The following is a 144,179-nucleotide window of genomic DNA, read 5'->3' as shown; positions in this document are numbered from 1 at the left end:
CTCCAAGGCCTCTGAGGGGAAAAAAAAAAGGAAATGAGTTTGTTTAGTCCTCTGGGGAAAATAATAGTCAGTGTAAAAAGACAACTAAAACCACTGATACCAGATTTTAGTGGACAAAACAAAAAAACCCAAACAAACAGAATAAATATATAATTTTATCTTTAAAGGATAATGAAGTTTACCTGATAACTTTTGGAGGCTACGGAATCTCTTGTCTCTCTATCTGGAGACCTAAGAAAAGATGAGTAAAATATCTAATCAAGAATAAGTGATTCATCATTCCTGTACACGGAGGAATGAATTAGTTTCATGTCTGGAAAAGCCTTCTGACCTTGTATTTCCCCACCAGTGATACACAGATTCCTCAGCAGTAAGCTTTTCTTGCTTATTAGAACAGTCATAGGCTTCCTTAAAGCAAGGAACTCAAGTGATTCAGCTCTACATTTTTCACCACGGTACTGATTTGTTTCCAAGCAAATTAAACAGAAAGAAAAAAATTGTACATAAAGGAAATCGTGAGCAGAAGTCAAACTGGAGCATACGGCCTCACCATAGCTAAGGCCCTAAGTAAGGGGTATGACAGCTGACAGCAGAGGTGTGAAAAACAAGTCACCCTGCTGCTCTGGCATGTGCTCCAGCACACATGGTAAGAATCCGACAAACAGGGTCTAGGTAAGAAATCTAGGGCCAAAACAGAATAATTAAAACCAGAAATTGAAAAATGTAAACCAAATCCAAGCTAAACTGGCAATAACAGGTTGACTTTGGGCTGCCAAGTCACTCACACTGAGGCAATCTTGTTGATAACACTACATAAGGCTTACATTGCCTGTATAACAATATGAAACATGAAATCTGGGTGTGAATGTAGCAAAACTGGGACCAATGTCAAAAAAGTTATTATGAGTGGACTGTTTACTTGGGCATTTTGGCAGAGACAGGGAGGTACAAAGTTAATGAAAAGCTAGGCCCAAGCTCAGGGGAAAAAAAAGTAGAATGAAATAACAAATAGAAAATAAAATGCCAAATAAGAAAAAAAGGCAGCTTTCTTCCAATGCTAGGTGTGTAGACCCCTACAGATGGTAGTAAATGCTGACATGCAGTTTCAAGTCCAAGAGGAGGCTGCAGGAAATCCCCTGCTGGAATCTCCATCAGGTTTATGTTCTTAAGATTTGGAAACAGGAGTGGAGGCAGGAAATAGATTTACATCTCAGTACTCAGAAAAGTAATTTAGTAATCACATACAAGATTCCTTAGAATCCGCACTGTCTATCACTGTAAAATTGTAAATTGGTATATTTGAGTGCATACAGATTATTTTGCATATACTATTTTGCTGCACTAACCATTTCCTCTTGAGTATTAATTAATCAATAAACATTTTAACACTTCATATTAGCCAAGTCTCAAGTCTAAAGGGAAGAGTGTCAAACCTTGGCAGGAACAGAAATGTATCTACACAGCAATTATTTCTGACATTCTTACAGGGTGTATGAGTGGGATTATAAAATCTCACCTACAAAGTAGCACTGAGAGACAATGGCAGGGATGAATCTCAAGTAATATGCTGCCCCAGCTACCCACAGGACCATCCCAGGAGCCATCAAGCCAACTCATGACCCATCTCCACAAGTTCAGAGAAGCAGGGACACACAGTTACAGACAGAAACTCAACCCACAGACTGCTGAGGAAGGAACAGCCTGCCTGGGCCTCTCCCAGAGCTGACCCAGGAGACCCTCAGCCCCCATGTCCAGGTGTGAAACCCATCAAGGTGAGTCACCGGGAGCAGCACTCTGGATCACCTTTCCGACTAATTGGAGCTGCTGTCCAGGGGTGTGGGACACATCATGGCATGCAGGGGAAGAGCATTTGAGGACTGCACAGAACTCATTACAGGAAGTTTAGGGGAGGAACCAAAGAAAGGAAAAGGGTTGGGTTTAGGTGATTTGGTGAAAAATGAGTGTGGGAAGGTAGAGAAGGGGATAAAAATAATACCGGCCTAGTTGGTGCACTTGTCTTGTATGGCCTTTATCTGACCAGCATGCTCTGTCCTATTTTCTTGCTAAATGCATTTTTTTTGTGTGAGGGAGTATCAACGTGGCTGTGGTGGTGCTGGGTGGGTGGGTCTGTATATGCTGGTCAGACCACCACCTGGAAGGCCTGCATGTCCACGGCAGCACACACAAGTATGTGTGTGATCGTGAGCCAAGATGAAGCTGGACTAGCTGGTGGTTAGACCCAGCACCCAGGCACAGTGGGGCCTCTAACATCCAGCCCTGGGTGGAAGAGATCCTGTGCATCTCCAAGGGTGAGCGCACAGTGGGTCTGTGGTGTGTGTGTGTGTGTGTGTGTGTGTGTGTGTCTGTGTGTGTGTGTGTGTGTGTGTGTCCCACACACAAGAGAGATGGCCAGGACCAGTACCTGGAGCAAGGCTGTGGCCTCATCTTCTCATACTGAGCTGCTTGTTCACCAGGACTCCCAGATCTCTTTCCACAGAGCTGCTCCCCAGCCAGGGGCACCCCAGACTCTGTGACTGTGCTGTACTCCTGGATTATGTTTTTCTAAGGTCTTGTGAGTTTGCATGGCAAGGTTGGGGGAGGGAAGTGGGGAGTAACTTTAGGGATGGCTTCTGCAAGAACGTTTCCCTGGGTCTGACAAATATGGATTATTTCTACCAACCACCACTAGGAAAGTGTTACAGAAAAAACATTTTAAGGAGTCCAATTTTCTCCATTAAGACCAAGAAAGAAATAGGTAGCTGCAATGTTAAAACAATTTCAATCATAATGCTTGTGCCACTGCTTCCAGATTGTAATATTTTGGTTATTTTTCAACTGAGACAGAAAGGGATGCTCTGGAACATAGCTGGTAGTCAGAAATTCTTGATTGATGCCTTCCTGACACTGGGCGAGACGCACAAACCCTCTCCTTTAGTTTCCCTATCTAGAACAAGAAGATAGCATGACATAAAAATCTATCAACTACTTAGACTGCAGGGAAAATTCATCAGTGCTTACTTGTTGTGAATTCAGGAAGTTAAAAGGACAATTTGCATCAGTGAGGAATCCTAAAATGACACAGCATTGGCAAGATGAAATACAGTCAGGAAGAGGAAGAGAAACTAATTTTTTCAAATACAATTTCTATAAGCATAGGGAACAGCTACATCCTATTTCCTTCATCTGTTTTATTTTTGTAGCAGGGACAAAAATAAAGCTTAAAACGAGGCCAGTCTACTTAAACACTCAGTTTATAAATACAGAAACAATGTCATCTTGAAACAAATCTCCTGAAGATAATCATCTGGGACAATTTATGAGAAATGTGTGCTTGGTACAGAAGCACATGCAACAGCGGTAATTAAATCAAACATATATCAAGCACATTAATTATATGTGATGTGAATTTTTCACTGAAAGTTAAATCAGGCGTACTGCAGCTGACAGAGATTTAAATATCTATAAATAGGGGCTGTGAATTAAACTGTAAAATGTACCACCAAATTCTCGGTGCATCCTGAGTGAAATGCAGGAGGTAAGGACTGGAATTTTTTAGTTTTCTTTAAATCATACTGGACAGCACTTGAAATCAGGTGTGCTTACAAGATAGTGAAGAGGTGTCACAAACGGAGTAAAGCTGAGTTACATTTCGTGATGCAAGATCATAATGTCCTCCAAGTATTAAATAGCTGGTGGCAAGCTGCAGCAGTACAGCTTTTGTTTTAAATTGATGCTAAACTCTCCAGAAAAAGGACAGAATTTCTCAGTTTATATGGTGCAGGGCTGCTTGGGTTGTCCTATTTGCTATAGCTTCGCTGAAGCGATTGTGCAGGGAGAGGTCAGACTCCTTGTAAATGTCTCTGCATATTACAGGAAGCACTTCCAAGGGCAGAAAGCAATTCAGCAGTTTTCACAGCACAGCAGCTCCACTCCCACCGCAGGGCAGACCCAGATTCTCTTCAGAGGGCTCACAGGCCAAGACACAGAATGATCCCCTTAATCCACGTATGCTGCCTATCTAATCTTGAAAGTGCTTTGCAAGGAAAGCTGCCGGTGGCTTCAATGAGAGCTCCAGGAGTGGTCACAGGCTATGTCACCTGCTACAAAATGCTTAAAATCCTAGTTATTTTTTTCCTTTAGAAAATGACATGAAAATGAAAAATCCTTCTGGCAGAATCCAGTAACAGCATTTTATTAAACCAACTCAACTCACCTGAGTGGGGGGACAAAGAGTAAAGGCTGTAAAACCTTCCAACCCTAAGTTCTGCACTAACAATGTCACCTCACAACCTATTAAAAAAAAAGACTACGTAGTTTTCAAGACATAATGTTTTAAAATCCTATAATATCACAGATAATGGCCTCAAAATTATCGCTTGATCCAACTTGGTTGACTTTTATCAGGGATTAACATCACCTTCTTTGAGCAATTTATTTCCAATCCCAAGGACAGTGGGGAAGGCAACCTTAAGAGAGTTTGTTCCTGGAAAAAACGATCAGATGTTTCCTTCGAAGCAGTAATCACAGGTATCAGTCCAGCTTCTCAGCTAACTACATAACACCAAGGGACTGGATTTTGGTTGGCTTCCTGAAACACGGACTGCTATTTCACAAGGTGAACCGGTGCACTCCCCCCAGCCATGGCATACAGAGGTTGCCCCCAACACGTTAGGAGACAGACCCAGAGCTGAATGCACACGCAATACTGCTCATGCTTTTAATTATTTAGGATCAAATTACATCAATCACACAAGTGGACATCACAGCCCATGCTACAAGAAAGCAAATACCCACGTACACTCGGAGGGATCTTGGATTCAAGACTTCCAACAACGTACAAACCTTACACTGCACAGTATTTTCTCTACACAAGGAAAATACATATCGACAAAAACAAATTCTATTTTTTTCAGCTAATTTTAAGTATGCCTTCAGAACATATTTTTCAGAGGTGTCCTGGGAAGACTGAAAAGGTACTTTAACACCAGGGGTCCAGTCTGAAATGCTTTCAATGTGAAACAGCTTAAATACAGCATTGTGAAAAGAGCTGTCAAAGTTTCTGACTTTGTCCTCCTTGTCTCTAACTTCAGAAATACATTGAGGATTGTTTTTCTGAATACGTGTTGTTTTGCCATTCTGTTCTATATTTTACGTACAAGCTCAGCACTGAACAAAACCACCCAAAGATCAAAGTTTAAATTTCAGGTAAAGGTTACTAGGCACAAAGAGAAGTACAAGATTTAAAAACAAAAAATAATTAAAAATTAGTGAAATGTGATAAGGACCCATAAGACCAGGGTAATCTAGGTGAAGATACAATTTAGAAGAATGAAATATCTAAGAGCATTTATTTAATCATTTTGGTATTTTAAAATATTTCTAATGCCCTCTAGTGCATTTTAAAAATTATTTACTGCTTGAAAACCAGGCATCAGTTTTAAATGCTGTAGAAACATCTTCATGGACCAAGAGGGCAGTAAGTACACTCCCCTCACACATTAGCCAAAAGGAAATAGTTACATATACTCAATATGTTGATGCCTCGGAAAGCCGGAATCAAAACTCAAAGGCCTTGGTGACTGTTAAGCAGGTGTCCTTTATTGCAGCACTGGGCACACAGGGGATCGCTCCTCCGAATGTGTGCCCCCATTAAAGCCAAATTCCTCATATTTATACAGATTAACTCTGCGTATTCATTATAATTTCTAGGAAAAGGCAGAGTTAGGCAAATTATTTCATAGAAGTCATTTATATTAATTCCTCACAGATAGAGCATGCTCAGTGACACTTAGGGGGTCTTCCAGTGGTCTTCCTCACTCTCAGCACATGCTCTTTACGTTTCTTCTCCATACTTATCTGGGCTCCCAACACCTGCATCAGCTAGTTCGATTTTCACTGAAAACAAGATATACTCTGTCTCTCAACTGGACGTTAGTCTCATTATTTATGACTCCCCTATCTTCTACTTCCTCTAGTTTCAAGCTGTTGCACTATTATGGTTAAGTTTTGTAGCCACTTTCATGAAACAGCTTATGTGATTACAGCCAAATTCTGCTAAAATCCAAAACTAATCTGTTCCTAAAACCACACAAATTCTTACTGCTTTATTATTTGTCTCTTAAGATACACCTATATCAATCTATTCAGTGTGACTACATTTCATTGAATCATTCCCCCTTTTCACTCTCCTTACAAAATCTTTTGTAATTTCAAATTATACTACTCTATTGCAATGCTTTGAAAAGTATTCACCTGTTTCTACTTGATGTCTTATTTTATTTCTTCTCCAATCCCCATATGTTATACTGGTCTGTTTCTAACACCATGAAGAAAACTGAATCCCCACACAAGAAATCAAAAGTAAAATACTTATCAAAATAACAAATGTGAAAAGTTGTTTGAGCCAGGCAAAGTTTGGGAGCCAAGAAGTAAACTTATTCCAAACTTCTTTAAATCCCCATGATGTATCATCTTGACCTACTTGGTGAAGAATCTTTGTTTGCTTCCACATATTATTTAAATCTGTTTCAATTTCTTTTTCCTGATTTATTTGTGCACAACAGCTTTGATTTATTAAAATGCACACACCTCCTTCTTTGGCAAGTAGCAGATCTAATGCCATCTGATTTTGTCTAACTGCATTACTTAAGGAGGAAACTTCTAATTGCAATCTATGAATAGCATCACTTGTGTCCCTTTGGAATAACTCCATGCTAGCAGACATATTAACCATAGCTTTTTCCAATTCACTTACTCCAAGCCATGGGAGGAATGCCCTTGCAAAGCCATGAAAAGCAGTTGGCTATACTATTAGGGGATTTATTCCCCTTTTATGTATTTTCCTCCAAGGGATTCGTAGAATTCCTGGTGGAGGATGTGAGTGGTTAAATATCCGGTCTCCAGGAATTAGGTATCCTAAAGTACATGTTCCGCTCCATTTATGTGGTAATACTTTTCGGGCCCTTCCATCTCCACATAGCCACCATAGTCCTTTAGGAATACAGTCAAATGAAAAAAATCTCTCCTTAATCCCTGCATTACAGGAGTGGACACCCATTTGGTATGGGAGTGTTTTGACAAGAAGCTTTCCCTTTGCATGGGTCAAAACATAAACTCCAATTTAGGGCTGTATACTTCACATTAAAGTTTCCTAATTTTAAGGCCCCTGTATCACTTTTCATTATGATTATGGCTTTTCCCAGACTTTGCAGCACAAATTTGGGATCGACATTCCTTAATTTGTTATTCTTACAACTGTATGATGTCGGGATATTTGGCATCATTGTGGCTGTTCCCCAGCATAACATTTTTCCACTAGGGAGTTGCATCAATTTTTGACCAGGCAAACATTCAGTCTCTTGAGAGTGTATAGGCTGTCTTGTGTCTGCAAAGCCCAGGATTGCTTCAGTCTGGAGTTCCCAGGAATAAAAAACAGAATTCAAGCAGCAAAATAAAACCCTGAGAATTTGGAAATAAAACCCCCTGAACTCTGTATACTGAAGGATGCTGTTATTAAAAGGACACAAGCATAAATAAAATTTAGACAGGAAAAAGCAATTTGGTTCTGCAGTCAGGCTTTCAATTCTGCAGAGGCTTTCAAATGTGAATTCTAGTGGAAGAAACAAACTGTAATCCTAGCTATTCTTAAATACCAAAATTTTAGGTAAAGGACTCTCCTCAGCAGGCTCATGTCCTTCCTGTACTGGGGACCCCAGAGCTGCGTGCAGTACTCCAGGTGGGGTCTCACCAGAGCAGGGGGACAGAATCACCTGCCTTGACCTGCTGGCCATGCTGCTTTAGATGCGGCCCAGGATCAGGAGTGACCCTGTGCTGGAGCAGGGGAACGGGACTAACCACAACATCTCTTCCTCCCAATCTCACACCTCCCACCCCCCTTTTCTCCATCCCTCTGCATTCCATAGGGTGAGGAGAAGTTAGAGGAGTCAGAAGTCATGAGCGAATGGGTGACGTTGAGCCCAGGAAGAAGGGGCTAAGGAAGAAGTGGTTTAGTTCTGCCTTTGTTTCCCATCATCCTACTCCATTTTAAACTGGAAAAAATTAAATTAATTTCCCCCAAGTCAAGTCTGTTTTGCCCATGACAGGAACTGGTAAGCGATTTTCCTATTCTTTATCTCAACACAGGAGCCTGTCCTGTTGAATACGGCAAATGGGAGAGCAGCTGGGTGGGCAGCAGGCAGCCAGCCAAGGTCAAACCCACCACACTGGCACAGGGGAGTTCATGGTTTCTGTGGTGCTGTTCTCTGCCTCATTTTGTACAATCCTGTATCACTGCCAGGGACTCTGCTACCTCTGGATCAGGGCTCACCCTTTGTCCCTTTAAAATTTCATCAGGTCTCTGTTGTTCAGTTCTGCTGACCAGCAGCTCTGTCCTCCAACACATCAACTGGACCCACCGGCATAGTGTCATTTGCTAAAATTTATGAGAGTGCCCGTTGCCCTATTCTCTGGGTCAGGGAGAGATGTTGAACACAACCAGTCCCAGGATACACCTCTCTGATAACCCTCTTGATACTGGCTCGTAGACAGCACATGACCCATTAACCATGACCTCTGACCCCAACCATCCAAACAGTTTTACCTCTCTGGTTGTACTTCCTCCCAGACTGTACAGTTGGATGCAAGAACATTGTAGGAGACAGAGTTAAAGCCTTGCTAGAATCAAGGCAAGTAACTTCCACTGCTCTCCAATTGTTCTGCAAAGCTGCTCATTTTATTGCAGAAAACAACCAGGTGGGTCAGGCACAATCTACCCTTGGTCAACCTATGCTGGCTGACCCTGATTACTGCCTCTTCCCTTGTGTACCCAGAAATCCTACAGGACTCACTCAACACTTTTCCAGACACAGAACAGAGGTCTAATTGGACTGTAGTTTCCATGACTAACATTTTCTTTTGAAGATGGGTGCAGTGTTTTCCTTTCTCAAGTTGAGGGAGACCTTTCTGATCCACATGACCTTTCCCAGATGACAGAACAGCCACGCAAATCCTTCCAGATTAAAACGTGATTTCAGAAACACAGGCAGTAGAAGTGACTTCTGTGCAGTTACTAACCACCCAAAGCTAAAAATGATGGAAAACAGTTGCACGTGAACCAGAATAATTCCAGATTGCTCATTTTCAGCACTTGTTTACTTTGGCTTGATTTGATGCATTATTGCTTTGCTTTTATACTGTAAAGGAAACCTAATTCCAATTTGAAATGTTTTCATAAATTTAACTATACCGTTCACTCTGGAAGCTCTAGAAACCAGATGTGCCCAAGTACAGTTTGGACTGAAATTCAACATAAAGTAGTGCCGAGATAAGCTAATTAACCCATTCATTTATACTGAAGCCCTCTGTAATACTTCAGAGGCAGCTGTAGCACAAGAATCTGAGCAGAATGGATTTGTGGATTATATTTGCAAAACAGTACCAAACACATTGCAGTTCACTCTCCCTCCTTGCATAAGCAATTTCCATTTGTGTTCTCTCGGGCATACTGTTCTATTTGTGACATGAACCGAATTATATTGCTGCTCTCAATTACTTAGAGATATGACAGTATTTCGTACCAAATCAATTTCCTTCAAACTTCTTCATTTCCTCTGGGAATTACCTTGGACACTTTCCCCTAATGTAGAATCACTCGCTAAGCAAAAAGAAAGACCGGAGCTGGTGTGAGAGACAACACCCAAGAAGACTGATCAACAGCAACATCAGACTGCAGAACTGACTGCTCCAGGCTTCAGCTGTGGCTTTGACATCATCAATCTGCACACATCTACTCTCCTTTTAAATTGCATCACAGAACTTGCATTTAAAGGAAACAATGAAACGGGCAGGAAGCAAATCATAATCACAGCTCACACAGTGAATGTGCCCAAACCCAGTCCATGCTCCACCACAAATCAAAAGTTCTTGTCAGACTACCAACCACACAGGATCCATGTCAGGTGAAAATACTTTGCATGTATAGACAAGCATAGGGGCTTCAGACTCTGACAGAGAGAAGCTTAGCTGATCTGAGCTTTCTGGGATTTCATATCTACTTGAAAAGCAAGAAAGCCGAACTCTTCCACCTACTCCACTCCACCTACAGATCACCTGTGTAAAAAGGATGCTCAGATGTGTTAGAATTTCTAACCAACATGGGAGACGGCTAGCATTCAATACAGAATACAAATTAAAATACTAGTAAACAAGCAAACATTAAATGGGGTTTACAGCACTCACTTAAAACAACAAACTAGAAACAGACACCCTTTTCAGATGCCTCCTGTATATTTTGTAAGATTTCAGCTCAGCATTTAAATTTTATATTGGAAATCATCGGTTACAATATTGACAATGCCACTGTTATTCTCTCAAACACATATGTGATTCTTATCTTGCCTGCTACAGATGATGTATGAAATCTGATCACTACAAAGGAGAAAATAACAGTCAGGAGCTATAAAGATACTCATAAAATTTTATATATGTGTACTGTGAAGGAGGTACTCTCTCTGTAAACACTTGGGATTACTGCTTCATAAATTAAAACAATTCCGTTGCTCAGACAACTCAAAAGAAGCTCAATCCCTATGGATTTCTATTCTTTGTTTTCTAAACCACCTTCTCTTATTACTGTAAGAAAGTTAATTCTAACGCTGAAGAAAACCCAATCTGACAAGAAACAGAACAATCTACACGGAGTCCAGTCTTCATGGTCTTTATTGTCTGTCTATGGAATCCCAGTACTCTCCTTCAAACTCTCTCCATGACAGCATGCCACATAGGACACATCACCTGAGCTCCCACTGAGCACCTTCTGTGCCTCTGCCGTAACGCTTTAGTCCTGTTCCTGCAGTACACCAACTGCAACACTGTCACACTGATGACCAGCCCACATTACACTGTCATTAGCTGCAACCTCCAGAGGTTTCTGTAGTACTCCTACTTAGCCAGCTGCTCCCTCATCGTGGTACCCATTCACCTTGCTCTGGTCCCTGCTGAGAATCACCCCCCTCTGAAGGCTCACTGTGACTCTTCTGTTCTCCAACCCTCCTGTTTCTTTTGTGGGTCCTCCCAGACTGCCACGTCTCTACTCTAGTTTTCACACCCCTAAAGAAACCACTGAGTACTGCTGACAAAATCCTGCAAAATCCACATGGATACAGGTTTACATTTCAGCAATGAGTTACTAGATTCCTCTCAGTGGTTTGCATAACGTGTCTTACGCTGAATCCCAAAGGAAGCATCAAGTACAATTCGCCCAAGCCTTTTCCCATTGCCACTGAAACACGCAAATAAACTCAGCCAGAAGCATATCAGTAAACCTTCTGCAAAGAAAATGACTAAATTCAAAATAAAATTTTAAAATTACACAAAAAGTTGACTCAATGTGCACAACAAGAACACCTCTGTAGCTCACACACAAAAAAAATTTAAAACCTTGCCAAAATAACAAATCATTAAAACAGTCACACTCTTCGAACAAGTCTCCCTCAGGAAGAGGAATTAAACATGTAGTAGGCAACAGCTTAATAAAATCATCTATTGCTAAAATAGAAACCAATTATTTAAATTCTCTAAAAAGGAAAAAAGAGTAAGCTGACACAGAAAAAAAGAGTAAGTTACTAGAATTACATTTTCTTACATCTTTAACCTGCTTTTCAAAGTAAATCTCTTGCTTCAGCACTGACAAAGAACACACACGTCTTCTTAAGCTATTTAACCTTGTTCCACGGTTCACAACCTCTGACAGCACTGTCATACCAACACAAGGCCCATGTAGTTCTGTACAATGCTAAACGTGACACGTCATGCATCCTGTTTTAAAACTACTCCAGACCGAATCACTCCTTCACCTTAACACCACAGACAGCTCCTATTGCTTTACTATGCAGCCATCTGACAGAAGAACAAAGCTAATTTACAATAACTAGCAGCAAGCTGAAAACCTCTTCTTCTGCTACTAACCAACATTTTCACCCACAAAAGAAGTCAGAAAACAGGGATCAAATACCTCAGCTGAGGTCCAGACAGTAAACCCCAACACTGGATACATACATATTTCTGTGCTCCAGCAGTAAAAAATGTGGTCCTTGGAGAGTGCTACTGTGTGATACCTCTAAAGGGCTTTCCTGACTCCTGAGATGTAATAAAGTACCACCTCCTCCATGAACAATGCTGAACAGCATCCTCTGAGAGAGGCATTGGAGAAATCTACAAGTGACTCTTCAAATCAAACAGGAATTGCAACACTAACACCTACAGAAGCCAGTATACTGTTGAAGGCAGATGGCTATCTGCTCCTACAAAGATGAAGTGGGGCTATTGTTTGGCAGTCGTGTCTCCTGCTTAAGTGGAATTAATAATGATTAACTTCTGAATGAAAATTCATCACCTGGGAGACAATAATGGAAAACTGAGTAGAAGGTCAAAGCACAGGCTAGAAAATCAGAGAAATTAAAATCTTCTGAGATCCAAATAAGCTTAGTATTCAACCTAAAGTTTAGCATCAATCTCCTAACAAACCACCCACAATGACCAATCAAACTAAAAACCCCCACACCCAAAACCAGTAAACAGCCTCCATAGCAACTGCATTCATTCTGATCTGGCAGAGTTCTTTCATAGCCTACCTGAGCAATCAGCCACACACTGCAAAAAAACCCCACGGCATTGTAGGAAAAAGGTAACTATGGAGAAATTGTGCTGGCTTCTTGTTGTAAGGTGGATAAAAACACTGGTGAGACACACCCAGTTATCATCATACTGCTGAGAAAAAAAAAAGAGATTTCCTCTGTATTTTCATCTGTCAATTCAGATAGTAATATCCAAGATAGAAAACAAAACACAAAAATAAGTCTAAATGATATCTCTTTCCACTGAGCTATGCTAATACATTGATTTTGATAGCTTAAATTCTGTTTCATGGCTGTTATACACAATATCAGCCTTCTGTCTAGCAAATCTATTTCTAAATTATGAGTTTTCCTCTTCCTAACCCACTATTTTTCACTGTAATGGCAAAACCACTACTGCTGGCAGGGACTCAAAAATATTTCAAATTCTTATTGAAAAAAGTCAAAAGAAAATACTTTAAGAATGCAAAACCTGATTATCATAAGGTTTTATATTTCTTCTAAAGTAACTGAAAACATTCTCCCGAAGAGCTTATATATCTGTAAAAAAATTTCTGTGCAAATAAAAATATTGCTATTAACTGCATTATCTTTTTATGAAAGATCGCTGCAACCACAAAATGACAAATGCTGAAAGTATGAAAAACCATATAAGGTTTCTAATAAAGTCCTTCAGTAAATGTTCAATTAATCATAACTCAAGTGTCCGTGAGAAAGAAAAAGGGAAATAAAAAAGAAAAAATAAGTAAGCCTGGTCAGATACACAGTGTATTCAGAATTACAAAACAAATTTTCTTTTTTACAAGCAAAACATTTCAAACCTCTTTTTAGATACGTGAATACAAATTCTGTACTTCATACAGAATCAACTCTTTAACAACCCATGGAGAACCCAAACAAACACCAAAGCCGCAACCAAGAATGTCTTATAAAATCAAAATCCCGTGAGTGTTAGTTCATCTACATGTGAGCAGTCTTATGTAAAGACTATCACATCCATGAAGTATACATACTGGCTTTATGTAAGTTGATATTACTCAAACAAAAATTCATGGACATAATATTTAAAATCCCTAATGAAGCTTTAATTACCTTGCTGATTTTTGATAACCACTTACCAAAAAGAAAATAACCACACAAGCTCATAAGATTTACAACCTATGTATAATATCATGCTGAAAAAAACCCCACCCTATCATTAAGCAGCTTGGAAGGCAGGCTCTTTTATTAGGTTAATAATGCATAAACGATACATTAAAGTGATTACACAATTTTTTATTTCTCGTCCTTTATTTTTTTAGCCACTGGCCAATTTTGAATCTGTAAGACTCTTTAAGATAATGGACATCCTTCAAGCTTCACCCCCTCTTCTGCTTCTTGACCTATTTCTTGGCTTTCTTGGGAACTATGCAGTAAGAATACAGGGAGTGGGACAAGAAAGCAAAGGAGCAGTAAAAGAAATGCAGACTTATGAAAGCCTGAAGAATACTATGAAAATAAGGTTCCAAGCGCACTTGTGTAATTCTTTAAGCGTTTTCTTCTGCAAAGCACCAAAGGAATTGCAGTCCTGTGTTTGTCTTTAGGGCATCAAACAGATCCCCAGTGCCAATCCCCACTTAACCAGTCCTGGCTTCGGACCAGAGCTAGCTCCCAAATCCTCTCAAGGAAGCTTCTTCCAATGGCAGCACTTTCACGTCCATGATTAAAACCTTGCACCCACCTCTCATTTACAGGGCAGTCCTGATGCTGGCTAGAAGACCTGCCCATCCCTTCCACAGCTTCTCCATGATGCTGCAGAACAAACCTGCTACAGGCTAGAAAATACACCCCATGCTCTCACAGAAAAGCCACAAGAAAGCCGTATGCAAAAGCCACGCAAGGGCTCTGCATGAGGCATGCAGAGAACACAGAAAGAAAGGCCATTTGGTCCCTGGCAGGGAAGGGGATTGTGCCCATTCCTGGAGAAAAGCTGTGCTGGCCACTCTTGTGCCAGGTGTTCCAAATTCACTTTCAATTACCTCTAAATAGAAACGAACTGTATGGTGAAAGCCAGCAGTCCAGACAGCCTGCTGTGCTGAACTATACAGGAAACTGAAAAGGCTTTACATTTTAAGCACCTGGAGCTGACGCAGTTTTACACGAGGGTCGCAGTGATGCCAACGCGTCCCACCTTCTTCTTCTGATAGTAAATGAGGTATGCAATGTAGTTACAAGTCACTCACGGGAAGGTAATCCTCTTGTAACCTTATCAACTCCAGGTTTCATGTAAGAGATTCTGCAAAAACACCCCAACATTACATAATGCAAAAGCTGATCTCCTTCCCAGTGTGCAGAATCCACCTACTTAGCAATCATTCCTTTGATATAAGATGCTCCCACTTGGTTTTACTCCAGGACTGATTTCTTCTAAATTTTGCAATTTGCTTATTGAACTTCGCTGAGTTCTGACAAGACCATCAAATAAAGACAAACTGTGACAGAAAACAAAAGATTAAGCCTAAGAACAACTGCACAAGAGCTCTTCTCAGATACAGAAATGCAGCTCTAGCAACGGCAATTCCTTGAAAGGGAACTCTCCCATGCACCTAATTGTACAAAGGAGAAGTTAAAAACAGCCAGAAAACAAGGCTAAATGGTGCCTTTCCCTCCCAAAAGCATATGCTTGATTTCATTACCGGTTGTTTGTATACTAAAAGACGAGTAACTCACAATGCTCATTAATGCCAGAAACACAGACTAAGTTGTGTGGAAACTTGGAAATAAGAAAGTTAAAAGCTTTTGGAAGATTCTGTACATCGCCTTTAACAATGTGGATGCTTACATTAAAGGCGTGCAATTTGAAACACCTCAGTCTTTAATATGGAAACAACAATATAACTACTGATTTAGAATTCACCATAGTCTCATAAATATGAATATTCCCTCAAGCCTCCTAAAGCCACACATTAAAGGAAGACAATTTTCAGTTGCTCATAAAAAAAACCCCAAAGAAACAGCTATTAACACCAAAGTTGGCTTAAAAGAACTGTCCAGAGTCCAAAATAACTAGTTTCTGGGTTCAGGGTGTGTGTGTGGGTGGGGGCAGTTTGTTGTTGTTTGGTTTTGTATGTTTTTACTAGAGGTCCAGTAGGTTTTCTAACATAAAAAAAAAAAAAAAACCCAATAAAAACCAACCAAAACCAAAGAAACAAATTATTCAAGCAAGAGCGGAATGAAAACGATCAACATGAGGAAGAGAGACAGAAGAGTAATAAAGTCATTTTGCCTGAAGAAAGATTTTAATAAAAGCACTACTCTATATGAAACAGTCTACTTTATTGTGGTTTTTTCTCTTATAGATTTTTTTTGTGCATATTTTTTCCCCAGCTACAAGCGACTGTACAAAATTTTAAAAAGTGATCTTTGCTTTTGAGTTCATCAGGAAGATGAAAAACCCATTAATCAACCAAGCCATTCTGAATCTAAAAGACTAGAAGGCTGGCAAGAGTATGATATACAGCTTACAATGGGCCAGGGACTAGGAAGGTGAGGTTGGGGGGTGTGGAGGAAGAAAAGATTTACTTAAACAGATCCTGTTTGAGAACAGTAAAAATAAAACCCTTCAACAAAAAACCATAGGAACTTATGTAGCATAACTGCTTCAAAATAGCACATGGGCATACCCTCCAGAGATGTCCACAACACCTCAGTGCCACCTCAGCTTAGTTTTCAAGTAAGCCTTTGACAGTAACAAACAAATGGATTAAATACTAAGGATAGACCTGCAGTTGATTTTAAATAAATGTAACTCCACAAAATTGAATACAGCTTTGTGTCACTGACGGGATTATAGCAGAGCGACAGACATTTAAATCGGATGCTTCCAGGCTGCTTTTTCCTCATTAAAAATATTGGGTTTTCTACACTTGGAGCAAGTGAATAATCATTGTTTGGGACTTGGCTAATTATACTACAAGCAGATCAGTGAGACCTGCTAAGCCAAAGGATCTTTGAGCCTCTCTGGTATTTTCTATTTCCTACTCATGTACTACTTCCAATTCCTAAGGATTTGCAAGCCTGGAATCCTCAGAAAGAAAATCCAACTTAGGGAAGATACGGATAAATTCAGAAGGAACACTGTTGACAATACCTTTCACTTTGACTAATTTCCACTTCGGAGATTTTGGATGTCACATCTCAAAAGCACAGCCTCAGCTGCTCTCCAGGGCTTCCACGGCGCCACACTCTGCCAGCCTATTCATCGCTGGGAAAGCGCCAGTGTGTTCACCTCTGTGGGGCATTTCTAGGGGCATTCCTTGCTACAGCAAGCAGTTAGAGAAAACATCAGCAGAAGCACACAAGGTAATAACTACTGCCAAAACAAACTAAGTGCTGCTTTAAACAAAAGAAGTGTACCTTTATCGATTCATTACTTCTACCCCTGCTCCCCCCCAACACTGGAGCAGCAATGTCACATTATTTTATTTTATTTTATTTTTAGGTCTACTTAGAAAGAAACAAATACAAGAGCACTGGGAAGAATTTTTCATTTCCAGGTACTTGTAATACTTTTGCATCACACACATACAAGTTAAGCCTTTGCACAAGCATCAGTAAATTTAGCCCAAAATCGTGGAAGACTGACTTAATAACTGGCCTGAGGCATCAGGCAGTAGTTGTTTAATTACATCTTTTCTTTCTATTGAAAAGATAAAGTTAATGTTATTCTGAGCCTCAGCAGGTTCCCAGAAGTCACAAACTCTGCACTTGATCTGTCCTACCATGCCACTAATCTCACAATGTCTTCTGATCTGGGTTACATACGCAGCAACAACATAACTCCAGTTCTGGAGGCTTCCACATAAGAAGGGCATGGAACTGTTGGAACAGGTCCAGAGCAGGGCCACAAAGATGATCAGAGGGCTGGAGCACCTCTCCTATGAAGACAGGATGAGTGAGTTGGGCTTGTTCAGTCTGGAGAAGAGAAGACTCTGGCAAGACCTTATCACAGTCTTCTAGTACCTGAAGGGGCCTATAGAAAGCTGGGTAGGGACTTTTTAGAAGGGCACGTAGGGGGACAAGGGGGAATGGTTTTAAATTGGAAGGTATAGATTTAGATTGGATATTAGGAAGACATTCTTCACTAGGAGGGTGGTGAGGCACTGGGACAGGTTGCTCAGGGAGGCGGTAGATGTCCCCCTTCCTGGAAGTGTTCAAAGACAGGTTGGATGGGGCCTTGAGCAGCCTGGTCTAGTGAGAGGTGTCCCTGCCCATGGCAGGGGCGTTGGAACTTAATGAACTTTAAAGTCCCTTCCAACCCTAACCATGCTATGATTCTATAATCAACAATTTATCATCAAACTTAGAAAAAAACCCAAAAACAAATGTTGATAATCCCCTGACAGTTTCTTTCTGTCTGGTGTGCCTTCAAACTCCTCAAAGCTATGGTGTGTCTTTAAACTCCTCAACCTGCTAATACAACACAGAAAAAGTACAGCAGTCATGAAGCACAACTGACATGCAGACCAGCAGTTAACTTCTCTCCTTCACTGAACAGGCCTCCGCATCAGAAATCATCACTGCAGCAGCCTTCTGAGTCACCTACATGCAGCATGTGGCTATGGGGACCACACTACCTTACCCACCCTACTTCACCATTGTTCCAAGAATAAAGATCTGGAAACATCTGACAAACTAATGGGTTTCCCACAGCTCTCAAAAGTAGAAGAAAGTTCTTGAAGAGATAAAACACATCAGTATCTGCTGTATACCTCTTACAGAAGCTTCTTTCTGGGAGATTGTTGCGATTGCTCAACAGGCAGCACTGCCTGCTTGGCATGCTGAAGGTATTACAGCGAGAGTAAATGTGTGTATGTGATATACAGGATGATTAGAGACAGAAATAGTTTACAGAAGCAATTGTTAATCGGTCATCAATTAGTAACAAGCATCTGCAACAATACAAGATTTTAAGAGCACGGGAAACAAGATTTGAAGAGAAGCTAAAATGAACATCCCCAGGACTACCGTAGCACCTTTGGGAAGCAAGATGTTACGAAATAGCTGAAAGCACCTTTGCACTCTAGGATCCCTCAAGGAAAAACAAACAAAAAAAAAAAAACAAAAAAAAAAAAGAAGTAAAAAAGTACAAACACACATCACCCTCTCTTGATAGCCAGCTATGGCAACCAAAGACACCTCAGCAAGAAATCATATGCTCCCCAGAAGGAAAATATTCTAAAAATCAGGACTGAAAAGACCTCTTTGGTAACCTATATTAACTCCCAAATCCTATAAATGGTTTCCAAACATATTCTCTAGCAGTGTTTCAGCTAATAAAGCATTACTAACACTCTTTCTCCTAACATTTAGAATATTTTTTCCCAACACCTCTGACTATCAAAGAACCTTCTTTGTTTCACCACTTTATAAAAAATATTTAACCCCCTTCACACACTGGACATTATTTCATTGAGGGCACTTGTACAGCATTACTATTTTTCTCTTTCTCTCTTTTGACCCAGCACGTGTATTGTGCTCCCTCTGCCACTCACTGTGCATCTACCTCATCCATAAATGTAAGTTGATTTTTCTATAGGTTTTAATTTCCCTGTATTTTTTAAGAAGAGAAGGCAAGCCACAGAAGTGGAGGTCATGTTTGGAATTACACCAAAGACAGACCCCTCAGTACAGGGTGCACTGGTTAGAAGCATTCCACTCACTTACAAAGAAATAACAAAATAAAACACTACATGGGATGAACATAAGCAAGTACACTATGACCACCTGTCATACTGACTCACCAGTAACTTCTGATCTTCATTTGCAAGGATCAAACATACCAACATTCATTACTAACCTTAACTATATTTTAATCAAATTCTAATTATCAGCCACTGACCATTGGAAGTGTAATGGAATAGTGCTTCAAGAGCAAAACTAAAATGAAAAATAATTTACCACATCACCAAATGGTTGTTCTCATGGAAAAAAGCAGTATCAGAAAACTACATCTGGTGACAAACAAACAAAAGAAAAGGAAATCTGCTTATATCCGTTTCAAGAATGAGAAGCAAAGCCATGTCAAAATCCCTCAGAAAGAATTATTCAAGTTGAAGATTGCTACCTATGGTATAGTTGAAGCCATTGCACCACTGAGTATTTACTTCTCAAAAAATGTATCTTCCCTCACTCCCTGTCTATTTCACAGGCCAGTAGGCTTCAGTGTTGAGAAGTCTTTTCCACTGCCTAGTTCTCCGTTTTGCATCCTACCCCATCATTCACAGCTGGGTGCCCCTTTCCATACATCACACTATTTCCTCAACGCTTCAGCCAGGGATTTTCAGTTAGGAAGTTATAATCGTTCCCCTTTATCAAGAAAAGGGAGAGATAATGTTGTGGTTCTCTCCAATTATTAGGAATCATTCCTACCCCTTGAACATCCTCCTGTCATTTACTTCAAAACAAACAAGCAACATTGCAAGAGACACACAGATAAGGCAGAGGTCAGAACTTTACAGCTTCTTTTAAAGCAAAGTGCTTCAAGAGCAAGTTAAACTCCAACACTGAAAACCTGCTATTAAGTTTCTAACATCACCCTTAACTCTGTCACTGTACCCCTTGCTGTCTCTCTTCAATAGGTCAAAATGCAGCAGAGCAAGAGACTTCTAAAACCGCTAACCTTGGACTTCTGTCATGTCTCAATTCAGAGATTTAGGAGGGAAAAAAAAAAAGTCTTATTAAAAAAAAAAGTATTTTTCACAAGGTAGACTATTAACCCAATTTCTGCTCAAAATTACTGTAATTCTTTTCTTGAAAGTGTAAGGTTTACTAAGAGAAAGTTTGCTTCTGCAATCCAGGAATGCATCTGCCTCCAATGAATCAGTAAAGCCACACGAGCCCTCCTATGAGGCAACGTACATGCAGAGCAGCAACAACGGGCTAACTTGCTTTGCTAGCCCAACACTAGAGAAACATGTATACCTGATGTGGAGTTAACAAGAGAAACTGTGTCCAGGCCTATCACAATGATGACTTCTATTTTGTAATTCACTGAGCATCTTTATTAGTGCAGTACAAAAAAACCAGACACCAACTTATTCATGGATCTACAGATACCAACCCACCAGAATATTTAGCATTATTAAACAAACAAATGTAGAACTGCAGAAAAAAAAGCCCATTCTTCAACCATAAATCCATTAGGACACAGAAAATGCAAAGACTTTCCCTGAGTCCAGAATATCAGAGCTATGCAGAACAGTAACCACCTGTTGCCAAGTCTTCAGCACGAAGAGATAAAGGTTTATTTAGATGCTGTAGGCCACTGGCTCCACATTGTGGACCATGAAGTTGTTTCTATCACAATGGTAGAAGCATCTGCCAATTGTTAAACTCTTCCCATTAGTCCAGTCCACAATTCTCCTATAATTTCCATGAGATAAAGGTTGGGCCATTTTTCCTGAAATGCGTGTTTCTAGATTAAATGCACACATGAACTATCTCCCCTGCCTCCCCATCTGTCCTCCACAGGTTCATCAGATCTGCTCCAAAGGTGTTTTTAGGACCTCCAGTCCCTTGCAAACAAAAATCCACTATTACATCATTGTCTTTCCTTGGGGAATACGTCACATGTACTGGGAGCTCATGAATGGGGCTACATTCAGAAAAAGAATTAGCCTCCTCAGGACAAAGAACAACAAATGGAAAACACAATGACATAACTTACAAACTAGATACAGATGGGAGGGCACAAAAACAACAGAAGAAAGTGTATTAAAGCCTCACTGGCATTTAAAATGCACAGTACTCACAGCAAAAACAGAACAGATAGACACCAGATGCAAAATAAAATGTGTACATGAGATTACCTTCCAGGCCTTGTCAGAAGCACAGCACACATGCAGATGGAGCTGAGGGATGACAATGCTATGCCTTACAAGAAGGAATTGAATTTTCACATGCTATGCTTAGGGATAGGAAAAATAAAATTATAACTAGCACACAGGAAGGTTTCCTCTGCAGTACCTGGTGCTAAGAGTGAAGAATCAGGGATCTTAAAGATAATCCTGAAAATACAAATAAAAGCACAGCTACCCTCCTGAGTCCCCAGACAAAAACTGGCCACAATACCACTGCCATCTCACACAATGTAAATGGAAATCAGTATATTTTGACTCCATGTTTGCTTCTGATGCTCATATGCCTCCTCACAAGTGAAAATGCCACAAATCTCATGAGTTCTATTTGTCAGTGCCTGGTAAGCTACAAACATCAGCAATAATAGATCTGGGAGCCAGTAAGAGAGAATTCAGAATCCTCACTGCAGGTGGGGAAAGCGCATCACAAGTGATGAGCAACAGAACAAAAAAACCCAAACTTCTAAGGCTTTAGTCTTTCCTCAGCAGAAAATGGCTTCCAGCTTTGCACCTTCTAAGCTTAACATGTTGATTCACACATTTTCTCTTTACATAGGACTGCAGCCAGAAGATTTGCTCTTTGGATAATGAAAGTATGGAGGATATCTTTAAGGGGATTCCTTCCTCTTGGTAAAAAACAGTTCATATTTCATGAGTACTGCTCTTAAACTGCTGTGGCCATGGGATCTTACGCTTCAAAAGGTTCAGTTAGTAAACACCACCATACTAGAATTTATAATAGCCTGAATACATAATTTTCAGGTACAACAGCAGGTCCTTTTAATGCTGCGTGTTAAGTCCTTGTTATGTGTTTGGCATTGGCTTGGTTACAGCAAGTATAAGATAATTCACTAACATGCTGTGTCATCAAAATGCACCAGATGGATGTTCTGATTACACAGCCTCTTCCCTTCCCTACTCCCTTCCTCCAAACAGGATGTCATCTTTAAAAAGCCGTGAGGAGTGCCAACATGGACTATCCTATGTTGGTAATACCAAAGTGTAACCACTGCTACAATTTAGCCAAAACTAATGGTAAAATTTGGACTTGATCTTGAAACCATTTACAAAGCTGTACTGCTGCACGGATTGCGAGGCTTCGGGAAGGGCTAATTTGACCAGGGTGAAATATGCACAACTGAAAGCGTCAGGCAAGTTTGATTACAGGTGGCTCCACAGCACATGAGATCATATCACAATATTTGACTACTCCTGTATTTACAACCACGACTCCTCTCCCTGACATGATCCCCCACAACTGCCAGGTGAAGGCCAACAAAATCCACCCAAAAGGACTTCACTGGATTCTTCTCAGAGCCAGTAAAGCAGTGAGTTTTATCTGGATTATGACCTTACCCAGTATTCAGTGCCTCACTACATCAGAAAAGACAACACAGCAAAAGACACCACCGAGCTTCGTATGCTGCTCTGCTGGAATAGCTGGGTGAGATACTGGGAAAGGCCAGGCAGCCACAGAATTCCTGCCATACACTGCAAAGGAAAGGCCTGCTGGTGGCAGCAGATGTGCTCCTGGCTGGAAGAGGTTAGTCTTTAAGGGGGCAGGATGTGTCTGAGTTTTTGACCCACTAAACATTAATAATAGAGACAGGATATTATAAAAATGGGAAAATAATAGCGCTTTTTTTTTGGTGTATTTTCTTTAAAGCCTTGTTGTTCGTATGATTGTGAAACCCCCAGAATTTAAAGTATCTTAACTGACGGAAAAAAAATCTCTTCCTTTCACAAGAAGCCATGCATTAGTTAACCCACCCTGTGAAGTCCTTCTGGGTAATTACCACTTGCTTTCAGGTGTAAGACACAAAAGTACAGTACGTCTCCCAGGTCCAGTGGCCCTGAAGTCACTGCCATACACAATCTGACATTTGAAAACACAAGGCTCTTGAATAGAAGGCTGAAAGTTTTCCTTTTCCAAATAAATGAGGGGTTGTTTCTTAACAAAAAAGGAATTCTTACCCTACCTTTGTCTAATTCTATTACCCAGAGCGTACCTAGTGTATGTAGTATACATATAAAAACCAGACCCACTGCCCCATGTGATACCACTGCTTATGAGACCACACTTGAGACCTATCACAGAGCTCAAAACCAGGCTGTGAACCACTCAGGTTTCAAGACAGTTATATACTAGAAAGAAACAAAGAAGAATAATAATCATATTAAAGAATAATCTTTGGACCTCTACCTAGTAAGTCATTCATCTTCATGGATACAGATGCTGAAGAAAAGGTATCTTCAGTAAAAAATTAATTTGCTTACCAAAAATGTGACACACAAAAATTGCCTTCGTTCCTTGCATGAAAAGGCTGTTCATTGCAGTTTCAATTCTTAGAGAATCAACACCAAAAAAAAAAGAGGATATAATTTCTGGAGCAGAGAATTTATTGGGGTTTTTTGTTTGGTTGGTTGGTTGGTTTTTTAAATTGGCTATACAAATATCAACTGTCTAGAAGCTAGGGCTTTAATAGTTACTTCCCATGCAACTATATGTCCACCCTGCTATTCAGTTCAAAACACTTCTGTTGGCTATCAGGGGGTAATTTATCCTGATGGAAGTCTGACAGAGAACCAGATTTCCTCTAGGAAATGTTTTGTTATTCCTGCCTGATGACAGCTGGCACTTTCATAACCAGTGCAGCAGAAGACATCAAGTGACAATCCACGACACCGGCAACAGTCAACATAACCCAAAGAGTTACCTGGCACATTACTGACACTAATTTTTATCTAAAACACAGCAGTGATAGACTTCACTATTAGCTGCATAAGTGCAGCTTATAGACATCCTAATCAATTTATTCTTCTCCTCCTATTCCAGCTTGCTTATTTGGCTTTCCTTGAGACAAAGATTTTGTTCAAGAGGCTGAGATATCTTGGCTGCAAACCAGAAATAGTCAGGCCAGCAGCTAACTGGAAATACTAGTTCTTTTTAATAAAGTCTATAATATGTTTCAATATCCTGTAAGTCAAAGCATTAAATGTGTGTAACTTCTAAAACATAGATATGTTTTAATTACCTTTAAATTTCTATTGAAAAGCAGCTTGACTTAAGCTGAAATAAAGACATTCAGTCTTTACAGTTTTCTCAGGTAAAGAAATTAAAAACAAGTGTAAGAATGTATCCAGTCCCTTACACCACTTTAAATGCAACTAAAACTGCTGATTCCAAAAATCAGTGTGGTCCAAAGGGTACCCCACTCAAAAACATAACCCAGTAAAACCAGCTGACTTGAACAAGACTTCAGGGCGACAGCAACCAGACTCACTGTCATAATGCTGTAGTTAAAAGTCTACAGCCTGGATGTTGAAGCTTACAGAAAGGCAATGTTATGAAGTGCAGTGCCATCCCCTCAGGGCCAATGCCCAACTCCTCTCTCACACGGCATCAAGCTGAAACATCTCTCCCATGCTCCTCACACCCCCAGCACGGACCTGCACAAAAAAAAACTTTCAAGGACCTTGGGATTTTCTCATTGTTATGGAATAAAATTAAGCACTCCAAAATCTGCATGATGTCATGGCAATCTCATAAGTGGATTACATTAATCATATATCAGCAAAGGAACTCCATTCTTGACCGAGAGCAGAACCCTGAGTTCACCACTACTTATCACTCTGAGACAAAAGGTACAAGAGCTGTGGACATAAAAAACACATGTACAGTTGGTGGAAAGGGAATGTAAAACATCCACTGAAAATGTAATGGAACTACCAAGGTACAGTCTGGTTTTACATTGATTCTTTCATCTAGTGTAAGTTTCTGTCAGCTCACCACAGTTATTAGGGGAGATTTGCTTCACTAGGTAAAAGGTAAACTGCACAGCTCGTAGTTAGAAATGCTGCTTTGTAAGTCCTTCATTTCTGAAAACCAGTGCTCTAATTTTTATACTGTTACAACAGAACACAAACAAGTTGTCTTAACTGCTGGATGTTGCATTTTTATCATTTTAAAAATACATTTTAAAAAAATCCAACCAACCAACCAAACAACGACCTCTCAGGTCACTGGATAAGCAACATGGCAAACACACCCCTACCTCAGCCCTCTCCCGAGTGGAATGGCTGTGGTTAGACAGGGAAGGTAATCACCATTTCCCTTACACGGATGACACTCTTCCCCACTACACACCCCAGCGACAAGAGTAAACACCTCTCAGCATGGCAGCTTGGGAGGCAGAGGAGGAGGGCAGTCAGGAGGAAGGCTTGCCTCCCAGAGCCCTGCCCAATCCCACCAGCACAGGGAGGAAAACCTTCTGCACACTCCTGTGTTTGAAACCCACCGGAGGCATGGGGCTTCGGATTCAGAGCTTTACGCTTTAGCCAAGCCCAGGGCTACGAGTCTGGCATGTGCAGCCCTCGCCTTAGTCACCCCATTTGAGCAGAGCTCCGATCAGATGGTGTTTAGGGATCCTCTCCAGCTCCAGTAACTCTGTGATCATAAAAAAAGCTGGTGTGAGAAAGCTGTTAGGAAAAGAGAAGGAAAAAAAAAAAACCCTCAGCTCCCCACTCACATAAAATGTGCCCATTTCCTCTTCCAACAGCAAAGGCGGTACCCACCCTCCCAAAATTCACCTGAAGCAGCCAACACATAGAAAACCACTGGTTTTGCCTGTTCTTTTCTTTGGACTTGAAGAGTGTCGGTCAAAGCATTCTGCATGTCTTAGCCTGGGGAAGACGCATAAGAAGAGCTGTTACCCTCTGCTACTCCCCCCTGCTCTGGTGGGAGCCTTTTTGGGTAAAGCTCACAGGGAGTTTTTTTAATGTTTTTCTAAATTAAATTTATTTAATCTAAAGAAGAATTACACTTAAGGCTTTCAAAGCACCAAGATTTCAAACATGTCCCTGAAGAATACAGCTATACAGGGTAACAGTAACACTGTTGGGAAGAACTGTAACTCATATATCAAAATAAATTAAAAGAAAATAATAATCCAGAAATAAAACATAAGCATATGTGAGGGGGAAAAAAGTCATGTTCACGTATGTTTTAAATCTTACATGATGTTCTAGGGGGGGGGGGTGGGGGGGTCCTCCTGTTTAAAAATACCTTCTTTTACCCAGCACCTAAGCTCTTGCCCCCCTGAATACCCACTAGCTTTTAAGCAAAATATGTTTCTCGTAAAAAACTCCAAATACTAAAATTCTGAATGACCACTGCCCTGGTTTCAGCTAGGATAGAGTTCATTTCTTGCTAGCAGTGGATAGGATGCTGTGTTTGGGATTCAGGATGAGAGCAGTGATAACAACACACGGATGTTTTAGTTGTTGCGAAGCAATCAAGGACTTTTCAGTTGTTCTTATTTCTCCGCTAAGGAGAAGGGAGAGGACACAGCCAGGACAGGTGACCAGAACTTGCCAAAGCAGGTATTCCCTGACAATTACATAACACTCAGCATAAAAGGGGGGTTGATTGGGGGGAGGAGCAGGCAGCTCCAGGACACACCTGGTTTTGGGATGGCTCTGAGCTGTACAGCCTGAGCTGTGCGGTTTGGTGAGAAACTGCATTGTCTGTCACCAGTTTCATATATTTTGCTATAAAGTCCTGTTATTATTATATCTACCTTTCTGCTATCCTAGTAAACTACCTTTATCCCAGCCTGTGAGGTTTTGCTTCCTTGGGTTTTCTTCTCCTTCCCTTCCCCCCTCCCTCAGCTCCCTCCCTCTCCCCAACTCCCTCTTAAAGAACAGGCAGCTGCGTGGTGCTCGGCTCTCAGCTGGGGCAAAACCACGACAGCCACCAGAAGAACAATCACAAGCCTTTTATCCCATGTACAAAAATGAGAATAACTGCAGAGAAACAAAATTATCCATCCAGATCAATACAGGGCACTAAACCTTTATCTCCTAGATATCGAACCAGCACCTCAATCACGCATATACAGAAAAGCAGTTCTTCCCTTGATACACATCCCCAGCATGGAAAAAATAAAGCAACAGTGAGTTAATTTACAGTAGCTGCTCAGTTGATCTTGGCAGCAGATGGCCAAGGTTTGTAGACTCCACGGCTCTACTGTCCTGGTGTTTTCCTGATCTGTGCTCATCTTTTAGAGTTGAAAGGCTGAATATCAAATTCAGCAGGGATGCTCTTGATGCGCAACAAGGGTGGCACAGAGGTTCAGAGGAGTTTAATTAGTTGAAGAAAGAAATTGCCGCTAAAAGGGTTCAGCCCAAATTCCAAGGACGTGCTGCTCATCTGTCACATTCACGCCCCTGCTTTTAACGAAGTCTCTCGCTCCTTCTTCTCACATTTTCTGCAAATGGATGACAAGGTGGTCATCTCCTTACAGAGAGGATTTTTTATTGAATTTCTTGTTAAAAAACAAAAGAAGCAAGTCATGCTTATTAGCTGGCTTATGAGCAAGATTTCACTGACCAAATAGATAATCCAAAAACATTCTGGATAGTATGGAGAAAGGTACATGTCTACAGAAAAAAAAGTAATTTAAAAAATTAAATGCTCTAAATATTTTCAACATCCTGCAATCATTGACTAAACTTCACAGACCATCTTCTCCGCCTCCTTTTGCTAAGCAGTGGGAAAAAGAGAGGCTCCCACTGTGGTCTACCTCACTTAAGACTATTGATTGTTTAACTACTTCTTTTAAATACTCCATTTCTTTCATTAGTTTCTTTGATGATGTAAAAAACCTCACTGCTCATCCACAAACAGTTGCTTACATAGGCTTACTGGATAATGGAAAGTTCTCCCACCAAGTTAGCCAGAACACAGCATGGGAAACACCCTGTAGGATAAGATCTCTAAGGACAAAAGGATGGACAAGGAGAGATGCCACTTCCCTGCAGCATCTCCCTGTTGGCTCCCTGGAAACCGATTTGCATTCCCATTCCTACTCCTCCTCCCACATCAAGATAGACCCTCTGCGTCAAGACAGACCCTCTGCATCAAGATAGACCCCTGCATTAGAAAGGGTTTAGTGGAAAAATACCACCCTATGGTCGAAGAGCATCCCCAGCTAAGTCCTCTGCCACCCGCAGCTGTCGTACATCCTTTGTGCTGTTCCTGTATTTATTTATTTATTTGGAATGAGGACAGGTATTATCATCATTACTTGCCCACAGATGTGAAAGCAGCAAAGGCCCTTTCAGTAAAGCAACATGCGGCCTCTTTAGAAGAATGCACCCTCATGCAATGGAAACAGGCGAATGTTATCACACTGCTCTGAGCTGCCGGCTTACCAGATCCATCCACACCACAAAGCAAAACCAATCAATCTGTTTTTCAGAAAGCTTTAACCTCTATACAACATATGCAATCTATCAGAAATAAATGAGAATAGGGTTGCTTGCTAGATCTCTCATTAAGCAGGAATCTTCATCTTCCCTGCAACCAGAAAAACACATTTGAAAATGCATTACTGGAACATCAAGGCCTGACTTAAATCTACAACAGGATCTTGTTCAAAGTTGAGCTTCAATTCATCAAGCAGCTCTGCTTATGGACAGCATGTGTTAAACCATCTGAAGCACCCCTGGTTTTCTACCATTATCATTAATAATACGTGGGGGTTTTTTGAGTGTACGAATAGGTCTGATTCCCTTAATTCAGAATGTCCTATAAACCCAGAGCAGCTACAATCAATGGCAGACAATTCACGTGTTGACAGAAAAAAACCCACTGAATCTGGTCTGAAGTATCTAGGCTACGAAATGCAAGTAAAAAGTTCTGGCTCTGTTTGATTTTTCCTTTGTTTTATCTATTTGATGAGACTGAAATTTTGTGGCTTTGGGGTTTGTTGGATGGGATTCTAACCCTGAACTCACACGCATGCAATAACACAGCGGAAACACCGCAGCATGTATCTCCCCAGTTATCTTTTGTGGATTTACCGTTCAATTCTCCTGATTTTGTTTGCCATGAACACTACTGCACAGTGACACAACCTAAAGCCAAACAGCAAAACCTCTGCAAATCACTACCCACAGCGGCGTGTTAGAAACACCGAACAGGGAGCTGAACAGGAGATGCCATCGCTTTGGACCCGGGTGTCTTTCACGCCGGCTCTTGGGCGGGTAGGCAGTGCTTACGGAAAGAAAAGGTTACCTGCACGTCAAGGATGTGCCTAATACTCATACCACAGGCTCCTTAAGTTTAGAAGTGCAAGTACCACACACGGCTGTGGCTTGAAGTGGTATCAGAAAAGTCAGAAACCAATTCCTGCTCCAGACAACAGCCGTTCAAACCTAACCTCTTGGGATAGTGTGGGTCCCCTGCTGAACAAGGCAGGTGTCCTGGTAACAGGGGATGCTGAGAAGGTGGAGATACTGAATGCCTTCTGTGCTTCGGTCTTCACTTCAAAGGCCCCTCAGGACCCACAGACACTGGAAGAAAGTAGGAGAGTTTAGGAAATTAAGAGCTTCCCTCTGGTTGAGTTGGGGGTAGTCCAGGAGCGTCTCAAAGGGATTAACACACATAAATCCATGGGCCCAGATGGGATGCATCCACGTATCCTGAGGGAGCTGGCGGAGATGATTGCTGAGCTGCTCTCTGTCATCTTCAACAGGTCTTGGAGAACAGGAGAAGTGCCTGAAGACTGGAGGATAGCCAATGTCACTCCAGTCTTTAAAAAGGGCAAGAAGGAGGATCCCAGCAACTATAGGCCAGTCAGCCTCACTTCTGTCCCTGGAAAGGTGATGGAACAGCTTGTTCTGGATGCCATCTCCAAGCAATTGGAAGAGAAGAAGGTCATGAGGAGTAGTCAGCATGGATTCACCAAGGGGAGATCGTGCTCGACCAATCTCACAGCCTTCTATGATCTCATCACTAGCTGGGTAGATGGAGGGAGAGCAGTGGATGTCATCTACCTTGACTTCAGCAAGGCCTTTGATACTGTCTCCCATGGCATCCTGATAGCAAAGCTGAGAGAGCATGGGACAGATGAGTGGACAGTGAGGTGGGTTGAGAACTGGCTGTCGGACCGAGCTCAGAGGGTGGTGATCAGTGGAGCAGAGTCTGACTGGAGACCTGTGACTAGCAGTGTTCCCAGGGCTCAGTGTTGGGTCCAGTCCTGTTAAGTATCTTCATTGACGACCTTGATGAGGGAATAGCATCCACCCTCAGCAAGCACCTGATGATACAAAGCTGGGAGGAGTGGCTGACACGCAGGAACACTGCGCTGCCATCCAGAGAGACCTGGACAGGCTGGAGAGCTGGGCAGGGAGAAACCAGATGAGGTTCAACAAAAGCAAGTGTAGAGTCTTGCACCTGGGAAGGAATACCTGCTTGTATCAGTACAGGCTGGGGGATGACCTGCTGGAGAAGAGCTCTGTGGAGAAGGACCTGGGGGTCCTGGTTGGTGACAGGTTGGCCATGAGCCAGCAGTGTGCACTGGGGGCTAAGAGAGCCAATGGGATCCTGGGATGCATCAGGAGGAGTGTGGCCAGCAGGTCAAAGGAGATGATCCTCCCCCTCTACTCTGCCCTGGTCAGACCCCATCTGGAGTACCGTGTCCAGTTCTGGGCTCCCTGGTATAAAAAAGACAGGGATCTCCTGGAGAGAGTCCAGAGAAGGGCTACAAAGATGATTCAGGGCCTGGAGCATCTCCCCTATGAGGAAAGGCTGAGTGAGCTGGGACTGTTCAGCCTTGAGAAGAGAAGACTAAGGGGGGACCTTATTAATGTTTATAAATATCTGAAGCAGGGGATGCAGGGGGAATCAGCCAGCCCCTTTTCAGTGGTCTGTAGAGACAGGACAAGGGGCAATGGCTGCAAGTTGGAGCACAGGAAGTTCCACACCAACATGTGGAAGAACTTTTTCACAGTGAGGGTGACAGAGCCCTGGGACAGGCTGCCCAGGGAGGTGGTGGAGTCGCCTGCTCTGGAGATATTCAAGACCCATCTGGACGCCTATCTGAGTGATATGTCCTAGGGAGCTGCTTTGGCAGGGGGGGTTGGACCCGATGATCTCTCGAGGTCCCTTCCAACCCCTGTGATTCTATGATGTGCTGAGAATTCAGTTTTCTGGTTAGTGTTCCTTATTAGAGAGATGACACAGACTTTAGCCTCAAAAAATTAGCAATCCCTGATTTCAAAGTGTTATGGAGTCTTTACATTCACATAGAGAAAACCAGATGTAAAGGGCTTATCTCCAAAAATCAAAATCCACTTTCCCTGCATCACAAGAATAAGGGCACAATGGATTACACCCAGATTTCCCCCTCTGGCACCCACCAAGCCGCCAGATCCAGCATTGCAAAATCTCTTCCAAAGAATTACCTCCTAATGTTTAAATACATGAAGACAGTTCTAACAAATACAACAATTGGAAATGCATTTACACTCTTCCTAAAATGTAAGGAATTGCAAATTTACTAACTCAGGAAATAAAGGAAATTATTCTCTATTAAATACACAAAAAGAACTGTACTAAAAAGCTGTAGTTCCTCTCCCTCCTCTCCAACGCACCAAAATTATCTTTTCTAACTGCCTAAATTATCTTTTCTTCCCAGCATTCTTACATTTTATAACCAAACGGCTAATCTGTTAATATCTTTAATAGCCTTCCTAAAGGCTGGCCTTGCATCTGTTAGAAGACAGCATAGCAGCCAGAAAATTTGCTATTTTAAGTGAGGACAATGCATTAATTTAACATAAATGCATCACTCCAAGCTACATCTGGAAATGTCAAAAAAACCCAAAAAAACCCTTATACCAATTAATTGTACAGATCATATTATACAGCCGACCTTGAACTGCCATAGGTTGCAGAAATCACTTTGGCCTAAAAGCTAGTGGATGTCTCAATCCCAGATCACATTCCCCAACGAAGGCAAGCTGCCTTTCACTCAGGTTTACATTTCAGTCATTGGACATCCACAGTATTCATCCCAAGGTGCATCAGAATGCTAAATTTTCTGCTTTTGCAGAATTTCCTGTGGCCTTTCATTATTATTTACTGGACGGCTAACTTTTCAGTATAAATACACACAAATGCACCAGATTCAAAGCTAACTGTTCTCTTTCACTCCCAAACAGTGTTTCTGGGCAGCTCACCCTTCCCCTCCCATCCTCAGAGCAAAGGTAAACATGCACCTCACTTTTAGTTGCTGGTATGCTACTAAAAGGCAGCAGCTAGAGAACAAACACATTGTGTGTCACCATGGGTGTTTGGGAAGAATCCGGCATCGCGTGCTTGCTCCAGCCACGGGCTGCACAGGCAGGTGCAGCCGGTCCAGATTTTGACAGCAATGCAGCAGACCCGGAGTACTGTGACTGGAATATTTCCCAGGGCACGCCGGTGGGGACCCAGGGGCCACAGCGGGGCAAGAGGCACAGGACTGCAGCCACCTGGGTGTACCCCTTACCATCCTAGCCTAGCAATGTGCACGCCAAAGAGGAGAACAATGCTACGTGCCGGATCTGCCCTACACCCACATTAGCTCACTGTTAATATATGCGGAGTCAGGCAAACATCTCTGCCTTCTCGTTCCTCGGCAGCTATGAAAACAGCCGGCTCTGCAGAGCGCTCTCTACAGCAAACTGTTAATTCCACAGCCCCCCACCCCCCACCAACCCCCCCCCCCCCCCAAAAAAAATTAAAAAAGCTACGACAGGGAAAGCAAAAAAGATCTTGTGGCTTTACAGCCTAGGCCGTCCCTCTCAAAAGGCAGGTTTATAGCCCGTGGCAATAAAACCAGCCTTGGTAAATCGCTCCTATTAACGCTGATCCTTCCAGAAAGCAGACGCAGCGCAGGCGGCCGCACTGACCACCGCTGCGATTCAGGGAATCTCTCCCATCACGCTGCTTCTTCGGGAAGGGAAAAAAGGAAAAAAAAAAAAGGATCAGGGCGCCTTTCCCTTCCCTGAAACCTGAAAACGTGACGGTAGCAGATGTCACCTCCCCACCCACCCCTCCCCCCACCACCCCACACCCCCCCCCCCCCGCAGCCCAGGGATGCAGAGCACAGCCAGCAACTCGCTGCACCCCACGGAGAGAGGATGGGAAGATCCAAGGCCCCGCGGGTTCCCCGGCAAACCGGGACGCGGCCGAAGAGCCCGGCAGCACCTCCCGCAGGAGAGGGCTTTGCTCCCCGTCCTGCTGCGACCGTCACCTCTCGATCGGCGGCTGCAAAATCTCCACGTCCTTCCCATTTCTCCTTTCCCTTCTCACCGCGGAACCGAAGCGGGGATGGAGAAGGGGGGGGGGGGGGGGGATATAAAAATAACAGCAAAACAGTGCATTAGGGTACGCGCATGTCCCGCCAACACCAAATAAAACAATTAAATAGATAAAATGAGCGAAAACACGTAATCGTCCGCCGGAGGCTGGAACCGAGGCGCTCACGCCGGCGCTGATGCCGCTGCCCGGGGCTGGGGGCAGGCGCCGAGCCGCCCCGTTCGCTCGGAGATGCGCGCACGCCCATGCAGCGCACCCGGAGCGCCGCAGCCCGCTGCAGCCCGCCGGCCGCAGCCCCCCGCTGCCCGCAAGCGCGGCGAGGACGGGACCGGGCTGGCTCAACCCTCCCCCCAGGCCGGGCACCCACCCCGTCCGCGGGCCCACCGGCCTCCCCGTCACCCAGCCTGGGCTGGTGAGGGTCGCCGGAGCCCAAGTCCCGCTCCCGGCCGCGGCCCCTCCACACCTGGTGCGGGTCCGCGCCGCCTCCTCAGCAGGCAAGGCGGCTCCGGCGGGGGTGGCAGCGCAGCGCAGGGCGGAAAGCCCGGCAGCCAGCCGCTCCTCCCGCCGCCACCATCTTCCTCCTGCCGCCGCCGCCAGCACCGCCCGGCCCGGCCCCTCCTGCCGCTCCTCCCCGCCCCGCCCCGGCCTGCCCCGCCCCGGCCTTCCCCGCGTCAACGCGCCCGCTCCTCCGGCCGTGCCGCTGAGCGTCGCCTTCTCTCTCCGCTGCCCGGCGCCCTTCGGCGGGGCGTGATGGCGGCCTGGGGGGGTTGGTAAATCCCTGGGCAGTCCCGGTAGGCTGCGGCGCGGTCCCTCGAGGAGCCAAAGTGCTGCGGCCGGGATGGGGAGCGGCTTGCCTCCTCCCGGAGGGTGCGCATCACCTTCTGGATGACCGGTGGGACAGAGTGAGGGAGCCCCGGCAGGCCATGAACCTTTCCTTCTCCTCTTCCCCTGGGCCCGCGGCCTCGGCTTGCGCCGGGAGAGAGAGGAGCGAGGCCCCCACGGCGGAGCCGCAAAGTATGAGGGGGGATGTCCCGTGGCAGAGCATCCCCCTGACAGCTGCCAGCCGGCCTTGGGCATCCACCGCTGCTCCGAAGAAGCTGCAAAGGCTGTGGTGCTGCACGCCTGGCCAGAGTGTGCGGGCAGGCAGGATGGAGGCCTGTTCTGCAATAAAGGTCTTACCAGTGCCTCTCTCCTGAGAGAGGGCTCCTTACTCCTGGAGACCATCTCTGTTCCCTTCCTTATTCATGTTGCCTGGGTACAGGGCCCTGGCACAGCTCCAGGTTAGCCGGATTTCGGGTGTACAGAATGCACATAAATATATAGTGTTAGTCTTTATGTTGCATCTACAGCCTAAGCTTTAATAGCTATTGTAATAGCTTCTCCATGCTGCTGCTTCCTCTGCTTCGCTGCGTCTAGTGATTCCACGCCTACTAAGAAAATTCTAAATTCCTCCAGACAGTCCCTTGCATTTCATGGAATTTAAATCAATATGGCAGCAGGATGGTCGTAACCAAAGCAAACCATAAAAAGAAAAAACACATTTTGGGGGGGTGGGTGTTTCCCTCCACAGACATCGACATCTAATCTGGTTTCCATTTATAAAGGATAGGAGACTAAAAGATGCTTAACAGCTAACATAAAATCGTAGTGTTTGTGACCTAAATTGGTATAGGTCTTGACATTATTGTGAATTTGTCTCTTCAGAGAATGTGATAAATGCCTGTGAAGTATTCGGGCATATTGCTGTAAGGTACCCTAAGTCATCTGTACATACAGAGACTCGTAAGTAATTACTATTACAACATGGTGTTAGTTTGGAATATAACTGTGGTTCTCCACTACCAAAGAGACTTTCTGGCTGTTGGTAATAAGGCAAGTGCCTATTTGCCTTACTAAGACCTGGTTCAGCCGCTCTGTGAGCACAGCTGTACTTGCATATCCTACCCAAAATGCTGCCGTATGCCACAAATGAAGACCTTGAGAATAAGAGTATGGAAAAAATATTATTGAACAGTAGGAAGAAGTTAAGAAAATACAGTGACTTTTGTTGCTTAGACAACAGATACTAAAATCTTTTCCACTATTTTTAATACTTTGTAAGACTCAAATTTTTTCCCCTCCTTTGATAATATTTTTTTGTTCATGTTTTTCTCTCCTATCCTGGAGGCATCTTCCAACCTGATAAATTTTGTAGTGAAAATAACAAAACCTGGAGATGATCTCTGTTCCCATCCTCATTCATGTTGCCTGGATACATGGCCCTGGTACAGCTCCAGGTTAGCACGATTTAGGGTGCATAGAATGCACGTGAAAGACTTCCAAAGCTATCGATTCCTGGATAGTTACATTAGGCGAAACGCTTTACTAGTGGTTTAATTCCTTCTTTCTGTCCATCCTCTCAAAATAACAAAGCCTGGAGTTAGGCCTGGATGGGATGTGAATTTGCCCTCCTTTAAGAAGGAGATTGGACCAGGTGACCTCTAGATGGCCCTCACGACCTGTTAGTCTTTTGTTCTTGCGCTTTCAAAGCTTTCTTTGCGACTGCTAAATTACATCCGAGTTCCATGTCCTAGATGTGTTCATCTTCTGGAGTTCCATTTTCACAGCTCATCGTGACAGGTCTTCCAGCACACAAGCCGTGAGCCCGAGGAGATGCTACTGCTAACCCAACAGTGCTAGTACGCTGCGGTAGCACTGCCCTTCAGTCTCTTACATGTTTTCTACTTGATCATCATTGTTTAGTAGATTTCCTTTTTCTCTTACAACTTCTTGCAATTAAAATGCTGGAAACTGACGTCTGTTCGCTTTTGAGGCAAACCTTTAATTTGTGCAGAGCAGTTTTGTTCTAGCTGAAAATGTGGAAGCAACTTTGGGTTTGTCATAACCGCATGCGGGTGAAATCAAACGTGAGCTGCCCTCTTAAAACAGGCCCGTTCATTCACCTTCAAATAGAGGAGATGAAACTCGACCGAAAAACTAGAGTCACGAGCGTGGAGACTGGTCTGTGATTTGCAAAACGAAGCAGCGCTGTGGGTGAATCCGCACACTCTGCAGGACACGACCGGGTAACCTTGTGGGGGTAACAGTTCTGTAAGTCACTGGGGTACAGATCAGCTGGCTTCTGGCACATTCCGGCACTCTTGCTGTGTAGATGGTCCTGTTTGCACTCAACTGTCTTTCCACTGTACATCATGCTGCCCTCCTCTTCTCCCCCTCCCACCCCCACCATTTCAATTAAAAGACAAGCAATTGCATCATCCTGTGTTACAGTTGCTTTTAAGGCTTGGTCCCTCCTCAGTGACCAAGACATGCTTATCTTAGGGGGAAAATGGGTGTAGACAGGCTTTTCTTCACAGAAGCCCTGCAGCAAGGCCAGCGGTGCTGCCTCTCCTGTGCATGGCCTGTGATTCCATTTGCCACTCTGTGCTGCCCTCAAGGTAGAAAGGCAGGTGGAAATCATCAGTTTTGAGGGAGCTCTCTTTCCCTATCTACACTCAGAGTACAGGGTTTCTAAATCTGCTCAATGCCACGCTTTGCCTTTATTCCTGCAGTATTTTAGGGTCAATTGGCGCAGGCTGCTTGTGGGTATTGGCAAAGCATCTCTCTCACGGGGAAGAGCCTGGCCCGGATTTCATACACACATCTTGTTAGCTGGAGCTGAATATTTCAAAGGGGAAGAGGTTATGCAGAAGGTTTCTCTTTTCAGGAAAAAAAAAAACAACCCTATGCTCCAGGAAGTACATTAATTGGACTGAGCATGTCTACATTCCACCTCTATTTATATATCCATTAGCCTAGATAAAAGCCTTGGCCACGGCAGCTCAGACACTCTTTACTGCATTAGTCAGCTTGTATGTGTTTTCAGGAATTGGACGTTGCAGTGATCTTGGGTCTGCAACGTGCTGCTTTCAGCCTTGGGCCAAAGGCAAAACTGTGCTCGCAGGCTGAAGAGACCAGCGCAGGCTTGACATAGTTTTAAGGTCAGATAGCTCAAGATCCACGAGGGACAGAAATGAATGCTTTTTACTGTCTGAAAGCTTGGGATTACAGCTTTTGTATGTCAAAAAGCATTAATCTCTGACTCTAGTGGAGTGTGAAGTATCTGCTACTGGAAGAGTATGGGCTGTTTCTTGCTGGTGCTCACTGGCAATAAAGCAGATGGCTTTCAGAAATGGAAATGTTTTCAAATTCTGATACCGGGCCAATGAACTGAAGGAAGGTGGTTCTATGATTAATCTCCTGGATCCAACCAGCTTATCTTCTTGATTAGCCTGGTCTGAAATAGCTAAGTCAGGAGTACAGAGTCGGATCTCTGGTTTTCAAGCCTAGAAGTCACTAGTATTGTCAACTATTCTAACTTCCCATATGACATACCTGTAAAATTTCACTCTGTCATTCATGAGCTGCACAACCATGCTTCATGGGTGCTTTTACTTCATGAAGTGTTTTCCTATCAGGAAATGGTAACTTAACATATCCTCATCACTCCTGCACATTAGACAAGTGCACAGAGGATTCCTCTGTCACTTGAATAGGTGTCATCTTTAAGGTGGTACTGGAAGATCTCAAAGGCTTTTCCTGTAAATGCTGCTTCTTCCTTTTTCTTTGATTGCATCCTGTGACATGCCAGCAATAGGTAGATAGCCTCTAATCAATTGGGATTCAGCACCCCTTGAAGCTTCCTGGTGCTGTTTCGAACATTGGTCATTGCTCCCAAAAAGCCCAATGTGGATTTGTACAAAGCTTGTTTTCTGATGATTCTCATCATCTTATTGGCCACCCTTTGAAGGAGGCCTCCCATATATTAGAAAACTTCCCTTCCATTGTTTTGCAGATACCGTAACCTGCTGACCCATAGCCAGTAAAAACAGGCTGCCCCTTTTCTACTGATACAATGATCTGAGGGGACTTAATATCAGCAGTTATGCTTTGAAACATTTACTTTGCCTGAGGGGCCATATAATAAATAGTTAATTAATTTAAGTTATAAAGAATGCAATCTCATCTATGACGAGGCCTTAAATAGATAGCCAGCAAGGAGAAAGCTCTTCAGGGTGTAATAAAGTAAAGCTGCCATGCCCTCCGGAATACTAGGCAATAGACTTAATCACAACATAAATAAGATCCCAAAGATATAAAAAGCAAAATAAAATCTGAAAGCTTGAAGTATAATAAAGGAGAAAAATAATCAGACAGGGATCAGCCATATGGATAATATGGTAAGTGGTAGTATTTCAGGAATTCAGCAACAACACGTTGAAGTAGGCAATTTATAAAGGTTGGAAGTATTCCGAAGGGGTGTAATCTACTTGAAGGTCACTCTTAATTTGCTATCCCCTTTTTTACACATTGTAGAGAATTGTGTTTCGCTCTTTCCCTTCACTAGTGTATCACTCACTTTTTCAAACTGCTTAAACAGTTTTTTGAGACATATACATAAGCAACAAAGCTGATAGCAACTCTTTATATAGATCTGCCAAATAAACCCAAACTGTGTATTTTTCTGAAAAGCTGTAGTGGTTTAAAGACAATTTGACAAAACCTCCTCCGTATTACAGATTATAACATGCACTCAGACTGTGATGTGAAGGCCCTGGGACTTTTAATGACCACAGTGATGGAAAATAAAATCTATTTTTCAGGTATAGCAGTCAGAAAAACTGTTTGTGTAGCGGGTACAAAGTACCTCACTTCATAATCAGATTGAATAATTTATCTATGTAAAATATCTGGCTTCACACTGCTTTTTCTGAACAGCCTCGGACAGGATGAATTGGGAGAGTGCGTCTTGTGCTTCCTGCACCCGACTGGGATTTTTCGTATTTTTCATCCTGGAGCACAAGGCCATCTCTAGCAAAACCTGCACCTCTCAGGAGGAATAAAAGGGTTAAACTAAGTATGCCAGCTGTCCGTGTGTCTTTACCCTGATAGGTCTGTGGTGGGTGATAGGTACCAGCACATGCAAACAGCGGGAATGGAAGCGTGGGGAGCCTGGAAAAGACCGGCTTGATTTGCCTTACCTTACACTCCTCCTCAGCTACCCTCGGATGTGGCATTTAGAGGGGCTGAGCTGTTGGCAGCATCATGATTATTTGGAGCTGTTAGAACCAGGAGTGGAAATCTGGGACCTCAGGCATTGCCATCACAGGTGTTGCCATTGTCTCCTTGGACTGTGTGGTATGAAGGCTTTTTTCTGGCAGGAGGTGAGGTGTTTAGCCTGTTAGCAAGGACATTTCAATGTCGTTTGTTTTCCTTTGACTTCCCAGGCCTTTCTTCTCAGACCTGAATTACTTCCCTCAGCAATCTCTGCCAGCACAATTCCAAAATGTACCAACCAGCTTCACTGCTGGCTTTATACATTAATTTACCTGCTTATGAGATCTACAGAGTGGGTAAGTCAATCCTACACTACCTTGCTCTTTCACATCTAAGACCCAGCAGCAGATGGGGGTAGGACATTGCCAGTCCACTCAAATGCCGTCCTACAACAGCGACTCTGCAGAGTCTGAACCTGAGGCTCCGGTCCTTCTATACAAGGGGAAAAAAATTAGGAGAGATGTTCTGGACCATGTGTCTGTAGCAGCGTGATTTCGGCAATAGCTTCACCGCCATTTCACCTTTCCATTACGGCGCAGTTCATAGAATCATAGAATCATAGAATGGTCTGGGTTGGAAGGGACCCCAAGGATCACAGAGCTCCAACCCCCCTGAGGTTGTCTCAAGAAGAAGTTCCTGAGGTGTCTCAAGAAGAGGGACCTGAGTGAGTTTAAAGCCTAATTCAGAGAAGGCAGCAGTCACTCTTGGCTTGCAAGGTTGAAAGAAGTGTAAGACTTGGCAGGGTCGTGCCTGTTCCATCTGTTGGTGAGGCAGGCAAAGCCCCTTGGCAAAGAGCACGGACAGTGGGAGGGCTTGCTCTACAGAATATGGAAAAACACAAACAACTCTACTATTAATAAGGCAACTTGATTTTTTTTCCCCAAGGGGAATTTTTTGTCATTCCATTTTTTGTCATTTGTCATGCCAAATGCTACCCTCACTAGTGGGCCAGTTCAAGTCAGATAATTCTAGCACTGCACGTGATGCCACAGAAACCTCCCATGGCAGCAACCCAGCTGCTGGGCAAAACTGGGCTAGAATTAGGCTCAGCTCCATTTTTTTAATCCATAGTCTCCTACATGCCATTTCAGGATTTGAATTAACAACTTGGCACCAGTATCCTTCATGATAGCTTTGGGTTTGCATTTCAGCAAGTGGGAAGAACCACAGACGTGGCACTTCCACTGGTACCTCCAAGGAGTCCAAGAGACAGCGAGAGGAATAGAACTACAGAATGTGTCAGGTTGGAAGGGACCTTTAAAGGTCATCTACTCCAAGCCTCCTCTAGTAAGCAGGGACACCTTTAACTAGATCAGGTTACTCAAAGCATCATCAAGCCTGACCTTGAATTCCTCCAGGGATGGGGCCTCCAACACCTCTCTGGGCAACTCGTTCCCATGTCCTACCATACTCATAGTGAAGAACGTCTTCCTAATGTCTTATCTAAACCTACCCTTCTCTAGTTTAAATCTACTGCCCCCCATCCTGTCACTACATGCCCTTACAAACAGTCCTTCCCCAGCTTTTCTGTAGGTCCCCTTCAGGTACTGGAAGGCTGCTATAAGGTCTCCTTGGAGCCTTCTCTTCTCCAGGCTAAATAAGTCCAACTCCCTCAGACTGTCTTTGTAGGAGACATGCTCCAGCCCTCTGATCATCCTCATGGCCCTCCTCTGGACCTGCTTCAAGAGGTACTCCAAGTGATACATCCCCAGAAGCAGCAGATGACTTTTATGCAGGGACTTAAAAACACACTGCAAGCCTTACTTGTTCAGGATGAAGCTCATGGTGGAACCAGGTGTGGTCTTCTACCATTTCTCTTTGAAGCACATAAATGTGGCAGCAGGAGCTATCCCATGCAAAAAAAATGTACCACATTGTGTTACAGCTGCTATTGGAGCACTTTGTGATGGATTACAGCTTCGGTCTCACCACGCTGCCTGGCAGGACTGGAAGTGTTCCTTCAAATGCTGTTTGAAAGAGAAGTGTCAGTGAAACAGATGTATTTTACTTTTTAAAGTGGCCAATAATTATATGCAGTCCCTTTTCAAATGCCAGTCTCATGATAACTTGAGGTACCTACACCTTGCTAACCGGACACATCGCACAAGTGTGAGGCAGTCAGCGTCTTGTCCGAATGTCAGGTTTTTCCTGGGTTTTTTTTTTTTTTCCTCATAAAAGCAAATCCGAAAACCCAACCCAGCCTAACTTACTCCAAATGAGGAAGTCATCCAGGTTGCATGCATGCGCAGGGGCCTGCATTCGTACCGCTGGAACAAATGTAAGAGTAAACTGTTTTTTTCTGAAATATGAAGTGACTGAAATATACCAGAGTTGGCAGATCCAACACAAGAGAAGTCATCATAGATGAATCAGGGATGTTTGTGAGATTTAATGATGAGTAGAGTTGGATAATAAAGCCTCCTGGAACGCTGACATGGTCTTCATGTCTGAGAACACGGAAGGAACAGACTAAACGAAAAACAAGTCTGTCTAGACTTGTGTTTAGACTAATATTTGCATTCGTTCACATTATAAGAGCTATTAAAGTATCTGAAGTCTGTTATAACACAGCTTCTAAGATGGTGGTGACACATAGAGATAAATCAACTTCTGAACATGAAGTGTGTTACTCTACGCTGAAAATGGAGCATCCTCGTTGTCGAAGTTTATTAGCCCTGGAGGGGGCCTGCTTGTTTAGATCAACCTCAGATCTGCCCCTTAGGAAGAGTCTAGAAAGATCCTTTTATACCCCACATTTGGGAAAGCTTCGCCTTACAGGGTCAGTGCATAAGGGCCAAGGAGTGGATGGCAGCATCAAAGGAGTTGTAACTTCCAGTAGATTTGGAGGATGATGTATTCCTCACACAGTTCCTCTCCGCTGACATTTTTTCCCCTTTTGTAAAGGCAGGCTTAGGGCTGACTGTCATTTGGGGGGCTGCAAAGAGTGGTGAGGGACGAGTGGGTGGCTACTTGAGAAATGTTCTGGCATTAGCACCTGAATCAGGTTAAAAGGTGAAAGGCAGCCTAAGGGCTTTTGCTGAAGAAATGGGGTCTTTGGTTACTTTGGAGAGGAAATTTCACCCTGGCTTTAAATATGTACGCACGTACATAAATCGATGTCCACATACAGCCACTTTTTCACAGGGAAGTGAGACCTGAGAAAGCAAAGATCCCACATTCTCCCTCTTAGGAGAGTTACAGGAGACAGACTTGCCTCCAAACCAGGCAAAATTAAAGTACTGACAGCATGGTTCCTTAAAAACAGCATTAGTCTTGGTGCAAAGACTTAGCCAACAACAGGGGTTAGGTATATTCTCGCTTCCTTTTACTGTAGCTGAATTTTAGCTGCAGGAAGTCTGATATTTCTGACCTCCCTCGCAGTTTTCTGTCATGGTTTTACAGTATGTCACCATAAGAATAAATTTAAGTATGTTAAAAGAATGAGGAAAAAAGCAAGCGTTTTGGTTTTTTTAAAAATATTAACTTCTACTAAAATAAATCCTGGTTTTACCGATCATTGCTTTACATTGATGTACATTGAAAATAACATTCCTGGTAGAGAATTAATGCATAGCAAAAGTTGGCTATTTGTACACTGCTTGCACTTTAACTGTTACGCTGTAACTAATTACATGAAAAGGGAAATGGTGTTTGAAATCAGAACCTCTGCTGTCAGAGGCCTTTCTGAGTACAGGCTACTGTGAAAATGGCATGTGCAGGAACTAATTTCACCAGCAGTTTTTGAAGCCGACTGTGGTAGGTAGGAGTTCAAAGAGTTGACCTATTAAAAGGGGTTTTTTCTACATGCAAAACGTTCACACAAGAAGTACCAACAGTAAGGCTGAATGCTGTGGTTCTTACATAGTACTTCATGAAGAGGCCATGGATTCTTCGCTGCAGTTACAACAGTGCAGTCTCAGTAAAAACTATGCCTGCTACTCACAGGTCTAAGCATCTTCCATCCAATATTTCTGTGGAATTTAGAAACTAAACATCACAAAATGCACGTGTCTGTATGCATATACATATATATATATATATAATTGGATTATTGAAAAACCTAGGAACATAGAGATCACTGTATCCGGAATAAAGATCTTCCATGCAGACTGAATTCCCCTCCTTTACGTCCGTGGCCGATGGAGGCTCCGAGCCAGACCCAAGGGCTGTGTCCCGGATCCCTCCTCTGCAGGATGCCTGGGCGATGGTGCGTTAACATATTTGCATTTTGTTAAGTGCACACACACTGAGTATTCCTTGGTTTTTTGGGTCCCTAGCAGGAGGGGTGGCGTGCTGAGGAAGGCTGAGCACTGCCACTGAAAAAGGAATGCTGTGCTCAACCGTAGAAGGTTGATGTGAAATGTGATGTGTGCCACCAGGTGAAATGTGATGTGTGCCATCAAGTGGTCTGTGTGTAAAACCCCTCCAGTTTTTCAAAGCAGGCTCAAAATGGCGTGGTTATGTGTTTCAGCTTCAGACTTCAGCTTACTGTGTTAATAACCTAGGTGACTACAAAATATGGGATTAAAACACTTACAGGTAGGTTCATTGTCCTTAAACGAAACGTCGAATCCTATATATCAAATATGAACACCACAATCCCAGTCCTTCCAATACAAAGTAAACAGATTGCAGGCTTCCTGAGGGTATGCTGACTGTCAGACATGGGTAAGTGTGCAGACTCCCACCACAACGCTGACTTCTTACTAAGTGCTGGCTCCCTGAAGATCAATACCTACATGACTGAAGAGCTTTGTTTCCTTTCTCTCTTTCTATTACTTTTGGTCACTAATAACCTGCTTTAGTATAAGTAATGAGCTCTTTCACAACACATGACATGACTCCGACTCTTCAGAACGAAAAGTCACAGCAGCCAGGTGCCAAATGCCAGAGCACAGATGAAATCCTGTGCTACTCCTCCTCCAGGTTCATCAAAACACAAACAACAAACCACTCCTGTTTTGTGCTACAGAAGATTTAATTTGCACACATATTAAAACAGAGTTACCTTCTTGGCCTGAGTCAGGACATTCTCCTTACTCCTACTATTGAATCTCTGGCACTGCAGAAAAAAAAATAATTAAAAACATTAAAAAAAAACAAAGCCAAAAAAACCCCCAACAAACCCCAAAACATATTCACAGGTGCAGAAAAAAACAAAGGGAGAGAAAAAGAAGCATGACAGTGTCTTGCAAACTAGTTATCACATAGGGAGTTGTAAGGAAGGCTCAACTTCACTGGCATAGCCAGATTCCCAGAAGCACTCCACATAAAGTAGTAGCTTTCCCACCCCACCCTCACAACCCCAAAAGGACAGATCAGGCTTGAGATCTGACAGGTGGGTCTGTTGGCCCACTCCTGAAAGAGCAGGTTTCATACTGTACGATTACCCTCCTTTAGAGTAATGAATCCATCTTACATTCAGTGTGACACAAAGACCTCAGTAATTCAGTAGGCTTCCCTTCATCCCCTCCTCTGCCCTCCAGGTTGAAGGGAAAATATGCTTTATACTTTTGCTTCCCTTATGGAAGCCTGTAATTAGAGAGGGATGGAGATATCTTCCTTCCTTTCACCTCAGAGTCCAGCGTCATCGACAGCTTGTTCCACCACCACTTTCTACAAGCTCCCACAGGCCATCCGACAGTCTCACCCTTGTGCTGGTGAGTCTGCAGCAGCAAACCCACGTGCTGCTGAGAAGCAGGGATGACAAAGAACTGATGTTTCCCTAATTCATATATCAGTTCCCAAATACATCTCAGTGCAGCCGGCTTTGCCCTGCTGTGTACCAGTGAGTGTTAAAAGTCTGCACCCCTGTTCTTAGCCAGGTGGCATCCACTTCATTAATGCAAGTATGTCTTTCTCACACAAGATTTGGGATGTTATGATTGAAGAGCTACTGCTGACTGAGACCTGGAGTCTTGCAAGACAGAAAGGGAATTATCTATTTATAGTTCTTTCTTTTTTTTTTCTTCCCCATCTCCATTCTAGCACCTAAGAAACCAGTTCTCACCTCAGCCACCCACTCTCCAATTCCTCCATTAGAGGAGTAGTCGCAGTTTTCCCTATAAGATGGCGCAATCACAGATGGAGCAGCTGGAAGCCTATTTTAATTTCTGTATTAATTCAAGTCGAGCACTGCTAAACTGAATAGGCTGTGTTTGCTGGGGCTGTAGGAACCAATAAATCTATTCATTTTTAAGGCTTTTCAGCTTTTATGTTTCCAGTGAAAACTGTAAAGGCTTCAGAAAGTAAAGAATAAATCTGTCATGGGATACAATAATCTACACAGAAGCAAGGTTTTCAACTTCTCTGAAAGCAGGCACACTTGTTTGTGTGAGGGTACCTCGAGGGAGAGAGCCTCTGCTCTCTCAAGGCTAGCAAGGATGTACTTGATGCCGAAGTACACCCCGGTAACAAGGGAAGGGAGAAGTCATAAACAGGAATATAGAGAGACACTAACCCCACAGATGACCTAACAGACAAAAGCAATAAACAGACCTCATCAGTCACACTAATTGATGGGTTATTAAGAAACTACAGGTCAATTTGGAAATTGGAGGATGCAAACCCAAGGGTCCAGGATGCCCAAGGGAGTTAGTGGAGCCGTTGTTGGTGGACAAAGGAATGTGCAGGAGTGGAGGTGGGGAGGACCAAGCAGTGGTACACACCAAGGGGTACGAAAGTGCTTGGTCACCTACAAAATGGCATGGGCCAGTACACTGTAAAGGCAGCAGCTATACACAGAGAGGAAGGTTCCTGTTTCCCTCTTCCTCAGAAAAAGCCGTATTGTCCTTCGGTAGTGAGGCCACCCTGACAAATACAGAAATTAAGGTCAATGGACTATTGGTGGCTACTGAATTTTCATAGCTCAGCTGATTTCTTCACAGCTCTGATAAATGTCCCTGGCTAAAACCCAGGTGATGCCCCATGCAGCTAAGCGTGCACACACACACACACAGACCCACAGTGGCACTGCAGAACTGGGGTGCCATACAGTTTTACTTACCTTCACGCCTCTATGTGTTTAAATTAAAGAAGCGTGCTTTTAGCTGTTGGGTGGGTACTGACAATAAACAGCTGGACTGACCTTTCATAGAACGGCTTGGGTTGGAAGGGGCTTTAAAGATCATTAAGTTCCAACCCTCTATCTTCATCTTTCTGCCTTGTATTTGTCTCCACTTGGTAACTGCCAATTGCCATGAAAAAAAACATTCCCTAAGCACACCTTCAATGGGATCACTTTTCCAGTCAGATTTATACTTCTCTTTAAACAAGAGAAAGAAAGCAAGACCTCTGAAACCCGAAAAGTTATGCAGCTGAAAATCTGTTACCGACCTTGGATTTTGAGCCATCAGGAAGGGTTACTTCAGCAAAATAAATACTGGGATGACAAGGCACATCAGAGGTGAGAATATAAGTGGTTTTGCACAGTAAAATAGAAATCTTGCCTCCTCTTCAAACATCAAAACACACTTGCTCTCAGAAAGGCTGTCCTCTTTCCCCAGACACTGCTTTCCTAGCTCGTCAACATGTCTGCATGTCAGGTACATCTCGTGTAGGTAAAGGTAAGACTTCGCCAAGCCACAAAACTGTTTCTGTCATGTTTTATTTCACGCTGTGCCCTGCCAGTGTAACCCCCTCTTACTGACCTATTGCTTGACGTATTTCCACTTCCTTCCTTTGACTTCTTTACCAGCTGCTGGAAAAACAAACCAAAACAATAATTTTTAAAGGTGCTTTTCAAGTGTTTGGTTAGAATAGAATCAGTTAATTCATTCCTTGCTTTTCTAAGGAGTAGAAACCCCAAACAGCTGCAGGATAACAGCCTGATGCTTTGTAGCTCTGAAAAAAAAACCCAACAAAAAACTACAACATCCTAACCCCAAACCAAAACCAACCCATAAAAAAAAAAAAAGCCACCACTGTCCTCTGGCATTCAGCAAAGGGGTTCTAGTGGTCTTCATCATCTTCTTCAACTTCTTCCCTGGCCAAAAACAGTGTGGCCAGTAGGTCTAGGGAGGTGATTGTGCCCCTGTACTCGGCCTTGGTGAGCTCGCACCTTGAGTACTGTGTGCAGTTCTGGGCTCCCCACCGTAAGAAGGACATTGAGGTCCTCGAGCAAGTGCAGAGAAGGGCAACCAGGCTGGTGAAGGGGCTGGAGGGCAAATCCTATGAGGACTGGCTGAGGGAGCTGGGGCTGTTTAGCTTGGAGAAGAGGAGGCTGAGGGGAGACCTTATCACCACCTACAACTACCTGAAGGGAGGTTGTAGAGAGGTGGGCGATGGTCTCTTCAAACGGGTGACAGGAGATAGGACAAGGGGAAATGGCATGAAGCTGTGCCAGGGCAGGTTTAGATTGGACATTAGAAAAAAAATATTTACTGAAAGAGTTGTTGGGGCCTGGAACAGGCTGCCCAGGGAGGGGGTTGAGTCACCTTCCCTGGATGTGTTTAAAAGATGGGTAGATGAGGTACTTAGGGATATGGTCTAGCATAGGAGGGGAATGGTTGGACTTGATGATCTTAAAGGTCTTTTCCAACATTGTGATTCTGTGATTCACATTCTTATTAGTAGCCAGGAAACTTCAACATCTATTGGAACCGCAAAACACTGGAAGATTTGAAGCCCTGTGCCAGACGAGATAAATACTGCAAAGTGCAAGTAGAAGCTACTGACAACGAAAACACTTTTTTTCATTAGCCTTCATAGGATATGTTATCTCCTTACTTTGCAGGTGTAGCTGATGAACAAGATACGAGGATGTTGAGATAGTCCAAGAAACTCCCAAGTAAACCTGAGAATTATTTGACTTATGATTCCAGTCATGCAGTGTAAAATACCTAATATGCATGACTGGCTTTAGTAGAAGAATTTTTACATATGCTGTCACACTGAAATATCCTAATGTCTCCATCGCTTAGATGATAAAACCACACATTCTGTTAATAATTCAGCATGATTTATATTAATATTTAATAATTTGGCAAAATATTAAATATTTAAATTCTATTCAGCCCAGGATTACTTGGATAACAGTCTGGAACATGAACTGTTTATAGAGAGCTGCTGGTTGCCCTGATGTACAAGGACTGGAAGCAAATGTACTGTAGCATTAACTCAAATCTATGAAGGATTATCTTAACATGTACCTAAGTTTTGATGAACAAAGTTTTTTCTTTAGTAAAAGCACAAAACTATACACGGAGTGCTATTTGAAGAGCTTACCTGCAGATCTAAAAACCTCAACACTGTGGACCCAGGCATTACCGCATCCGTATTTGCATCATTAGAGAATACATCATGCATCTTTCCACCCTGTTTGGATTAGGGGTCACTTCAGGTAGTCTCATAAAATTTATACAGCACGATTTGTGCCATAACAGCAGTCAAACTGGGATCGGAGTGCCACGCTTCTCTACTACCCAAGTATGCTTACTGCACGGGACCTGAAAAGAAGGGCGTAAGCTGTTGTAGTTGATTCCGGGTTTTAGAACAGGCAGAGCCTGTCACTGAGTATCGTGCTGAAACTCAGAGAAGCTACAGAAATAGGAGCGTCGTTCAGCTGCCTGAATTCTGCAGCTCTGAACAGCAGAGATGGCTGTTGCCAAAAGGAAATGTCTCATACAGAAGTGCTGCTGCTGTTCATGTCTCCATCTTTTCTCAAACTAAGCTTGGGCAAAAGATGTAGGAATGCATTTGGGAAAAGCCTTAACTGACAGTGTTCAAACAGACCGCAAATTAAGTCTGCTGCTATCACCTAAATTCACAGGAGAATCACAGAATCGTAGGGGTTGGAAGGGACCTCGAGAGATCATCGGGTCCAACCCCCCTGCCAAAGCAGCTCCCCAGCTCATATTGCACAGATAGGCATCCAGACGGGTCTTGAAAATCTCCAGAGAAGGAGACTCCACCACCTCCCTGGGCAGCCTGTCCCAGGGCTCTGTCACCCTCACTGTGTAAAAGTTCTTCCACATGTTGGTGTGGAACTTCCTGTGCTCCAGTTTACGGCCATTGCCCCTTGTCCTGTCCCCACAGACCACTGAAAAGGGGACAGAGGTGAGGCTGACTGGCCTATAGTTGCTGGGATCCTCCTTCTTGCCTTTTTTAATGACTGGAGTGACACAGGGTATCCTCCAGTCTTCAGGCACTTCTCCTGTAGTCCAGGACCTATCGAAGATGATAGAGAGCGGCTCCGCAATCACCTCCGCCAGCTCCTGTTAAAAGGAAGGAATGATACCTGCTGGCAAACAATGAAACCAGGGCCCAGGGTAAGGAAGACAAGGAGTCTTTTAGGAGATGAAAAGTTTATTTAAAAACTGCCAACATTTAACAAAAACAATTTTACACTGTTTTCCATTTTCTACAGAAATACAATAACTTACAGCTGTGCTTAGTCCATTCTGTCACTAACACATAAAAACAAGTCTGATGATAAATAAGTGGGGAAAAAAAAATCTACTTACTAACCATCACCACTAAAGTTGTACCTGTTAAGTCTGGAAGACATCTGCATAGAATAGTTAGGACTGTAGGGGTGCTCTTCTTTTAAAATATATTTTGTACTACTAGAATATGTAAAAATTTAATTAACATGCAATACAAAATATTTGAGATAAACAAGGTAAAACTCAGTGTGCACAATTGGAAAGCAGTGCTAGGATGTCCTCCTATGTTTCTAACTAGGCATCTGAAAACATTTTGTATGGTGGAATTTCAACTTCCCTTCACAGCAAAACTAGATTTATAACCATGAAAATCTATGCCTGGCTAGGACCAAAGGTGTGGAGAAAAATTATCTAGCACTAGATAACAACAAATAATTGCAGAACATCTCAAATCAACATTAAGTAGGTGCATTTAAAAAATGAAAGTTTGCAGGTTACCTAGTTACGAGCATTCATGAGATGACAGGGTCACAGACCTGTAGTTTATTGTCGTACCATAAGTTTATATAGCTTGGAGAACAGTAAAACTCAAGCCACTTTTTAAGACTTTCTCTGCCAATATTGCATCAATTATCATGTAGCATGTAAAAGCTGACCCTAAATATCTTGCATAAAACTCCCTAAAACTGACCTATGTGCTGTTGCTAACAGTAACGTGTTAGCCTGGTTTGCACACAGGTATACTGCATGAAACTTTCTTCCACTACCAGGGAGGGACACGACAAAAGGAAATATGAAAGAAAGCAACCAAAAAGGGGAGCGGGGGGAAGGATAGAAGGAAGGGGAGAAAGAAGCTTTTTTAGTTATTGATACCCCGTAGTACCCATATTTTTCTCTAGATGCCCTTTTAAGCCCATAATATTCCACAACCCTAACAGTTTCTCCTCAACCATGGTGCTAAAATATACACTACCCCAACTGCTTTCTTCCTCTAGACCACAAATACGACTGTTTGTGGAAGAAGTCCTTACAGCCCATGACACCAAGAGCACCAAAGCTACCGAGGGGCAGCCAGTTTCCTCTCTGCAGCATGGGCTGACTGACCCTGTCAGCAGACAGTAGGAACTCTGTCCCTCACTTCGGATGTAAAAATCAAGGACTCAGATTATTTCTGAATTATTTCTGTACAAGGGCCCTGGAGTGTTCTTGCTTGCTCATACTAACTTTAATAAACCCCCAAAATAAGTAAACTGATATTGTACATATCAGTTCAGGGCTTCCCTACAAATTCTGCTTTCTGTCCTAGCAGCTAGTAAGGTAAAACAAACAAAAAAAAAGCCCAAACCCCAACCCACCCAAAACCAAACCCTATGTAAGCAGAACATGTTCTTCCTTTTTAAATTTTGCATTAAGGATGAAGAGCAATATTGTCAGTAATGCCCTGTGAATTTATGTGCTCATTTTAGAACACTTGGAATGAATCACATTGTCTGGGAGAGAGGAAAGGTGCTAGCGCTTTCCAATAAAATCGAGCCAAACCCAGTAATTCAAAATCCAAAGGCATTAAAAACGCACAACTTTGAATATACTTTGAATGTGATTGATTTTCAAAAACACATTGAAAATAAAGTACCAAAGACTACGTGTTGTTTGCATTCCAATACCAATTCCAGTTGCTAGTTTGCATCCGACATACATTTCCCAGTCTCCTGTGACGCTACAGCACTTCATCCAAGATACGTCTCTCTCTCTCTTCCTACCCGGAGGATTCCTGGAAGGGTATCCCCCCACCCCCAGGTAGGACACTGCCTGAGCACTTCCCAGTTCTCCCAGCCTGAAAGACCTCACAAACCCTCCCACAGGCTTGAGCTCTCAGAACAAACACGGCCACTAACAATTTGTTTTCTGCGTGCACCCATTTGCCTGAGGATCTTGAAATTCATAGAATCACAGTATGGTCGGGGTTGGAAGGGACCCCAAGGATCACAGAGCTCCAACCCCCCTGTCACAGGCAGGGCCATCAACCTCCAGGCCTGGATCTACACAAGGCTGCCCAGGGCCCCATCCAACCTGGCCTTGAACACCTCCAGGGACGGGGCATCCACCACCTCTCTGAATTAAGGCAGGCTAAGCCAGAGAGGCGAAGCACGAAATGGCACCGCTTTCGGCAACAGGACTGACCCTGGCAATGACCCCACTTGAATCAGGCAGCACAGGACTTCCACCCAACAGTCCTGCTCACAGGTCTCCAGTGTGACACAGGAACAGCCATGGGTGGGAGGTTTTTGCCTTTTTCACAGGACACTACACAGATACAGCTCTGCCACCCACCCACGCATACAGGCACACTTACTGTGGGAGAATAAATACAGATAATTTATTCACAGCGACAAACAAAATAAAAACCTCAAAAAACAACACACAGAGAAACCAAACAAGAAAAATCCCCTTCAGAAAGGAACGAATCCTTTGACAAAGTAAGACCAGTGAAAGACAAACTTAATGCTTTACATTCACGATCCTATGTACACCGGCCATTTATTAATTACTTTCCAGTGTCTTACTGTCCTGTCATTTATTCTTTCTGCTACAAAATTTACCATTTACCCAATTTTCATGCATGGGAAATCTACATAAAATTCACAATGGCCGCAACTGTGTATCTGAGAAATCTTCAAAAAAAAAAAAAATTGCTAAACTGTATTTCCTCCTACCATGAAAGCCAGGAGAATTAAGTATTTTTTCCACATATATTGATAAACATTTTGCCCTATATAGAGTATTACTTTGATGAACACGATGGTGTTACAAAATCAATGTTTAATGGCTCACTTAAACGCTGAGTGCTATCACTACCTTGAATCTTAATGCTACTTAAAACCATTTAAGACATTTGCTACTTCTGTTATGTGACAATAAAGATGCATTCCCCATCTACGAGATGGCTACCCAGTTTTAAATGCAGCCACTTCAGAACACTAAAACTGGACAGAAGGGAATGAACAAAGTAGGTAGAAGGATATATTGTCTTGGAAAAACAAGTTCTGGTACCCTGTATCACTTGATGTGATTTTTTTTTCAGTAGCAGGTAATAATACTCTGTTACCAAAAAAGAATTTCCTATGCATTCTACGCAGCCAATCAGGAAATCTTACTGTATTAATCATGTATCGATTTTATAACTTATTCACAATGAACATACAGAAATACTTTGTCCAAGAAAAGCTCTTTGTTCCACCATAATTATATTCTGCTCAGCAAGTGGCCCATGAAGAAAACACACCAGCGGGATTCTCCCCACCTTCATCTATACAGTAGGGTTAACAGCAAGTTCCAGATGATGCAGACCTGCCAGCCATCAACAACTAAAAGCTTCTGCAATTCTAGTGTTCAGATTCCTAACAGAAGTCTGTTTTTTTCTTAAGAAAAATAAATCTAAGATATAGTGCATCAACACAGATACTGTAAAAAACTTGCCTCATTACAACATAGGTCTGGCTTTGTGAGATACTTATTATCCTAATGAATAGCGCTAGGGAATTCAGAGAAGAAACCCAGTAACTGTCAGGAGCTTCCTTCAAGACTGCAACAGCAATTTAAGACACAGAATAACAACATTATGATGCAGATGAGATGGTAAGGTCTATGTGAATCATTAGGTACAGGATTACCTTGTGGGTAGATATAAAACACTGTGCTATAAAAAAAAATAAACACCAGTTATTACATGTTTAGCTTTTTTTTTTTTTAAATCAGTAATTATAAACTGTAAAAATGTACCCTAATTCACTACAATAGACTATGCCCTGAGAATTAACACTACACGCTAAGTAAAAGCCACTAGAAAGTGTCGAGTCCATAATTCAAAAGCATAAACTGCCTACACGGAATTTCTTGGAAGCACGAATCTCCTCTGTTTTTCAGCAAAACATTGCTTACTCAGAGGTGAAGTCTAATGAAAGTTTATGCTAATTCTAGTTTTCCCCACTTTAACAAGGTACTTTGTTTATTTTTTCTTTTCTCCTTTGAACTCTCCTGGGGAAACTAGATGGCTTCATAGATAAAGCTTTTCATCTCTGAAAGAGGATGCAGGCCTAGTATGAGGGTCTGAAAAAATGATCCTGATGGACTCTGGTTAAGGATATCTATCAGAGCACTTTTAGGGAGGTAGTCAGCGTTATCTAAACACGAAATGAGGCCACCTCAATCAACACTTCGCTACATTCTTCTTTGCTGGCTGGAAGAACTGAGAAGAGGTTGGGAAGGAAACACACCTCTGAGCACAAGGCAGAGGAGGGGAGGTGGGTAGAGAAAAAAAGAATGATCTTAGACAGGGACAGTGAACTTCCTTTGAAACTCACTTGAATTTTAAGTGCATTTCAGAATATGTGAGTTACGCTCTCTTCTTTCTATCTGACATTAATAAAACAGTAAGATCTTAAATGTAAAGACCTCTTACCTCCAAATGAACTCACTTGAATTTTAAGTGCATTTCAGAATATGTGAGTTACGCTCTCTTCTTTCTATCTGACATTAATAAAACAGTAAGATCTTAAATGTAAAGACCTCTTACCTCCAAATGAATACAGGACAAACATACATTTAAAAGTCACGTCTACATTTCACTTCATTGCTTCTTTTTCTTTTTCTTGCTCTAGAAGACACAACTCAGGACCTGTAGTGGGTTCCCTGCACACACACTGTAAGTGCAACAGTTCACTTATTATTAGATTAGAAAAACTCTTCCCTCACAGAAGGTGAAACAAAACTAAGTGAAGAACCCTGGCCAAAAATTCAATTATCAACGTTCTGAAGACTCATCACTTAAACTATTCTCTGGTAGTCACATTTTGTTCACTGTATTACATGCTATTCTGAAAAAGTATGCTTGTTGAGACTGGCCACGCAGACAAGCCTTTCCAAACCCCTTCATTTCTCCTGATCAATATTATACAGTACTGTTTTAAAAATCTGTTAATTACCTACTTAGGAAAATATATCACTCCTGTCTGTAAAGACTAGCTACTCATTCTAATTAAGCAGCACTAACAAACACAGAACTGGAAATGCTGGAAGTTTTGATTATAAGACAGAATCTAAGATTTCTCACTATATTACCGCTTTGCTTATTTGTCTTGAAGTTCTACATAAGATAATTAATCAAACAGTATAATCCAACAATTTATTCCCCCCCCCTATTTAAATCACACAGGATTTGACTGTATAAAAAGTACATAAGAAGTCAAAAATCACCAATATGCACGTGTGAGTAGATTAATAAATATTAATCAGAGCAGCTATAGCAATGCATTCCAGTAATAACTTTATACAAGTTTGTTATTGTAGCTGTCTTTAATGCTCCACGTGTTGCTCCAGTGACAGCAACACACAAGATCAACCGAATGCCAATTATGTTAATGTAGTTAGCAGCAAAGAATTCAACCCCTTAATATGATTCCTTCTATTCTAATTTCTGTAGGTTAAAATTGCATGTGCTCCTCAAAATCCTTTTTCTAGCACACCGAAATTTCTACAATGACTAATCCAGTGAGCAAAAAGAATTTGCATCAATTCAAAGGACACATACTACAGCAGAAGATTAAATCAGTAAAGACCCTGAACTTCATTATATGAAGACTTTACAGAGGTACAAAGTTTAACTTTATATTTGAAGGAACTTCAGAGAGCCTTGTACTCTGCAGTTTCTGATCGATGTTTTCTCCACAATAAAATTCATTGGCTACATTATAATTGTCTGACATTTAAAACACAAAACAACTAAAATACATTACTTAAGGTAGCTATGCTCAGCAATCTTTATACCTTGGTTAACTACCAAGGGCCTGAAGTCACCTCTTATTTTTGTGTGCTGTTCCCCCTAACCCCCGCCCCACCTTGCCCAAAGAGGACTCTGCAGGAACACTGAATGGTTATAGATAGGTAAGTTCCAAAGAACATAGTTACCAAACATCACACATTTGTGAGCTTAATGCAATTTGTTGGAAGTACTTCTTCAGTCATTTAATGTAGGAGGCTTCAGGACACTGACAGCTTTAAGTGACTTAGTTATGGATTTCCTTCTCTTATAGTTACACTGTTATCGTGAAAAAAGCAAAGCTTGATTTTAACAGCTTACTGTTTGCATTTCTTTCACAGAGATATGACTTGTTTCCTTCTGTTTAGTTTCCTGTGTGGCAGAGTCTGGTCTGCAAACATTTCTAAAGGTAACTATTCTCACTGGATTAAAGTGTGTGTGTGGCAGCGGTGGGGAAGTGTTTCCAGAAGTGTGGTTTACAGCCCCTGGCATTCTGTAAAAATCATGTATCAGCACAACCTCCAATCTGAGCTCTCAGAGGTTTCCCAAATATGAAAATACAATGCAACTCTACTTAGTTACATAGGACCAAAATCTTGTCTTCCTACAAGCACACCTAACTGGTGCTGACATGAATAGGAACTGCACACATCTGACCTTAAATGCTTATGATTAAAGACTGTAAAATTCAATAGCTCAATACTTCCACAGTACAGCTATAAGAAAGCCAACTAAGACTCTAGATTACAGCCTGGAAGAAATACGTAGTAGGCTTCAAATCAGATTCTAACATAAATCTCTTCTAAAAATGTCACATTCCAGTGCAAGAAGAGAGCAGCCCTTCTCTTCCACAGTTTAAGTAGTTTTTCTTACCCTGCTCCCATGTCCCAGTCTGCTCCTGCTGCGAATACTTCTCTTGTGAACAAGGTAAACAGTACACGCAACTATGTTACAAACTGTGTAACTCATCTAGGACCAAGAATGTGATCTGTAATAGACTGCCAGCTGACTTCACACTTTCCAGGTTCAGAGTAGTCATTAGTGGGATACTGTTAATCAAGCTGACTCAGGTCACTACGCTGTGCTTTATGCATCTTTCATACTTCAAAAACAAAAAAGTCAGGTTTTCTGGGATGGGTCGAAGTTCTTGCTCAAGTTAAGTCTTTAAGCTCAGACTCCAGTTTGTACCTGAACTTACCCACCTCTCAATGGTCACAGAGATAACACCATGAAAGTATGCTCTCAAGCCATTCCCACACCTCCTTCACACATCAATTGCATTGCTCTGCATCTAAAACCATCAATGAAGACAGCATCCCAGAGCACCCCAAAACAAAAAAACAAGTAATGCATCCCTTGCCATGCAGAGGCAGGTGTGTTCAAGCCTATGTCAGTCTTATCTGGGTACTGTAAACAGAAGAGTACATTTAGAAAAGTCTGTTAGCTACTCTGTGCTTGAAATGAGTTATGATCATATTAAGACTAGAGGTGATCTATTTTAATTTTGAAATGCATGAGTAATCCCCATCCATCAAATCATTTAGAACTGTTGGAATTCCATGTTTCAAGTGCTTTTATTCTTTCTAAGCGATAACTTTTGAACAGGCTACCTGTTGTTTTTTTCTTCTCCCTCATTGTTGCTCTCTCTGCCCAACAGGAATAGCAGCTTGAAACTTAGGACAGTCAGGAGGCACTTTGGGCAGGAGAAATATACAGCAATTTGGCGAAGACTCTAGCTTGAAAATCTAATCCCCTTAGTGAATAGTCTGTTTAGAACAGAGGCGGTGTTGCCATTGTACAAACTTCTACGATTGTACAATATTTCTCCCGTTGGTCTTTGGACCAGCACAATTCCATTAGTGTAAAAAAAAATAATCCCTTATATAGACAAGTTCAAAGGAAATGACAAAATAAACCATTCATGTTTAATTTCACTGGAATAGAAATGTGTTTCCCTTAAAATTTACAGTTATGTAAACAGAGATGTATGGCTGGAGAAGTGCTCTTAAGGAAGAGTCTGAAACAAAACAAGGACTGAAGCTCTGCAACAGAACAACAGCAAAGAGAGAGCTCCCTCCTGCTTTTTGTTTTAAATTTTGTAGTCTGAAAGAATGGTCAGAATAAATAGTTTTTACTCCATCTATTGGACATCCATGGTCTTGGTTAAGTACAAGCTACCAATGTGTGACTTAGCAGGCTGAGATTCTGTAGTGTAGGCAATGTGTGTCAAGCGTCACCAACTCCAGGCTGTTGAGATAAAATAAATAAATAAATACCAGCTACGAGGTGGATGTAAAGTGGCCTGTTCTAGGAACAGTCCTACCAAATACAGCTCTGACCGTAAGGGCGACTGTGAATGTATGTCTTTGAACTATTTTCTGTCACATCTTTCTGTATCTGCTTTTCAGTATTTCAGCCTTGTAGACTTCAAAGTCATCTGCAGCAAAGCCCCAGTTGCCATAGTACAAGGTGTGGTCTCACTGCTGTTACTGGAGCTTTGAGAGAAACACTGCAGCCTGTTCTACCAAAGGCTGCTAATACAGAAGTATATAATATATAATCCCACACCAATAAGGTATTAGGAAGATGCCACTATAGTAAAGTGGAACGACCTGGAAACAGGCGTAGCTGATACTGATGGATCGTCCTATTCTTTTCCCAGACACTTTGTTGTTTCAAAACCATTTGACACTTTCCTTTTTTTTTCTTATTTTTTCTTTAAGCCAAATGATTCCAAGTCCACTTTAAAAAGACAGGAAATTGGCAGGAAGCTGACACACAGTGATTTCTTAAGAAGATTAATGAACAGACTGTATTTTCTTAATAAAAAGTTACACCAGTTCTTTAATAAATAAAGTGACAGACTTCTACTCTGAATATGAACTTCAGGACTGACCATTAGAGTGAGAAACATGGTTAGCTAACACGTGCAACCAAGACATGCATTTGTGTCTGAAAAGAGAATATTGCACTACAAGAAGAACCCTGAAGGTTTTGAATTTTTGCTTCAGTGACCTAAAAAAGTAACTAACCATTTCCTATAAGCAGTAGCAAACCTGGCTTGGTCTGTATCCCTACAGGTTGATAACACTTTATCAATGAACCTGTATTCCATTTCTGGACCAAGAGAGTCCTGCATAGGAGCACGTTTCAGACGTTTTGTTTCTTGGGTGTAACCTTGTTTGCTGCTGGACTCATTCAAACCATCAACATCCATAGCTTGTGCCAAGTGACTTGTTGCAGGACTGTGGTGGGAATTACTCAGTGTTTCATCACTGCTGTCCGCAGATGATTGCACTGCATTCAGAAGAGGAAGTTTGTTGCTTAGGTGGTGCTGAAGGTAGAAGACACGCCTTCTTCAGGGGAAAAAGAAGGAAGAAAAAAAAGAACAAAAAAGTCACGTACTGGCAATAATCCGCTGTTGCCGCTGAACTGCTGCAGTTCATTTGCCATCCCACCAGGTTCCCCCTCCAGACAGGCACAAAATCTGTTGTTACTGCCCACACTCTACAAGGATGGGCTGTACCACTTTGACAAATCTGCTGTTACCTAGCCAGGCACATACACCCAGCTGGCAAAGCAGAGGTTTTCTGTAGCTGAAATGGCTTCTGCCTATCTTTTGTTCATCTTTTGGCCTTTAAACATTTTAGAGTGTGCAAGGGTGGTTAACAGTATCTTTTCTTGCAAAAACTATCAGGACAAGTGGCACTTATGTCAACAAGATACTTAATTCCAGTGAATTTTTCCACTCAATAGCTCTGATTATGCTCTTCAATGTTTTCCAAAGGCTTAAGATATGGGCTTAGAAATCTTTTATTGAGTGGTACTTAAAAAAAAAAAATATCAGAACAACAATTTGTCTGAAGTATTAGGCAAAAACCAATCCACAAGTCAGGAGGACACTCTTTTGACCAAGTCCTCTTACCTATGACACCACAAGGTTTCATGCCCTGGATATGCATCAATCAGTTCAGCGCAGAGCTCCAACTCTTCCTCAAAATAGCTGGGGACATCCACGCTCTGCTCCTCTGCACAGGCAGCTTCTGCCCCAGCATTCTCCTCCTCCTTTTGCAGGCTGTGGTTTTGCTCATTTATGGTTTGATTTAGTACCAGTACACTACTGTCAGCCACAGTTCTGCCTATCAAGGACTTGAGTAAGAACTGGCGGTAGTGAAACCCGCTGTGGTCGGAGACATGCATGGACACCCAGTATTTAGTGGATGAAAGTTCATCAAGGAGAATCTGGGGGTGGGGAAAAAAAAAGGTAGCAACAGTTATTGACCAGTATAAAGAAGGGATTTACCACTGCTTCTATGTTAAGGCAATCTTTCCTCCAGGAATTGCAGCCACTGCTGGTAACAGTTTAAGAACACACAGAGAAAACTTACGTGAGCCTGAGAACACACACAGTAAAAATAACTGAGCCTTTCCCACTGTGTGCTGACTAGTATCTGGTCACCCTTGCACAAAATAAATTGTATTTCTTCCAAATTCTGAAAATCTAGGTGTCTCAGAAACCTTCCCAACAAACAAAGAAAGTACTTATGATGAGAAATACACAGTGGTTTAAAAAAAAAAATAATCTCAAAGTGTCCATGAATAAAGACTATTTTTAGGAGGCAGAGGGTACACCAAACCACATACATACTGGTTACAAGTTTTTCAATTTTGGCTTACTGCATTATGGGTGTCAGAGTGGGGGCAGGTTACTTAAAAAAAATAAAAGTAAGATTAAGGTAATTTACACTTCCCATAAAAGAATGTCAACCACTAACATTATTTTCCAAGACCCACAGCCTGTGGAATACAGAACTGTTTGTCCATAATGAAGTTGCTTGACTTGGTAATTGGTAAACTCCCAGAAAGGCTTTCACAGCAACTGTGGTAAATATTTATATTGTTGATTGCAGCTGTATTTGTAGCACTGCTGGCACCTACAAATTTTCCCCTAAATTCTGAACATTTTTAAACCCTCAAAATATATTTCGAGGAAGATGGGTGAGTTGGGCTACTGGGCAAAGCTGCTTATACTTTACTTTCTCTACTGCAACTAATGGTCATATTTCTTTAAAGGCTTTAACTCCTCACATTGCTTCTTCTCCGCAGCTTAAACATCAAAATTGTATTTTTCATTTACTGGTACTGATTTTTGATACAAACTTACTGGTATACTCTTGCTTTTATTCTGCTTTTCTAAGCTACTTATGTCACTTAAAAGAACCAGCTGATGCAATGCAACTTGCTTAGGCACAGGTCTGGCTTTTTTCTCCTGCAGCAGGAGAGGAACAGCCTCCCATACAGAAAGACATGGAAACACACAAGGATAGTTACACACTTTTTTTTTGTTTGTTTTGCACCTGTACTAAAAGAAATTAAAGCAAATAGAAACAATGTAAATAGATTCTTTACCCAAGATACTGGACATGCTTTTTTACATCTTGTCATTACCCACCAGCATTGTCTTCTTTTACAGGTCACCTAAGTGAAGGGCACTATTAAATAACAGCTTCTACATGAGATTCTTAAGGTGGACTAAAAATACCCATCTCCTGCCTGCACTTTAAACCACATGATCAGATTCTCCCTCACCAGAAAAGAGCTTACTGTTTTACATTTCTGAATATTACAAATTAAAAGCCTATTAAAAAAAACATAAAGCATAAGGGTAACATCAGAGAAATCAGATGAGTCTTTATTCAGCTGGAAGTGGTAGTATGAAAACAATATCCAACTTAGATCTTGGAATAATCTGACTCACCTGACATGTTTGTAAGCTACAAAGTTACAGGGGAACATTGCAATTGTTCCCCTGCACAAAGCAATCAGAATGATTCCTTACCTGAACTAGAAGACTGCTCTGAGAAAATCAAGACAATAAAGTGGCATTAAATCTCTTGAGATCTACAAAAAACAAAGCCTGTCCTCTGGGTTATGAATGCCCGTCCCCGCCAAGAAGGAAAACAACTTGTGAGCAACTGGCCCCCAATCCCTGTCTCCCCCTATTGACACCTGAAGTACAGTCTGCTAAGAAAGGAGGGGTTTGGGGAGGTGCTTTAAGATCTGGCTGCACTTCTCATTACCCCACTCTGGTGTCACTGGCTGTGCAGGGCAGTGTCAGCAATTAGAGAGTTTTCTTCGCTTTATTGAGTCTGTTTTGCCCATGACTCTAATTGCAGAGTGATGTCTCTCTGCTCTCATCTCGACTCCTGAGCCTCTCAAGATATATTTTCTCCCCCGTCCAGCTGAAAAGGGGAGTGATAGAGTGGCTTTGGTGGGCATCTGGCCTCCAGCCAGGGTCAAACCACCACAACATACTTCAGTCTTCCATGCATCAGAGAAGAGAGGTCTCATAACACTCACCCCACCAGCTATTTCTCTTCTTGGGGGTGGGGGGGTGGTGTGTGTTGTTTTATGGGTTTTTTTTTTTACTGTAGGGCCTGACCAGTCACTCTCGATCCTGTAATTACGAAGTTGAGTATTCCTATCTAAAGAAAACAAAACCTGCACAGTTTTTCTGAAGCATCATGATGTGTAACAATTTTAACAGACCACATCCATATTACCTTCTTACTCTGGTTCTCCACCAAATCACGCACCTACCTATGAGTAGGTGTCTAAGGCTCAGGTTTTCCCCCATTAGTTAACTGTACTGTCACATGAGAAAGCTAAAGTCAAGCTTTCTCTTTTCTGAGGCAAGGACTCCAATACCAGAAAGATTAGATTGGTTTAGAACAATTTATTCCCAACAAAACCCTTAATTGACACTAATGAACACTATTCAAGCACTATATAAACTTGCTAATGCAGTTTGAATTCTTCAGGAAAAACAAACTGGGACTTTGTCCTGGTTCTGGTCAGGATGGAGTTAACTTCATTTGTAGCAGCGGATGGAATGCTGTGTTTGAGAGTAAAAATGGGAGTAGTGCTGATAACACCCTGATGTTTCTAGTTGCTGTCAGACAGTCAAGGACTTTCTCAGGTCTTCATGAGAAAGGAGGGGCGAAGCCAGGACAGGTGACCTAACTGACCAAAGAGAGTATTCCACGCCAGTTACGTCCTGCCCAGGATATCAGGGGGCTGATGGGAGGAAGGTCGAGGGCGGCTCCAGGACGCGCGGTTCTTGGGGGACGGTCGGGTTCTGGGACGGCTCTGGGTGGCACGGCCTGAGTTGTGTGGTTTGGTGAGAAACTGCATTGTGTATCAACAGCTTCATACATTTTTGCTTTGAGGTCCTGTTAGCATTGTTACATTGTATCTTTCTGTTATCTTAGTAAACTATCCTTATCCCAACCCACGGGCCTCTTAGTTTCTTGGTTTTGGGGTTATTTGCCCCTTCCTCTTCCTTTTCCCTTCCCTCACCTCTCCCCCCGCCCCCCCGTTCCCTTCCCCTGCTCTTTTCCTTTAAGGAGCAGGCAGCTGCATGGATCTTGGCTCTCAGCCGGGGTGAAACCACGACAGTCTTTTTGGCGCCCAACGTGGGGCTCGAAAGGTTGGGATAACGGTAGATCTGACCCTGACCCGATTGTAATTAAGACAAAGTTGTGATAAGCACTTTGATTTAAGCAGTCTTTGGTCACGATGCTCTGGTATTTACTGATATCGTTGATCGTGAACTTGTGCTGGTATGTGTACAGGATTTTGCTGCCCTGTCTATTCTTTAGACAGGGAGGGATTAATAATGGCAGCTGGTATGGGGGGAGTACAGAGAGAAATATCTATGCTGCTTTCTCTTCCTTTGGGCTAAATACAACAGCTCTGGTAACGGTTTTTGAAAATTTCCAATATCCCTGGGATATTCAAAGTAGCATTTTGCTGTTGTTATGTTTGGTGCACATGGTTCATCTTTTGTTAAATATGAAGCAAAGGTTTATGAACACCACTCAAGAGTGTTCTGCGAGGCCAGATAATCATGAGTGGCAGGGTACGTGGCAGAGTACGGGCAACTACCTGGGCACTTTCTCACGTCTGATGTTTTGGAGTTTCACCCCTGAACAGTTACAGGACCCTGATAAAGTGACTGCCTATCTGAAAAGAAATTGCTGTAAATTTCCCAGAGATGCACAGCTTACTGCACTGTGCTGGGCCCTGGCCACTATTGACCAAACACTGCTTGATAGCAGGCCCCACTGTCAGAGGGAAAAGGAAGAGGAACACCAGCAGAAACTGCAGCTACTGTAACCACTGGGACTAACACTGAGGCCACTGTAACTTCTGTGACTAGCACTGTGGCTACTGTAACCTGCCCAGCTGATGCTGCAGCTACTGCTGCCCCTACAGCAGATACTGCCAGTAAAACAAAAAATCAACCCACATCAGTATCTGTTGCTCCCGTACGAAAGAGGAAATACACAAAGAGAGTTGTTCCTGTAGTGAAGGAGGAGGATGAGGATGGAAGTGAATCGGGGCCATCTGATGAATATCAGGATAAAGCGGGGCCATCTGATGAATGTCAGGATGAAGCAGGGCCATCCAAACCATCTCAGGGTAAGGCAAAGCCATCTCAACCATCTCAGGATGAGGTTGTTGTCACACGATCCCTGTCCCTGAGGGAGCTGCGTGAGATTGGAAAAGATTTCAGCCGCCGCCCCGGTGAGCACATCATCACTTGGTTGCTCCGATGCTGGGATCACGGGGCCAGTAGTCTGGAATTAGATGGCAGGGAGGCCAAGCAGTTGGCATCCCTAGCTAGAGAAGGAGGCATTGATAAGGCAATTGGGGAAAAGCCCGAAATCCTCAGCCTCTGGAGACGACTACTGTCAAGCGTGAGGGAAAGGTATCCCATAAAGGCATACATCACATGTCAATCACCCAAGTGTAACAACATTGAGGCAGTTATCCAGCACCTTAGAGAATTAGCTGTACGAGAGGTAATTTATTATGATCTGGAAAACTCACAGCTTCCCTCTGAGCCTGATGAGGTCCTATGCACCCCAGATATGTGGCGTAAGGTTGTACGTAGTGCACCAGCAGGGCACACCAATTCATTGGCAACAATGGACTGGAGTGATGCATATACCGTATATGAGGTGTCCTGCCGACTCCGGAGTTATCAGGACAATGTTTCTCTCTCTGTGATCGCAGCGGTAGAGAAACTGGTCAAACGATTTGACAAAAATGTGTCCAACTCCCAACCCATATGGAGCGATGTTGCAGCTACTGGGAGGAAGCGTCCATCATCCCAGAAGGGAGGATACAGTAGGTACACACTGCGAGAGACGCTGTGGTTTTACCTGCGTGACCATGGTGAGGACATGATGAAGTGGGGTATGCAGCCCACCTCAGCCCTCCAAGCACGAGTAAATGAGCTGCGAGGTAAAAGAATCGCACAACGCGGTTCTGGCAGGAAGAACGCTGCACCAGTGAACAGCCAACACAATCAGCAACAATAGAGGTGCCCTGCCTCCAGCCAGGTGGAGGAGAGGGATGACCGTGTTTATTGGACTGTGTGGATCCGATGGCCTGACATGTCAGACCCACAAGAGTACAAGGCTCTGGTGGATACTGGTGCCCAGTGTACGATAATGCCATCGAATCATGTTGGGACTGAACCTGTTAGCATTTCTGGAGTGACAGGGGGATCCCAACAATTGACTGTGTTAGAGGCTGAAGTGAGCTTAACTGGGAAGGACTGGGAGAAACACCCAATTGTGACTGGCCCAGAAGCTCCGTGCATTTTAGGTATAGATTATCTCCGTAGAGGGTATTTTAAAGACCCAAGAGGGTACCGATGGGCTTTTGGAATAGCTGCTTTGGAGACAGAAGAAATTGAACAATTGCGTGCATTGCCTGGACTCTCGGAGGATCCTTCTGTTGTGGGGTTGTTGAGGGTCGAAGAACAGCAAGTGCCAATTGCTACAACGACAGTGCACAGAAGACAATACCGTACTAACCAGGATTCCCTGATCCCCATCCATAAGCTGATTAATCAACTGGAGAATCAGGGAGTGATCAGCCGAACCCACTCACCCCTTTAACAGTCCCATATGGCCAGTGCGGAAGTCTGATGGAGAGTGGAGGCTGACAGTGGATTATCGTGGCCTAAATGAAGTGACTCCAGGTACGAGTGCTGCTGTACTGGACATGCTGGAACTGCAGTATGAACTGGAGTCAAAGGCAGCCAAGTGGTATGCCACAATTGACATTGCAAATGCTTTCTTCTCAATACCAGTGGCACCAGAGTGCAGGCCACAGTTTGCTTTCACCTGGAGGGGCATCCAATACACATGGAATCGTCTGCCCCAGGGGTGGAAACACAGCCCCACCATCTGCCATTGACTAATTCAGACTACACTGGAAAAGGGTGAAGCCCCAGAGCACCTGCAGTATATTGATGACTTCACTGGATGGGGCAATACAGCAGAGGAAGTATTTGAGAAAGGAAAAAGGATAATTCAAATCCTTCTAGAAGCCGGTTTTGCTATAAAGCAAAGTAAAGTCAAGGGGCCTATGCAAGAAATCCAGTTTTTAGGAATAAAATGGCAGGAAGGGCGTCATCAGATCCCAATGGACATTATCAATAAAATAGCAGCTATGTCTCCACCAAGTAACAAAAAGGAAACACAAGCTTTCTTAGGTGTTATAAGTTTTTGGCGAATTCATGTCCCAAACTACAGTCTCATTGTGAGCCCACTTTACCACGTAACTCGGAAGAAGAATGATTTCCAATGGGGCCCTGAGCAGCAACAAGCCTTTGAGCAGATCAAACGTGAGATAGTCCATGCAGTGGCCCTTGGGCCTGTCCGGACAGGGACAGACGTTAAAAATGTGCTTTACACTGCGGCCGGGGAGAATGGCCCTACCTGGAGTCTCTGGCAGAAAGCACAAGGGGAGACTCGAGATCGACCGCTGGGGTTTTGGAGTCAGGCCTACAAAGGATCTGAGGCCAATTATACTCCAACAGAAAAGGAAATACTGGCTGCCTATGAAGGGGTTTGAGCCGCTTCAGAAGTGATTGGAACTGAACCCCAGCTCCTCCTGGCACCCCGACTGCCAGTGCTGGACTGGATGTTCAAAGGGAAAGTCCCTTCTACACACCATGCCACTGATGCTACGTGGAGCAAGAGGGTTGCACTAATTACTCAGCGGGCTCGAATAGGAAACCCTAATCGCCCAGGAACTGTGGAAGTGATCACAGACTGGCCTGAAGGCAAAGATTTTGGGATGTCACCAGAGGACGAGGAGGTAACACGGTCTGAAGAAGCCCCACCTTACAACAAACTGCCAGAGAATGAGAAGCAATATGCCCTTTTCACTGATGGCTCCTGTCACCTTGTGGGAAAGCATCAAAGATGGAAAGCTGCTGTATGGAGTCCTACAAGACGAGTAGCAGAAGCTACTGAAGGAAAAGGTGAATCAAGCCAGTTCGCTGAAGTGAAAGCCATCCAGTTAGCCCTGGACATTGCTGAGAGAGAAAAGTGGCCGATGCTCTACCTTTACACTGATTCATGGATGGTAGCCAATGCCCTGTGGGGTTGGTTGCAGCAGTGGAAAAAGAACAACTGGCAGCGTAGAGGCAAACCCATATGGGCGGCTGACTTATGGCAAGATATTGCTGCCTCGTTAGAGAAACTTGTTGTAAAGGTACTTCATGTTGATGCCCATGTGCCTAAGAGTCGGGCCATGGAGGAACATCAAAACAACCATCAGGTCGATAAGGCTGCTAGGATTGAAGTGGCTTAGGTAGATCTAGACTGGCAACGTAAAGGTGAATTATTCCTAGCTCGATGGGCTCATGATTCCTCAGGTCATCAAGGGAGAGATGCAACATATAGATGGGCTGGCAGACTGATTACGTCACCCTCCCACGAACCTGCCATGGCAAGCGTTACGTGCTTACAATGGTGGAGGCAACCACCGGCTGGCTAGAAACATATCCTGTACCCCATGCCACTGCCCGGAATACAATCCTGGGTCTTGAAAGGCAAGTCCTATGGCGACACGGCACCCCAGAAAGAATCGAGTCAGACAACGGGACACATTTCTGAAACGCTCTCATAGACACCTGGGCAAAAGAGCATGGCATTGAGTGGGTGTACCACATTCCTTATCATGCACCAGCCTCTGGGAAAATTGAAGTCAATTGAAGTCAATGAAGGAAGAGTGCCACGATGACAGGACCAAGACCTAGTGTTCCAAGAACTTTTTCCTCCTTCCCTTTGAAAATAAACATCTTTGATTCACAGAATATGAACGTGGACCATGTCAGCTGTATCAGTCGAGAGCCCGAGATGCAGCATGCAACGGTCCAATGGCGCATACTGACACCATGAGAGACTGTTACGATGAAAGAAGCCTCAAAATCATCATGGACTAAATGTTCATTCACTCAACAAACTCAGAGGAATGGTCCATAGACTACGGGAATAATACCTGTATGCACATGTGTGCGTATACATGTGTACATACATATATGTGTCTCTGAAACAAGAAATGGTTGGATCTGGTCATGACGTAAATGGTATGGAATAAGGGGTGGATAATGTCCTGGTTCTGGTCAGGATGGAGTTAACTTCATTTGTAGCAGCGGATGGAATGCTGTGTTTGAGAGTAAAAATGGGAGTAGTGCTGATAACACCCTGATGTTTCTAGTTGCTGTCAGACAGTCAAGGACTTTCTCAGGTCTTCATGAGAAAGGAGGGGCGAAGCCAGGACAGGTGACCTAACTGACCAAAGAGAGTATTCCACGCCAGTTACGTCCTGCCCAGGATGTCGGGGGCTGACGGGAGGAAGGTCTGGGGCGGCTCCGGGACGCGCGGTTCTTGGGGGACGGTCGGGTTCTGGGATGGCTCTGGGTGGCACGGCCCGAGTTGTGTGGTTTGGTGAGAAACTGCATTGTGTATCAACAGCTTCATACATTTTTGCTCTAAAGTCCTGTTAGCATTGTGATATTGTATCTTTCTGTTATCTTAGTAAACTATCCTTATCCCAACCCACGGGCCTCTTAGTTTCTTGGTTTTGGGGTTATTTGCCCCTTCCTCTTCCTTTTCCCTTCCCTCTCACCCCTCCCCCCCCCCCCCCCCGCTTCCCTTCCCCTGCTCTTTTCCTTTAAGGAGCAGGCAGCTGCATGGATCTTGGCTCTCAGCCGGGGTGAAACTACGACAGACTTCTACATTAAAACAAGACAGTGTTCATAATAGTCTAGTGTTAGAAAGAAATATCCATATAGCGTGGAAAAAAAAATCCAGGCTATTTGAAGAGACTCACTGGTTCTGTCATACACAAAAAAACCCAAACCAACTAGTCAACATGGAGATTTCCAAATGGGTTAAACACACTGTTTGAAGAACAGCAGCTCCAGTGAAGTTGTGCCAGAGGTAACAGAAGCCAGTCGGACAAGGACAAACTACCACTTCTTTAGTAATCGGCCTAAGAAGAAGACCAGTGGTGAAACTGGGATGGTGGGCACGGCAAACGCACTTGGGAGTGACTGCACAAATTTAAAACACTTCCTTCACAGGTACATGCTTTGTGACATAAAGCATTGATAACTGCTAGTGAATAAACCCACAAGGGTAACTCCAGCTCTGAGGAGTTATTTCTATCACAAAGCAATTATTTCTGTTTATTTAAATTAGTATGGGATAATAAGTACAAAAAATATTCAGTGGGTTATCCACCTTCAAACTACTGTTAACTAAAGCATAAAATTACTTGAGGTTTAAATAACAGTGCTAACGTTCTCCCCTGCCCTGCACCCTCCTCCTTTTAATAAAGCTATTAAAGACCTGGGTGAAAGTCCCTGTTTCCTATGAATATAGGCTAACTAACTTCTAACCTTCCATCTACCCTAATCCTGGAATTCTTCTGACTTCTGCACAACTGCATTTTCACAGAAACTTTGTAGACAGATGAGTCCAAATTTTGGACTGTCTCCCTCATGAGGTCTGGAACACAGCTGTTATTTACTACCCATCTGATGCAGCTATTTTTAAAGTTTCTTGGGTGACAATTAACAGGAAATGTCATCAAAACAACTTCAATTGCTAGCAGTAGGTGGCCCATAAGACATAAAAATAACAGCTATACAGACTCAACAAGCTCCACTAAATTCCTCCCTCACTCCCCTGTGTGTTTACAGGACAGCAAAAGGCAGCTGCTGCCACTAAAAGCCTGTCACTGGATCAGCCTAATATTCACAAGGTATTCACCAACAGCTTAGAAACCACAGTATTACAGAGCTGCCTACATAGTTTTAGACCACGTCACATTAACTAACTTTTTGCTGTGGGTCTGTCTGTTTCAGCCACCACTCCATGATCTGAAAGGTTCACCACCACACACAATGTCCCCGCTGCAGCTGCAATAGCTTGATCAGCCTTCAGCTTAAATGCTGTCAAAGGTAACTGTGGGAGCTGAAGGAACTAGTTATAAACACTGCTATGCTTTCTCTGGAATTCCTGCTCTTTTTACTAACCCTTCAATATTCTGTAACCACAGGTAAACTGAGTAAGGGTGTGAAAAAACACTACATTACATTATATTAAAAAATCCCTGTCATGTATTAATTTGCTCTCCATTAGGAATTTCAAGATTAGTGCTAGAAGAATTATTTTCAGTTGCCTCTTCTTTATTACAGGTCACACAGTCCCACAAGTTCATTAACTCACATTAACAGACAAACAGAACTCTCTACATGGGCAAGAAAAAGAATCTGTTCTTTCTGGAGAACAGAACCTGCCTACACAGGCAAGAAGAATCCACAAAAGTACTTTTCAAACCACCCTAAGCTACCTGTGCTAACTTAACATGACACTACATCCACATCATAGGATCTGGTTGGCAAGTCAGTATGTTTTCCAGACAAGGAAATGTAAGTCTTTTTTCACAATTGTATTATACCTTGACAGTCAGGTTTCCCAGATGCTGTAAAACCCAGATGCGATGGGACCAGGCATTGTAGTTGCTTGGGTATCTCCCAGCAGCTTCAGAGCAGACACTCATTTCCTCCTGCACCAGTCGGTGAATCCTCTCCAGGGGTGCAGCTCCCAAGTTCCCTTTAGTCACAAGACCAGGCAAGGAGTCTTCCTGAACGAGCTGCTGCAGCACCCACCGCCTGGTTAAACCACGTGCAGCGTTAGCGGCGACAGAGAAATGTCAGGAGAAAAAACATACTCTGTTTTTTTTTTTTAATTTTTAGAAATCAGCCAAGCCTTTCTGATACTTCAACTATCCAAACACTGTAACTAGATGATGAATAAGAAAATGCAGTAAACGTAACCGTCTGAGCTCTTCCCATACTGAAAGCTGAACGTGTTTGTTCACTAACTGTAAGTGGCCGTGGTTACTTGTATCAGACTAGAAGTAAACAGCAGACTTATGAAAAAGCAACTGTCTGCACCAAACTTTCAATGAGAGGATGACTTGTATAGCCCTGTAGTATCCAAAATAAGATGGAAAGAAATAAATTCAATTTAAAAAAAAATGTAACTGTGCTTTGTATTTTTTATGTTTGTCAGCACTGACATACAGTGGCTTCCTACGGAACGTGTGTTTTAACTAAATATGTACAGCCAAACCAACCACGCTCTTTGCTGTGCAACTTTACCTTATGAAATGTAGTAACTTTGAAGACTTAATTTTTGGCTTTTAAACAAGTCTGATCCAAACATGGCCATCTAGTATTTTTTCATTTGAATCAGCAGATTTGCAAATGGGAAATTCTAACAATGTCTAGGCACAAAAGCACAATTGGTAGCACACAATGCCTTTAACAAGAGATAAATATTTCATTAACGTTGACTTCTGAGTAGAACCATAAAAAGACAAATTATTCCTCTCAAAATTAGTTCAGTTTCTTAAAATAAGGATTTTTCAATACAGTAAGGATTGCAGAAAAAGTGTATGTACAGGAACACGTGAAAACAAAAGGACTTCAAAGTCTCTTGGCTACAACAAAAGAAAAAACATGAAATTAAATCTAAGCTCCTTTCTAGACTTTTTGCATGGGAGTAATGGAAGACCTCAGAAGATTCAAAATGTATTTTTGGTACCTGTTCAATATTATTTTGGAAGTTTTTATGAGAACATTTTCTCCAGTAAGTTTGGAGCAAAGAAATCCCGTTTATTCTGCCACATTAAGGATGTTCCTAATAATATAGCAATTCCTGGAATTATGACAAAGGAACACATGATTTCTCAGTGACAATTTTGTAATCAATAACTATACTGACAGTACATGTACAACATCTATCTGAAACTCCCCAGAAGGTATAGTGAAAGGCCATATGGCAAAATGTACCACAGGCATTCTGATATCTTTAGAGACTGTATCTGCCATATGTAAGAAAAAAAAATTGGATAGGTCTTACAGAATTTCATAATCACCCTGATTTTTTTTTGCACATCTGTCTGAAATTTGGTATCATGGTAGAACAGAAAACACAGTATTAGTCACTATGATGATGCAGAAGGAAAATTTTTGCACATCTTATTTCCTAACATGCATCAACTGTGGTCAGCACATCCAAATCCAAGTCAATTGTACAATCGCCCTCAAATATTCTTTTATGGTTTAGGCAATTTGAGAAAGAATAACACATTCCAACACTATTAAAATACTCCTAAGATTGCATGGCATTTATAGTCAGATTTTTTTTTTCTCTTAAGAGACAAGTATTAAGAACCTAGCATTCTGACCAATTTCATAAAAATGTGTTATCATCTCAATGGTATGGATGGCACCAGGTTCAGCACTAGTTACGTGCAAAAAAAAATAACCATGGTTTTCTGGTGTTAGCTACCATGTGGGAAAGGCTAAACCATGGCAAACTGCAAGGGTTTTTTCCCATTATTTCTACCTACTCCTTTTGCTTCAAACAAAGCAATCAAGCAGGATGAGTCAGCAGCACAGACAGGATGAAAAGTAGTTGCGAAAACCAAAATTAAAAACCAATGTTGCAGAAATTCATCAATGTTGTTGCTCTATCAATGCTACTAACAAAGAAATTAACTTATAGGGATCTACCGAATTTCTGTTATGAAACATTTAGGAATGTCCCATCTATTGCATTCTAGGTTAACTTTGAGAATTTTCAGCTCATGCATGCAAAGAGTTTATTAACAACACCCCACCCCCCATCTAAAAATCCCCACATTATCAGTACAACTGAAGCATATTTAAGTTTTTTTGATACAGTATGAATTCCCTTTACAGTTGTCCTAATGCTGGACACGTGAAATGCAAGCACTGTAAACTGCTTTGTAATGTGCTACGTTCAAATCTGTTTAAGGCTGCCTATAAACGGATGAGTTATCCTCTGAAAATATGTAATGAAAAACAAAGTCACACACAAAGTTTTGGGGGTTTTTTTGGGTTTTTTTAAACAAATTTGAGCAATGGATGTATCCTTCACTTAGCTATGCTGCTACAGGCATTTATGTACACTTGGTCATGACTGATACAGTTAGCTTCGTGTGTCTGAGTAACTCTGTAGTTATCTTTTCCAAATTATGCTGTTATTTCAATATTTAGTAGTGGTGACTTAGTCAGACTGCATAGATTATAAATTATAAATACATACACACCCAAAACAAAAGGTCCAGCATTGGAATGGGAAAGAACTCAACTTTCATTATTAAGATTAGCTTTTACAGATACTTGTCTTTCTGATATGCCTGTAGACAAGCAAAACAGCAGTAAGTTGGAGGAGGGAAAGAGGGAGAAACCACCCCAAATACTAACTAGGGATGGAATCAGAATTCTCACATCAAGAATTTTAGGTAAACCTTGAGGAAAATTCATCCCACCTCCAAGTTTATTAAAAAAATAGGCAGCAAAAAAGGTACGTCTAATTCTAATTCCCAGTGTAAAAGCCAGACAGGTATCTTCAAAAGCCAAAGCGCAGTATCTTGCAATGAATGGCTCAAAGAATCTGCTAAATTTCTACATGTCCTCCTTCACCTATGGCTCTTCTTAACCCAAGCACAGGAAAAAAACCCAAACAAAACATTTAGGTTTGGGGAGGCAACAAAAGGCGAGTGAAACAAACCTATGAATCCATGTTTCTGGACTCTTTGGAAACTTGGTTAATGCCAGTTTTCCAAGATGCAAATCTTTAAGTGGATTTAAAGTGCCAGACAGTATTAATTCTTTCCTACAAAAGATAAAATAAATTTGTATGAATAAAAGTAACCCAAAAACAGAACACATATTTCAGTAACAAAGAGCATGGCATTTCTTTTGTATCATAATAGAACTTTACTGTCAAACTACAAGAATTCAAAAAGCCTTTGGTGGATGATCCTATTCCACTCTGCTATATATGTGTGCACCCTATTCAACCAGGCCCAATACAATAAATCCAGATTAAAGAGCTTTATCTTCATCTGAACACATACAACCCATTTGTTCCCAAACCTACCCAGAAATCACTGAATCAATTTGAGTGTGGCTCTCCATCACATTTTCTGTTATTAGTCAAAAAGCCAATGAGCTTGGGCTATATGGAATGCTTGTTGAGAATAATGTTGCTTTTTATCTGCACACTCTAAAAGCATTTTAGTAACACAAGCTGCCTTTTACTTTTCTTTGATCCAAGGGCTGCCAACTGGCTTATGTATGTGACTAAACATTCCTTCTTGAATTTAAACCCTTAGATAATTCTGTACACCTGAAAATAGAGTTACTCTTCCACAGAGTCTCCCCCACATGCTCCACGCCATTATTTTTTAAATAGGGCTCAAGAGTATCAAGGATTTCTAAATTTAGATAGAAATTTGTAAAATGTTATTCAAAAGTAACAGAAAAGCTAGAAAGACTATGTGTAAAGCAACTGCTGGTTTGAAAAAAAAGGAAAAAGAATTTGCCCTAATAAAATGTTAACATTAATCCAGCGTAACCCTTCTGTGAGCACCTCCAACAGTCAGAGAAAAGTGAAAGTTCCTATTTATCTCTTCCACTATCACAGCAAAGAATTCCCATCTCCTCACCTTATTTTTCTTTCTGGTTTTGTAACTCCTACTGCCTGCTCCAAACACATTTGTAGACATCACCCTGCCACCAGTTACTCCCATGGAATTAAGTTTCCAATTTAGTTGATAGCAACTTTGAAGTAAAGATGTAGCAAGTTCCAAAGTTACCATTTCCAGACAAGAACCTCCAAAAGTAACAATTAAAAACAAAGTACAAGAATCAGAGGCAATTTTGTCACGGGTTTGGTGCAAATTCATTATGGGTTGTAGGTTTTTTGGTTTGCTTGGGTTTTGATTTTTTAAAAGGATTTATGGTTCATCATAATGATACACAGGACACCAGGTTTAGCAAAAGACCAATGAGCAGGTGAAGAGCAAATTATCAATTTTCTTACCAAAAAAAGAGGCGGCAGAGGAAGGAGGGAGGAAATAGATTCTGAAAAAAAAAAAAATCCCAAACCCTACTATCCCATAAGAAGGTAAAACTTCTCAATAGTCTGGCACAGAACACATACAGTGATTTTTAGGTTATGGCCCAAGTCTCACAAACTGACAAATTCTTTTAGGGTGAGCACTTACTGACATTTTCTGTCTGCTTTGGAAGTTTTCAGTAGGAAACCAACTCCATGTGGTACACTGGCTTTGTACTGCTTTAACTGAACTGTGTACCCACTGTCAGAAGATCATACAGCAACATTAACAGCAAGCAATGTATTATTTCAAATTCAAGAAAAATAGTGAGATACACATATCTAGGCACTAGCCTAGACTCTCGTTTTGCTATTGAGCCAACAGCTGAACAATCCTTAAGGAAGTTTTGCTCCTGATATCTAGTGATGTCAGTAGAGAACTGCCTGCAGACATCAGAAACATAGCTAGTGGGATAACAATTGCTGTTATCTGAGGCAAGTACCAGCATGCTTCAGACTGGGTGCTGTTAGTTGGTGCCCAACAGGACATGCAGGTGTAGCAGCCAGGAGCAGCAGGACCACCAGGCTGCTCGGTTCCAGTGTGGTAACTTTTGCAAAGCAGACAAGAGAAAGATTCAGGGAATGCCAACACTGGAGCAGGTGGAATAATTGTCCCGCTACTGCAATGCAAAAGGTAACATTTTGGTGAAAATCACCACATTGACAATGAAAAATCAGCCCAGATCAGTCTAACATGAAAAACGTGATCGACAGATCACCAGGCCACCCACCTCTCAAAAACTAAACCCTTGGTGAAGAAGTTACTCTTTCTCTATTCAAGTGTTAACCGTAAATAAATAGGCTCACACATGTTTAAAGAAAATTTACTCTTTTGCAAAGTTGAGGAACATGAGAAACAAGAGTCTCACTGCTGTGGTAAAAAAGCAGCTTTTAGCTTCATAGATTTTCAAATGAGAGATCCCATCATGCACAAATAAGGGACTTCAATCACGGATATGAGTAAGTATATGCTCACAAAGAAACCTCTAAATTTTAAGCTTCATCAGCAAACATCCAACTTGAGATATATAATCTTCTAATTCGCTTTTTTGCTATAATTTTTCAGCCTTCAATTCTAGCTCCCATAAAAGATAATCAGCAATTATTTTGACTGGCCTTATGTTTTTGCTGACACCTTTGAAGCCACTGGCATCTGATAGGATGACTTTTCAGAGACTTCTTGTTACCTTGTGTCTTTTGGCTTTCAAACAATTGTACATGCCAGCATGTATACTGGCAAGATCAGAAACACAACAACTCCTTTGCAAACACTTACATGAAGACTGGTCAGTTTAACTTGGAAGAGTTTTCAACTTCAAAAAACCACAGGATAACTGGAATTATGATTAACAAGTGGAGCTGTCTTGTTGGTCATTCAGTACAACAAGGATTTGCCTCAGTTCTAAGAAGTGGCAAACATCTCCTATTCCTTAGCCTGCCTTCCTACACTACAGCTTATAGTATTCCCTGCCCTTCTGTCCCTTTCTAGTAACTTCCAATGAAAACAAAAGAATAAACAAACCTGTGCAGGCACATGACAGTTGTTTAGAACAGTTCCAAAGTTACACTGATTGCCTACCTCTTCCTAGCAGGTAGCACACTTCGAGATTTACGCTCTTTTGTGCTCTGTTAACCAGACACAACCATATACGACTGTTGCCTGAACTCAACTGCTCATAAGCCCTCCAGACTGCTACTCCAGTCATCCTCCTGTTGCAAGTCCTGTCTCCTTATCAAGGAAGAGATATTCTTTCCCCACCCTCAAACAAACCTCCTCTTGTGTCTTCAAATTCAGCACGTGCAAGGCTTCTATCCAGCAAATAGCTATTACACCTCTGATTTTTTAGGCTACTTAGGGCCTATGACAATTTTTTCTCTTAAAATACAGCAGTTAACTTGTGTGTGGAGAATGGAAGATGAATCTGGCATGACAAACACCCTCTCAGCAAGACAAATACAGTCATCCCATGGCAGATCCATCATGTTCTGCGAGCAGAGTGCCAGCCCCACACAATTAGCTCCCAGTTTATACCAGTTCAGGATAATGATTAACCTCCAGCATTTGTGCAGAATATACTCTGTCCTCAAGACTACTGTGACTCTCTTACGCCACATGCCTGGCTATCTTGACCTGTAGCTTACTGAAGCAGGAATTTCACAAAACGCAAGCCAAAATGTTGTGCCAGTTAAGTGCCTACCCTTCAAAAAACTCCCAGTAGCAGCCTAAAACAAGTTAAGGTGAGATTCAAAGCAGTGCCTTGGCTAGAGATGGCTTGGTGATAAACTCCATAGCTACTGGCTGCCTGATGTAACAGCAGTTCCTCCCTGAACGCTAACTGCAGCATCGAAGACAGACTGTCTATCAGGCCACTGGCCACGGATTTGGGCATCAAGGCCACCTCCTGCAGTAATTAATATACTTTGATACACTGTAAGCATCATACAAGAGGAAACAACCTTCATCCTTATTTCTTAGCACTTTAAATTCAATTTACAACTTTGAACTATTCCTCACAGTGTACATAAGAACAAACTAATTCAGGCAGAAGCAAAAGCCAGACTGATAAGGATTGGATGTATTTGCATTAAAAAAAATTTCCCACAAAACCTAGAACAAAAACTTGAATTCAGTTTTAAGTACCAAAAGATTATATTACTCTAGTAGCTCTAGTGCTTATACATGTTCCTAATTCCATTTTATCACTTGAAAGCTACTCAAGCTATACATTTTCATGACAGTAAGCCTTTTGTTATCACTTTCATCCCCCTTTCTTAGACCTGAGATGCTAGACAGATACAGATCACAGCAGAATCCTACAGAACTATACCAGCAGTGAAAGAAGGGGGCAAGAGGAAAAAAACCCAGAAACCGACCTGAATTTGCCACATCTAGGGCTGACAGCTACCTACAGCCATCATCCTTTGCTGTCATTTTCTTAATTTTTCCTACTGCAATAATGCATCTGAACTACAAAATGCCTACTTTTAATGACAGCCCTCTCAGACACTAGCACATAATTTTCTGTCAGCCCTCCAGCTCTTCTAAACCAATTCCTTTAAGACTGTCTCCAGGATTACCACAGCAGCAGAAAGAGAGTATTTCCCCAAACCTCAAGAATTCCACAAAAATTATCAGCTTACAGGGTTGTGAAGAACTGTTGCTTCTGGGCTCCATTAAGAACCAAGAGATGAATTCCTTCTCCTGTTCCACAACAGCCTCTGGACAGGTGCTGCAGCTAGACTAATCTCAACCAGCACAAGGAAGGAGCAGAGTGGGGGAAAATGTATCTGGAATAAAGGATTAGCTGCCCTCCTCCTCCTCTTTTGCAGTGAACTGTGCTGGCCTCCCCAGTATAAAAAAGACACGGATCTCCTGGAGAGAGTCCAAAGGAGGGCTGCAAGGATGGTCAAAGGCCTGGACCATCTCCCCTGTGAGGAAAGGCTGAAAGAATTGGTGCTGTTCAGCCTTAAGAAGACTAAGGGGGGACCTTATTAATGTTTACAAATACCTGAAGAGTGGGACACGGGGGGAAATGGCCAGCCTCTTTTCAGTGGTCTGTGGGGACAGGACAGGGGGCAATGGCCTCAACGTTGGAGCACAGGAAGTTCCACACCAACATGTGGAAGAACTTTTACGCAGTGAGGGTGACAGAGCCCTGGGACAGGCTGCCCAGGGAGGTGGTGGAGTCTCCTTCTCTGGAGATATTCAAGACCCGCCTGGACGCCTATCTGTGCAATATGAACTGGGGAGCTGCTTTGGCAGGGGGGTTGGACTCAATCTCTAGAGGTCCCTTCCAACCCCTATGATTCTGTGAATCTGTAATGGCAGCAAGTTGAACTGTAATCTCAAAGGGACTTAGGTATAATGTTCAGAGGGGTAAAATGAAAATAGTGAAGACAGCAGCCATCAGTTGGGCACGATGTGATTCAGGGAAAAGGACATGCCCATCTGGAGGTTATAAATGCCCTTTCTTAGCTGACAGAAGGAGAGGAGTGGCATTCAATGGGACTTACATCCAACCAAAATGTGGGCCAAATGTGTGTCTGCACATGCAGCAGTATAATCTTTAGCCTGCACTACAAAAAAATCCAAACCAAACCAAAAAACCCAATCCTGAAATTATCTGCAAGACGTACAGTACAGAAAAGATTTTTAACATTCCTTCAGCTCTCCTTAGCTGAAAAGCTCTTACCATGTCACTAATTAATTACCACTTAAACCAGAGCTTACAGCTGATTCACACATAAAGCTCAGGTCTTTCTGATGTCATTCACTGAGCACAACATACCTCACGTTCCAAGCAGTAGTGAAGTCGGGATTCAGCAGCAGCAGGGTACACGTGATATCTATGAGATCTAAAACGATTGAACAAGTGACACAAAGGTTAGTCATAATGCTCACAAAGCAGCCTTCTTCCTACCCTCACTCCCTGTCCTTCCTCAAAGTCGCTCTCTTCTGCAGCCTGCTGTACTTAGGTATGCCCACCTTTGCAAAACACTGCCCTGCCTCATTCCAAACAAAACGTTAAGAGGGAGAAAAATCTGCCATATCCTCCCTTTTCATTATTAAAAATAATGGACTTGTCTCACCAACAACTCACATTTAAGACATGTGCAGATTGAAGTTTCTGATTATAGCAGTACAGGTAAGGTCAAACAGATGGCATGGCCTCAGCAAGGGACTGCAATTACGCAGAATCCTGGAGTATTTAGTGATTTAAATTGCAGGTACATTGTATACATTGTATATATCATAAACAGAGAATCTTCAAAGAAAATTCAACCATTTTAAAATAAGACAGCACCATTAAAACTGTATCCTACTATTTCAGTACAAGTCTGAGCTGCAGATGGCTGCCATATACTATATTGCTACAAAAACCCCCCACCACATATTATAAAAACCCCTGTAGCTAGGAAAATGAAACACCATAACCATGAATTAGGACCACAAAATAACTCCACTAACTGCACAGAAAACACTTTAAATACATTTTGAAATGAAAACCTCTGTCTGAAGCAAGGCTGTCAAACTCACTAAAGAAACAAAGCACAAACATAACATTTGTTCACATCCCCAATTTCAAGCACTGCACAGACTGCAGATTTACATATTATGTTTGTTTTTAACAATGCTGTAAAACTGAGACTGGAAGAATGGAAGAGCAATTTCATTGTAACCCAGTCTTTCCCTCTGACTTTGCACTCCACTGCACCGCTCGGGCTGGTTGAGTCCTACCAGGGTGACACTGGGGATCTGTCTTAAGCTTGAGATACTAACCAATGTGGTGGCTGGCTCCCTTCACCTCTGCTCCAAGGAGAAACAGCAACAGATCAGTTAGCCTGCCCTGAAATCATAATTCTTAAATTTACATGGTAATTTTGCAATTGAGTGAGAAGAAGAAACTTGCTTCAAACACTAAGGGCGACTATATGGACTTCTATTACCCTGCATTTAACATACTAAGGCAGCTATACTCAGGTGATTTATAGCAAATAGGAGGCATTTTATTACCTTTTATGGTAAAAAAAAGGGAAAAGAGGATATCCCAAAGAACTAGATTTCTGGTTAGTTTGGTTAACATGACTGAAAAAGCAAATTCTTAGAAGTCACCAATAAAATGCAACAATAACAGAGCATATTAATTCAAAATGCAAAGGAACATGACTTCTTACATCTTTGAACCAAGACCTTGAGAGAAGTGAAATATTTAAATGGATCTAAAATAGTATACTTTTATATTACTGGATGACTGCTTGTTCACTCATGTCCAAGAATTTGTGTTTACAATGATGTTCCTGCTTATGAGGAACATGTTACGTCACCATATAACAGGGGGCGAGAATCTTTGGTGTACACTATCAACTCTGCAGTAAGCTGTTATAGTGATATTTAAAAATAACCTCAAGGAAGTAACTTCTTTTATTTTCCCTTTTAAAACATTCTTCCTTTTGAATCACTCTGTGTAGCCAGTGCCCTCCCAATCTCCTGCCTAAACGTACAAACCTTTTTATGTGATTTACCCAATTCCTGAACCAGCAAAGTACTTCAACGCCTATTTAATTTTAGGCAGATTAATTGCCCAGTTGAAATATCTGAAATTACTCACATATGTAAAATTAAACACCTACAAAGTGTTTTTCTGGCTAGTGTTTCAATTTTACCTTCAAAAACTTCATTGTCAACATTTAACAAAACAGCAGTTACATGGATCTATAGTTAAAATTGTGAGCTGTCATTGTTTCACAGACTTTCTATTTTACCTTCTTAAAATATTCTCTATTTTTAAAGTCTCTCAATTTGACATATAATGAATATACATCATCAAATGCTCCGATTACTCTATTATTACCTTGTGTCATAAACAATACACATAAATCACCTTTCAAAATGCAACAGGCTAAGTGCTAATAATAACTCTTCCAAGGTAACATAGATCTTCTTTACCTCAGATTCACATGACAACTCAGTTTCCCCAAGGAGAAAAAAAAAACATTAAAAAAAACCCCATGAAGTACTAGCTTTGTTGCTAACCTTAAGCAAGGTCTAACCCATTCAGCCAACTTTCTCTCCACCTGCCCATTATTTCTAAAAACAAAAAACAACACTAAAAGCACCATCAAACCTACAAGAAACCCAAACATACACACAAAAAAAAACCTTGTGTAGGGGAGAAACTAACATTAAAAAGAATCACATATTTTGAACTATAACTTAAAGTTTATCTAGACTGTCAGAAAATCACTGGTTTAGTATAATTTTTGAAACACATTAGGAAGAGTTCAGGGCACCAAATGTAGGTTGATGGATACTTCTCAGGGTGAGCTTTACTTTTCAGCTGCTTATCACTTTGCCAAGGTGCCAGTGGGTTGCATCTAAAGGTTTCAGTGCTCAACTATGCTAAGCATTGATCCAACAGGACTGTGCAATAAAGGAGATGTGTCCACAGGACCTTTTTATTTGTTACAGGAGAGAAAAGCATTTGCTATAGGAGGGAAAGGTCAACAAAACTGCAGTGCAGAATAAGTAGAGATGCAGCAAAACACTGCAACAAAGCACAGGGTTAGAGGCAGTTCCAAATTAAGTGACAAAAAAAAAATCCAGACTTCTTCGCATTGGATTTTGTAAATACAATAATGGTTTAGCAGTTGCTGAGTACTACCACTGGAGATGTGTCCTGGGTTTGGTCAGGATGGAGTTAACTTCTTTTGTAGCAGTGGATGGAATGCTGTGTTTCAGAGTTAAAATGAAAGCAGTGCTGGTAACACCCTGATGTTTTTATTTGTGGTCAAGCAGTCAAGGACTTTTTCAGTTCTTCATATTTCTCTATTAATGAGAAAGGAGGGATGAAGCCAGGACAGGTGACCCAAACTGGCCAAAGAGAGTATTCCATGCCAATTACGTCCTGCTCTGTATAAAGGGGGGCTGACTGGAGGAGAAGAGGGGCGGCTCCAGGTTTTTGGGGGACGGTCGGGTTCCGGGACGGCTCTGGGTGGCACGGCCTGAGTTGTGGGTTCAGTGAGAAACTGCATTGTGTATCAACAGCTTCATATATTTTTTGCTCTAAAGTCCTGTTAGCATTGTTATATTTTGTCTTTCTGCTATTTTAGTAAACTATCCTTATCCCAACCCACGGGCTTTTGGTTTCTTGGTTTTGGGGTTGTTATTTGCCCCTTCCTTTTCCCTTCCCTTGCCTCACGCCCCCCCCACTTCTCCCCCTGCTCTGTTCCTTTAAAGAGCAGGCAGCCGCATGGATCTCGGCTCTCAGCCGGGGTAAAACCATGACAAGATGCTATGGTTGAAAAGACATGTTAAGGAAAAGCTTATTATTGCCTAGTTCAGCCTTTTGAACACTTTGTCTACATGACTCCACTTAAAAGAAAATAGTTTGTTTACGCTACGAAGTCATGATTTTCATTTAACATGACTACTCTGGCAATGTCAGGACCTGAAACAGATACAAATAGAACCCAGCTTAAACAAAAGCTTGTGTACAATTTTGTCCATTTTCCTGTTACACAGGTTCACTGTATCCTCCAAAGGAAGGAGGAGATAAAAGGAAAACGTCAAAGTAATACTCAGTTCCTTCATGTGGGTAACGTTTGATCTTTGTGCAACAATGGAACAGAATCATTTAGGTAGGAAAAACCCTTGAGATCATCGAGTCTGACCATAAACTTATAATGCAGAAGTCTGGGATGGGGCACAAACACTGTTACTACAAGCACTCTCAGCAAGATCCAGGCTACAAGCAAACCCTGAGTTGACTGGGTTTCCTACATCCAGAGCTACAGTAACAGGCACGCCAGGACTAAAGAAACACTCCACTTCAGGTCTTTTGCTGTGATTTAAGCACAGGCTCCAGTATTTTCTCAAAAGAGGGCTGTTCTCAGAAAAGTGTTGTAAGATGGGCTTATGGAAAGTAAGGATATTGTGGGAATATGTGCAGCAATACTTTGCATAAAAAGAGAAACTTGTAGAAATTTCTGAACACATTTTGTAATAACACAAATATTATGAATACAAAAATTTTTAAAAATATACTGGAGAAGGGATAAAAACATATTGTAAGAATAACATTTCTAAACTGGAACAATAGCATGGGAAGTAATCATGATTTGGGATTCCAAGGCACTATCTTCTTCAAGCATCCAAGAGAAACCATAAATAAATTCCTTCTTCCAGGAAAATATCAGACAGCACATCTAAAAGCAGACATTTGAATCAGCATCCTCTTTTTGTTCTCCGTTCAATTTAAAATGGCTTTCAGTAATTCAAGCAACACAAAAGAGGTAACAAGAGACTACATTTGCAATCACTGTTTATTACAATCATCAATAGAATATGCAGAGGAGTTTTGCAGCGGTAATAAACAATCTATCCCTTCACTATATTTACAAGAAAATAACTACCTTGCCAAATTCCAAGCATACAATTTTGCCTACACAAAGGAATTTGGAGAAAAATCCTTAAGGATATTTCAGATACACAGAAAACCTAACTCACTAGAGTATGCCTGCTTACACCACACGAGAGACAATTCTGAAAGTCCACCTGGCAATGGCTTCCACCTTCACACCCCCCACCACTGCAGTTCAGTTACTAGTAAAGTCTCCTATTCAATGTGAAATTCAATTATGGTAAAACATACTAAACTCAACAAGCTGCACCTTACTGTGCAGAGAGGTCATTAAAATGTTGAGGTCCTAATGATGTTTTACAGTAGAGATAGAACCTTAGCAGACATGAAAACTCTGTCAATCGCATCTTCTCACACATTTTACGTGGACTTTTGTAATTGAGGGAAGAGACAGAGGAGAATGGAGTTTTCCCTTAATGCAAAAAGAAGCTCAAACATACATTTATGAACTCATCTAACACCATCTGACCCTCCTTTACCCTCTGCTTTAGTAAAGGGAAAGTGCACAGCTTGTTTCATCCACTTAATGTGAAGCACACTACAGTAATAAAAAATGAAAGAGAAAAGCAAATGGCAGTTACATCAATGAGAAGATGTTTCTAACCAGATCTCTTCTCCGAGTCTGCACAGTCCTCCTCTGAAAAACCTACCTGTTCAAGATAACGTATTAGTTATATGACTAAATGGTACAGTCTGCATCAGATGTCTGCTAGCATCCCATTATTTAAAATATAATTAACACACTAGCTCATCAAGCAACCAGGGAGACTGCTCCTGCTGTAACAGCAATCAACACAACCCAATGGATGGTGGCTGTTTGATATGTTCCAGGAGGGGAAGACAGTAATTTTAAATCTCAATACAATGGACACAGCCAGTGCTTTGTGGATCACTTTCATGTAATCAGGAAAAAAAAAATAAAATATGGTGAGCAACCCAACATCAGACTTTACTATGTGAGATAGTAAAGACCTAAATTCTGTGAGCGGTCACTGGGTGTTCAGTAGGAAAGATATCCCTCTGTTTTGGGCACAAAAATGTTAAAAATGCCACAGGAGATAGAAGATATTAGAAAGAGGCCTCAAAATGAACATGAACAAATGCCATGAATAAGACACTGAGGTAAGCCTAGAGTAAGCACATTTTTTTTTGCTGACTGCTATTTGGGTAAGACCTGAAACCATGAACAAAAATATTAAACTACAGTTACTGTTTTTAATTCTTATCCTGAACAGAACACTTTGTTAGCAGCCAAGTATCCCCCATGTCACACTCATTTATAATTCTTTAAAACCAAAACAAAACAGGTAACATACTGAAGCAAGCAAAACATTAAAAACCAAACCCAAAGTACCATTACTAATCTGTATAGACAAACGATTGCTGGTACCCCTATGTCTGAAAAACACTCTTACTTCTTGCTTTGGATGCACGTATCACCACAGTTTTCCTCCTGGCTCGGGAAAGGAGGACAAAATTCCTTCTATAAACATTGTTTCCCTAAATCACGCATGGAAATAAGTCATCTCCATCTAACCCTTCCAGCTTGGACAAGGGAAAATGGATTTACTTTTCCAACTCAGCAAACATACAACTCATTTAGGTTGCCAAGATGCACAATCCAAAGCTTGCCCTCCTTCCAAGTAACACTCAGTTCTTTCAGAACAGGTTGAACCGGCTTTAAGAAGGGCCAGGGTAATGTCAAAAAAGGTAAATGATCTGGATGTGGGGACTGACCGTACCCTCAGTGAGTTTGCAGAAGACATGAAGTTGAGTGGGAGTGTTGACTGAGTGTAGGAATGCTCTGTAGAAGGAACTGGACAGGCAGGATCAATGTGGCAAGGCTGGCTGTATCCAGTTCAGCAAAGCCAACTGATAGGTCCTGCCCTGGAGTCACAACCCCCACACAATGCTATGGGCTTGGGGCAGGGTGGCTGGAAAGCTGCTAAGTGGAAAAGGACCTGGGGTTGTTGGCTGAAAGTATGAGCCAGCAGTGTGCCCAGGTGGCCAAGAAGGCCAACAGCATCCTGGCCTCTATCAGAAACTGTGCCACCAGCAGGACTAGGGATCATCCACCATACTCTGCTCTGGTGAGGCCACACTTCAAACACTGTTTTGGGCCCCTTACTACAAGGACACTGAGGTGCTGGAGTGTGTCCAGAGAAGGGCAATGAATCTGGTGAGGGATCCAGAGCACAACTCCTGTGAGAAGCAACTAGCAGAACCGGAGTTATTTAGCCTGGAGAAAAGGAGGCTGAGGGGAGACTGTCTCACTCTCTACAGCTAACTGCAAGTCAGCTGTGGCCAGTGGGTCTTGGTCTCTTGTCCCAAGTAACAAGCAGTAAGACAACACGAAACAGGCTTGAGTTATGCCAAGGGTGGTTTAGATTGGATGTTAGGAAGAATTTCTTTACCAAAAGGATTATCAAGCACTGGAACAGGCTGCCCAGGGAAGTGGTGGAGTCCCCATCCCTGGAGATACTTAAAAGACGCATACACGTGGTGCTTAGGGACATGGTTTAGCAGTGGGCTTGCTAGGGTTAGGGTAATGGTTAGACTCAACCTTAGGGGTCTTTGCCAAACTAAACAAATCTGTGATAAATAAAAAATGTGCACTACAAATCACATAAAATACCATGCTACCACTGTGTAACTTACCATCTTTGTTCAGCCACTGTTTTCTTTGTCTGTAAAGTAGAAGTTTATTGTGGACATATGGCAAGAGGAATTTGACACACCAGCTCTCAACACCAAGCTTGTTTTCCACCAGGACGATAGGGCTCCGGTTATACCTGGCTTCAGGGCAGGGTATCAATCCAATTTCATCTCTTAAAAAACAAAAACAAAACCCAACATAATTAAGCTTATTTCCCATAGATGGCAATTATTTTTCTCAACAGGGTAGGCTGGCAATGCTTCCCGCCCAGTCAGTTCATCATCTTTTTCCCTGTTTTTACCAAAACCTGCACTCATCATCCTTAGCTCACCTTCCTGATTCTTGCTGGAATGCAGGTATGATAAAATGCATTTTCAGAAAGCCATCCTCCATAAAAGTCATGCGGCATATTAACACAGCAAATTCATAGTTGAAACATGTTTTCAGGCATGAATAAAGATGCAAACTGTGCAAAACCCATCAATGTTATCTTTCCTCTGCACAATTTATTCAGACACAACATGAAAGCCAGTTGTGTTTCTGAATTGAGAGCCACTCTTAAAATTTTGGTTTAATTCCCTAATGCTCTAGTTATAGAAAACGGTAAATATTTTAAGACTTGCTGAAGACTCTGGAAGCAAAAGCCATGATTAGACAGGCATGAATTCAAAATCCTTTAAATGTTTTCCAGGAAGATTCATTTTGGTGATTCTGGCTCTACTCATCTTGATAATCAGAAAAGTTTTACTATATTTCCCCAAAGATTGCAAACAAAAGAAGGTCCCTTTCTTTGTACTTTCAGATTACCACCTAAACAGTTTAACCCAGGGGAACAACAGTTCCCCTCACTTCATGATGGAGCCGCAACAACTGCTACTGGCAAGGGAAACGAAACACATTAACCAGTACAGGCAGCTGACTGACCAAAAGGGGTCCAGGTCTGCCCTACAGCAGCGTGACCAAGTGCTCTAAAACCAAAGATCAGGCAAAAGAAACATCACATGCACGCCAGTGTGTGCACTTCCACATGTGCTGTTTTTCCTTCTTCTGTGTAAGGCAGCCTGATGAACAGGTGGAAAATTTGGGGCAGAAAGACCAGACCAATTAAATGGCAACTTTGAATAGTAAACTTTAAGCAAGACTTTCAACCATATTTTACTTTTTCTAGCATGCAGGCTTGTTGGAAGAGCAGCTTTAACAGCTTCTTAAAAAAAAAACAAAACCAAAACCCACAGAGGTTGTCAAGCATTCACATTTGTTTGAACAGAAAGAAACATTATTTTATGCTTTCCATTATGCATGATTTTTCCCACCAACTTCTGTTTAGTGGATAATTCTGTTGCTGATGAGGGAGATCCTCAGATGTCAAGCAGGAAAAAAACCCCAAAACTCTCGTGATCTCAGATGAGCAAATTCTCCACCTTAAGTTTTCTCAATACAAGGTCCACAGATACATCCCAAGTGTCAACCTACAGCCCCAACTCAATTATCTTATACTAATTTCGTTAGCGGAGAATCTGAGCGTAACAATTTAGTTTTGTGTCCTCACTGGCTATCAGTAATCAAAAATGACACCACGTGCTTTTTCAAGAAAATACCTACTCATTCAGAACGGATTTAATCTTCCATATATCACAAGTCATAAAGAACACGAACATCTCAAGGTATGATACTTGTAAATCATTTAGTTCTGTCTCCAAACACACACACACATCCCTTAGCCAACCCTGATCATCTAAGGAGAGTAGAAAAACAGTGTTTTCCTACCTCACCAATTGCAAGGCATGGGTATCAAAGCAAGACCCTCATCCCTGCTGCTCCACTCAACACAGGTTAAACTCTTCAGGACCTTCCAGTCTGCTTCTTTCAACATGGCACCTTACAGGCTGAATTCAGTGTGTACTTGTTGCTCATTTGTTTCATGAACGTTAAACCCAGTTCTTGGCCAAACTTTGCCTGGCCTTGCATATAAAGACATACAGGTCACCACCTGCAATGAAGATGCAGTCACCCACACTTTAGCTAATTAACTCTGTGAATTATCGTAAGAATGTACCAGCTGTTAACAGTTGGTGAACAGCAAGGAGAGGGAAGAAATGTCACTCCATGCCCTTATAAACAGTCCTTTTCCAGCTTTCCTGTAGGCCCCCTGAAGGTATTGTAATGTCTCTTCTTCAGGCTGAACAAGCCAGAGTGTCTCTGCCTGTCTTCATAGGAGTGATGCTCCAGCCCTCGGATCATCTTTGTGGAACCCTCTTCACTCACTCCAACAGGTCCATGTCCTTTCTTACGCTGGGGACCCCAGAGCTGGACACAGTACTGCATGTGGGGTCTTACAAGAGTGGAGTAGAGAAGGAAAATCGCCTCCCTTGACCTACTGGTCACACCTCTTTGGATGCAGCCCAGGACATATCTGGCTGTCCGGGCTGCAAGCACACACTGCCAGCTCATGTCAGGCTTTTCATCCATGAACACCGCTGAGTCCTTCTCCTTGGAGCTGTTCTGAATTCATTCTCTGACCAACTTGTAGCTGTGCTTGGGACTGCGCCTCTCAAGCACAGACACTTGAAAGATGTATATTTCTATATTGGAATAAGTCTCATGAAATTGATTACATGGCTAATGAATCTACAACATTTGAAAGGCAAGGAAAAGGGGGCCCAAATCCAAGAGTTTAAATGTGATTGTTTCCTTATTGTGCAGCACATCGTATACATATTCTTTTACGCTGTGAAGTAAATCAATTTGCACATTATGATGTACAAACAAGAGCTTTTATAAATTAAAGAACACTAATGTGTTACTGAATTCCAAAGTACTTCTAGCCAAGATTTGCTTCAAAAGGAGCTATAACCACAAGATTTTCACTTTCTAGGAGCTTCCTTTTGTTTGCTCTCACATTAATCTGCACTTTACATGGAATCTTCTGCTGCCATAACAGAATTCCACACCGATGACCTCTCTCACTAGTATTGCATGAAAATTATTTTAATTTGTTATTGGTCTACTTTGTAACATCAATGCTGCACAAAGTTATTAAAAAAATAAATCTAACAAAATGAGTATTGGCAAGGCAATTTCACAGTTGGCTACAGTAAAGACTTAGAGAAGTTTGTTTTTTCCTGACTCCCCTGCAGAGAAATTTGCAATCACACCAGGAAAAACCTCGATTCAGAATTTCAAATCTAACAAAATGAAGTGTGGTATGTTCACTACATTACTTTTTTCTGTCTCAATTTATCATATACTTAATCTGGGTAAAGTGACATAATGCTTGGCAAACCATAAATAGTACCCTCACAAGATAGCTCAGCATTTGTGTACAAAATCTAAGGGATTAATCTTTCCAGTTATAACCAGCAAATTCACACACTTTTTTTGTAAAGTGAGGCTATTTCTATTTGACTTCATGTACAAAAGTACTACAAAGCTCGAAAAGGAAGTGTACATTGACCTGCTCCCTGATGGTGATCCATTCAGTTCCAGTGGCACAGCTCACATATATGACTTTAGCAGGACCTATGCTTGTAGGACTGGGTAAAAAGATCTTATGCTGAATTTCACAGCCTCAAAAAATTGAAAGCTAGCATGCTGACAGACTACCTAAGAAAATGAAGGTACCACTGAGGCAAAGCAAAAAGGACTGCACTGCACATTTAGCTTGAAGTATGCATGGCCTAAACAGATGCACAGCACTGCTGCAAATTTAAAGAAAAAAAAAAAAAAAAGAAATAACAATCCAACATTCTACTTAGTCTAAAACTGTATTTTTTACATGCTTTTTAAAATATTGACCAGAGACAACACCCCCTTTAAAGCATACAAAACTGTCATCTACCTGAAAGAACAAAACATCCATTCCAACAGATGGGAAGGGGTCAAGCAAAGAAAGACAAGGGACAACAAATGCTGGAAGAGAGAGTAGAGGACAAAAGTGTAGGTCATCAACAGAAACATCATCCACCAGGCAGACCTCCTATTTTCAGTGGAGCCAGGCAGAAAAGAACACGAGTCTGGACCTGTGACGCAAACCAGCCACTCAATTTAAAAGGGTAACCTGTAATGGACTGCACTGGTTATGACTGTCTTGGCCACCAGCAGGAAGAGAAGATGTATCCAAGATACATGAAAATGTCTGCCCAGGATGGCTGCAACGTGGCTCTAGAGGCACAGACAGGCACTGTCTAACACGAGCTAGTACGGAAGTTCAGAAATCTTGCAGACAGAATTGCCACTTTTTCTACTTTAGGGGGTAAACTAGCCGTAGGTCATGCTTCCCCACTTGAAGAATGACACACCACATCAGTCTCAGAGCACACAATTCCTGTAGCCTACCTTCACCTTTGAGATTGCATCTATGAAAGAAAATGGCAACAGCAGCATATTCTTCAGAAGCACAAGCCTGACGCTTGCTACCAACAAAAAATTCCAGCAAAGGAGTATGGACCAAGAAGAATCAGAACGTTCATTCACAAATACTGGCTGTTTACAGCACATTATGCCTCACAACCTAAAAATGAAGCTCCATGGTAAAACGTAATTCTTTTTTAGAGAGCATCCATATGCTACATTTTAAAACCTGGCCACCCACCCAACTTGCTTGCTACATTTATAGAAACATGAGGGTATTCATTCTAATCCTCGCTTTTATGCAAAATCAAGTGCCTGAAAAAATTTTCCTACGTAGCTGCTTAGTGTAACGTTTTCTGGAACAGATTAATAGGCCACCACCTCAGAGACTGCAGCGTTTCTGACTGACACAAATACGCCATACTTACGCTATAAAGTTGCTATCCGTATGCGCTACCTCATTTGCCATAACCAACATGACATGGATAGAAAGAGGCACCCCAAAACAGTCTGTGTCTTAAAACAACAAAAGATGGGAAAGGAAACTGACACAGAGGATGTACGTAAATCAGGGTCTCAGGACTGGTCAGCAGGGAAACTGAAAACAAAAGAGAGACCGTCCAACGCCCAGATCGTTAGATAAACCCGTTTCTCACAAGGCAGCAATAACTGCAGCTTGTCTCCTTCGAGATGCACAACGGAAAGCACTGATGTCTCTACCAACAGCTGCCGATTGGGAGGAAGACGCAGTTCAGTAGGCTTGAGTAGGCTGAGGTTTGGTTCCACCAGTGCTAACGCCCTGCCTCAGGCACACACAGAGACCCCGCTGCCTTCGGCCGGCCTGACTCACCCAAAAGCAGAGGTCAACCCCACCTCGGCTGCACGGCGAGCTTAACGCCGCCAAGCCTCGAATTCGAAGCGAGTTCGTTTAAGGACTCGTCACTAACAAAAAAAAACAAACCCGAAAGCCACCGCTTCCAAGGGCAGCCCCCTCCGGTTCCCGCAGCGAGGCGCCTCACGCCGAGCAGGCGGCGCTGGCGCCGGCAGGCTGAGGAGCCGCCGCGCGGCTCGCCGAGCGGCCAGGGGAGCCGCCGCCGCCGCATCTCGCGCCGAGCAGGCCACGCGGGCGCCCCGCGCGCTGCTGGAGCTGCCGGCGCAGGTAACGTGGCGCGACCCAGAAGCCGGGGCAACAGCAGAGCACAGGGGTGACGGTGAAGCGCAGGTGCCCAGGAAGGCGCCCAGCGCCGGCCCTCCCGCTGCCGGGCAGGCACTCCCCTGCGGCGGGAGGGAAAACCCGTCCGGTTTCCGCAGCGCTTTCACGGCGTGACCTTGGGCCCGGCCCTGACGGGCAACTGCCGGACGCCGGGCGTCCCGCCGCGCCTCAGGCCGGGGACCCCACACCCCCTTCTCGCCGGCCAGGGAGCGGGAACACCGGTAGCCCAGGAGGACGCACTGGGCTGAGGGCGGGCGGCGCTCCCGCCCGGCCCGGCCCCGGCCCCCGCCCCACTCACATGTGGGGGTTCCGCTGGAATGCGTTACGGATGTCCTTTACCACGCGCTGCACCAGCACCGCCACCTCCTCCGGCGACTCGGCCATTTTCCACCTCCGCAGCCGGCCCTGCCGCGCCGGGCGGGCAGAGAGCTTCCGGGTCAGCAGCCCGCAGGGAGCCGCGGGTAACGCGCGGGCGGCGCGGCGGGGCGGGGCGGGGCGGCGGGCGCGGCGCAGCCCAGCCCGGCCTCCCGCCCGCCTCAGCCGCTTCCCGGCGGGTGCGGGGAGGCGACGGCGGGGCGGTTTTCCCCCTGAGGAAGGGCCCCAACATCTGGTGTTAGCCGGGGGGGAGGCAGGAGTTGGTTGTAAAGCGGCCCCGGAGTCGTCTCGGGTGGGGCCGCTTTCCCTGAGGCGCGGTGCTCGTTCTGAAGGGAGGTGGGCAGAGCAGGCGTCGGCGGGCCCCGACGAACGCGGGGGGACTCGGTGGTCGGCAGCCGTCTTTCTGAGGGCGCGCCCCTTACAGCTCTGTCCTCGGCGAGGGCCGAGCTCCCCTGCAGCGTCTCGCCTGTCGGGGCCTGGCAGAGCCATTGGACGGTGCAGATTGGGAGGGGGAGGGGGGGAGGGGGGGGGGGGGGGGGGGGGGGGGGGGGGGGGGGGGGAGGGCGGGGAGCGTCTAAAGTGGCTCCAGCGCCGTTAAATCTTGTTAGGGGCAAACTTCTGAGCTGCGGTATTGCCATTGTGCTTACTTAACGCTGTTCCGTCATTTGGCAGGTAAACAAGGAAACGCAATAGCAACGGTTAATTGAGGTGTAAAAGCAGGAGGTTATACCTCCGTTATTGTCATACTCATGATAGATGTTGAGCCACATCACTTGAAGACATAATGCTTGCGTGTTTAGCTTCCCCTCGCTTTGAAGAGAGGTGAGTCTGCTTATCTGCAGGCTGAATGCGAAGAGCTGATTATAATTCTGAACCGTAACTGGCTCAGCTAATGTTCCAGGACAAGTTGTTGTATGAAGCCTTAACTACGCATAATTTAGTTACCTCTCACTTGAAAGCCTGCAATGTTGTCATCATCACTGGCTTCATCCATTACCTTCACCACCACCCAGAAGACCGAGTTGACCTATTGTATGTTTCTTGGGGGGGGGGGTGGGGGAAATGGAGGAGAGTCTAAAAAGAATCTAGAAAGAAAAAAAGTGCTTAGAGAGGAAGAGGCTTATCCAAGATACATAAAAGAGCGAGCAAGAAAGCAGACATCCGTTAGAGAAACACTGAACGCGTTCTCTCATGTTGAAGTTGTCCTTTTTTTTCTGGATTTTAAAGTAAACTAATCTTAAAGTAGGGGTCTGTTTCATGTTGACTCTTGCCTTCCTGGTAGTTAACATTTTACCGTATTTTTTTAGATAAGCCAAATGCAAACAGGGAGGTGATGCCTGCAAGGGATCCCACATGAAACCAGTCACTGACTGGAAGAAGCTCAATGATAAATTTGAAAAGGATGCATTGGAGAGTTTTCTCAGTAGTGAACGCTGTAAGGTAACTTCTTGCATTCTATATTGTTTCCTACGTAACCCTTATATTCTGGTGTTCATTAATGTCTCTTTAACCCTGCCACAGTATTTTGCCATATGCATGCTATTCCATAGCCTAAGTGGGGATCTCTTGGTGCTGTCAGATGGTAAGTCCATATATTAAGTGAAAAAATTCAGACTAAATAGTGCTTGTTTCAGACAGCTGGGTTGTATGGCCGTGTTGTCTCAGCTTTTCATTCACCTTACGTATTGCACAGACACTGCTTTATGGTGTATGGTGTCGTAAATTACTGAAGTCAGCTGATGTATTCTGGATGTCACCTAAGTAAAACTGCAAATATGAGGAAACGTATTACAAGTCTTGGTGGGAAAAATGAAAAATAAAAATTGCTTTTTCAAAAAAGGTTCAGTTGTTACATTCAGCATAGCCCAGAATTTTGCTCAGTTGCCTTGCTCAGAAGGTATAAGTCAGTTTCATGTAGATGACCTTTTTAGGCTTACTGCATTCTTCCTGTGTCCCGTACTTGTTTCAAATTTGTGAAAAGCAGCAAATTTAACTTCTGTCAGGTAGCACAGTGAATGAAATATTTGCAGCTATATATAGTTTGGATTCTGTAAACAGATTTTGGTTAATTAGGCCTAAAATGAACATCTTTGAAATATCATTAATCGCACCAGACTTACTGAATGGATTAAGAGTCTTAATTTTTTGTTGCTTTTGGTTGGTTGGTTTTGAGTTTTAGTTTTGTGTACAAGTGAAAATCAGTTATAACAGTCATGAAGTTACCGGAACAATTGGTGCTACACTGGTTTTACAGAATCATACAATCAGTTAAGGTCGGAGGAGACCTCCCAGATCATCTAGTTCAACTGTGCCCCTGCCACCTATAGTACTGACTAAACCATGTTTAGTATCTCATCCAACTTTTCTTTGATTTTAAATCTAGCGTAACCTTAAGACAAAAATGTTGATTTGATAAAATCTTCTACTTGTGTTTTATTAATACATAATTTAATATGGTGAAAGTGTTCCTGATATGTAATATCACAGTTTTTCTTAAAATCAAGCTGTATATTTATTTTCATTAAGGTCTGCATGCAATCTGGAGCAGTTTGAGCAGCACTTATATGTGTGTGCTACTTAGTGGATTGAGTACACCTATCCTGCCTAGAAGGCGAGATGCTTTTTAGCAGGAGTTGGTTACAGTGTACACTCACATCAGCCAGCCAGTTCAACAGAACCAATTATTGGAAGTCTGTCACATTTTTCTTCTTTTAAGTTGTAATTTATTTCTTGTAATTTCTCTGAATTGAAAAGAATTGTTTCTAGTGCTAGGTGCATTAGCATCAGTCCAGTGTTAGCTAAGAAGTTGGGATTTCTTTACAATTTCCCTATCAGCAGACCCATGTTAGGACTGTTTCCCTGTACAAACCGCTGTATAGCCTACCTCTAGTTTCAGTACGATTTTACCTAAAGTCGTTATGTACTGATACAGAGAAGTAATAGACATTACTATTTTCTATTGTAACATGAGGGTGGGATGATTGATTTGATAAATGAGCATATTTTGTGTTATGCCTAGAATATCTTGAAATGATTGTGCTAATTGCTAAGTGACACCTTAGACTGCCTTTGAGAATGATTTCTCATTTTTAGGGAGGGCATTCTCAAGAGTATTTCCTTATAAGTGAAAGCATGAATTTTACATATGAACAACATTCATTTTAATTTAGGATAATGAAGGTAAAGACTGGAATTCTTTGACCACTCAACTTCTTTTTGTGTATGTTTACATATTTTAACAAATGCTTCTTCATAACAGTCTTGGGATATAAACAACTAGAGCGGTATATAAACATATATATATAAACAAGTGGATCTTTAATAGATCCTGCCTGATGCTTGAGTGGTTAAAATGTAAAAGCTTTTTATCCTTCTTCTAGAGACTGAAGGGATAAGGAAAAAAAATTCCATACTGGTATCAGTGTGTGTTTATTTGTAAAATATTTTCTTGCACTTAACTTTATAATAGATACTGTAGAATGTACCATAGGGAGTCTGGAACATGGGAACATGGACTTTGATACCAAAGAGAGAAAAAATGTGCGATGTCTGTATGGATGACATAACAAAGGATATATTTCAGTGCTGTTTGGAGACATAGAATGAGGTTACAGGGGAGCAGAATACTCCAGAAATGCAAACTAATTTGTGCTACTTCGCCCGTTCTGCCATCTAACACCTCTAGATCTCCACTTACCACAGTTACTAACAATAGTGCTAGGTTCTCTTGAAGGATATAGTTGTTTAACACTTTATTTCCGTACAGGAAGAGGTGATAACTTGTATTAAGGGAAGCCCTACGAATTGGAAAACTGGCCATTCTCGTGAATTTGGTAATCCTAATTTTATGCTTATGTATGATATTCACATTGGCTATGTTACCACTCAATTTTGAGGACTACGTTTTTGAAAGTGAAACTTTCAAATCACAAAACCACCTTGTGATTAAAGTGGTATGTATGTACATTATAGCACTGGAACAGACTGCCCAGGGTGGAATCTCCTTCTCTGGATTCATTCAAAACCTGCCTGGATGTGTTCCTGTGTGACCTAATCTAGGTGATCCTGCTCTGGAAGGGGGGTTGGACTAGGCAATCTTTCGAGGTATTTCAAGCCCTGCTGCTCTGTGATTCTGTCATAATTTATTTATTTTATGTGATATAAATTAAAGGTATAGTCTTGTGCATATATTTCAGAAAATCACAATGAATTAAAATATTTGTCCTTAAGTCCTTTTATCTTAATATTTTAAAATCATGGTTTCATTTTCAAGTGGTCATCATTTTCTTTTTTATTCTAGGTGTACTTCAGTAATGTAACTCCACTATTACAAATAGAAGTAGGTACCAATAGGTTGCTAAATGCCCACACCTTTTGTGTCTGGCATTGAGATAACTCCACTGAGTTAAGCGCCGGTCACAGCAGTTCTGAAATTATGCCTGGTGATGAGAAATTTTGCGTAGATTAACATACATTTACAAACCATGAAAGTAAATTAAAATCCTTGTTAGGTAGCAGAAAAATGAAGTAAGTTTTAATTTAGTAAAGGCTTAACCTTATCTCTTGCTCTTGTGTGACAAATTTCCTGTCTCTGTCTTTTACAGTAAATAAAGTGAATATGAAGGATGGGTTAGCCCTCTATATATTAGCACATATTACACTAATAGAGCATAACAGCATATGGTGTATTAAGATAGAAAATTAAAAATAATTCAAGGGATCCTGTAATTCCTCAGTCCCAGGGAAGATCATGGAGAGAGTCATCTTGGGAGCTATCATGCAGCACATGCATGATGGCCAGGGGATCAGGCCTAGTCAACATGGGTTTACAAAAGGTAGATCCTGTCAAACTAACCTGATCACCTTCTGTGACAAGTTGACCCACTTAACGGACAAGGAGAAGGCTGTGGATGTGGTCTACATGGGCTTCAGTAAAGCCTTCGACACGTTTTCTCACAGCATTCTGACTGAGAAACTGGCTGCCACTGGCCTGGACAGGTGGACCCACAGCTGGGTTAAAAACTGGCTGGATGGATGGGCCCAAAGGGTGGTGGTGAATGGAACAAAATCCAGCTGGAGGCCGGTCACAAGTGGTGTCCCCCAGGGCTCAGTCCTGGGTCCAGTCTTACTCAACATCTTTATCAATGACCTCAATGAAGGGATTGAATGCTCCCTCACTAAGTTTTCAGATGACACTAAGCTGGGAGGAAGTGTTGATGTGCCTGAGGGTAGGGAGGCTCTTCAGAGGGATCTGAACAGACTGGACTGATGGGCTGAGACCAACAGGATGAAGTTTAACATGGCCAAGTGCAGAGTGCTGCACGTGGGACGTAGCAACCTCATGCAGCGCTACAGGCTTGGGGGAGATTGGCTGGAGAGCTGTCAGCCAGAGAAGGACCTGGGGGTGTTGGTTGACTGCAGGCTCAATATGAGCCAGCAGTGTGCCCGGGCAGCCAAGAAGGCCAATGGCATCTTGGCTTGTATCAAAAACTGTGGCCAGTAGGTCTAGGGAGGTGATTGTGCCCCTGTACTCGGCATTGGTGAGGCCACACCTCGAGTACTGTGTGCAGTTTTGGGCTCCCCACCATAAGAAGGACATTGAGGTCCTCGAGCGAGTGCAGAGAAGGGCAACCAGGCTGGTGTAGGGGCTGGAGGGCAAATCATATGAGGAGCGGCTGAGGGAGCTGGGGCTGTTTAGCTTGGAGAAGAGGAGGCTGAGGGGAGACCTTATCACCACCTACAACTACCTGAAGGGAGGTTGTAGAGAGGTGGGCGATGGTCTCTTCAGCCAGGTGACAGAAGATAGAACAAGGGGAAATGGCATGAAGCTGTGCCAGGGCAGGTTTAGATTAGATATTAGGAAAAAAATTTTTACTGAAAGAGTTGTTGGGGCCTGGAACAGGCTGCCCAGGGAGGGGGTTGAATCACCATCCCTGGATGTGCTCAAGAAAAGGTTTGATGAGGTGCTCAGGGATCTGGTTTAGCATAGGATGGGAATGGTTGGACTCGATGATCTTCAAAGGTCTCTTCCAACCTTGTGATTCTGTGATTGCTTGTACAGAGACTGAATGACTGCATCTTTTCTGCAGCAATGAGAATGGCCTGAATTAGCATCATCATTAAAACTGCAGATTCTTCAGTTCATTATATTCAGTTTGTTGCATTTTAACAGAAAGAAAACAAAAAATTACGGGGAGAAAAAAAAGTAAAAGGTTGAAACGGTATTGTATGTAATCCATCATTTTCTCAGTAAATGTTAACTGGGGTTTTCCTAAAAGCTCAGGAATTAAAGAGTATCAGCATCAATTTGGGACTTGACTGTAATTGCAAAAAAGCATAGTTGCATATTTGAATTCAGCCATCCATAAAGGCTGAAGGATGTGCTGAAACCACACGACAGCTTAAAACTGTTCTCTTGGCAGTTGGAAGTGGGGAAAACTATATATTAACATAGTTAAAATATGTCCATGTGTCTTTTAAAGCAGTTAAAGCATTATGAAAGGTGAGTATTCAATAATAAATGGTAGCATTCTACTGTAGAGATATTAGGGTGGACTGTATTTATAGTTTTAGCTCAGCAGTTTTAAGGGGAAAGTAAATTTTTGCTACTTTTAATGACAGTTACCAGGGCAGTAGTTGGCATGTGGCATGCTAAGAAGTGTAGTCTGGATAGGAGCCTCCTGGGGAGAGTCCCTTTGTAACAGGCACTTTGCAGATCCAGGAACTTAAATGAAATTAGTCAAACGTCACTGGTCTTGCACAGTAACTTGTGGTATATATAGGAGGTGAAGCTCAGGTGAAGTCTGACTTTAAAGCAGTGATTGGCTTGGTTGGTCTTTAAGCGTCTGTGCTAGTCTCCCTGATAATCTGCCAGATTTTCTGGGCCCTCTGTTTCTTTACTGACCCCCAAACCTAAATCCATATATGGGCCTTCATCCTAGCTCTGATTTTGCAACAGCCAGCCACACTGCATTGAAGTTGAGTTGCATGCACTGTGCTTTCAGAGGTACTCATTACATGGCAATGCCTTCTGAATTCCTGTGCTGTTACTGCTCACTTAGGTTACAGCTGGAACTGAAATAGTTCTCGGGCTCTGGCAGAGCCCATAATTCACATTACAACTGACCTTTCTCTGGGCCAATGTGACTACCCCTCTTCCTGTAAACCCAAACAGTAGTAATAGTCTTAACTATTAGTACTAATTGCTACTAATCATCTCAAGATGTGAGGCTAACATAGCTGTGTTTGTATAATATCCTATTGACTGATGCTAGTTGTAGAGTATATTTATCTCATCAACGATTTACCATTCTTTGTCTTCTTCTGATGATCGTGTCTTAAATCAAATGTAGTTGTAGTTGTCTGTTCAAAGGGTACGAACTGTGAAGTACTAGTCTACAACCTGTCATAGGTTATGTTCCTGTAGTAAAATAATTTTCTCTCTATTTGAACTGTAACTTGTCACAGCCTAGTGGATGCTGCAACCTGTCTGTTAAGTATTTTTAGTCTTAATCCTTGCTTTACCACGAAGCCCAATTCTAGCCTATCCCAGTCCTTCTGAATGTGCTTTCTTAATCCAGACTGGTACTAGTAGTCCACCTGTGTACTTCCTTAATTTCTTCCCCACCCTAGAGTCTTTTTTCCAGTCTCAAAATGCTGATTAATGGTAAACAGATGGGAGCAAGTAAGAATTCAGAGAACTGGATAGATGAGTCTCTTCTTTTTCAAGAAAACACCTTTTTGTTCCATCTCACAAGTTCAGATAATTTGCCTTGCTTAGTCTAACCCCTAAGTCTTACCTCTTAAGTCTTTTATTGGTTCATGGCTGTACTTGTTCTTAGAGTTCTTGTATTAAGATAATTACATATTTGAAACCTGGTAGATAATTGTAGGTAATAGCATCTACTGAAATTACACGTGTAGAGGTAAGGAATGTTTCTTAGTTAGAATATAAGCATCTCGGGTATTCTCATGGCACATGGTTCAGAATGAAAATCCCTGGTTAATTCATGCTATAAGAATGTAAAGTGTCGTTCTCTCTTCACTAGGAGACTGTGTCGTGGTTTCACCCCAGCCAGGAGCTGAACATCAGGAAGTGCTCTCTCTAAGAGGGCGAGGGGGTGTTGGGTGGGGGCCCGGCGGAAGGGGAGGGAAAAGAAAACCAAAAAGCAAACCTTGTGGGTTGGCATAAGGACAGTTTACTGGGACAGTAGAGAAAAATAACGAAAACAGGATTTTATAGCAAAATATACAAAACTGGTGATACACAAATGCATGTTCCACACAGCTCAGACGATACAGCTCAGAGCCATCCTGAAGCCAGACTGTCCCCAGATCACACATCCTGGTGCTGTACACTCCTCCCCCACTAGTCCCACTTTATGCTGAGCAAGGCATCATTGGTATGGAATAGCCCCTTTGGCCAGTTTGGGTCACCTGTCCCAGCTTTGTCTCCTCCCAGCTCCCTGGGTGCCCCCCACCTTCTCCTTAGCAGGGCTGTATGAGGAGCTGAGAAGTCCCTGACTGCTTGGCAACAACTAAACCATCAGTGTGTTACCAGCACTGCTGCCGTCCTGAATCCCAAACACAGCACTGCACCAGCTGCTAGAAAGAAAACTAACTCTGTCCTAGCCCCAGACAGACTAGTAGTGCTTGTAATGGTATGTTCCAAGAGAATGCAAAGATCTGAAATGTCCTGGCAAAGCTTCTGTAAATGTGCACAAAAATGAACTGCTGCTCCCAATATAAATCTTGTGGTTTGTTTTGCATACATGTAAAATAGGATCAGTGAGCTACATATGTAAAATGTACATTCTCTTGGTACTCTACGTATATTGAAACTTTTCAACCTGTAGTACCTCAGGCACTGAGTAGAATATTAAGACAACAGACTTTTTCTCCAGTTTGTTCACATCATGTATAAAATAATTTTCAAGCTCTTGCTTGGCAATTAGAATGGAGAAGTACGAGAATGTCATTTTTTTTTTGTGCAAAGTATAGCGACATAATGAGCTTATCACTCCTCTATTTAGATAAACCAAGCCTGACTGTCAAGTTAAATAAAGAGCTGTAATTCTAAAAATAATGTTACTGGGATTATTTTTTTTTCAGATAGAAAGCATATTGCTTCAGAATGTCTGTTACATAGTGCTGCTGCGCTCTGAGCCCAGACTTTCAAGAATTCACAGGTAGATATGACTAGTTTCTTTAATACATGTTTGAAATGTATCCAGAAGCAATTATAAATTAAAAAACTGGCTAACTAAGGACACCTCTGTCTGTACTCATGTACTCAAAAGTTATGCATTCACTAGACACTGGCCTAGTGTATTATCATCAGACCTTATGGAGAAGAAGCATTAAATATACAGTATAGTTTTCCTAATTCTGTTTGTTAGTGTTGTCTTGCATTGCGTTCTCATCTTGTATCTTTGTTTGAACAACAGTATTTCATGTAATAGGCAGCTATCCTGGCAAGGATAAATACCTTTACTGTGACTATATGTAAAAATCAGTTGTTACTACTTTTTAATAACAATTTGGCCAATAGTATGCAGACAGTTTATTTTATTAACTTACAATGACTTGGGTTCACTACATGACCAGGAACGTTGCTTGTTAAAACATTTCGGAAAGATCAGATGTTAGAAGTGAAAACTTCTTTGTCTTTCTGAACATAATACCCTACTTAATTTTCTTCCCACAGCTTCCTATTCCTAACCTTATTTTAATGTCTTAAATGCCCTTGGAATTACCTTGTGAGCCTTGCTGCTAACAAAAAGTCAACTTTTCTGTTTCTTTATTTAAACGTCTCCTGTAGATGAGTTCTGATCAATGTTGATAGAGACTGGAACAGTTTTATGGGAGCTTTTCCTCATGCCCAAACCCTGCAGATGTTGAAAGCAAAGATAAGCCTTTATTTTCTGGTTTTAATAAAATGAAAATTCTGTGAGAATATTCTTAGCCATTTTCTTCCAGATACAAAGAACAAAGATACAAAAAGGCCAAGGGGTAATGCTTGATGCAAACTCATGCTGTGAAGACCCAGATTGTGATGAAAGACTGGAGTCCTTAGGACAATTGGAATATACCTGTCGGTTTCCCTTGCATATTTTTTTTCTTGTTGTGCTTAAAAGAGAAGGAACACGTGCATGACAAAGTAGTTGTGTTGTACCCAGGGCAGCCTGAAAGGAGCTTGTGCACGTGATACTTCTGTTGTCTCCATCCATGAGTTGGGTGAGTTGGTTCTCACTGTTGCTCAGCTCCAGGGAAGTCCAAAAACTGTGGTTTGTGTTGTTAGTAACCCTCAAAAGATCTAGTTAAAATCCCTTCAAGTCTTCCCTTGAACTCATATAAATTATTTCTCATCACTGCCTGCATGAGGTGTAGTCTCTCATTTCTCTTTTCCAGGAGGTTAGTAGTTTAGTGTTGGATGGGAGGAACAATTGGTTAGTGACCTGCTCAGCTGCTTAGATCCACGCAAGTCGATGGGTCCGGATGGGATTCACCAGAGGGTACTGAGAGAGCCAGCAGAAGTGCTCACCAAGCCACTTTCCCTTACTCACCAGCACTCCTGGCTGACTCACGTCACTGGAAGCTGATGCATGTGATTCCCATCTACAAGAAGGGCTGGAAGGAGGACCTGGGGAACTACAGGCCTGTGAGCCTGACCTCAGTCCTGGGGAAGGTGATGGACAAATCATCTTGAGTACCATCACACAACACATGCAGGACACTCAGGCGATGAGGCCCAGTCAGCATGGGTTTATGAAAGGCAGATCATGCTTGACCAACCTGATCTCCTTCTATGACAAGGTGACCTGCTCAGGGGATATGGGGAAGGCTGTGGATGTTGTCTACCTGGACTTCAGTAAAGCCTTTGACACTGTTCCCCACAGCCTCCTCCTGGAGAAACTAGCTGCTCATGGACTAGATGGGTATGCTTTTTGCTGGGTTAAACACTGGCTGGATGGCCATGCCCAAAGAGTTGTGGTGAACAGAGTTAAATCCAGCTGGTGACAGGTCACAATTTGTGTCCCTCAGGGCTCAGTGCTGGGGTTGGTCCTCTTTAACATCTTCATTAATGATCTGGACGAGGGGACTGAGTGCACCCTCAGTAAGTTTGCAGACGACACCAAATTGTGTGGGAGTGTTTATCTGCTGGAAGGCAGGAAGGCTCTGCAGAGGGACCTGGACAGGCTGGATTGATGAGCAGAGGCCAGCTTTATGGGGTTCCACAGGGCCAAGTGCTGGGTCCTGCACTTTGGTCACAATAACCTCAGGCAATATTACAGGCTTGGAGCAGAGTGGCTGGAGAGCTGCCTGGAGGAGAAAGACCTGAAGGTGTTAGTGGACAGCCGGCTGAGCATAAGCTGGCAGTGGGCCCAGGTGGCCAAGAAGGGCAATGGCATCCTGGCCTGTATCAGGAATAGTGTGACCAGTAGGAGTAGAGAAGTGAGTACTGTGTTCAGTTTGGGCCCCTCGCTACAAGAAGGTCTTTGAGGTGCTGGAATATGTCCAGAGAAGGACAATGAAGCTGGTGAAGGGTTTGGAGTACAGGTCCTGTGAGGGAACTGGGGCTTTTCAGTCTTAAGTAAAGGAGGCTGAGGGTAGACTTTATTGCTCTCTACAATTACACCTGCAAGGAGGGTGTAGAGAGGCAGAGGTCAGTCTCTTCTCTTGGGTGACAAGCGATAGGATGAGAAGAAATGGTTTCAAATTGCACCAAGGTAGATTTGGGTTAGATATCAGGAAGAATTTCTGCACCAAGAGGGTTGTCAAGCACTGGAACAGGCTGCCCAAGGAAGTGGTGGAGTTACTGTTCCCAGAGATATTGAAAAGGCGTGTAGAAGTGCTTGGGTACGTGGTCTGGAGGTGGACCGGGCAGGCTTAAGCTGTGATTGGGCTCTGTGATCTTAAAGGTCTCTTCCAACCTAAGTGATTCTATGATTCTAACAACAAAGGCTATGCTCTTGAGCTTAAACCTTGTCTGTTACTGGATCGTGTCAGTCTTCAGCTGCAGAGGATTTCTGGAATACTCAATTTTGTATTGTCCCCTGTTCCTGGCTTTTTTCCCCCTTTTGCCAAGTCAGTGTGTGTTCCTATGTGTGTAAATTTTGATGGGTAAAAACACTCCTCTATTTGCCCAACAAATTAGGAAAGTTCTCTCACATCCTTCCCTCTCTGAAAAGCTCTTGCAGTATTTTGTTTTTCTTGTCAGAGCTGTTTAAAAAGAGAAAAAGTGAAAATATAACAAGGAATGGATCATTAGTTAGCAGTTTGGTAGTTTTATCTGTTTACTTTCATAGGGAAGAGGAGGTGAAATCTAATTAATGTTACAGGCATTTGCCAGATCAGTTGCAGTGTCATAAGATGTGCAGAATTAAAAGATGAGGCTCCTTATGCAGCCGAGTTCCTCACTCCTACCTTTGTTAAATACACTTTTTTGAAAACACTAACAGCTGTGCTCTTACTTCCATGAGAACATTGTGTAAGAGCAGTTCAGATCCCCTTGTATACAGAAGAGACATGTGAAGAATGTGGTGCTGACCCACACTATGATTTTTTTTTAATGATATTATTCAGGATTTTATGCATTATACATGTTCTTACACTAAAAGTTACTGGTGCATAGTGACCTGTCAGTCAGTAGAAAAGTTACCTGAGTTCAGAGAAGGTAGCATTTAGGATGAATATTCTAGAACTTGCATGTTTTTAATACAAGTAACTGAAGTGACTGCCCAATGTTAAGTATCTCAGATGATGTGGGCTACTGCTCTGCTCTCAACAGAACAGCTCTGGTCAGAACATAAACGTCAGGTGACTGGATGAAAAAGAGTGAATTTGGATTTTTATCTGTATCTGTTAGGGAAAGTTGGCACAATACTTTCTGGTGACTTTATTAACACTGTTAACCCAGAATAATAAACTTAAAGACTTTAGGGACTTGGCCCTCTGCTTTTTGCATTCTGCTTGCAGCTTTGGGCATATATTCAAATGAAAGTGATAAATACAACCTCTGTTTAGACATCATGCTTTAGTTCTAGGCCTGGACCACCTTGGTGTCTTCCCTCAGACTTTCCAGTATGTCATTGTCCTGTTCTGAAAAGCCTAAAACTGGACACAGGACTCCAAATGTGCTCTTTGAGGTGCAGAATATTTCATTTTATTTAGCTTCTTGACCCGTTTTAATAAAATGTCCCAAATAATTCAGATTTTAAAATGGAAATTGATCTCTAGTGCAGTTCCCAAACAGATTGAGTGTGTGTACTGTGTATCCTGTTTTTAATATTGAGGTTTCACCTTGTGAATCTACATGTCTCAGAAGCCAGATAATATAGTTCAGGTTAAATGCTAAAGAGTGGAAGATAGCTGTCTTTTTCTTGTGGTTGAGGAACTTGTCTTTCAGCTTGTTACAGGATTTAAATCCTCTCTCACTCGTGCCCCCTGGGGTAAAGTTATCCCTCTAAGCTTTCCAAAATGTACTGACTTGATAGGAAGGAACAGTTTTATGTAAGGGTAGTGCATGCAAGTCTCACTTAGCTCATTCAGGCTAGGTAAAGTAAAAACACATACAATAGAGGGCTGTTGAGAGTAAGGGCTGTTGTCTTTGAAGCCTTCAGGTCCTGCAGTGCTCAGTCCAAGTACTGGCAACTTAAAATGCCTTACACAGAGATGATACAAAGATTGAGGTTTACTTTGAATTGGAGCCTTGTTTGTTCCTGCTTACTGTAAGAAGTGAAATAACAGTTTTAATTAAGGTGATGGGAAATGTATGATGACTAGATGAACTCTCACCTCTTTTTTAAAAGCAGGGAGGCAAAGACCTGAATTCCTGGAATTTGTCTTAGGTTTTGCTGCTGCAGCTGCTGTTGCGGTCTGTATCCTTTTCAGTTATGCTTTCATAGTGGTGATGATGATTCACATTCAGAATGCATCTTACTGGGATAAGCTGGATTTGAGGTGGTGAATAGGAGAGGGCAGTTTTTAATCTAGTAAATGTTAAAAGGATATTGCTAAGGAGGAACTCTGCTAGGTGCACATTCATGATAGAGCTGCAAACATCTCAGCCAGAATGGCCCATTCTGGCTTTCCAAAACTGTGAGTTGTATGGTTTTCTTTTCTCCTTGCTTTGCCCTGGCACCAAGAGGCTGATTCCAAAGACTAGAATATAAATGAGATTCCTTAGTATTCATGGAACTTATGCTGGTTGTCTTACTTGATATATGGAAATACGGAGAAGGTGAGTGCTTGTATCTTCTCCTTTGTTAAGTCTCATAAATTTAAGTGCACACATCTGTGAGGCCTGCTTGTAACTTTGATTAATCAACACGTATCTTCATGGCCTTCAGGTTTGGTTTATTCAGCAAACATAACATTTAAATGTCCATGTCCCATGCAGAAGGTTAAATGCAAATTCACTTCCATTAAATTAAGTAGCTTTTCCTTTGTACATAAAAGACTAAACATATATTCACTCTGTGGATAATCATGTAATGTGTACAGAAAAAAAATCAGATTTTTCAAATGTAGCTTAGGCATGGCTGTATATTTTCTGGGTTGGATCTGTGAGCACATTGGGAAGCCAGTAAGGCAAAAAAATGATGAACAGGTCTACATCTTTCTGTACTGGCTAAGCAGACCTTTTTACTCAGAGGATACAGTATGGAGAGAAATAAAATGCCATTTTACTTAACAATTCATTAATTAAACAAAGATGTTTGTATAAGAATCTCTCTCCCAGAAACTATAGTTGGCTATGCTGTGGTTTCCGTGACAACCACCCCCTAAAACTGTCTCCTGTTTTGTTTTTTTGTTCTGTTGTATTCTGTGGATCTGCCAGGCAGAGTGGATTAAGGGTCAAAGGCTGGTACAAATCTATTGGGCACTTTTTTAGTAACGAAATTAAGTTTGTTCAGTGGACCAAGTCTAAAGTAAAACATATTTTGATACTTTGTCAACTAGACATTTCAGATTTCTTGCTAGCATCTTTAAACAAACTAGCTATCATTTTTATTCAGTTGCCTATAATGTTAAGTTGTGTGATGATACTTTTATTTATAGAAACATTCTTATACCTGGAATATATTAACACAAGAAATACCAAGCTTGGATAGTTTCTGAAGGATTTTACACAAAAAAACAAAACTAAAAAATGCTCTTTAGAGTAGAGTCAGGGAGAACAGATGACAGTTTTACATAAACATATAAACATAACCTTTCCTCCAACTTGTTTTCAGAAACCCAGTTCCACTTAGTCTTACATGGATGTAAACTTAAATTAACCTACATGTGAGAGCGGGGCCGGATCTGCCTCTTGTTTTGTAGTAGTATGGCTTAATGTGTTTGGGCTTGCTATGTTCATCTAAATTTTCTATCTGTTACAAAGCATGGCAGTGTAGTAAATAGCAAGAATATGTGTAAATCTGTAGGAAGGTGTGAGAGCTTTCCAAAGGTTCACAGCTGAGGGGAGACCTCATCGCAGTCTATGGCTTCCTGACAAGGGGGAGTGAAGGGGCAGGTGCCAATCTCCTCTCCTTGGTGACTAGTGACAGTACCTGAGGGAACAGCATGAAGCTGTGACTGGAGGTTTAGGCTGGATATTAGGAAGAGGCTCTTTACTGAGAGGGTGGTTGGGGAAACATGCAGCTGTTTGTTTAAACCAAGGAAGTGGTCACAGCACCGAGACAGACTGAGTTGAAGAAGAGTCTGGATGATGCTCTCAGTCACAGGTGCTGACTTGTGGAGCCAGGAGTTGGACTTGATGATCCTTATGGTTCCTTTCCAACTAAGGAGGTTCTATGACTCTATATTGCACTTCACCTGTGTAACAGGAGCATAGAACACAACCAGTGCTACTTGATGTGAAAAGGTTTCCCACTTAAAAAAAGCCCCAAACACTAAATGACTGCATAAAATATTGGTCAGTATGAGTTTAAAACCACCTGTGATCTATCAGTACTATGATTCTTCATTGAAGACAAGTATCTAAATAACAGGATTATGGAATTATGTTATTCTTATTTAATGTTACTAATCTAAAAATTTAATATCACTTTATTAATACAGTGGTGTTCTTCATGGCAAAACTCAGCATGAGACTTCTTGCTACTCCTGAGCTCTAGGCAAATGGCTTGAAGGTGTGAATGATGGTAATGGAGGAGCTCTTTTGTTTCATGAGATGGTACAATGGTTGTTTTAATTTCACTTCTCAGGTAGAGCTGACAAAGCCCCATTTCACACTGAATCATCTGATTCATAGAAAGAGCATTTAATACTCTTTTCAGAAGATAAAGATTCAATGTTTTTCAAGTCCAGTGCAAACAGAGACAGCACCTACATTTCTGATGTGATGCATTTCCTGCATTCCTCTGTGGGTCAGTCCCAGTAATATGCTGCCATTATTAAATGTGAAAAAGACAAAACCACGTGGCTGCATTCCAGTGAGAACAACAGTTCTGACTGCAGTTGTAGAAAACTGATTTATATTACACCCTGAAATCATTTTCCAAACCTTTTTGGTCTTAGGCTTAACAATATTATAAGGTGGTTGTTTTCAGAATAACTCCCCAATGCTTATCTTCAGAAGCAGTCAATCAGAGCTTTGAACTTGCAAAGGAAGTACTAAATGCTGTTTTAATACAGTCTATAGGAAAAAAGTGAAGAATGAAAACACTTTCATGGTAAAAAACACTTGACTTTTGCATATTTATGCCAGTGTTCTGGTTTTAGCTGCGGCTGGTGGAAAATGCTGCGATGTGAAGGCAGATTACAAGAGGAACGCTTGTGAAGGGCCAAGAGCCTGTCCGCAGGCACTAGGGGGTGCAGTAAAACCTGGTTGCCGATGCCTTTGGAGACCTCACCTGCCTTGGCCTGAATCTCTTCTAGTACATTGATGGGTTAGGTTTTTGTGGTTGTGCTAAGGCAATGCCGTGGCTGAAATACACTCCTCTTAATGAACGTGCTCTGTAGGATACCACCTGTTGGTTTACAGTGCTGGATGAATTTCTGAGTTGTGTCTTAAAACAAAAACAGAGGTAGAAAAATAAACCATGTTTAGCATATTGCCCAGGGCTTCTCCTGTATTTAAATTATTTATGACATATTTTTCTGCACTGAATGCCTTTGTTTGCAGGCTCATTTAGCCACAAAGATTATTAGAGGGCTGGACCACCCCCCCATGAAGAGGGGCTAAAAGGAGCTGGGCTTGTTCAGCCTAGAAAAGAGAAGGCTGTGGAGGGACATCATTGCAGCCTTCCAGTACCTGAAGGGAGCATACAAACAGGAGGGGAATCAACTTTTTTAAAGGGTAGATAATGGCAGGACAAGGGGGAATTGACTAAAGCTAAGAGAGGGAAGGTTTGCATTAGACGTTAGGGGAATGTTCTTTACAGAGAGAGTGGTGAGGTGCTGGAACAGGCTGCCCAGAGAGGTGGTGGATGCCCCATCCCTGGAGGTGTTCAAGGCCAGGTTGGATGGGGCCCTGGGCAACCTTGTGTAAATCCAGGCCTGGAGATGGTGGCCCTGCCTGAGGCAGGGGTTTGGAACTCTGAGATCCTTGGGGGGGTCCCTTCCAACCCATGCCATTCTGTGAATCTATGATTTACTAATGTACGAAGCAGTGATGGAGATGGTATTTGAATGACTGCTCTTCTCATGTCTCTAACAACTGTATGTTTGTTAGGAAACACTTGTGCCTGAAACGCAGGTGGGTTTTCAGTTAAGCGTGACGAATGGCATACTGAGTAGGCCTGAGTCTGCCACTCTTCCCTAGTGCTAGGTGCACATTCATGATAGGGCTGCAAACATCTCAGCCAGTTTTGTTGCTGTAAATTTAGTTTAGTGTTTGTTTGGTGATCAGGAAATAGATTTGACCTCTTTTGATTCTGTAATGCACAAAGTTCTGTTTGTCACCACATGTTTTGTGTACTCTGAAGGGGAGGCACAAACATTATTTGTGATCTCAAGTGCAACGAGACACAACTGGAGATGTCGTCTGAACTAAGGGTGGCAGCAGGAGGAGGAGTAGAGCGATAGCTGTAAAAATAAGATCAGTTTTTAACCCTGGTTCTGAAACTGCAGAATGGCCCATTCTGGCTTTGCAAAAGTGTGAGTTGTATGGTTTTCTTTTCTCCTTGCTTTGCCCTGGCACCAAGAGGCTGATTCCAAAGACTAGGATATAAATGAGATTCCTTTGTATTCATGGCATTTATACTGGTCTCCTTATTTGATACACGGAACACTTGATAGAGGTGACTTAGTGCCCTACATTGCATTTGACAAATAAAGATGGGGCTTACTCATCTTTGTTGTGAAGTCCCTTACATTTAGGTTAAAGAGCTGTGAGCGTGCTGTTTGCATACCATATTTAATGTTCATGTGTAGTGGCTACAGAATATAAAACTCAAATATGACTATATATCCATACTGGCAAGGACTTCTGTTAGTCTGAAGTAAAAGAGCACTACTACATACTTCTATAGAGTTATAAAAATATAGTTATAATTGAAATAAAATTTAGCCATAATAAAAATAAATACACTGTCTGTAGGTCTGAAAGCAGCATAATGACTTTGAAATAAAGATTATTAACAACTTTATAACTCTAGATAAGAAATCTAGGATTTGTAACTTCCTTTGGGGCATTTTATGTCCTGGATCTTTCAGACTTTTGATGGAAGATAGGCATGCATCTAGATTCCTGAGACCTGATTATTTCTACTTTCGGATTTTTTTATCTTTAAATTATTTTTTTTATTTACATTTCTATTCCTCAAATCCAGAAATATCATTCTAAACATTTTACTGTAGGGAGGTACAGCCTACTCTGGAGAGCAGAGCCACTGCTTGTGTGATTGCTGTTTACTGACATGGGACCATTTGTATGCGGGGCTGTGGCTTTCTGGTATTGCTCATCTATTGGTAATGTGAGCCTCTTGAAGGTTCTGCTTGCCTGTTATTTAAAATACTTATGGATCTTGTCAGAGTAAGTCTTTCAGGGGTTCTCCATCTAAAGTGCTAGGTCAATTTTAAAAAGACATCATGATGAACGTTGTTTTTTCATAGATAAAGTGCCTACACTGGACAATTCTTAATCTTTCTACCATTGCTAATACCATATTGGTGACTTAACTATAGTATGTTATCTTCTTGCTCTTTCTTTTTCCACCTTTATGTCTCCTCCACATAATGCATACCTAAAGAAATGCAGAAAAAACCCAACCCTCATTAGTTGTATTGCTTAAATTAATCTTGGCATTGCATCTGAATATGATTTCCACAGAGCACTATAGTTGGTTGAAAAAAAATGCACTCTGCCTTCTGACACATCGTCCTGCTAATTTGCCTCTGATAAATGAGGATGTACAGAGAATTCTCTCAGAAAGAAATGAATAGCTCATCATCAACCTTATATAAACATGATACAGTGAGTTGAAAAGAAGAGAGTTTTTGGCAATTCCCACTTCCTTGTGGTATTTTGTAGTAACAAATGAGTTATGTCCCAAAAATCTGTAGTTAAGGAAACAGGCTTACCTTCACTTGCTTTCCCACAAGCATAGAAAGCTTACTCAGCTTAATTTTACTGAATCAGTTTTGTGTAGTGATTGACATCCACGTAAGTTGCAATGCATAATAAATCCAATACTCAACTGTAGAAATTGAGCTGTACCTGCCATCCCTTAGGGCTTTAACTGGGTGTTTGTGCTAAATCTTGCATGGGCAGTGTGTTTCCACAGGGTTCATCTCTCTCATTGGGAAATAGAAATTTAAATCAGCCTTAGTAAATGCAGTTATTGTTCAGAGACTTTTTAAATAACAAAGCAGATATTAGGAACCTGAACATATAGAAGTCCATGGGACCTGATGAGATGCATCCCAGAGTCCTGAAGGAGCTGGCTGATGTAGTTGCCAAGCTACTCTCCATGATACTTGAAAAGTCACAGTGGCCAAATGTAGTCTTTAGTTACTGGAAGAGAGGAAACATCACAGCCATGTTTAAAAAGGGTAGCAAGGAGGACCTTGGGAAATACTGACCTGTCGGCCTCACCTCTGTGCCTGGGCAGATCATGGAACAGGTGAGTCACATGGAGGACAGGGAGGTGATTCAAGACAGCCAGCGTGGCTTTACTAAGGGCAAGTCCTGCCTGACCAATCTAATGGTAAAAATGATAAAACAGATGGTGGCAAATATGGTGTGCTGGCCTGGTGCAGCCAGAAGCAGAATTTGATGCTAATAAAGAAGGTCAGATATTTGACCTTGTTCTCAACAATATCCCAGAGGAACTTTCTGTCTTAAGTACACCTCGCAACTGATGACGGTCCTGCCCTGTCCGTCCTGCCCTGTCCTGGTCAGCCAGAAGGGAGTGACCTGAACCCTGAGGAGGGCTGGAAGACAGTCCTGGCTCGCCGTCGCCTGCCTACCCCGCTCCCCCAGGTTTCCCTAAGCAATAGGTTTGGGGCCCTGGAAGTTGAGGAGGAGGTAAGTGAGGAGATGAATGCAGCCCCTCTGGCTCAGAGGAAGCGGGTGCTTGGAGTGAGGTGATCGACCTCACGCCTCGAGACTGCCTCTGTTAGGCAAGAGAGAAGGGTAGTTGTGGTAGGGGATTCCCTCCTCAGGGGGACGGAGGGCCCCATATGCAGACCTGACACTACAGGCAGGGAGGTGTGCTGCCTCCCTGGAGCCCGGGTCAGAGACATCACCAGAAGGCTCCCAGGGCTGGTGAGATCTTCTGACTACTACCCATTATTGATAGTTCAAGCAGGCAGTGATGCAATCACAAAGTGTAGCCTGCATGCTATCAACGGGGAATTCCGGGACCTAGGGCGCTTTGTTGAGGGAGGGGGAGCTCAAATAATGATTTCCTCTATCCCTACTAGTGGTACAAGTGTAGAGTCTTGCACCTGGGAAGGAATAACCACTTGTATCAGTACAGGCTGGGGGATGACCTGCTGGAGAAGGACCTGGGGGTCCTGGTTGGTGACAGGTTGGCCATGAGCCAGCAGTGTGCCCTGGTGGCTAAGAGAGCCAATGAGATCCTGGGGTGCATCAGGAGGAGTGTGGCCAGCAGGTTGAAGGAGGTGATCCTCCCCCTCTACTCTGCCTCTTTTCCTTCCCAGGTGCAAGACTCACTTGCTTTTGTTGAACCTCATCTGGTTTCTCCCTGCCCAACTCTCCAGCCTGTCCAGGTCTCTCTGGATGGCAGCGCAGTGTTCCTGCGTGTCAGCCACTCCTCCCAGCTTTGTATCATCGGGTACTTGCTGAGGGTGGATGCTATTCCCTCATCAAGGTTATCAGTGAAGATATTAAACAGGACTGGTCCCAACACTGAGCCCAGGGGAACACGGCTAGTCACAGGTCTCCAGTCAGATTCTGCTCCACTGATCACCACTCTCTGAGCTTGGTCCGACAGCCAATTCTCAACCCACCTCCCTGTCCACTCATCTATCCCATGCTCTCTCAGCTTTGCTGTCAGGATGCCATGGGAGACAGTATCAAAGGCCTTGCTGAAGTCAAGGTGGATGACATCCACTGCTCTCCCTCCATCTACACAGCTGGTGATGAGATCATAGAAGGCTGTGAGATTGGTTGAGCACGATCTCCCTTTGGCGAATCCATGCTGACTACTCCTCATGACCTTCTGCTCTTCCAATTGCTTGGAGATGGCATCCAGAACAAGCTGTTCCATCACCTTTCCAGGGACAGAAGTGAGGCTGACTGGCCTATAGTTGCTTGGATCCTCCTTCTTGCCCTTTTTAAAGACTGGAGTGACATTGGGTATCCTCCAGTCTTCAGGCACTTCTCCTGTTCTGAAAGACCTGTTGAAGATGATGGAGAGCGGCTCAGCAATCACCTCCGCCAGCTCCCTCAGGACACGTGGATGCATCCCATCTGGGCCCATGGATTTATGTGTGTTAATCCCTTTGAGCCGCTCCTGGACCTCCCCTACCTCAACCAGAGGGAAGCTCTTCATTTCCCAAACTCTCCAACTTTCTTCCAGTGTCTGTGGGTCCTGAGGGGCCTTTGAAGTGAAGACTGAGGCAAAGGCAGCATTCAGTATCTCCACCTTCTCAGCATCCCCCGTTACCAGGACACGCTCCTCATTCAGCAAGGGACCCACATTATCCCTGGTCATCCTCTTACTATTCACGTATCTAAAAACCCCCTTTTTATTATCCTTTATGTCCCTTGACAGCTTCATTTCCAAGAGGGCTTTAGCCTTCCTAGCTGCATCCCTACAGGCCCTGACCACATTCCTGTATTCTCCTCAGGTGCTCAGACCCTTTTTCCACAATTCATAGATCTTCTGCTTCTCTTTGAGTTTACTCAGTAGCTCCGTGTTCATCCGTGCAGGTCTTCTGCCTCTCTTTCCTGATGTCTTGTTCAAAGGGATGCATCGTTCCTGTGCTTGGAAGCACTGTTTGAATAATAGCCAGCTCTCACAGGCTCCCTTACCTTAAACAGCGTTGCTCCAGCTTGCACCTGTTGCTCCTTATAATCACTGGCCATCACTGAGAAGAGCCTGGCTCTGTCCTCCTGACTCTGACCAGCTTCCTCAGCCTCTCCTCATAAGGAAGATGTTCCACTCCCTCAATCACCTTGGTGGCCCTGCACTGGACTCTTTCAAGGAGTTCTATGTCCTTCTTGAACTGAGGAGGCCAGAACTGGACACAATGTTCCAGTTGTGGTCTCACCAGGGCAGAGTAAAGGGGGAGAAGGACCTCTCATGACCTACAAACCACCCCCCTTCTAATACACCCCAGGATGCCCCTCACTGCTCTCCAAGTATATATAGAGGTCCTACCTCTAGTTATGCTAGGCAATTTAGCAGAAAAAAAAATGAACAAACTTTCAAGCATGTGAGCACTTTCTTCAGATACTTGTAATAACAAGATTTAGAAGAGAATGTGTTAACTGTTGGAGGATTACATAATCTACTTAGAGGGCAAAATAAAGTTTTCACATGCATGAAGCCTAACAAAGTCGCAAATTCCTGGGTAAAATAATTTAGAACAGCACTTGAGATGTGTTTTCATCATCTAAGCCTATTGATGACTGTGAATACTTCTTGTTTATGTGACTGCAGGTTTTGATTTTCTTTGTTTTGTCGTGAAGATGGTGAAGTTATGTTTCTAATCATTAATCAGCTAGACAGGGTTCAGTGGAAAAGGTTAAAAGAGAAGAAAATTTCTGGAACATGGAGTGCCACAAGGGAAAGAGCTGAAGGCTGTTATCCCCCCTGGTGCAAAACTTATAATTAGCGTCTGTGAAACAGAGAAGTCAGCAGAGGTTTGGGAACGACTCTAAAAAGATCATAAAATAAATGTATCTTGACTGAATCAGTGTGTTTGGTTTCAGCAGAAGTGTGAATTTTAACAGGCTCATCTTTTTTTTATGTCTTCCTTGAAAATCAGGTTAACAGATAAAAAAAAAGAGTGCTGTATTTGAGAGAATATTGCATAGAATTAGGATCTAATTATCTAAGTCTTCCTCTAGATTGCCAGTGAATAGTCATTTACTAAAGGTACTGTAGCTGCATATTTCCTAACATTGTTACTTCATGTGTTTTATTTCTCTTTCATGTATCTATTAAACACATCAGAATATTCTTGACAGGATATCGATTTATGCATCTTGCAGTTATTGTTTTATTAATGTCAGACAATGAACTCTCTGATGGTACAAGCTGGCATGATAAATGAGCATGTAATAGTTATAAGAATTAAGCAAGGTTAAGGCTGATGAATAACAGCAACTATTGTCTGAAAAGATTCATCATTATTGAATGATGAATATGAAATATGAATATGAATATGAATATGAAAATATTTCATATTTTAATCTTGTGCATACAGGAAATTATTTAGTGTCTTAATTTTGTTCTGGACACCTATGCTGCTCTGAGGGTCATTTTCTGTTGCCATGAGAATAAATTTTTTTTATTGTAGTCACAAAAAATATTTGCTAATAGTGATCACACTTGATTCAGTGAATGAGTTTTTTTCCTTACACCAGAAGAAAAAACCCAGCCAGATAACCCACATCTCATAGTGTCTTTGGCATTTGATGACAATCTTCAGCAGCCTAACCTGAAAGACTATTCAGGTGTCACCCACTAATAGACACAAAATTGTAAAAAATCCTTGAGGGAATCCAGGCAAGTAATTTAGTGAATACATTGTATTTCCTGGTGCATCTCAGCACACAGTTTTGTTGAATTGGCTTTTTCCAAGAGAGACTGATGATTGAGATTTTGCCTTTTGGGCGATGAACCCCTTGCAAAAGAAAAATTAATTTCAACTTTATTTGGACATTTCGTATATAAATATATTGTTGCAGTTTTGTGGGGCTGTGCTGATGAGATGGTTTCTTTAAGCAGCAGTTACAGGTTTCTGCCAGCCTAAACTATAAAAACAACGAGCAATTCAAGGCCAAAGTCGTGGCCTGAGAGACAGCCCAGCGCCTCTGAGAATCACATAGAGGAGACAACAACCCGGCAGCAGCTGCATTTTGCCACCAGAGAAGGGAGTGAGAAGATGTAACGAGCTGTGCAGACACCAAGGCTGGGAAAGGACGGGGGGAGGAGACAGCCCAGGTGCTGGAGAGAAAGAGGCCCCTGCAGCCCGTGGAGAAACCCATGGAAAAGGCCAAGACCCCACCTGCAGCCTGTGGAGGGGCTCCACGCTGGATGGAGCAGGTGGAGACATAGAAAAGATGCTGTGACCCTACATTGGGATAAGCCCCTGCCAGCATTTGCAGCCATGAGGAGAATCAGAGACACAGAGAAGATGCTGTGACCCTACGTTGGAACAAACCCCTGCCAGCACTTGCAGCCATGGGGAGAAACAGAGACACAGAGATGAGTGAGAGAGAGATTTGCACCGGAACAGGTTTGCTTGGGGGAGGCTGGTGACCCCATAGAGGACTGGGACTGAGAGACACTGTGATTTATGACTGCCCGCCATAGCAGTGACCCACGCCAGGGCAGCTGGTGAATAGAGAAAGCCCTGGGGAAAGGATTCACGTTGGAGAAGTTCGTGGAGGACTGTCTCCTGTGGGTGAGACCCCACGGTGCAGCAGGGGGAGGGTGTGGAATGAATGCCCCCCCCACCCCCTAGCCGAGAAGGAAACCAACTTGCAAGGGGCTGACTGAAGCCCCCATCTCCCAGTCCCTGCACCCCTGTTCTGCGATCGGGGGGAAGAAGGGAGCAAAACCCTGACTAAAGTCTGCTAAGAAGGGAGTGGTGGGGTCAAAGTGTTTTAAGATCTGGTTACGTTTGTTTTAAGGTCTGGTCGTGCTCTCAACTCCGGTTTCTTTGCTGTTCTTTGTAGTGTAATGTAATAACCTAGAGTAGTTGCTCTCTTCACTTAGTGTTGAGTCTGTTTTGCCCACGTCGCTGATGACAGAATGATCTCTCCCTGTCCTTATTTTGACACCTGAGCCTCTTCATATATATTTTCTCCCCTGTCCAAGTAAGAAAGGGAGTAATAGACTGACTTTGGTGGGCATCTGGCCTCCAGCCAGGGCGAAACCACCACATATATGTTAATATTTTGAAAAAGTAAAGCTTTGGTTCACAATTCTCACTATTTTAATTTTTCAGTACTTCTGCTGACCAGACTCTATTTTCCAACAGAAAGAGTCTGTTGAGGGTTAAAAAGCAAAACATGGAAGAAAGCTTACAGTTGTCTATAAATTTTCAGTGACTTCAGAATGAAATCAAATAATTCTTGTGGTTTAGGTCACAAAAGCTCCATAGGGCGTTGTTATTTAGACAGGATGAGTTTGAAAAAAGACTTTTTAATCAAGGCTAACAAACTGCACAAAGTAAACATTTTTCTCAAGTTATAAGCTATTTTAACTAGAATATAGCTCTACCCCTTTTCTGGAAAATACTGTTTTATCCAAGCTGTTGTCAGAGAGAGGACAAGGTCTACATTTGGATAAAGAATCAAGGCCAAATTCTCATTTTAGGCCTCTGTGTTAAGGATTTTGCTATGGCTTCTTTTAAAGTTAGAAGAGTGGAAAAAATGTTACAAGTAAATACATATCCTAGCTGTAGTTTTCATTAAAAATAAACACTGAAAATAAGACACGTTATTTATTTAAACTCATAATCTGGTTTAATGTTTATTTTGTTCTCTTTTGTTAATGAACATGAGCAGTTTGAATAATTCCTCTGGCAAAAAAACCTGGAAAATTACAATAGCAGCTCGATCCCTCAGATCACAGAATCACAAGGTTGAAAAAGACCTTTGAGATCATCGAGTCCAAACATTCTGTCTTCTACACAACCATATCTCTAAGTACCTCATCTACCCTTTTTTAAAACACATCCAGGGATGGTGACTCAACACCCTCCCTGGGCAGCCTGTTCCAGGCCCCAACAACTCTTTCAGTAAATATTTTTTTTCTAATATCCAATCTAAACCTGCCCTGGCACAGCTTCATGCCATTTCCCCTTGTTCTATCTCCTGTCACCCGGCTGAAGAGACCATCGCCCACCTCTCTACAACCTCCCTTCAGGTAGTTGTAGGTGGTGATAAGGTCTCCCCTTAACCTCCTCTTCTCCAGGCTAAACACCACCTCCCTCAGCAGTTCCTCATAGGATTTGCCCTCCAGCCCCTTCACCAGCCTGGTTGCCCTTCTCTGGACTCACTCCAGGACCTCAATGTCTTTCATATAGTGAGGGGCTCAAAACTGAGCAACTACTTGAGGTGCGGCCTCACCAATGCCAAGTACAGGGGCACAGTCACTTCTCCGGATCTGCAGGCCCCAGATACAGACCAGGATGCCATTGGCCTTCTTGGCTACCTGGGCACACTGCTGACTCATATTCAGTCCTCACTAAGAGGATATAAAATGTGTTTCAATCTAGAACTGTTACTGTGTCTCCTACTCTGTTCCTTGCTCCCTGCAGCTAACAGAGAAGGACTTATCCCTGGACATCCCTGAGTCCTGGTTACACTGACAGCCCGTGCAGGAACAGCTCTTCCAGAAGAGCTCTAGGCAGAAGGGAGGTCTCAAAGCCACCTCTGCGTCCATTCTCCTGACTCAGATCTATTCCACTGGACTGTCTTTCTTTCACATTTCATCAACAAGTTTATTTAATTCAAATCCTTGTGGCAGTGGCACACAAAACAGAACCGATGTAGGTGTGTGAGGTGAGCAGGTAGCAGAGCACATCTTTTCTTTGCAAACATGGTTTGACAGATTTTGTGCATTTTGAAGATAGCAAATCTTCGTCCTACAGTTAGTTACTTTTTACTCTAGAAAGAATAGTGCTTTTAACAAAAACAAACAATCAGCTTTTCTCTCAAAGGGATATGTTAGAGGTATTAATCTGCATCTGTGCTGCAGAGTGCCAAAGGTGCAGACCAAAGGAGTTAAAAATGGTGAAGGATATACCCCCTTCTTTGTGTTTCCCCATTACTTTTCCTGCTAATCCAGTAGTTTGAGGAGCGGTTGAAGGAGATGGTTTTACTTCAGTAACCTATTTTTAAAACAATTGAAGAATTTAGTTTTCTAGATATAGCAAAGTGTTAAAAGTGTTTCTTCAAGTTGTAGTATGTCTGTAAAGGCCTCTGTTGTTCTAACGGTTTGCTGTGTCATGTCTGACCCTTTCAGGGTCTTTCAGATACATTAGTTGGAGCTTTTAAGTACAATTACAATGAAATAAGCACTTACTAAATGTATGAATTATCTGCTCATAGGACTCATGTGGAGTCCCAGACCACAGGAATGTGAACTGAGACTTTTTATGTGGGTCACCATAACCTCAGTGCAGGGATCTCAGAAACTGCTAGCATCTATGTTAGTAGTTACTTTGACATCTGGCAGTACTGAAAATAACACTTTTAAAATACTGATATCTGATATTTTTAACAGCTGCATCAGTTAGTATGATAGGACTGGAATATCTCTCCTGGTGATTACCACATCTGCTGACTCTGCAGGGTCATGATGTTTCTCTTGAGGAGATACACCTTTTCCTGCTCCATGCACAGGGAACTCTGTGGGTGCTTGCATGGGAACTGGCTTGACTGAGCAGCACCACAGCACAGGCAGCTGGCAGGGGTGGTGTGGTTATGCTGTCCCCTTCATAGCACATGAAATGGCACAGAACTATTGAGATCTGCATCTGCTGCAGTCTGTCTGATGTTGTTCTGCTGGAGCAGTTACACCTGTGGGTGAGATGTTCCTACAGCTGAGAACCATTCAGCATGCACTCTTGGCATTTGCTGATAGTTCACATTTTGTGGAGGGGACTCAGGAGGAATTCCTCCATCTGGTGGGCCATGCATGGGCCTGCAGCACATCTCCCTCCCCAGCTGAGTCTGGAGCTCCAGCAGCTCCCCACTCCCAGACATGTAGTGGTCACACAAGACAGTTTCACAGAGAAGACTATATGACTCCAGCAAAGGGGTGTTTTATGAAGCTACATCTTCTGGAATGTTTCACTGATTAGGATGGTGGGAGCTTGAATCTCCCCTTGCTGCACAGGCAAAGCTTCATGTACAAAAAAGGCTCAGGTCTGGTCCTCTATCTTCTTTGGTTTATCCACATACTTATTTTGTCTGATGTTTTAAATTTTATCTCCGAAGTTTTGAAAGATTTTCACATAGATAGCCTTAAGACTTTCAGAGGGTTATGAAAGTAATGACCTAGTGATAACGTTCTAATGACACATTTTGACCACACTGTGGTCTACTATATGTAGGTAGAATTATTTCCACAAAATACTGTCTGCCTAAACCTTCTCCTGTTTCTTTTACAAGAATTTCTTTTCTGTCTGGGACACAGGAATCTGAATTGTCTCATGCACTGGCCAAGAGTCAGAGGGAACCATGAGAAGTGGCTGTTCTTTGCAGGAAAAAAAAATGTATAATTGATCCTGATTATACTATCCGACTGTGGAGGCCACCCAAGAAGAAACATACATGGCTCTCAGCCCTAGAGACTTGAGCATCAAGAGGGAAACAAGGTCTTGGGGAGCTAGCTACAGAGTGGACTGGTACAGGAGAAACAAAGCAAACAGATGAACTGATGTGACATCATTCCCTCAGTTACAGGAGAGTGTATGGGAGCAATTATTCTGGCAGTTCATCGTGCTGCCTGTTTTGCAGCAAGGACCATGTCCTGTTGTTCATCATTCAGGATGTGTATGCCCTAGTTTGCTTTGAGAGGGGGCTAGGGAGACTTGGGCAGAGCTGGTGGGGGTGTTTCACTCCCAGGATCATTCCCAACAGGCAGCACAAATACACGTTGTACCGCGTGCCATCCCGGGAGGTAAGTGCACGCCCGTGCGAGGACAGGAAAAGTACATCCCTTTGTATGGGATGTTTCGGTACCAGCAGTGGTGGGGAGTGCACTGTGCCTCCTGCTGCTGTGCAGCATTTCCCAGCAAAACGTGGCAACGGTGGTCGGGTGGGTGCATCACCAGGTTGGCACAGACCTCAAGGTGGTGGACATGGAGCCTGGGCCCAGCCATGCCCTTCCGTAGGCTGCTGGCCCATGAGGTGGGATAAAAGCCAGTCCTTGCCAGGCTGACCTCCGGGCTGTGGTTCTGTCCCTGCAGCAGGTGACAGGGACTGCAGACACAGTCACTGTGGTGGCAGAAGTCTTGCTAAGTTTAGATGTTAAGTCTGGAAGAGCTTTGCCTCAGTCTGACCCTGAAGAGGTGGGTGGGGTAACATTCCTATTTTTATACCGTAATTATAGGGGACGTCAGGTCTGTAGTGGAATCATCCTTTGCTTCATTCTCCTCACTTTTTAGCTGGGGTAGAAGAATGGGCTCTCTGCTGTTGTCTCCCAGGATGCACTCAGGTGAGGTCACCGGTCTCTCTTAATGCTGCAGTGGCCCCTTGGCTCCTGCTGTAGCTGTATTTACAGTTACAGAAGAACAGATGATCCATATCCTCTGACACAAGGTTAATGACCAAAAACATTCCACATCCAATGAGTAACCAAAGATGGAGAACGTGCGCTGGAGGCTTTTAGCCGACACTGGGCATGTGACCAATCCAGCCTTCAAACGGCAACCATTGTGCACAGCGGGGGTGGAGCTACCCGGATGCCAGCACATGGCACAGGGCCATAGAAGCTGGTAAACAGTTGGAATAAGCGGCATTCGCCTGATGGTGTTGATCTCTGAGTGTTTGTCCAGGATCTCCCGCTAATGGCGCCCGAAAACAGGGACCCTCAGGTACCTGGCTAGACTTGCCAACACCAGCTTGATAGGCGCAGGAAGGAGGGCGGAAAGACAGCCGAAATAGGCCGCTGCCCCGGCGACCACGTTCCGCAGTGCCCAGCGGATGGGAAAGAGGTGCACCTCAGGAGGGGAAGAGGCCCAGAGAGGAATCTCACTTGAAAGGCAAGTGAGCGGTCGGGGAGAAGATGGGGGTGAAGCTCCTCCAGCATGCACTCTCTGTGAGAGGAATTACCGATGAGATGCAAGCGTGGGGACGCTTGCTGCAGTGGGCACGGGACAGAAACTTCATCCCTGGGGTCGGAACAGCGTTTGACTTGTCCGCCTGAGAAGCTATAGGGACTAGCCTGTGGGACACGGCTAGCCGCGGCGGCAAGGAGGGGAGGGAGGCCGCCATTTTGTGGAGATTAATAAGAGAAGCTTTACACACGAGGATAGAGGAGCAGACTGCGGTTGCCTCCGTCTTCGCAGCGCTAACGCCCGACGAAAAGGAAAAGGGTGCGATTGCTGCCCCGTTCTACCTCGTTACTGGGTCCTCGGGGCCCCGCCATGCCCCCACCGCCGCCATGTTCTCCGCCACGTGGTCCACGTGGAAGGAGGACTGAGCCTCAAGCAGAAGTGACAGCCCTCGAAAACCAAGAAGGGGGCAGTCCTTCCTGCAGACCAAGGCAGAGACAAAACCCACCACTGCCTGAGCCCCCCGCTGAAGGAACAGTGTCCTCTGCTGGGGGGAGGCCGTCACCGGGAGCAGTGGAAGACTTGTTGAGGGATGTCCATAACCTTGACCTGCCAAATCAGGACCTGGCAATGACGCCGCTCCCAGGGAATTACAAAATAAGCCATCATGGAAGGCTCCCCATTATCCCTGAAGACTTTCCGATTGTGGTTGACCCTGGAGGAGAGGGATACAGATGGGAAGCTTTTGACTGGTGCGTTAGAGAAGTCGCGGTCTGCTGTTGCTCTCTATGGGTTACCTGTTGATTCCAATTGACAGTTTGCAGGTAGCGAGTGTGCTGCTTACAGCGTCACAACTAGATCCAAGTACAATGTCTTGGGGAGATGGGAAAAATTGGTTTGGGATAAATGGGCTGGAAATAAAAAATCTTACCAGCCACAATGCCATTTTTGTCAGGTTTGAAGAGGTTTGCTGGGGAGTTGGGAAAAATGAAACTGGGCTTGATTACCTATGCTTTGTTTCAGCTCTCTGTGATGGCTTCTTGTTAATTACCAGCATTTTGTGCCAAATACAGATGTAAATTTGTTCCTGGTTTAGTGCTTTGTCATGGTAAGGAAGGTGCGAGGCCTGCACAGCACCCTAAGGTAAGACAACCTTTTGTATCGGAATGTTGTGGTTAAAAGGTCTGAAACCTGACATGAGGCTGCTGCATCGCTGTGAGAGAGTATAAAAGTTTGCTCAGTTGTTACCTTAGTTTTGTACTACACTGTTTAATACTATTTTCTGGTAGTTTTAGGTTTGTGAGGGATAAGAATTCAGTGGTTTAAAAGAAAGACGCAGAGTGAACAGATCATTATGAGCAAATGCCCCCCTAATTCATTCACTGTTAAGTTTCAGGATCTGAAGTGATCATCCAGATCAATTATGGCACTTCTGGAGTGCTGTTATTTCCTGACTCCCTTTCTTCGCTCTGTGCCTCTCTGGAAAAGCAGTCGATGGAGGGTTTTGCCATCAGCTTCACTGTGTTTAGCAACTGTTGCAACAGCACAATGGGATAATGTGCTTGAAGGGCAAGTTTCTACAGTACCAGCATAGGACTGATTGTCTTGAGACATTGCTTAAGCTAAAGAGGTATGATATGAGAGAGTTTGGAAATCAGAACCTTAAAATCAAGCTTCTAAATTTGTGTTAAGATGAGCGAAGTGACTTTACATTCACTGCCAGTAGCGCCTTTGATTTGGGAAGTGCGGGCAGATAAAAATTCTCAAATCTGAAATTTAGTATCACATTGTCTCTCTGTTTAGTGTTTGGTTTATTTCTAAGAAAGGGACAACTTCTGATATAAAGGCCAAATGCATGTAGCCAGATGCATTTGTTTTCTGAAGCAGGCACTGTTCTTACAGTCTTGGGAGATACTGTACCTGAGATTGAGCCTTGCTTCTTAGCTTCTCTTTCAAAATAGCGCTAGAAAAGAGCCTGTCACCTAATTCTTTGAGAATCTATTTCCTGAACTACCTTACTGCTTTGTCAAACACGCAAGTGCTGTCCACCAATCAGCAAAGATGCCTCCAGTTTTGCCGAAGTTGGGGGTGTTGGGCATGTTGCAGGCATTCCCCATTTGCCTACGAGTCAGGCGATGGTTGATGCTTTTCAAACAGAAAGGGGAGAGCCTGGTTCCCTGTCTGAAAGACTGGCTCAGAGAACAATTTAAAAATTTCTTACTACCCATCTGCTCACAATTCAATGCACCAAGACCATCACTGCTATATCGAGGAGTAACGCATACATGTTCTCTCTGCTGCTTGCATCCCATGCAATGTACAAACCATTCCTATATAATCAGGGCATCATGTTGCTTCAAATCCAACAATATTCATAAGCAAACACATATATCCCCTACCAGACAACTTGACCTCAGCCAGACCTTCCCACTGTCCTGCGGGAAGGATTTTTTTTTTATTCTGCAAACATGGGTTACTTGTATTTCTTAGTGGATGTAAAAAGGTTGCTTAGTTAAAAAGAAGTCTCTGGAACAGCAGGAGATCTCCAGCTATCCCCACATGTCCTCCTAGTATGTTGGATGAACTGATAACTGCTGACACATCACCTGTGGAATACAAGGAGACTTGTTTGAAAGGTTAATTGAAGGAATATGATGAGCTTTCTTGTTTGTTGACAGTGCTGTTAAGGAAAAAGAAAATCACAAATTTGGATGTCTTTTCAGTTAATATTAACCATCTGCCTGATCTGGTCTACTCTGCTGGCAGGACTTTTACTTTTGTGGTTCTTTCTCTTTTCTTTCTGATTATGAAGCAATTCCCCAGTGGCATGTCAGAAGTCACCACTATAAATGCTGACAGTTGTTCTGGGGTTAGCTTCAAAGGCTTGTAAACCCATGGCATTAAATCCTCGTCTGAAGCTGGCTGTAGCCACTGGCTCCAAATGACTAGTTGGTGCGCAAGTTGCCCCCAGTTGTGAACACCCTGCAGATTCTTTTAACACACTGTCAACTGCAAATCAAAACTCTGCCACTGGGACACCACTTCTAAGGGTGAGGGGAGCTTGCCAAGGACCCAGTTGAATACAGTGGGGTGGCCGTAGCCTCACAATCAAAGCCAGGGAAGGTGGAGGGGGACAGAGTTTCTTTGTGATGATAACTGGCTGCCCTGAAGGTAAGCAGCAGTAGAGTTGAAATGGTTGGAAGGCAAAGGGAGAAACATGTGCAAGGCTGTTTTGTGGATGGATTAGCACTCTAGCCTGAAAGGCCTGGTTCTCTTGATTCCGTGGGAGTTTGCTGTCTTTTATATCTTGCCTGGATGAGAATAGAATTTGACTCATCACCAAGAAGAAAACTTAATTTGTATAAGAAGAAGAACTTAGTTTAGTTTTGCATCCCAGTGATCGAGCAGCTGCTTTGCCTGCAGCTGAAGTGACACTCTGAATGTGAATCTCTGCACTGCTGATGAGAAAGGAGAATTTTTAATCCAGTGCTACAGGGTTTTTTAACAGTATATTAAAAATCTTGAATCTCAAACCTATTTAGGAAAAAAAGCACATTGAGGTAAATAAAATAACCTATTCACACAACAATGCATTTTAAAAATAGCGGTTTGCTTTTGTCCTGAAACTGGAAATCTTCATCATCGGCATTGATGTTGAGGGTTAGTGGAGGTAAGATGCCTTTCATAGCCATTACATATTCTTTTCCTGTTCGTCCTTTGGGTTTTGCCTGGAGACTATTCCCAAACATGCTGCTCAGAGTGTGCCTTCTAAGTACAAATTGTCTGTGTTAGGATCTCTGTTGGGTTTTGCTGCCTTTTCAGTATGGCCTCCACTGGGTTCCAGGTTATTTCTTTTCGGGATGGATACCTTTGCAGTTTGCAGCATCTCTAGGTGACTGAAGTCCTTTGCCATTAATACCGACAGAAAGCCTGTTTCTTCCTTCATTGGGAGCATAACTGAATAATTACATTCATTTTTTTGAAACCAATGTCTGATGCTGTCTTGTTTTGTCTTTCTACTTTTTCCTCCTTATGCCTACTGTTAGAAATTGAGGAATTGATATATACCTTTTGAACAATGCAGCTGATTCTCCCTTCCTGAATGGTGTTTTGATTCTTGTATAGACGTGGGCAGGTTTGTGAAATCTGAATGCCTCTGAACAGCCTGAGTTTTGTTTTCAACTACAGCAGTCCAAATCAAGTGTTGTCACTCCCAGGTTTGCAGCGTTTTGAAGGCAAAGAGAAGTGTTAGGAAGTTGGACTTGATGATCCTTATGGGTCCCTTCCAACTCAGTATATTCTGTGAGGCTATGATAACATATGAGTCTATTTTAATACATTCAGTGTGTTCTTTTGGCATGTTAGAACTATCAGGGGGAAGACACAGTTAATAATTGTACTGGTTTTGGCTGGGTTAGTTAATTTTCTATAGTTGCTCGTGTGGGGCTGTGGTTTGGATTTGTGGTGAACTGTTGATAACACAGGGATAGGTTTTGTTACTGCTGAGCAGAGCTTACAGAGAGCAAAGGCCTTCTCTGCTTCTCACACAGGCTGGGGGTGCACAGGCAGTTAGGAGGGGATGTGGCTGGGACAGCCTACCCAGACTGGCCAAAAATGATAGTCCACACCATATGACATCATGCTCATCTTATAAGGGTCTGGGGGGAAGAAGGACAGTGGGAAGATGCATTCTTCTTTCCAAGTCACCATTACCCTGCTGTCCTGGGGATGCCTGAACACCCGCCTGCCCCTGGGGAGGGGAAAATTAATTCCTTGTCTTGTTCTGCTTGTGTGTGTGGCTTCTGCTTTACCTACTAGATTGGGTTTATGTTTCTGTAAGTTTTCTCACTTTTACTCTTCTGATTCCCTTCATTCCTTCAGGATGAAGGAGAGGAAGTGAACAAGCTGCTGCATGGGGCTTGGCTGCCATCGGGGGCAAGACTGTGACGATAAAATTCAGAAACTTGGTTAATGATACTCAGAGCCTATTGCAAGAAAAAACCAAACACATCAGTATAAGACCTTATGAGCTGGGCTGACCAGTTAATTCTGCCTGTGCCAGCATTTTCAGAGGTGTGTTTATTGCAGCACTGGGTTTTTCTCATCTGTTTTCATCAAGAGGTTTTTGAATCTTCATTGGGCTGTACAGAGAGAAACATGAATGGCTAATTCATTCCTTAAATAGAGGCGATTGTGCGCCAGACACAGTGTATGATCGTAGCAAGGTCAACTCTCTGGTGCTTGACATGGGTTTCTGTTACTCATGTATGGCAAATGTTACTTTCCAGTTATCACAGAATCATTCTAACAAACTCACGTAGTTCCAGTTCTGCTTTGAATTAGCAAAACTCAAGAGTTTTCAGTGTGAGTCTCATTCGGTAATAGGACTGGCAATTAAGGAATAAGACACCAGCCGCAAGCAGAGAAGCAGTTCCTGTTTTAATGAGTTTGTGGTCTGAATTCAACAAGCCTGATGATCACCAGCTGGTTTACACTGTCATACTTGTATTTTCTTCTTAAACTGAACTTTCTCATTAAATATAGTTCCACTGGCTTGAGGAGCTAGGCTTTCTCCTAGCTTTCATGGGTATGCTGGAGATCAGGATTAGGATTTATATCTGATTTGCATTTATACAAATTTCTGAAGACTCACTCTGTGGCTGTCTTTAAAACCAAGTGCTTTCACTTCTGCCTTACGGAAGCCTCTGCTTCTGGTGGTTGTTTGGGAGTTTCTCTGTTTGGGGAAAACTAGCACATGTAGCTCTTGAGCACAAATTATTTCCATGAAGAACTATGCATAGTGTCTTTCATGCAAAAAAGATACTGTGTTCTGATAGGTACCATGCTTACTCACATGTCTGCAGAGAGGAGCAGCAGCTGCTTTCACACTCGTGTCTTGTGTGAAGCTGTCTGCAGCAATGAAAAGCTCCTGGCAGGGCTCAATCTGAGGAGTCCAAGCAGGAAGACTTTGTTGATCGTGGCACACCTTTGCAGTGTAGATTTGCACGTGTCTTTTATATCAAATTGCTGGCTTCTTCGAAATGAGACAGCTTGTCTCAGTACAAATGTGCTCACTTTGCATACCCACTTTCATAACCATTCCACTTTATTGCTGTTGCATCCACGCCAACTGCTAAACTGGCGATGATCTGCTCAGCTCAGCTCGGACTTGTCAGCATCTTTGCATGGTGTTACACCTGTAAATACAACTCGCTTTTATTTTAACTCATTTCTTACCTTGGGATACTGGGCATTTTATCCCTGGTTCTATAGATTCTGTGCTGAAGATGACCAAAGCCTGAAAACATACACAGCGCTTGCTATCATGCCTCAGGTCCCAATTCTCATCTCTCTGGTTCACTTGGGTGGCTGTTCAGCTGACTGGCATAAGCCAGAGTAGATGAAGTCCTGGTGTGTTTATTAAAGCAGAATGGTCAGTGATTTGCCCCACATTCCCAGTGTTGTTTAGTATCCACGAACAATTAGGCTCTCTTAAATATGTAACTATTTTCATTTTTATCAACAGTTGCCCATAAAAGTAAATTTAATATTTAAAAATATTTATTTGAACCTAGTAAAGAATTAATTTCCTTATTTGAAGAGTAATGGTGAAATACAAGGAAGTTACTGATAAAACCCTTTAAATGTATATACCCAGCCTATACATTAGTATATAGTGCTTCTAATGCATAGATTAGAAACGAGCGCAATAACACTCTCATGGCAGTGGGAAACTTTACTGTCCAAGAGATGACAATACAGAATTAGCTGGATACAGAGGTATCAAACACCCTAAATAGTTTGAAAGGAAATTAAATTTAGTAACACACCAAAGTAACAAGGGCATTAAGTGTTTTCAGTTTCACTGACGTGCCTGCAATAAGAACACTACTCTTGCTGCTGAAGCTGCTTTGAGATAAGCGATATTTTTTCCAGATCACAAGAATTTAGTAAATGTACTAAAGGTCCTTTACAGATAAGGAATCTCCTGTAAAAAATAGCCACAAGTTTCGCCTCTGATAGTGAGTTCAGTTCACTAATGAACAGATGGGAATATTGATTGCTGTATTAGTTTTTATTAAAACTTTGCCTTGTTAACAAGGTTCGGGGGATTTTCTTTTTCAGCCATCACACTTGTGATCTGGAGTCTGTTCAGATCTTAAATCCCAGATTAATTTGTCATCTGTGATAAAGGCAAAGCACGCTGACGACTTTGAGCTTGGCTAGTGTGGAGAACAGGAGGGTGAAGGGGTAACCTCGTTGCTCTCCATGGCTTCCTGAGGAGGGGAAGTGGGAAGGGAGGTGCTGAGCTCTGCTCTGGGATCCAGAGGTAGGTCCGAGAGTGGTTCAAAGCTGTGCTGGGGGAAGTTCAGACAGCACATTGGGAACCATTTCTTTGTTGAGGGGGTGGTCAAACACAGGAACAGATTTTCTGGTTGATGCCCCAAGCCTGTCAGTGAGTGCCTTTAAAAGCAGCATCCAGAAAATGCCCTTGATAAGACTCTTCTAATGCTTGGTCAGGTGCTTGGACTAGATGATGGCTGTAGGCGCATTCCAACTGAAAACATTCTATTCTGCTTGAAAGACAGCATTGGTAGGAATCCCTGAAATGTGAAAGTGGCAGGTTTGGTCCTTGCATTACTGCCCATTCTAGTGCTGTATCTAAAAGATCACAGAATTGCTAGGTTGGAAAAGACCTTGATCTCAAGGAAAAGAAATGGTGCTGTAGCTGTGGTGGTCTAAGGACACAGGCAGGGCAATTAAATTTATTTTTTTCAACTATACCAGTTGACCTAGTAGGAGAGAAAGCCTCTACTTGCACATCTTGTATGCACAGAAATGCGTGCTTTATAGTCTTAATGTATGGGATGTGTAGACATAGTGATTCCTCTTTTAACTTCAGCCACAGAAATATAGATGGCTTAACCTTAGAATTTGCTAGGTGCTGTTGTTATTTAAAATACGGAAAACCGCAAATTAAAATACATTTCTGCAGATTCTGAACATGCTTATCTAAGATGAGGGAGCTGGGGCTGTTTAGCTTGGAGAAGAGGAGGCTGAGGGGAGACCTTATCACCACCTACAACTGCCTGAAGGGAGGTTGTAGAGAGGGGGGTGATGGTCTCTTCAGCCAGGTGACAGGAGATAGGACAAGGGGAAATGGCATGAAGCTGTGCCAGGGCAGGTTCAGATTAGATATTAGGAAAAAAATTTTCACTGAAAGAGTTGTCAGGGCCTGGAACAGGCTGCCCAGGGAGGGGGTTCAGTTCACCTTCCTTGGATGTGTTCAAAAAAAGGGTTGATGAGATACTTAGGGATATGGTTTAGCATAGGATGGGAATGGTTGGACTTCTTCCAACCTTGTGATTCTGTGATTCTGTAAATTAACAGAGCAGCAGAAAAGGAAATGATGAAGCAACACACTGATCTGGCAGGTGAGCCTGATTGCAAACGCAGAGATTAAGTGGCTGTAAACGTGAAGTCATACCATTACAGAAATAACCAAGGTTTGTTGGTTTTTTAAAACCTGGCATTGTTAAATGATCCCTGTGATTGTTTAAGATAGTTTAATTCTGTTGGATGTATGTAGGAAACATGCCAATCAGGATTATTCTCCATCTGCTTTTGTTCACAGTTGCTTCTGTTGCGGCACAAGTTTCTCTTGCAAGCTGCAGCTTTTCCATCAGGCCAGAAATATCTTAAATTTCAGTTTTCATAGTTGCTCAAAAGCCAATCTGTTTCTTTGCAAACATCATAATGTGCAAATTAATACGACAAGGGAAAAGGATGATCCTACCCCATGAGAAATAGCTGCTTGCTTGGATTTCTTTGCTCCTGCAGCCAGTCTCACCTTGCTCTTGTCCCTGATACTGTCCTGAGCAGTCAGATCTCCCTGCCTACCCTACTGCTTCATAGTCCTCTGTTCTACTAACAGTTTTCTATCTATTTGATTATTCCTTGCAATCTCTGACATCACTGACTCATACACAATAAAACCAGCCATGTGTTCAAAATGCTGTGTAAATGTCCAGTGGACACAGATGAGTGCTGTTTCCTGTACCTCCCAAGAGCAGTGCAGCATGTTCCTTTACACAAGGTGACCAGCTTGGCGTGGGAGAGGGTCTGGGGAAACCCAGGCCTGTTCTTACTCTGTATATTGTGATCCTCTGTTGTGTCTCCATGTCGCCATGCCTTTGGGGACATCTCATCTTGCAGTACTGACATAGGTGCTTGAGCTGCTGCAATTCTACTTGGGCTTACAGCTGTCTCACAAGCAAGGCTGGAGTTTTCTTTCTCACCACCTTTCTCTGACCGTCACCAAAACAACTGTCAGGCCTGATATACTCTTTTAAAGTAACTTAAAACTGAAATGTGGTCATTGCCCAATAAGGAGCTGCTAAACAAAATTAAGCAAATAATTGTCTGTAGAGATCAATTCATTATCCCCTTGCATTCTTTCCTGTTTCTATATAAAGTGTAGTGCTTCCACATGCCTTTGGATTAAGCTGTAGGAAAATTGCAGCTGTTTGTTTTGTGTGTGTATATGTGTTATATATATATATATATAAACATCACATATATTACTATATTTTATTCCTAACAGACTAATTAAGGAGGATGAAAGAGAGGTTAAAGTGAGATTTTTTTCACCGTCTCTTTTGGAATTAATAATTTATGCTGCAAGATCCCTGTGCCATATAATTGCCCATTAACAACACAGGGAGCAAACAGGAGGAATTAGAGGTCTGTGGGGAGTTGCAGGGCTATGGTCTCCCTGCAGTCACAGGGATGTGTACTGGGATAGCTCACACTACTGAAGGGCTGCAATGGATGGGTACAGACCTCTTTGGAAGGACAGGCTGGGAAAGTGAGGAGGTGGGGTTGCCCTTTGTACATGAGAGCATCAGGGTGAGTTTTGTACAAGAGAGCATCAGGGTGAGTGCATGGAGCTCTACCTTGCAATGGCAGAGGCACATGGGTGATGTTGTGGCAGGTGTCAACTGGACTTGCTTTCAGAGGCCTTTGTCCTCATGGGGGACTTCAGCCACCCTGATAACTGCTGGAGGGTCAGGGCAGCTGGGCACAAATGATTCAGGTCAGCACTGAGGACAGTTTCATGACACAGGTGACTGAGGAGCTGGAGAGGAGGGGATAAGCTCTGCATCAAAAAGGTTCAGCAGAGCTGGATGAGTTCTTGCTCTGTGAGGAGGAACACTGGGACTGGGGCTGGTTTAGCCAGGAAGAGGGGTGATTTTGGAGGGACCTACAAGAACTCCACCAAATGAGAGGAAATGGTCATAAATCGAAACAGGGAACACTCAACTGGATCTAACAAAAAAATTTTCATCCAGGAGAACAGCCAAGTAGTGCAGCTGGGGTGTAGTCAGGTAGCATCACCTCCATTCTTGGAGGTTTTTACGCCCTGACTGCTATGTGAAACAGCAACCCAGGCTAAGCTTATAGCTGTCCTTGCTTTGGTCAGGGGCTTGGACCAGAGACCTCCCATGGGTGCTGCCAGCCTGAGTGATTCTGTGATCCTGTGATTTCCCTTTACCTCACCCATTCAAAACACCATGCTTTCTCTATAAAGAAAACCCTCTGGAAGGACAGGCTTGAGAGACACTCATACCCCAAACACCCCATGTCCCAATGACAAAAGCATTCCTCCAGAAGGTGGAACATCCCAATTTAAACCAGACAGAAAGAGTGAACTAAGCACTGTACTTCCCAGGACAACACTGTACACCTAGTTTGGTGACCACACAACTAGGAAGGTGAGTGGTACCCACACTGCCTAGTTTTGTAGTGACACCAAGTGCTGGGCCTGCAAATTGATATCTACCAAAAGAAGGATTTTGGCCAAAAAAGATGCATGTTGTCATCAGAACAACTGATTTCTGTGCAGTGATTAACACAGGCTTCTATGGCCCTTTCAGTCCATGGCTTCGCTGCTCTATAGAGTGTGATTTGAGTGGCCACATAACTTGGACTGATGGGCAGCTTCCTTCATATTGTTACTAACCACCAGTTGCTTTTCAGTTAGGGTGATGATTTCCAGACCCTCAGCCAAGTTCACATCAGTATAAAGGAGGCCAAGAGAAAGTTAACTATGTGCTGACAGAGCCCAGCTATCCTTTTTCATGCCACAAGGTGTAGGTAAAGCTGTATGTGTCCCTGTGCTCGGAAAAGATTGAGCACTGATGAGGAGTTGATGGCTCAAAGTCAGTATGGAGAAGCTAACCAAATTGTTGTTATGTCACGGTGTCAGCTGTCAAATCCAGAAGGGAACCCAAATCTTCCTGACCTACCCGTAACCGAGTAGTACCTCACCACTTACTCTATTTTTTCCCCAGCTGGCTACAGAAGCTGTCTCATTCTCACTGTAGATCTGTCTGTGAGATCGCCTTGGGGCTGATAGCAGCACAACAATGGAAAGAAGCTCTTAAGCTACTACTGTGCCTGCTAGCTGAGACACAAAGTCCAGTGAGACTCACAGCAGAATGTCTCAGAAGATCGAGTAACAATTGACGTCTAGAAACTGGTGGAAATAGGGGATGTGGCAGCTTGTTAGTGAATGCATCTTGTCATGATGTTATGACTAAAAATGGAATAATCCTAACCACAGGAGAACAAAACTCCAAGAGAAATACCCATATTTTGTAAGCCAGTCACAAGACTCAGTCCACGAAAACACGCTGTTGTGCCAACCTCATACCCATTGTCATTAATTAATAGTCATTTTCCCCTCTGAGCCTTTCTGTCTCCCATAATTATCACTCACTGCTCTTGTCTCAACAAGGTTGCAAGGAAGCCACAGATCTGTCGGTTTGCTGGCAACCAAAATGTGTTTGTTTACCATGAAATGCACCATTTGGTGCAAAGACCACTACTGGCACATCTGATCACTTTGGCCTGGTGTGAGATGCCCAGCACGCATACACAGACCGGTTGCAGACATTGATCCAACCAGCTGACACTGCAAACCACAACCACAAGAAGGGATGTAATCTTGGCTTTTCTTTTTATGCCTAAGTTAAAAACTTCAGAAGAAATAGCTTCATTTACTTCCTAGCTTTAAAAACAGAAATAAGAGCCTCTGAGATTTCTAGATTTACTTACTTTTTTTATTATTTTGCTTAGAGATAATTGGTGTGACTCAAGCCATTCCCTCTGCCAAGCAGGAGAATTCATAATGTCCAACAGTCACCCCTAATAACTCCTGGAGAACAAATCACAGAATGACCAGGTTGGAAAAGACCTTTAAGAACATCGAGTCCAACCATTCCTGTCCTATGCTAAACCATATCTTAAAACTTAGATATATCTATAAACTTAGATATTAGGGGGAAGTTCTTTACAGAGAGAGTGGTGAAGTGCTGCCCACAGAGATGGTAGATGCCCCATCCCTGGGGGTGTTCAAGGCCAGGTTGGATGGGGCTCTGGGCAACCTTGTGTAGATCCAGGCCTGGAGGTTGGTGGCCCTGCCTGTGGCGGGGGGTTGGAACTCCATGATCCTTGGGGTCCCTTCCAACCCAGACCATTCTATGATTCTGTGATTCTATATCCCTAAGTACCTCATCTACCCTTTTCTTAAATACATCCAGGGAAAGTGACTCAACCCCCTCCCTGGGCAGCCTGTTCCAAACCCTGACAACTCTTTCAGTGAATATTTTTTTCTAATATCTAATCCAAACCTGCCCTGGCACAGCTTCATGCCATTTCCCCTTGTCCTATCTCCTGTCACCTGGCTGAAGAGACCATCGCCCACCTCTCTACAACCTCCCTTCAGGTAATTGTGATATTTTAACCTGAGGAATAAATTTTTTTGTCCTGGCAGATTTTCAAGTTGGCAGTCTTTTTTGGTTGGAAAGCAAATTGCAGATGACAAAGTGGTGCTGTCTCTTCCATGGCACCTGACTTTTAAAGACCAGAACATACAGGGATTTTTCATACTTCTAAGGCATTTATGTCCATTACTTGGCTTCTATACTCCCTTGACTTGGGCTACATCACATCTCAGGTTGGGAAGCCTGACTCCTCACATGACCAGAAGGGTAAATAAGGAAAAACTGGTCTGAAGTATGAAATTGGGACATGAAACCCCCCTTGGGCCTTAATTATTTAAACAACATTGAAAATACAAACATCTGTGTGTTCATCAGCAGGCTTTCTTCTCGCTGGGGAATGAAATGGATGATTCCAAACAGTAAACAACCACCTCTTTCATCCCCCTCCTTTCTTCTTCCAACAGTTTCCGTTCTCACACCATTGCTGCCCCAACATTTCCAGCACTGTGAGAGTGCTATGAAATTCATGGATCAAAACAAATTGGTGTAACAGGAAAACAAAAGGCCGGTTATCATCCCCGAAACAAGGCGAATGTCAGGATCAGTGGGGTAGGAAGGAACACCATGCAGCTGCCATTCAGGTTTTTCATCAGGTAAGTAGCAAGTTATGGCCTGTAATCAAAGTAAGTGATACATTACACAGATTTTTCTTTGTTGTGTGCAATCTGTTGAAACGCCGGCATTTAACATGAACAGGCTGGGGGGAACCCTGTGGCAATGCCTGCCTGTACAGCTTTAGATATATATTTACCTTGCGGTCTGTACATCTATGGTATGTGTCAAACTGAAAAATGGGGAGCAGCTGGAGCTGCCTCATTTGGAAGGTCTGTAAAAGTGAGGCTGTGCTTCTTGTGGTTATCAGCTGTCTCCAGTGTTACTGTCTTGATTTCTTTCGCTGTTGCAAGTCAAATAGAGTGTTCTTCACTTTGACATGAACTTGTGAAACTTCAGCCATAGCCCCTTTGGGCAAAAGCGCTGTATGTAGGTCAGATCTCTTGGTTTTGTGGTGTGGTTTTGTGTTTTGGGGCGGGAGGAGAGAGGGTGCATTTAGGGTTTTTTCCTAAATCTCATACTTATTATTTGATGTTGCAACTGGAACTGCTGTTGCTATGAACAGTCTTTTCCTTATATATATATATACACATACACCCTTGCTCTCATGCTTCAAAAGAAGCGATGGTGCCTGTGCTGGCAAAGAGAAAGCTCTGGCAGAGGCAGGGGGAGGTACTCAGCTAAGAGGCGGATTACTGCATGACTTCAAGCCATGTGAAGTCCTCGCCTAGCAGCCAGGTGAGCTCAGTGCGTTCCAGCTGTAGGACTCCAAAGCCCAAGGATGTGATACGATCACAGTATCTGCCAATTCTTTGCTGACTCAGGAGACAGAAAAGCTCCTGACATGGCTGAACTTGTCCTGGAGGTCTTTCCTGAACAGGGCAACCCTCCTCTGCAGGATTTCTGAACTGTTTTGGGCAGTTACTATGCCCCTGATAGGGAGATTCATTACCCTACTGTCAGTCCTATGAAGCAAAGTCCCTGGAAAGGTACTTTATAGCCAGATAGGCAACATGCAGATCCATTTCACAGAGTTGTAAAAAATAGGGGCTAAAGATTTTTAGTAGGACTGAACAAATCTTCCTTTCCTTCTGTCTCACTTCCTTTTTTTTTTTAAATTTTCCATCCCTGCACATCTCTTCATATTTGGCTTTCCCCTCTGTTTTCTTCCAAGTTCTGCAAAAGTACTGTCATCTGAGGGAGAAACTGACCACAGGGCATTTATTTGTACATAAATAATATCTTACCATGGCAACCCCAAATTTTTTTTTCTTTACACAGACCTCCGGATGATGAAGTTGATTTTGAACAGCTGGGCATTCCCCTGCTCCCTCTGCAGCTGGTATCTCAAGTAAAGCTTAAAATTAGTTATAGGCACAGAACCAATAAGGAAAAGGAACACCATCCACAGAAGAGGATTGTTGGTGCCTACAAGTAAGAGTTACGTATTTATAGATAACTGTGGTTTTTTCCTGTTAAAAGGTATAATTATATTTACTTCTATACGTGTAGTGTAGCAGCTGGTAGAAATTAGCAGAGAATACCATCCCCCTGTTCTTTCTGGATTCTTACAAAATGTTTTTACAAAATTTTTTCTCACTTGATTCGCTCTGTAATGTCCAAAGGTGATAACGGTGTTTGAATATTGTTCAGTACTTTTCAGAGCTAGAAGGTATAGCAGAGTACAGGTAGTCTGTACTGGAATGAACAGTTTATATTAGTCAATTGCACATTGCTTCAAGGATCATGCAGTGGCACTCAGATAACTAACTTAGCCCTTACCTTTACAACTCAGCTTTTCTTGCAGGAGACGAGGCCGATTACTTATTCCACATGTGCACTGAACTACAGCCCTACCCTGAGCCCAGCTGCCATCCCAGGTCTCTGGGATAAGCAGGAAGTTGCTGGCCTTTCAGCTATAACATGTTTTGATTTCTCCAGCCCTAAACCCAAGTCTAACTCCACTCTTCTGCAGAGTAAATGATAAACCTCCCTACTTCAAAATTCATGATTATCTACACTCCATCCTGAGCCCACCTTCATCTAGCTCTCTGGGTAGAAGAGGATTTCAATGCTACTCCAACCCTGAGGACCCTTGCTTCCCTAGCTCTACAACTAAAACTATGCTTCAGTAGTGTGGACATTGAACCCACCCAGTTGGAAATAGGTGAGAAAACTATCATTACCCCAGTCCCTTACCCTAGACCAAATCCACATCCTAGCTTTGGCCTGAGAAGGATTTTGATGGACGGTTGTCTTCACAGCAAAAAACTGCCATGCACTAGATACAGTTACACTGGCAATCATGTAAACAGTGGCATGTTTTCTTTCAGTGTGGCTTAAATCCTACTTTAAATAAAAATTGTATTTGTATTGAAATTAATATTTAGACTATATATCTTTGCAGGGAGATCCAATTCTAAATATGTATACATATAAACTTGTATCTTCATGTACAGCAGCAAGGTTTTCTAGATATAACTAATGTGAAGTATTTGGACAGTTGTAGTACAGCTTTAATTGAAACATATATTACTTTTCTCATCTTAGTATCTAAAATACTCAATAAAATATCTGAACCTTAAAGTAATTCAGTGGTTTTGTCCAGCAACCAAAACTTCTTTGAATACAGAGCCCAAAAGGCCAAAATAGAGAATATGAGTATTTCCTTCTTCCCTCCAAGTTCATTTCCTAATTGTTCATCTTCAGCAGAGCATCTGGGGAGTTCTACCAAAGGACCTCTGCCCTGTCTCATGAGCTGAGTCTTCTCTTGTGATGGCTTTGTCTCCTGCTGGCAAAGGACAGGTGATACAGCTTGGTTTATGCAAGGAAAGCCCTTCAGATGTGTGCAAGTGGAAAAGCTACTCTTTAGCAGGATTACCTGCAGTGTCCATGGCCGTGATGTTGCTCATCTCACTGGGCCATGGCTGTCCTGCTGCCGTGGTTTCCTCTCCTCTGCAAGCGGGCAACCAGCCCATGGCGTGAGGACAGAGAAGGGACTCCAGTAGAGCTGCATTCTCTGTCTTGTACCAAATGTGGGCATACTCTGTAGAACCCCTCCACTGATTATTATACCAGCTGCAAAAACAGAGAGGCTAGCACTGTCTCTGTTGGCTGAAAAGGACAGTATTAGCAGTTGAAAGCAATTTACAGTGTCCTTCAGAGGCCAGCAGCTGGCTAACCAGCTGTTAACAGGGCTTGTAGCCAATGTTTAGGTACCTTACAGTCCGATAATCTGCTGTCTGGTTTGAAAAAGAAACATGGAAGTCAGACTGGATAGCTGTTATAATACATTAATTATAGGAAACCACATATTTTCATGCTACCTATTTCCCTGACACCCAGGTGCTTCTTTTTCCAGAGAGGAAGCAGCAGTCTGCTGTTGCCAGCAGAGTTTTTATAAACAAAAACCCAAGATGCTGGGATTTAACTTCTTTAGCAACTTCACATGCAGGTGTCATTCTTGACTGTTCCTGTTACTCTTCTTCATGAAATCATGGTGATACACAGCAAGAGCCCACCTCTTTCATGCAGCTGGCTTCCTTTATTAAGTAGTGGAACAAGGAATTAAATAATTATTAGTTATTAAATAAGGTTTTAAAAAATTTGCTGGTACTGCTAATGTCAGAGAGGAATCCTGGAGTTTTTTTCATCATCAGTCACAAAGAGTCAGCTTTACTGGGCTGTGACTTCATACCCAGCTTTACATTCTCTGAGATTGTCCTCCTGGTCTTTTCCCTGCTGTTGGCAACCTGAACTTTGCAGAGTTACTAAAATTTCTTTTTTTGATTGCTCTGTTCAGTCATTAAATAATTTTTAATTTGACAGTACAGCAGTGGGGAGTGATGGTAACTCCACATATGAAATGGATTAACCCCCCTTCCCTCTGTTGTCTCAGTGGGTATGACCACCCTCAGCACCTGCTGGTCTCCCCAGGCTCAGCTGTGGCACCGTTCCCTTTGCTGAGTCCCAGAGGGTGAATCAGCACCAGACTGACTGCAGTTTCCATTAACAAACTCAGCTGCCTCTTGAGATCAGACACCAGCACTCAGCAAACCAGAAATGCTAGAGGGCCCTGCAGACTCTACACCAGGTTTTCAGCATATCAATCACTGGAAGCAACATCAACAGGCAGAAGAGTAAATATACTGGATCAAGACATGATATTGGGGAGACCATGCCAAACACATGTCCTTTGTAGTACTGAATCGTGCCAGGCTGTTGAGAGCACAGCCTTCCAAAGCATTACACAGGACCAGTCCAACAGAATGGGAGAAGGGTTTCTCTCCAAAGCATCCTGAACAGCAGGCAGGCGTACAGGTTACGCTGATGCGCCCGTGCGGCACAACTGCTTCAGCTGGCAGTTTTAGTTTGCTGCTGACATGGCAGCAATCAGAAAAAAAAAAACAGGAACAAACCCATCAGGACTGTTTTCTGCTCATCCCATGGGTACGTTTCTTCTCTTGGCCTTCAAATTGTTGCATAAACCATTCAGGAGCAGAAATGGCCATTCACTGGCTGCTAGTACCTTCTACCCTGCCTCTCTTCGATTTTCTCTTAGGAGTTAAGGCCCTAAAAAATGTTGAAGAAAATAAACAACACCTAAAGCCCTTTTACTCACTTTTACCATTACAGAATCACAGAATGTTTTGGGTTGGGATCTTTAAAGTTCATCCAGGTCATGTAATCTCCTACTTAGCAACAAAGAAGGGACTCTGTATGCATCATTGTCGTGCAGAACCTTTAAAGAAGAGCAAAACTTAAGGCATTTTCTGCATAATTCATAACATAGTTGAGCCTATAGGGTCTAACAGGGACTAAGTCCCTGTGAACAACAGATGCATCATATGCAAGGGCTGCAAGAAAGCCAGGTATCGAAACTGACCTGCATGTGGTGACAGGACTCTGTTAGTGTTGTTCTGTGATGTAGTGTAGTAGAAAGTAGAAAGGCAGATCTGGGATTTTATGTGGACCTGGTACCTTTACTACTGAGTGAGAAGCCCAGTTAAAACTAGTGGAAATATTTCTACAGCATTAAATAATTCAGGAGAACGGAGAAGAGAGCAGTGGCAGGAACTGGCTCGTAAGTAAGCTCATAGTCAGTATTGTGAGGCATTGGAATCAACGGGCGAGCGACACAAGAACTGTGGACACACCAACAGAAAGTTAATCTGATTAAATTACCTCAAAATACCAATTATGCCCATTGATTCCAATTATTGGTATTTTTCATGTTACGTATAAAATAAAACAGATGCCAGGATTTCTGCCTAATTAGACTTGTAAAACTCCACTCATGGTACCATTAAAATATATAAGGCATAATAACATTAACACATGTCTATGAGGAGACTGAAATATGAACGCTGAACTGTGCTACAAGACCTCATTTCCTTGTCCAGCCCTGATGTCCTTTTCCAGCTCAGAACAGTCCGGTGTCCAATGTCTGAGAACAAGTGGAAAGTTTGGATGTGCCTGGGCATGCGATGTGATCTTTTTACGAAGTGTATTTTCCAGGATTTCAAAACAAACACTGGAGAGGAAAGTATCTGTAGCTAAGGGGTGCAGAGAATTTGGAAAAGCTCAGACGTTAATCATCACTCTTCTGCTTCTCTGGTGTTACAGCTAATCTGGAAATATGAAAGGAATCAAATCAATGTAAGGCAGATTGTGGCCTGTGGATCAACTTTGTCCTTAAAGCAAGCTCGCTTAATAATAGGATTTAACAAGAGATGTAATTGGCCTTCTGCCTTATCCTGGCTTGCTGCATTCTGTCCTAAAGAGCAACGAGCACAAATGTGGCTTGCCCATTTCCTGGCTGGTGAGGAACAACCTGGGGAAGTGCCTATGGAATTAAACTCTGCCATTTGTAGAAGGTTTCTCTACTCCTCAGAAGCTCTTATATAATGATTAACGGCACTTCTGACACTTGTTTTCACTTCACAACCAGGCAAAGTAGCCTGGTTAACATAGGTGTGATAATGTTATTCCTCGACATGAAGAGAACAACCTAATTAATTTAGCAGCAGGAAAAGGACAAGATGGAATTTTGGGAAATGTGAGTTAATAAGGTGCAAACCGCTTTTAGAAATCCATTACTAAGGAAAATGTTCTGTCCTCTTCTGCACATTTCTTGGAAGACAGTCTAGTGGGCCACTCTGCGGTTTTGCATCAGGTTTAGGAATATTTATGTCATTTTATATTGACTCTCTTAAGACCCTTGCCTGGATTTTGACTCATTTTGGTTTGTCTGTCACCATTTGGCTTACCTAGACTACCAGAAATGCTTTATCATTCTCCTAATTCCTTTACAGGAATCTTTAAAGCTGAATCACAGTTCAAAAAGCATCTGTCCCAGCCACTGGTCTAATTTCAAGGGTTGTTTTTGGTTTTTTTTTCAAATCTCTCCACAAACTGCATATTTTGCATTTCCTTTTACCTTTGAAATATTAACTCCTGTTTACATTTCTGCTCACCATTTCCCTTTACCCTTCAGAACACCCCATCACCACACATCTCTGACATTACACACATCTCCTCTCACTTTCTTGGCTCCAGGAAGGCTACAGCGACCTGGAGTAGCCAGTTTGGTAGCCAGGTTAACACATGGAGCTATAAACTTTGGTGCCTCAACCATCTGGGTTAAGAGCTGCAACAGCCTGAAGACCAGTCAGGAAAACAACCAAGGGCAGCAGCCATTTCAGCTCTTCTTAGTCAGTGCTTATATTGGTGAGTCACCAGTAGCAGTTGGCTGTTCAGGCCATCAGCTCTTAAGAAGTGGTGTATATTATATATAACACACTACACTCTGTGTGTGTGTGTGTGTGTGTGTGTGTGTGTGTGTGTGTGTGTGTGATGCAAAAATGGGTGTTTTTCAAAGCTGCTGAAGATATTTAACTAATCAACTGCTTTGGTATAGAAATCAGTTAATCTCAGGTGTGTATATCTGGCTTCATAAAGTTTGGCTAAAAGACCTGCCAAGAGTTTGTTGTGCTCTGAAACAGTAATAAATGCATTTATTCTCAGAGATTAAGTAGAAATATTACTCAGCCAGCCGTCAAAAAAACTTCACAGGAGATACATCCTGAAATGAGATCATTCAAGTCTCTGAGGGTTTTAGCTATGAGATTTTGGAGTGAGAGAGAAACCTAAATCTTAAGTGTACAGTTTTGACGCGATAAATCCTAGGTAAAGTCTTACTGAGGGGGCAACAGCATGCTATTGAAATGAAAGGCAATATTTTAAAAGTTATTGTGTTGCATAAATCAAATCTGGCAAGTATGCTGTGTCTGCAGCCTGGACAGACTAGTGATGCAGAATTTGAGTAGTTGCAACGTACAAATGAACTAATCCTGATTTCTTTGTTATTTTTATTGTTTGTGTTGCCATAGCAATTAGGAACCAAAGCACCTCTACTAAACTGGGCCCTGTACAAAAACAGAAATAAAAGTAATCCTTGCCTCTCCTAAGAGTTTTCTGCCTAGGAAGAGGGACAGTGGATAAAAAGAACCAGCCAGACAAGAAA

The 144,179-nt window shown here is 42.8% G+C and overlaps 1 protein-coding gene and 2 long non-coding RNA genes across 4 annotated transcripts; 2 read left to right on the top strand and 1 right to left on the bottom strand.

Moving 5' to 3' along the window:
• Window positions 1–58,983: 58,983 nt before the first annotated feature.
• On the bottom strand, window positions 58,984–92,885 carry PTAR1 (protein prenyltransferase alpha subunit repeat containing 1; the record flags this gene model as incomplete). Its single annotated transcript, XM_084278408.1, has 7 exons — window positions 92,794–92,885; window positions 86,935–87,104; window positions 79,645–79,711; window positions 73,964–74,068; window positions 70,815–71,028; window positions 59,902–60,218; window positions 58,984–59,332 (listed from the first exon to the last, which is right to left on the bottom strand). Exons 1-7 carry the CDS (start codon window positions 92,877–92,879, stop codon window positions 58,984–58,986), a joined length of 1,308 nt encoding a protein of 435 aa, XP_084134534.1. The 5' UTR covers window positions 92,880–92,885.
• A 133-nt stretch (window positions 92,886–93,018) lies between these two features.
• LOC311203467 lies at window positions 93,019–136,600 on the top strand. 2 transcript variants are annotated; one of them, XR_014617973.1, is made up of 4 exons: window positions 93,019–93,206; window positions 93,543–93,692; window positions 94,178–94,310; window positions 136,507–136,600. It is a non-coding gene; the product is annotated as an uncharacterized lncRNA (long non-coding RNA). The 2 variants fall into 2 exon arrangements; XR_014617974.1 differs by lacking the exon at window positions 136,507–136,600 and adding an exon at window positions 100,919–100,949.
• On the top strand, window positions 136,594–139,130 carry LOC311203469. The gene is made up of 3 exons (XR_014617975.1): window positions 136,594–136,695; window positions 137,936–138,088; window positions 138,462–139,130. It is a non-coding gene; the product is annotated as an uncharacterized lncRNA (long non-coding RNA).
• Window positions 139,131–144,179: the final 5,049 nt, after the last annotated feature.

Source organism: Gallinula chloropus, assembly GCF_964237585.1.
Source record: "Gallinula chloropus genome assembly, chromosome: Z".
Taxonomy (NCBI): Eukaryota; Metazoa; Chordata; class Aves; order Gruiformes; family Rallidae; genus Gallinula; species Gallinula chloropus.
The sequence above is the reverse complement of the archived record's forward strand: the minus strand, read 5'-3'. Positions and strand labels throughout refer to the sequence as shown.